Source organism: Eleutherodactylus coqui, chromosome 13, assembly GCF_035609145.1.
Source record: "Eleutherodactylus coqui strain aEleCoq1 chromosome 13, aEleCoq1.hap1, whole genome shotgun sequence".
NCBI lineage: Eukaryota > Metazoa > Chordata > Amphibia > Anura > Eleutherodactylidae > Eleutherodactylus > Eleutherodactylus coqui.
Window position 1 is genome coordinate 120718929 of NC_089849.1, and position 141565 is coordinate 120860493.

At 48.7% G+C, this 141565-nt stretch overlaps 5 protein-coding genes across 6 annotated transcripts in view; 2 read left to right on the plus strand and 3 right to left on the minus strand.

Annotated features, from left to right (window-relative positions):
* LOC136587614 (uncharacterized) overlaps positions 1-13268 on the plus strand; it is a 22611-nt gene extending 9343 nt beyond the window's left edge. For both annotated transcript variants that reach the window (XM_066586309.1, XM_066586310.1), the window contains exons 5-8: positions 1619-1804; positions 1878-2015; positions 2099-2291; positions 12774-13268. In XM_066586309.1, the coding sequence (XP_066442406.1) occupies positions 1619-1804; positions 1878-2015; positions 2099-2291; positions 12774-13072 (816 nt within the window). In that variant the 3' untranslated portion in view covers positions 13073-13268. The remainder of the gene's footprint in view (positions 1-1618; positions 1805-1877; positions 2016-2098; positions 2292-12773) is intronic.
* Positions 13269-22254: 8986 nt separating this feature from the next.
* On the minus strand, positions 22255-29866 carry BIRC5 (baculoviral IAP repeat containing 5). Its single transcript, XM_066586768.1, has 4 exons — positions 29658-29866; positions 23898-24007; positions 23680-23797; positions 22255-22525 (listed from the first exon to the last, which is right to left on the minus strand). The coding sequence occupies exons 1-4, from the start codon at positions 29799-29801 to the stop codon at positions 22436-22438; spliced, it is 462 nt and encodes a 153-aa protein (XP_066442865.1). The 5' UTR covers positions 29802-29866; the 3' UTR covers positions 22255-22435.
* A 9203-nt stretch (positions 29867-39069) lies between these two features.
* On the minus strand, positions 39070-71691 carry AFMID (arylformamidase). The gene is made up of 10 exons (XM_066586299.1): positions 71605-71691; positions 65831-65935; positions 63082-63130; positions 58474-58559; positions 57083-57155; positions 54247-54344; positions 53904-53982; positions 41284-41413; positions 40505-40609; positions 39070-39344 (listed from the first exon to the last, which is right to left on the minus strand). The coding sequence occupies exons 1-10, from the start codon at positions 71651-71653 to the stop codon at positions 39315-39317; spliced, it is 804 nt and encodes a 267-aa protein (XP_066442396.1). The 5' UTR covers positions 71654-71691; the 3' UTR covers positions 39070-39314.
* A 9806-nt stretch (positions 71692-81497) lies between these two features.
* SYNGR2 (synaptogyrin 2) lies at positions 81498-99553 on the plus strand. The gene is made up of 4 exons (XM_066588052.1): positions 81498-81656; positions 90330-90570; positions 91903-92039; positions 99094-99553. The coding sequence occupies exons 1-4, from the start codon at positions 81558-81560 to the stop codon at positions 99286-99288; spliced, it is 672 nt and encodes a 223-aa protein (XP_066444149.1). The 5' UTR covers positions 81498-81557; the 3' UTR covers positions 99289-99553.
* A 7805-nt stretch (positions 99554-107358) lies between these two features.
* On the minus strand, positions 107359-121243 carry TK1 (thymidine kinase 1). Its single transcript, XM_066586285.1, has 7 exons — positions 121093-121243; positions 118196-118227; positions 117975-118088; positions 115535-115628; positions 115365-115454; positions 113751-113870; positions 107359-108236 (listed from the first exon to the last, which is right to left on the minus strand). Exons 1-7 carry the CDS (start codon positions 121156-121158, stop codon positions 108057-108059), a joined length of 696 nt encoding a protein of 231 aa, XP_066442382.1. The 5' UTR covers positions 121159-121243; the 3' UTR covers positions 107359-108056.
* Between the last annotated feature and the right edge of the window lie 20322 nt (positions 121244-141565).

Genomic DNA, 141565 nt, shown 5'->3' on the forward strand with positions numbered 1-141565 from the left:
TGGTGGATATATCCATCATGAGTTGTAAGAGCTGGCTCTGGAAAAGAGCTTGCTTCATACCCAGCAGCTATCAGATGTTTATGACAGCTGACATTTTAGCCCTACATTATGAGCTGAAACTATTTGGCTTACTGAGTCCGGGGATGTAAGTGTTCTACTTACCTCCCTCGATGTCCCCCCGATGTTAGCGCTGGAAGCCACCGCTCAGTGCCTTGAGCAAAGCTGCTCAGAAGCCCACCCATTCTAATTTTATTATGAGCAGACTACTTAGTGTGCCACTGAATGTACTGAGCAGCGGCTTCCAGCATTGATAGCAGATGTATAACACATCCCCAGATTCAGCCGCTCACATACATTTATCCCATAGGGCTAAAAGTAGGTGACAGGGTCTCTTTAAATGACGCAGTCCATGCTGGTGTCCAAGCAGCTGGCTGGAGGAGGTTGAAGGCTGCCATGGATTTCAGTCTATTAGTAGGGCTTAATAGGCTGTCCATATAGGCACAATATACTGCAATACTTAAGCACTGCAGTATACTGTTCCAGTGATTAAACAGGTTTAAAGGGGTTGTCCCGCGAAAGCAAGTGGGTCTATACACTTCTGTATGGCCATATTAATGCACTTTGTAATGTACATTGTGCATTAATTATGAGCCATACAGAAGTTATTCACTTACCTGTTCCGTTGCTGGCGTCCTCGTCTCCATGGTGCCGTCTAATTTTCAGCGTCTAATCGCCCGATTAGACGCGCTTGTGCAGTCCGGTCTTCTTCTTTTCTGAATGGGGCCGCTCGTGCCGGAGAGCGGCTCTTCGTAGCTCCGCCCCGTCACGTGCCGATTCCAGCCAATCAGGAGGCTGGAATCGGCAATGGACCGCACAGAAGACCTGCGGTCCACCGAGGGTGAAGATCCCGGCGGCCATCTTCACAAGGTAAGTAAGAAGTCACCGGAGCGCGGGGATTCAGGTAAGCACTACCCGGGTTTTTTTTTAACCCCTGCATCGGGTTTGTCTCGCGCCGAACGGGGGGGCTATTGAAAAAAAAAACAACCCGTTTCGGCGCGGGACAACCCCTTTAAGCTCAAGACCCCCCCATGGGGATTTAAAAAAAATAAATAAAAAAAGTAAGTAGAATTTTAGTAAAAATAAATATTAGAAAAATATTTAGAAGTTAAATCTTTTCCCTGCTTTTATGTAAAAGATGAAAACAATTTTTAAAAAATAACGTATTTTGTATCGCTGCATCTGCAAGAGTCCAAAAATATCACATTATTTATCACACACAGTGATAAAAAATCCACAATGCCAGAAATGCAGGTTTTTTTGCCTCTCCTATTACATTTGGTGCATCACTTATATAAAAATGGTGTGTAGAACAGTCCTAGATGACCGTGGATCTCTGTGTGAAGCCAACTGATGGTACGTCCACGCCGGAAAGATCTGCTGCCCTACCAAAACGACTTGGCCCCTGTCCTGTGGATACGGGATGAGTGTCTAATCGATGGGGGTGTCCGCGGATGGATGGAGCTGTAGTGATGAACGTGCGCTGCTGCTCAATGTATCTCTATGGGCTGTCGGCAGGTCGCCATGTAGTTAGCCACGTATTACATTTGCCTTGTCGCAGGTTGCCGGAGTGTTTCCTCGCGCTGTACAGACCCTGAAAGACGGTCGTCTGGATCTGAAAGACTTGGAGAGCAAAATCCAGCATAGCTACCCAGATGTGCACTTTGCTCAGACGTGTCTCATTTGCTTGGAGAACAGTCACAACCGCATGGGGGGCCGAGTGTTACCCCTGTCCTATATGAAGGAGGTGCGTGGCGTTTACCTGGCTGTACTATGTGTAATACTATTCCAGTGAAGCTAACTGTCTTCATCCTATCCAGGTGCGGAACGTCGCCGATCGCTACGGCCTGAAGATCCACCTAGATGGGGCACGACTATTCAATGCTGCGGAGGCACTGGGGGCGGAGCCAGCAGAGATTGTCCGATTCTGTGACTCCGTGTCACTGTGTCTTTCAAAAGTAGGCATTGCTTAGGAAAAGTATAATCCTGAGAGTAATTCCATGGACTCTGTCTATATGGAACGCCTGTGTTTTGGTTACAGGGACTTGGGGCACCAGTGGGTGCGTTAATTGGGGGCAAAGCAGAGTTTATCGCTGAGGCGCGCCGGGCAAGGAAGCTGCTTGGAGGAGGGATGCGTCAGGCTGGTGTACTCGCTGCCGCTGGACTAGTAGCACTGAAACACGCCAAAGACAATGTGAAGTTAGATCATCAGAATGCCAAGATATTTGCCAAAGGTAAGAGGGGGCAAGCATCGTCTCAAGGGGAGGAGTACGCAGAGCCTCTACAAGTCTATGAAGCCTTGGTGACTCTCTGACCGATAGCTTCTTAGATCAGGTCAGGACCATAACTGGCTGACACAAGAGGAAAATAGCAGCTAGTTATCTACTCTAACAAGCAGTTAGTTTAAAATATATAGAAACTCCACTGGAAATGCATTGATGTAATCCAACATTTGCTACAAAGTGCAGAAAGTCATCACCTCTCAATAACAAGCAAGCGATTCATCTAAGGAAGCCTTTTTCACGTAGGTGGTATCAGTGAACTTACAGAGGGTCCCACTAGAAGTACTAAAATGAGATCTGATCGTTTGTTAATTGAAGCTTGGAGAGGGGATATTAGGAGTCAGACTTGGCCAAGCCCTGAACATCCACGATCTCCAATTCCTTACTTAGTACCTGAAGTTCATAGACTTTTGTCAAACCCGGCCAGGAGACCGATTCAGACTCGAGACCAGATGCTCCATACCCCTACATGCCCCTCTTCATAAGTCTATGGTTGCACATTAACCACTTAAGGACCAAGCGCTGTAAGTTTATGGCGTTTGGTCCTGGGCTTTAATCCCGCCCGATAGCAGAAATACGATTCGGGATTACAGCCTCTGCTGCTGCAATCAAGCAGGAGCAGGTCGGGTTGTCAGGTGTTAGTCACAGCCCAGAGCCTGAAGGAGAAGGGAGAAGTGGTTTTTAACCATTTGTGTGTTCTCCTGGGTACACAGTGCTCAATGAGCGCTCTGCACTAAGAAGTGAAAGTGGAAGTGTTTCTGCCACTATGTGGCCGGTGGTCGCGTGATCGCCGGGAGCCCTGTTACAGCAGAGTTCAGTGACTATAGTCAATACAGGGGAATGTTTTTCCCTGTAATTGGGGCTCCTATGGATGCCCCAGCTATGGTGAAAAAATATGTAATAAAAATTTTAAAAAAAAAGACTATGTGAATGACCCCCAGAGGTCTTGCGGGACATAGATGGTTAAAAAAAAATGGTTACAGGAAGAAGTAAAAAAAAATAATTACAGAATAAAGTAAAAATATATACATAAAGAAAGTGTGGGGGAATTGTGTGCGGAAAATGCGAGGGAAGCAGATAACTTTCTGTCAGTATGGCAGCCATGGATAGAATTTGAGTCCTCCACAGAGTTCCAAGACTTGTTCTCTTAGGCCTCATGTCCACGGGGAAAATCAGGCCCGCTACGGATTCTCCATGTAGAATCCGTAGCGGGTCCCTCCTGCCCCGCGGACATGAGCGCTGAAAATAAGAATTAACTCACCTCTCGCACGCTCCGGATCTTCCCTTCGTCGCGGCTTCATCTTCTCTCCGTCGCTGCCGGATCTTCTTTCTTCGGCCCGGCGGATGTGCACGGCACGTCGGTTGCGTGCCGCGCGCATGCGCCGGCCCGAAGAAATAAGATCCGGCCGCGACGGAGAGAAGATGAAGCCGCGAAGAAGGGAAGATCCGGAGCAGGTGAGTATAGGCTGATTTTGGTCTCCCGCGGATCCGGACGGCTTCCATAGGCTCCAATAGAAGCCTGCGGGAGCCGTCCCCGCGGGAGACCCGCACGAAAATGGAGCATGTCCAGATTTTTTCATGCTCCATTTTTTTTTTACAATCACTTTTATTGACCATCCGCGGGTGGTCAATGCATCCCTATGGGATGCGGATCCGCATGCGGGTGATCCGCTGCGGATCTTAAATCATATTTAGCCCGTGGACATGAGGCCTTAGGCATGAAGAATGCAGGACCCATCTGTGGGTCAACGGAATGGCAGAGTTAACAATACTAAACCTACCTGCTTTCCCCTCTTTCTCTTGTTTTATTTCTTCAATCAAAGCCAACGCCAACTCAGACCGCCGCCGTATGCGCCCTGTGATCTAAAACCATACATATTGTATATCAAGACGTCCTAAATAAAACGAGGAACCCGTTCCTGTTCTTTATTTTAGCATAAATATGCTAATAAAAAAAACCCTATGAATGTTTAGAAAAATCCTTTTTTTACCTCCAATAAAAGTAAAAAAAAAAAAGCGAGAAAGAAGTAATTAAAAATATAAAAAAAAAAAAAAAAAATCAAAAAAAAAAAAATCGCCCTATGTGTGACAGAAAAAAACCGCAGCGAAAATCATTTTGGTAGCTGAAGGCAAAAAAATAGGGAAGTAAAGCCACCACATGGGTAAAATACCTAAGAAGTGTCTGGTCCTTAAGGTCCAAAACAGCCTGGTCCTTAAGGGGTTAAATATGCCATTTGGATGAAGGGGGCACAGATTGTCAGGGTAATAGATAGTTTTAACAATAGATACAGCTCTGCATTAACTTCTCATTGTCTTCCACTGATCATCCACAGGTCTGCTACCTAGGCTTCGTAAAACAAACTTAGCATGCTAGGACAGGGGCGGTAACGGTGGAGACATAGGTTAGCCGGGTTGAGATAGAGGGGCCAGGCAGGTGACGCATACAGGTGGTGATTGGCTGATGCAGGCTGTCACTTTACCCGCTGGTCTCCTATCCCTACTCTTGACAGTGTCCCATCTCCACTTGCATTTCCCCTTTTTTACTGTGAGTGTCTCAGGTCCCATCTCCCCTGGCTAGGATCCCGCTCGTGTGAGTGTCTCACCTCCCATCTCCTCTGCCGACCCCGCTGGTGTGAGTGGGCCATCTGCGCTCCCGAACCACTCCCGACACCACATCAGTGTCTCTGCTAGCCCTGGCATCTGCGTGGCTGTGCTGATAGTCCTGCTGTGACTCGCCCCCGCACCGGCGTCCCAGCTCGGGTTTATCTCTCAATCTCCCTGACTGCCTCCCATCTGCGCTCCCTGGCCCTCTGTCACAGTCCCCGGCACCCTCCCATCTCCGCTCCCCCCAAGCCCTTTTTTGTCTCTGCTCACGGGCACGCTGTGAGTCTCCCCACCAGCCTCCACAGTGTGCTTCCGGCTCCGCTGTCACTGTGCTACCCGGCGGCCTGCTATCGATCCGCACGACGGCCTCCCATGTCCACTCCCGCCACACTGTACTCCTTGCTCTGCTGTCACTGTTTTCCCTGCCGGACTCCAATTCAGCCAATTGGCAGCTAGGGGCGTGAACGGGGCGTTACCTCCAGCTAAGCCCTGACCCTACCCCTAGCTTTCGGTGTAGACATAATGCACCACTACCGATAGGGGCATAGTACTTTCTGGGCTCGGTGGGAGTTGTGGCTTCACAACAGCCAGGAGGGTACAAGCCAATGTTGCAGTACCCACAATGCCTACCTGCGGCAGCCAATAGCCTTATTCAAAGTCAACTCATACCTTCAGACTGGAGTTCCTCGGCGCGCCCTTTACCTAAACAAAACCAATACATGTCTGAACAATGCTGGTACGAAACTACGTCAAGCCGTTCTGATTCATCCTTTTAGGGCTATTTCCTACTACGCTGCTCAGATGTTTCATAACTTAGTAAATGTTACAGAATGGCTCATTGAGAGCAGAATGTACACATATGTAAATCTTAAGATTTGCTAATCACTACTGCAGGTACTATTGAGTCACAAATTAAAGGAATGAGGTCCTTACATCACAGAAATGATGGGGTGGGTCCCACCTCTGCGCCCCTTGTCTATGGAGAGAATAGGTACATTCTCCATAGAGTGTAATGGTGAAGTGGCTGCCCATGGCCCTCTCCATTCAGGTATAAAGGGAAAGTGGCCGCATAGTTTCTGCAATGGACTTACATCAGGTACCCTGGGGTGGACATGGCACTAATGAAAATTTGACTTTAAAGTATTTGTCCCAAAGTAATAAAAAATATAGAGAGATTCTAAAAAATGAACAAATTCAATTTGCATAGTAATAATCTGGGCATGAGGTGGCACTTCCATATTATGGTGCCACCTGGTAATCACAAATAGTCAATGTATCACAGCACACGCTTCACCTTATTCTGTAAGGAAGGATAACAATACATAGATGGTGCACGCTCAACACGATCCTGGATCCCGGACCAAGAGTATGTCAATCCCACGAAGAAGAGAAGAGCAGCACTCCAGGGAATAAAATCACTTAAAGGGGTTGTCCCGCGAAAGCAAGTGGGCGTATACACTTCTGTATGGCCATATTAATGCACTTTGTAATGTACATTGTGCATTAATTATGAGCCATACAGAAGTTATTCACTTACCTGTTCCGTTGCTAGTGTCCTCGTCTCCATGGTGCCGTCTAATTTTCAGCGTCTAATCGCCCGATTAGACGCGCTTGCGCAGTCCGGTCTTCTTTTCTGAATGGGGCCGCTCGTGCCGGAGAGCGGCTCCTCGTAGCTCCGCCCCGTCACGTGCCGATTCCAGCCAATCAGGAGGCTGGAATCGGCAATGGACCGCACAGAAGACCTGCGGTCCACCGAGGGAGAAGATCCCGGCATCCATCTTCACAAGGTAAGTAAGAAGTCACCGGAGTGCGGGGATTCAGGTAAGCACTGTCCGTTTTTTTTTTTTAACCCCTGCATCGGGTTTGTCTCACGCCGAACAGGGGGGCTGTTGAAAAAAAAACAAACCCGTTTCGGCGCGGGACAACCCCTTTAAGTATCTTTATTCTGCCCATGAAACACAAACAACGTTTCGATTTAAAGCAGGATAGATTATCCACCAAAACTAGAGATGAGCGAACGTGCTCGGCCACGCCCCTTTTCCGCCTGAATACTGCGATTTTCGAGTACTTCCGTAATCAGGCGAAAAAATTCGGGGGTCACCGTGGCGGCGCGGGGGGTTGCAGTGGGGGGGGGGGGGGGGGAGAGAGGGCTCCCCCCTGTTCCCCGCTGCTAACCCCCCACGCCGCCACGCCTCTCCCCGCCCCCCGGCGCACACGAGTACTTTTCACCCGAGTAGTGAAGTACTCGAAAATCGCGGTGCTCGATTGCGAAATCGCCCTTACCGAGTACGTTCGCTCATCTCTAACCAAAACCCATAAAACTAGCTCCTGAGTGTTTTGCCCAAAAAAAGGCTAATCGCGACTCCAGTATCACTAATATAGAGGACGAATAGCACCGCCAGTAAGTAAATCATGGCGAGATCCATTGGTGCCTTATGCATGAAGCTATGGGCTGAGTTAAACATGGCCCCCCATTTTCTGAGGGTCCATTCACTGGTATGCTGGTGTATAATATACTGATAGGTAAGGGCTGCAGGGCTGATTATTAGGTCTCTATGTTGGGTTTGTATTGATATACTTAACATATAGTTGTGGCAATGCAGAGTGCCCTATTTAACTGTTGGGATGCGAACATTTGGATCCGCTAGCCGTATATTAGTGACGCTGTTGACGTAGATGTGCGCGTTCTACGTTATGGCAGGGTAACGAGTCATGCGAGATCTATGAATTCTTGCACATGCGCAGTAGCTGCGATAGGATATAGCGTTGAAGGTACATCATATGGGCATATCAGCTTTGCATCTGTTATGCTGCTGATGTGCACGTATGATGTTTTCGCTATGGAGGCGTAATGTATCGCACGGGAACAGCGAATTTTCGCGCATGCGCAGTCGAGACGCAGCGGGACTTCGCCCTGTATGTTATGTTTCGCATTACATTCGTGGTATCGCGAGATCTTTAATGGGATCTCGTTGTATGGGGATCTCGCTGTATGGGGATACCGACGTCATAGCAGGCGACATCATCGGTGAGATACTAACAGGGTTGCAGTGAAATGTCGCGCATGCGCAGTCGGTACGCAACGGGACTTCGCCGTGTATGCTACGTTTTACACTACATTCGTGATATCGCGAGATCTTTAATGAGATCTCGTTGTATGGAGATGCTGACGTCATTAACATGCGACATCATCGGCAGGGATACTAGCAGGTTTGCAGCACAGTGTATGACATGAAAGCACTGATGTAATTAATTATGCATCGCTCACCTACGTTGCAGACACTGCATCACCCCATGTGATCTATTTTAATGGGTTTATGATGTATTGTCCTGCGATTGGTGGAGGTGTGGTTATTGGTACTATTTAAGGTTGTATGTCTGTATACGCTATTTAGAACTTGACAAAGACCTTGGAAGTAGGGGCGAAACGTTGTTTGTGTTTCATGGGCAGAATACAGATACTTAAGTGATTTTATTCCCTGGAGGGCTGCTCTTCTCTTCTTTATGGTGCCGCCTGGTGATGAACATATAGCCATGTGTACCTCCATCTAATAAGTGCTGGCAGACACACGGCCAGGTCTCTACATAATGAGCCTCTGTTCACTGGAGAGCAGCCAGGACAAATGGCTTTTTATCTCCTTGTGAGGGAAGAAGCAGAACCTCTAGGGCAGGGGTGTCAAACTCATTTTCACAGAGGGCCACATCAGCCTTATGGCTGCCTTCAAAGGGCCGATTCTAATTGTAAGACAGTAAAGTAAAACTGAACCCCATAGTGGCCTGATTGGTAATAAGGTCCCCCATAGTGGACAGTGGCGCACACTATTATACATATATATATAAACACAGACGCACGCTATCACGCAGACATATAACACAGACGCACGCTATCACGCACACATATAACACAGACGCACGCTATCACGCACACATATAGCACAGACGCACGCTATCGCGCACACATATAGCACAGACGCACGCTATCGCGCACACATATAGCACAGACGCACGCTATCGCGCACACATATAGCACAGACGCACGCTATCGCGCACACATATAACACAGACGCACGCTATCGCGCACACATATAACACAGACGCACGCTATCGCGCACACATATAACACAGACGCACGCTATCGCGCACACATGACACAGACGCACGCTATCGCGCACACATGACACAGACGCACGCTATCGCGCACACATGACACAGACGCACGCTATCGCGCACACATGACACAGACGCACGCTATCGCGCACACATGACACAGACGCACGCTATCGCGCACACATGACACAGACGCACGCTATCGCGCACACATGACAGACACACGCTATCGCGCACACATGAGACGCACGCTATCGCGCACACATATGACACAGACGCACGCTATCGCGCACACATATGACAGACGCACGCTAGCGCGCACACATATGACAGACGCACGCTATCACGCACACATATAACACAGACGCACGCTATCACGCACACATATAACACAGACGCACGCTATCACGCACACATATAACACAGACGCACGCTATCACGCACACATATAACACAGACGCACGCTATCACGCACACATATAACACAGACGCACGCTATCACGCACACATATAGCACAGACGCACGCTATCGCGCACACATATAGCACAGACGCACGCTATCGCGCACACATATAACACAGACGCACGCTATCGCGCACACATATAACAGACGCACGCTATCGCGCACACATATAACACAGACGCACGCTATCGCGCACACATGACACAGACGCACGCTATCGCGCACACATGACACAGACGCACGCTATCGCGCACACATGACACAGACGCACGCTATCGCGCACACATGACGCAGACGCACGCTATCGCGCACACATGACGCAGACGCACGCTATCGCGCACACATGACACAGACGCACGCTATCGCGCACACATGACACAGACGCACGCTATCGCGCACACATGACAGACACACGCTATCGCGCACACATGAGACGCACGCTATCGCGCACACATATGACACAGACGCACGCTATCGCGCACACATATGACAGACGCACGCTATCACGCACACATATAACACAGACGCACGCTATCACGCACACATATAACACAGACGCACGCTATCACGCACACATATAACACAGACGCACGCTATCACGCACACATAACACAGACGCACGCTATCGCGCACACATGACAGACACACGCTATCGCGCACACATGAGACGCACGCTATCGCGCACACATATGACACAGACGCACGCTATCGCGCACATATGACAGACGCAGGCTAGCGCGCACACATGACAGACGCACGCTATCACGCACACATATAACACAGACGCACGCTATCACGCACACATATAACACAGACGCACGCTATCACGCACACATATAACACAGACGCACGCTATCACGCACACATATAACACAGACGCACGCTATCACGCACACATATAACACAGACGCACGCTATCGCGCACACATATAACACAGACGCACGCTATCGCGCACACATATAACACAGACGCACGCTATCGCGCACACATGACACAGACGCACGCTATCGCGCACACATGACACAGACGCACGCTATCGCGCACACATGACACAGACGCACGCTATCGCGCACGCATGACACAGACGCACGCTATCGCGCACGCATGACACAGACGCACGCTATCGCGCACGCATGACACAGACGCACGCTATCGCGCACGCATGACACAGACGCACGCTATCGCGCACACATGACACAGACGCACGCTATCGCGCACACATGACACAGACGCACGCTATCGCGCACACATGACACAGACGCACGCTATCGCGCACACATGACACAGACGCACGCTATCGCGCACACGACAGACACACGCTATCGCGCACACATGAGACGCACGCTATCGCGCACACATATGACACAGAGGCACGCTATCGCGCACACATATGACAGACGCACGCTAGCGCGCACACATATGACAGACGCACGCTAGCGCGCACACATATGGCACAGACGCACGCTAGCGCGCACACATATGGCACAGACGCACGCTATCGCGCACACATGACACAGACGCACGCTATCGCGCACACATGACACAGACGCACGCTATCGCACACACATATGACAGACGCATGCTATCGCGCACACATATGACACAGACACACGCTATCGCGCACACATATAGCATAGACGCACGCTATCACGCACACATATAGCATAGACGCACGCTATCGCGCACACATATAGCAGACGCACGCTATCGCGCACACACATGACAGATGCATGCTATCACACACATGACACAGACGCACGCTATCGCGCACACATATGACAGACGCACGCTATCGCGCACACATATGACAGACGCACGCTATCGCGCACACATATGACAGACGCACGCTATCGCGCACACATATGACAGACGCACGCTATCACGCACACATGACAGACGCACGCTATCACACACACATGACAGACGCACGCTATCACACACACATATAACACAGACGCACGCTATCACGCACACATTAGCACAGACGCACGCTATCACGCACACATATAACAGACGCACACTATTACGCACACACACACACATTATTTATATACACACACAAGGACACTTCTGCATTTTTATACACACCTGCATCCACTGGCAGGTATACTGGCTGCTCTCAGTCCTTCTTGGGCCCCTGATGTCTCCCAGGCCTGCAGCCATGAACAGAGGAAGGGCCAGTGAGGGGAGATCAGCGCTTAGCAGGCTCTCACCCTGCAGCTGCTCCTCCTCAGCGTCGCTCTCATGTTCCCTGCAGTCTTCTTCCCTCCTCCGCGGCCGTTGTCAGTCTGCTATCGGCACTCCTCCATTACTGTCTGCACTAGACAGTACAAGCCGATAGAAGATCGCTTACTGATAGCAGCACGGAGGTGAGGGAACTTACTGCACAGCCGGCGGGCCACAGAAGGCAGCGGGCCTTGTGTTTGACACCTGTGCTCTACAGTAACACAGCAGGGTAGCCAAGACAATTATGACAGGTGCAAGAGGGAGAAGGAGACTGATCTAGCCCAGCAGCACCAATGACATGCATATTTGCTGCCAATCCCCATGCACTATCTCAGCGTGTATGTGTGCGTAATAAGCACCAAAAGAGAACATATTGTGATTTTTTTTTTCAGCCGTTACGAAAAACCGCCGGTGTGAGGGCCCAATACAAGTCAATGGGCTATTGACAGTGCGGGTCGTGCATGGAAAATCTGCACTAATGGTGAATGCACATGCTGCGCAACAATGATCCTTCAAGCATACAAGCGAAAAACAATTGCTGTTCACCGTTATGGATAAAAACTCACAGCATGCTCCATTTTCCTGATTTTCCAGTAGATTCCGAACGGACGACCCGCAGCCCATCTGCAATTGACATTGTGGACAGGCCGCGGGTTCCGCAGGAGAAAAAAAAAAATCTGTATGCGCGGATGCCGCCTGGGCACAGGGTCGGATTCCACTGCGTGCTGCCCATGTGCATGCGGCCTAAGGAACATTGATTGGGGTGGATTGAAAACCAAACTGGACTGAATTACCCAGTTAAAGAAATGGTGAAACATGGCTGCTTTCTCCTGGAAGCGGTTCCACAACTGGCCATAGGTTGTCGGGCGTTGTAGCGGGCAGAGTAGAGCTACGGTACCCCAGTGCAACCTGGAGACAACTGCGCTACTGTTTCTGGAAGAAAGCAGCCAAGTTAAGTCTGCAGATTTTATATTATCGTAGTTGACCTGACACCAATAGCCTTTTACTCACCCACTTCCCCATTTCCTTGCAGCGGTGCAAGAGCTGGCCTGCCCCCTCTGCACCACAGACCCCTCTGTAGTGGACAGTAATATGGTGCTGCTTACAATCACAGAGCCGCTGTCGGGTCAGGAACTGTGCGATCAGCTGTGTGCGGATGGCCAGCGGTCCGGCGTAGCAGTGAAAGCACTGGCCTTCTCCCCTCGGACCGTGCGACTCGTCTGGCATCGTGACATCTCTACAGAGGACACATTGAAGGCACTAGAGAAACTCAAATGGGTGCTGCAAAAATACAAAACTGGGGCAACCCAGCCGGAGGCACCCAGGGGGTGAGCAGTATTTGATTTCTACTCCTGGCACATCATGGCTTTTAGGCACATGAACGTATAATAAAGGAATGTGTATACCCATACCCAGTTCTGTGTTAACAGCATCATGGGCCCCCGGGCAAAGCAGTGTACTGGGGCCCCTACGACAACTACTCAGGAATAAGAGTGTAAATCGTCAATAAAATTAAACTACTAACTCACTGACGATGTATTACATGTCACAAGATGAGCCACACATCCGTCCAGTGGGAAATCGCTCTTTTTATTATAGAAACTATGGGTAATTTCCTAAAGGAATTATGGGTAATTTCCTAAAGGAATTATGGGTAATTTGAAAGTGAAACAGAAAGTGACAAAATTCAAGTCTTCACACATGGCAGACAGATTGGAGCCAAGTTCATATCTCACCACACAACATCACATATGAAATGTTAACATACATAATTAGTATGGTGCCCCCGGGCAAGTGGCCATCAGGCCCATGCGTTAAGGTGGCACTGGCATACCCAAAGACAAATATGTAACAGACTGCTGTCAGCAGGGTGGAGTACCAGTCTCAAAGAATTAAGCTAGCTAAGCTGTACAGCTGTGTCTGCAAATAATAGATGCCGTGAAACTACAAATCCCAGCAGACTATAGCTGTCATGGCATCCGTGTACGCCACATTATGTGAGTGGATCTACGGGTCTGCCACCCACAGTGGCCCATGAGCCTCTGAAGTATAGCAGCGTATTATACAATGATCAAACCCAGTCATGTTCAAGCCTCACGATGGGACAAGTATGGGTAAAAAGCCAAAACCCCAACTTTCCCTACTTTAGGGCTATTTCAGACGGCCGTATATTGGCTCGGTTTTCACGCCGAGCCGATATACAGTGTCCTTGTCTGCGGGGGGGGGGGGGGAGATGGAAGAGCCAGGAGCAGGAACTGAGCTCCCGCCCCCTCTCCGCCCCTTTCCACTATTTGTAATAGGAGGGGGCCAGACGGGTGCGGAGCTAAGTGTCGGCGCTTAGCTCCGCCCCTCCCATTGCAAATAGTGGCAAGGGGCGGGAGCTCAGTTCCTGCTCCTGGCTCTTCCATCCTCCGGCCCCCTGCAGACAACGACACTGTATATCGGCTCGGCGTGAAAACCGAGCCGATATACGGTCGTCTGAAATAGCCCTAACGATGTAAAAAAAAACAACACTATTTTTTTAACTTTGTTTTATTGAACAAATTAAAGAATAATGACGGTACAAAATGCAGCTATCACCAAGGCTGAGGATACAGCTGTATACTGTTTGTATACTGCATCAAAAGTATTAAAGATTTGAAAAACATTAATAAATTTTTTTTTTCATACAACAATAAAAAGCCCGTCGGCTCGTGTGTCGGCTGTCTCCAAGGGAGGAAGATGTATAGAGGAGAAGGAATAAGGTTAATCAATTTGTATGGAACGGTGAATCCAGCCATGGACCCCAAATTTAGTAGAATTTATCTGGGCAACCCTATCTATATCTATATCTCTATATACAGAGATACATATAAGGCGAAAGCCCTCACTCACTGACTGACACACCACCAATTCTCTAACTTCCCGATGTTGTACAAACGTGAAATTTGCAGGAGCATTCGTTAGGTCCTACATAGAAAAAAATAAAGAAGTCACAACTTGATTATTATACATGAGATACCCTGTTTCCCCGAAAATAAGTATTCTGACTCAATAACATGGCTGCAAGCGTATCGGTTGAGGTAACTTCTCTTGTAGTTATGGACCAGTACTCACAGCAGGTATATGTTGTCAGACAGCATCCAACTCGACTGCAGAGGCATGTGAGAAGATTCCAGGGTTTATTCAGGTAGAAATCTTGTAGAATGCACATTCAGCAGTAGGTAAAAAGAATGATGATTAGCCAAGGCACAGAGTAGAGACTAACACGTGGCTATAGACAGGAAACTCCCTAGCAGGAGGAAAGGGAGGGGTTATGCAACACAGGGGGGTACAGAGAACCAGGAGGGACAAACTAAAAGGGCAAACACTTGCAGATACAGTACAGCTTATTGATGTCAATGAATAGAGTCAGGTAGATGAGACATGACAATAAGACAGTGTCTTATATTAACTTTTGATCCCAAAGATACGCTAGGTCTTATTTTCAGGGAATGTCTTATTTTTCCATGAAGAAGAATTCATATTTATTGTTGAACAAACAAATAGTACCATTTCTTATATACTGTAGAGTAGTTGTCATCACAAACCAGCATTATTTCCATGTACAACAATCTATGGTACGTTTACCGATCCCAATATTTATGAACACAAAGCAAGGTTTATTCAATGACAGTCATGTCATCATCTTCTGGAACATCATCAGAACAATCCAAACCCGGAATTTCCTGGTGAATTTCTTGTGACTCCATTTCTTTCAGGATCATTGGCCCAAATCTCTCATGTCTAGCGATAGCGCTGTCCTTAAAGGGGTTTTGTCATTAAAAGAAAAATTATCTAAACTTACCTATTCTTTCCCTGTCAGTCTCCTTATCACATCTTGGTTGAGCTTCTCCAGTGCCTCAGGTCAACTCACTGCAGGCTGGGCCCCGCTTGTTATGAAGGCTGCTTATCACAAACTCCTTCCTGCTGGGTCAGTGAAGGCCACATGCCTGTGCTGTAGCTTCACTGCCTAGGAAGGAATTGTAATCTATTTCAGAGATAGCTCGCATGAGCAATCTCTGAAGAAGATAGGCAGTCCTCCTGCTGGCCTGTGAGCTGTGACATAACATACATTGGCAGACTGCCAACCTAATGTACATAACCTCACAGGAAGGAGCACAATCAGGCAAGTGGAGGTAAAGTGACCCCCCCCCCCCCCCCCACACACACACACACACACACTGCAGGAGACAGGAGAAGATAAGGGAGGTGAAGATCTGGTAAGTAGACTGATGGGGGGGGGGGGGGGGGGGATTGATAAGTATAGCATTTTTCTTTTTTAGTGACAGAACCCCTTTAAATGAGGACTTCTTGTCTTGTCTGACTCACAGGGCCACAAGAAATAAGGGCTGTAAAGTACCTGGCTCCCACACACTGTCTGCAAACTGTAATGATCACCCACGGCAGTTCCTGGACCACCTGTACAGCAGAGTCAGTATTGCAGCTTCCGGCCACCAGGGGGAGCTCATCACAGCAGACTCGCATAGCAGGGACAGAGCTAGGTCTTACTTTCGGGGGAGGCCTTATATTTAGCACTTCAGCAAAACCTGTACTGTGTCTTATTTTCAGGGGATGTCTTATTTTGGGGAAAACACGGTAGTTCTTTTCTCAGAAACCATAAAGCCAAGGAACTGCGGGAACATCCTCATACATAGTAACATAGTATGTAAGGCCGAATGAAGACAATGTCCATCTAGTCCAGCCTGTCTATCCTGCTGTGTTGATCCAGAGAAAGGCAAAAAACCCAAGGGCCAGAAGCCAATTAGCCCTTTTGGGGAAAAATTCCTTCCCGACTCCCTAATGGCAATCAGATTGTTCCCTGGATCAACCCCTAATAGTTCCTACCTTCCTGTATACCCGGATTGACACCTAACCTAAGATTTATATCCTGTAATATCCTTCTTCTCCAGAAAGACATCAAGTCCCCTTTTAAACTCCTCTATGGATTTTGCCATCACCACTTCCTCCGGTAGAGAGTTCCACAGTCTAACTGCTCTTACAGTAAAGAATCCCCTTCTATGTTGGTGATGAAACCTCAGTTCTGTAGTAAAATCCGTGGACTATTTGAGTCTCTCTTCTATTTTGTTTACACCCAAAACTTGTCTTTTCTTTTCGCCCTTAAACACCAGTATGTAATCCTGTTTCTCTTACGGCCATGACAGTTTAAAGGGATCCTGTCAAGCGCTCTCACACATTAATCCGCCTACACAGTTTAAACACACATGATGTGTTTTTCAAAAGTTATCCGCCCGTGCCAACCATATCTAAAGATTTTATTTTTCTCAAGCCACATGCAAGCATCAGGTGGGAGGGCCAAACCCTCGTTAGAACCCTGCGTCACCCCCCAACATCTCCCTTCTCTCTGCAAGCAATGTGGAGACATTCTTCCTCACAGCTGCGGTCCGCGCCTCATGTGCGTGCCGTGATTGGCGCATGTTCCGTTGGAAGGGATGAATCTGTGCACATCGGGGATAGATGTGCTGCGCATGCAGCGGTCTGTGCTGTTACAGCTCACACACAAGTCACACTTCTATGGCTGCCTAGTCACCAGATTTATCACCAATAGAACATGTATGGCACCATCTGGGACGCCAACTTCGGCAGCTTATGAGTTTTCATGATCCAGCGGCTGTTACAGCAAATGTAGAGCGATATGCTGCAGGATAACATGTAAAACCTGTATGCGCTAATGCCGGCCCGTATCACATCTTGTACCCAAGCAAGAGGGGGTACAACAGGGTACTAGAACCTCCATACCCGCCCGTATCACATCTTGTATCCGATCTAGAGGCAGTACAACAGGGTACTAGAGCCTCTATGCCCGCCTGTATCACATCTTGTATCCAGGCTAGAGGTGGCACAGCAGGGTACTAGAACCTCCATGCCCGTATCATATCTTGTATCCGAGCTAGAGGCGGTACAACGGTACTAGAGCCTCCATGCCTGCCTGTATCACAGCTTGTATCCAGCCTAGAGGAGGTACAACAGAGTTCTAGGGCCTCCATGGCCACCTGTATCGCATCTTGTATCCGAGCTAGAGGTGGTACAACAGGGTACTAGAGCCTTCATGCCTGCCTGTACCACATCTTGTGTCCAAGCTAGAGGTGGTACAACAGGGTACTAGAGCCTCCATGCCCATCCATATCACATCTTGTATCCAAGCTAGAGGTGGTACAACAGGGTACTAGAGCCTTTATGCCCACCCATATCACATCTTGTATCCAAGCTAGAGGCGGTACAACAGGGTACCAGAGCCTCCATGCCCACTCATATTACATCTTGTATCCAAGCTAGATGTGGTACAACAGGGTACTAGAGCCTCCCTACAAGTCTTCAGGTCTCCACAATAAATGATCCCTTTGCTGTGATATTGTAATCAGTTATTTCAATGTTACAATTGAATTTCAGTCAATTCTGACAACTTCTAGGGGAGGGATTCGTTTTGGACAATGAGTGTATATCAGCCAACTGGCCCTTGTGGTAGTGGTTTTTCTATTACAGGTATCTAGACTATTATTCTTAGGGGGTTAATAAAAGAGGAAAGATGATTAGTAGAAAGAAACATAATTAGACATTAGATCTGGACACTGTGTGGGCCGATACATCCTTAAACCAGTCTAAACAGAAGTTCTAGCTTCAGATCTGTCAGACAAGAACTCCAGGCTAAGCTCAAAGTAGAAGGTCACAATAATATAGTTTGACTAGACAGGTAACAGTGTTAGCGCACCGAATGTCTACCTTACATAAGGATGTGAAGTCAGAAAGTTGCCTGTACAAACCTTCCATAGGAGGTAACTATTCACCTGGCCTTACCTAAAGTAACCTCCCAGTTGTAAGACTGCAACTCATGTTCTCCTCATCTTATACTATCATCTGAGCAGTCTTATCTCAGCCCTCCAAACGTATACTTTGCCCAAACCTTACTGAAAGCATACGGTGAGGAAAGAGGCTTCATCTACCGCGTTTCCCTGAAAGTAAGACCCTGTCTCATATTAATTTTTGCCACAAAGGAGGCACTAGGTCTTATTTTCAGGAAATGTCTTATTATACTTAGCTAGCAGACTCAGTCCAGGTCCCTCGCGCTGCTCTCCGGAGCTCCGATGAGCTTCTTGCAATCCTTGGCTGCCCACAGTAGATCACTTTCTGGTTACGGGATTCATAAATTAATCCTGCCTACAGGAAGCGATGGCTGTGATTGGTTCTCGAGCGCTGTACAGCCAATCAATGCAGCGCTTGATAAACCAATCACAGCCATTGCATTGGTTCATCAAGCGCTGCATTGTTTGGCTGCGTAGTACTCAAGAACCAATCAGAGCCATCGCTTCCTGTAGGTGGGATTTTTGAATCCCGTAACCAGGAAGTGGTTTTTGTGGGCACTCCAGGGAGCAGCGGGAGGGACATTACTGAGCTTGCTAGGTAATGGATTCCTTTTCTTTTTGTAATGCAGCTAGGGCTTATTTTCAGGGTACGGCTTATATTTCAAGCCTCCCTGAAAAATCTGAGAATGTCTTATTTTCAGGGATAAGATTACAAGAACAGGTGTATAAAGCCTTTTAGAACTTCAGTGGTCCCGCTTGGTGGTGTTATGAAGAGGAGTTTCAGAGGTGGTAAGCTGCGCATCCAGAGATGGAGCAAGAGATGTATGGCTCTGCCTCATAAGCAACAGCTCTTCCACAGCACAGCCATTGGCTAAGGGTTGGGAGGCTCCATCTGATATCCTGGCTCTTGCTGCCAAGTAAAAAAAAAAAAAAGCTATTTCTCACTCCTGTCATTGGGGGGCACAGCAAAGACCGTGGGCTATAGCTACTGCCACTAGGAGGCGACACTAAGCAAAAAAAAAAAAAGGGTTAGCTCCACCCACTGGCTATATCCCCTTCTGCTGACACCAGGCTAATCAGTTTTTAGCTTAGTGTTTAATGGATGGGCCAGGGCTAATAGTTCAGGAGTTTTTCCAGCTGTTGTCTGGCCGGCCCTCTCAAAAGAAAAGGAGGCACATCCAGAGTCTCTGCGTGTGGCCCGCCAGCTAGAGCCCCCCCATATTTTTTCTGGTGGTCTGCATCCCCTCCCTGTGTGGGGTAGGCAATGTTAGGGGGAAGGCTCTGCTGGAGCCAGGGAGCCGCCCTCTTCAGGAGTCTGATTGGGGACAGAGAGGTGAGTATGTTTACCTCTCCCCCCCCCCCCCCCCCTTATTGTTTTCTGGAAAAGTGGGTCTTTAGGGTGGGTGAGTTTTTTTTTCTTGCCCCTTGGAGATGGTAGCATGGCTCAGTTTTTCCAGCTTTTGGGGGCAGGGGGGGGGGGGGGGGGGTGCTCGCCCCTTTTCCGTTCCGGTGGTACGGCTGGGTATTTTGGGTAGTGGACAGGACTACTGTTCTGCTGAGGCTGCATTCCTTCCACATGGTGGAGAGAGAGAGGTAGAGAGGTAGGTAGGTAGGTAGGTGGGTGGGTGGGTGTGTAACAGGTTCCTGAGCATTCTCTAAACTGCACGAAGAGCAGGAAAAATGATGGTATTCAGCAGAACCTTGTGAAAGGCAGAACCCTTACTCACTGGGGTAACCTCGTGCTATATTTGCACATTGCGACACACTCAAATATGGCATGAGCATGAACCCTATTCTTTTGAATGGAGTCATATACATGAGCAATATCTGCACTGCATGTCCAATCTTTTTGAGTTCCTCGGAACACATCGCCCATTGCTTTCAGTGGCACCGTAAACCACATCGAAAATAATGGAAACACTTTCCGATCCTCCTGGAAGCCGCATCGGAGAATCGCTAGATTACTGAAGTGATGGGAGGCTTTTTTGCCACGCTCTTCCCTGTGTAGGTAACCTTAGCAGCAGAACACCACAACATCCTCTCTGATCTGTGCAGTAGGATGACAGGGTATGAACAGGCAGGCTGGAACAGACTGTTCCCTGTAGTATAGTAGCGAGGACCAACCGGGATGTACAAGCCGCCTCATGTTCATAGCCAGGTCAAGCAACACTGTACTACAGGATAACCTCAGTGGGAGCGCACACCAAAAGCTCCAGGGGCTGCAGTCACAGCTACACTGCTCAGTCTGCATTCACCCAACGTTGCAGTAACGCCATCCTGGTACCCACCGGCAGGCTGTAAAGAAGTCCACAGTGCGCCAGAGAGTCTGCCCACCACAGTTCAGGACCCTCCAATCTAGAAGAGCCTCTTCTGAGTCCGCATCCTGCCACCCACATCAAATTGTGTGTTCTGGGTAGGGTAAATGGGGACCCACAGACCCTTCTGAAAAAGGGGATTTCCAGGACTAACATATAGGATGACTGGTCATCGATAGCTCATTGCGGGGGGTCCATTGCTCAGGATACTCGCTGACTGGTGAGTGAAGTGACCCTGTTGTAGTATTACCACTGATTGTACAAACCTGAATTCCTTAAGTTGATAGAAGCCCCATATCACAAACTTCTGGTCCAGGTGGAACACAGGGAGTATACCATCACCGAAGGATTCTCCTATCACTATATCCCAAGATGTAGAGAAAGGAACTTCCCTTTATAACATCCAGAGAGTGAGGCGCTCAGCATCTGCTGCGGGACACGGAATGAGGAGGATTCCAGGCTTTCCCGATGTTGCAGCATGAACACTTACACGGGACAGGTAACCCTTCATGCCACTGAGTCTAGCACTGAGACCCTGCAGTCCACCACCTTCAGAAATCTGGAGAAATTCATGAAAGAGCAGCAGCTACCTCAGCATTAGAGGAAACTAGGGGGTGAAGGGTGTTCAGAGTCAAGAGATCGGGGAGGTTCTCGGTTCCAGTGCGGATGGGAGGCGGTCGCTCCTGGATGGAAGGGACAGCGAGAGTAAAAAAGTTATGGAATCTCCACAGATGTCTCACCTCCTGTGCATTGTGAGTGTTTGGGATGGATGTGGTTATGTTTGTCAGAGGGTGATGTCTGGGCTGTTGGGGTGGATGGCGCTGTCTGTGACTATGGCAGAGTACAATTTGTGTGTTTGCCAGGACTGTCTGTGGAGGGTAGGTGCAGTATGGGATATGGGTGTCTGAAAGTTGGGGCTTGTCTACAAGCTCTTGGTGGATTAGATTTGCTATTTGATTAGGTCTGTGTAAATACTCCATCTGTGCCAAGAGCTTGCAACTGGAGCCGCGGTGTTGGACTGTTACTGCCATGATGTGGCATTGTCTGCATGTGTCATACGTGTGCTGGCTTTTAGGAGGTGTTTTCTATAGTTTGTGGTCATTAGGGCATAAATATGCTACACAAGACACCCACGCAGTTTAAGGAAAAAAACGTAGCAAACGTAGATCCGCACGTAAAAAAAAAAAAAGCATGTGGTAAAAAATCCACCTAACCACGTCTATCGCCACCCCCATGTTCTATCTTTGGCAGGGGCAGCTTTTTGCCCGCACAGCAGTCTTTTTCTGATCTCTGCTAGTCTGAGCGAGCCCTAAGTGAGCGGTGCCAGCATTGGCTCCTCCCGTACAACAGAGAAACTACATCCCAACACGACAAGTTACATTTATTAGAGAGGAAACATGTAAATTACTACAAATATACAATGTTACTGAGCAAGTGAATATATACAAGATCTCCAGGCGGCGGCAGGTCAGATGAAATATATAGGATGTGACACGATGGAACAAAACCAAGAAAATATATACATAGGACAGCCGAGGAGGTCAGTCGTCTTTATCCAGCTTCTCCAGCGATCCTCTCACAGTCTGCGCTTTAGTCTGGAACAGGTCAATGTGCTGGTTCATCAGTTTGTGCTGAAGTAAAGAAATGGCCGAGAACATTAGATACATTATCCCGAAACAAAGTCCTCCCCCGGACAAACCGAGAAGAGCCCTAGCTTTAGACTGCCAGAAGGCCGCACTGGTAAGACTCGCTCTGTTGTGAATGGAACAGCTCCTTCCCACTATAGGATGTGCAGCTACGGCCTGCAGTGGCAGGATGTATATGAAGAGAGATCGCGGGGCAATATCACTTTATACCCAGCGGCAACAGCTCTGATAAGACACGTGGCTCATTGGCGTGGTTAACCCTAAAGTGACAGCTGCGTCTAAAAGGCTGTCAATTCAGATTGCAGGGACCCGCACAAATCCCTGCATTCTGAATTGACAGCTGCATTTAAAAGGCCGTCACTTTAGGGTTAACCGTGCCAATGAGCCACGTGGCTTATTGAAGGTGTTGCTGCTGGGTATGAAGGGAGATTGCCCCGCGATCTCTCTTCATACATATCCCGCCGCTGCAGGACTTTTACAACGTGGTGTTGGCTTGTGCAAAGAACTAATGTGCATCGCGAGGGCCAGTGCATGCCAACCTCAAACTGAACTACGCACAAATCCTTCCTTCTGTCTAATCCTTCACCCATCTTCCTTCCTCCTACCTTCATGTGGTTATCCAGGATTCGGCTAAGTGCAATCTTCCTGTGTGAGCCACACCCAAGAGGCTTGGGCACAACAAGCGTTGGGCGGCCCACAGTCCGTATGCTGTCCGATTTACACGGAGGCAGCACATTTACACGCATTGGCATGTTCTATTTCTCATCCGTCTAATGGGATATACCATAAGTCCTCACACTGTCCTTCGGTCCGTGTGAAAAACGTCAACGTGCATGTTCTCATAGGCCTAGGATGCCGCCATGTGCTGTCCGTGGATTAACATGGACAGCACTCGGCCCACAATGCGCTAGTCTGCGGGGAGCTTAGAAAGGGGTCTCTATTGTTTCACCTGAAACAGCGCCATGTCTGTCCATGGACCAACTCTGGTGTTGCAGCATCCAACTGAACTGCAATACCAGAGACTGACAGAGGTGGTGCTGTTTCTCTGGAGGCAAAATAAATGAAATCTCAGCTCTTATTGGCTACTTCAAAGCAACTCTTTCAGTTTGGAAGAGACATTTATGGATTGTCACACTTACCATTTTTATCTTCTCCCGCTCCTTATCCAGCTTTAGGAATTCACCGAGCGTCAGCTCTTCAGCCTTCTTCTTCAGAGTAATGAACAGACAACTGGACGAGTGCTTCTTGTGTTCCTCCCTGGAAAGAGCACAGAAGCGGTTATAGAGAGTTCTGCACCACCAAAAGGCTCCGCCCCCTTCAACCAATATGGCTGCCATGATTATGTAGGACCACTCACATGGGGTCGTCGTCCGGCTCCCATCCTTCCAGCTCCTTTAGGCAGAAGAAACACTGTGCGACATCAGGGCTGTTCCCAGTAGGGCAGTGGATGAACCCGGCAGCCGCCATCTGTAAGGAGGAAGACGGGTGAGTAACCAGAGGCGATCTACAGCTCTGCATCCAGGAGCCGCCGGTATATACAGGCTCCGGCGCAGTCCGCATTATCAGGTCTATAAGGCCATAGACAGACACACACAGAGGGAAACTAAAGGGGTGGGGTTTTTTGGAAAGATCAGTTAAGCTGCATTCACACAAGAAAAAAAAATGTGCAATTGTGTTGGACAAAAATAAAAAAAATTTAAAATTATGCAGCATGTTATATAGAATATAGGAAACTCATTAGTATAATTAGTAAAGATGAGCGAGCGTACTCGGATAAGCACTACTCGCTCGAGTAATGTGCTTTATCCGAGTATCGCTGTGCTCGGGTCTGAAGATTCGGGTGCCGCTGCGGCTGACAGGTGAGTCGCAGCGGGGAGCAGGGGAGAGCGGGCGGGAGAGAGGGAGAGAAAGATCTCCCCTCCGTTCCTCCCCGCTCTCCCCGGCACCCGAATCTTCAGGGACGAGCACAACGATACTCGGATAAAGCCAATTACTCGAGCGAGTAGTGCTTTTCCGAGTACGCTCGCTCATCCCTAATAATTAGTCATTTTAATGTATGGGATTTTTTTTTTTTTTTTAACATACACAAGAAGTACAGTAAGAACGCAGTTGCGCACGCCAATCCGCAGCACTCCATGCACTAAATGCATATGCTGGTGTGAATCTGGCCTTATATGGATCCATGTAAACCAGAACCATTATCCGCGGTCACATCTGTTGTAGCGAACAATTTTATTTAAGTTTTCTTCTGAGCGCGAAAAAAAACCCCAAACAAAACGGATCCAATAAAAGACACGGATCCAAAACAGGCGGCTTCCCATCGTTAGAGGGGTTGTCCAGCCGTGACAAGTGCAGGTCAGCACTTCTGTATGGCCATTACAAGGCACTTTGTCCGTCCGGCGTCCGCATTATATTACAAACGGAGGGTTCTAGAAGCCCCACTGAAGTCAACGGGAAACTAAATCGAAACGCATTTCTGGCCCTATGATGGAACAAAAGACCGGACGGAGAAACATGGATGTGACAGGGCCTACCTGTGTCTGGGCACGATGTCCTAACAGGGATGTGACAGGGCCTACCTGTGTCTGGGCACGATATCCTAACAGGGATGTGACAGGGCCTACCTGTGCCTGGGCACGATGTCCTAACAGGGATGTGACAGGGCCTACCTGTGCCTGGGCACGATGTCCTAACAGGGATGTGACAGGGCCTACCTGTGCCTGGGCACGATGTCCTAACAGGGATGTGACAGGGCCTACCTGTGCCTGGGCACGATGTCCTAACAGGGATGTGACAGGGCCTACCTGTGCCTGGGCACGATGTCCTAACAGGGATGTGACAGGGCCTACCTGTGCCTGGGCACGATGTCCTAACATGGATGTGACAGGGCCTACCTGTGCCTGGGCACGATGTCCTAACATGGATGTGACAGGGCCTACCTGTGCCTGGGCACGATGTCCTAACATGGATGTGACAGGGCCTACCTGTGCCTGGGCACGATGTCCTAACATGGATGTGACAGGGCCTACCTGTGCCTGGGCACGATGTCCTAACATGGATGTGACAGGGCCTACCTGTGCCTGGGCACGATGTCCTAACATGGATGTGACAGGGCCTACCTGTGCCTGGGCACGATGTCCTAACATGGATGTGACAGGGCCTACCTGTGCCTGGGCACGATGTCCTAACATGGATGTGACAGGGCCTACCTGTGCCTGGGCACGATGTCCTAACATGGATGTGACAGGGCCTACCTGTGCCTGGGCACGATGTCCTAACATGGATGTGACAGGGCCTACCTGTGCCTGGGCACGATGTCCTAACATGGATGTGACAGGGCCTACCTGTGCCTGGGCACGATGTCCTAACATGGATGTGACAGGGCCTACCTGTGCCTGGGCACGATGTCCTAACATGGATGTGACAGGGCCTACCTGTGCCTGGGCACGATGTCCTAACATGGATGTGACAGGGCCTACCTGTGCCTGGGCACGATGTCCTAACATGGATGTGACAGGGCCTACCTGTGCCTGGGCACGATGTCCTAACAGGGATGTGACAGGGCCTACCTGTGCCTGGGCACGATGTCCTAACAGGGATGTGACAGGGCCTACCTGTGCCTGGGCACGATGTCCTAACAGGGATGTGACAGGGCCTACCTGTGCCTGGGCACGATGTCCTAACATGGATGTGACAGGGCCTACCTGTGTCTGGGCACGATGTCCTAACATGGATGTGACAGAGCCTACCTGTGTCTAGGCACGATGTCCTAACATGGATGTGACAGGGCCTACCTGTGCCTGGGCACAATGTCCTAACATGGATGTGACAGAGCCTACCTGTGCCTGGGCACGATGTCCTAACATGGATGTGACAGAGCCTACCTGTGCCTGGGCACGATGTCCTAACATGGATGTGACAGAGCCTACCTGTGTCTGGGCACGATGTCCTAACATGGATGTGACAGAGCCTACCTGTGTCTGGGCACGATGTCCTAACATGGATGTGACAGAGCCTACCTGTGTCTGGGCATGATGTCCTGCCGCTCCCAACATCCCAGGAACACTGATCCTGCCTGCCCGACGGTGCTGCCCAGTAAACTAGGTCTCCCTCACACATGGCTGAAAACGCTGCCCATTCATTTCAATGGGAGACTCAGCTGAAAATGCCCAAAGATAGAACATGCAGCGTTTTCAGCCTTGTGTGAGCGGCCCCATTGAAATAAATGGGAGCGTTATACAGCGTTTAGCACAGGGCTGAAAACGCTGCTGAAAGCGCCCTGTGTGAGGGAGCCCTAAGGGGGCACAACTATAGGTACCCGAGGACACTCAACGTGCTATAGAGAAACCACATAGCCAAGTACGGGCCCATGCAATATATCTATATAGCACATTACTATAAGCCAGCGCATCACTCACAAATGTGCATTTCAGCCCCTAATATAACAGAGCAAGAGAATAGGACTAAAGACTGGCAGTGGAGAAGGCACAGCACCCCCGGGCATAGCGGGTAGGAAGTGACCGGAGGGGCGGAACACTTTTATTTAATAAAGTATGTGATCAGCTTATGAAGACGCGTTTCGGGGATAATCCCTTCATCAGTTCGGCTGGTGTTTAAAACATACAAGCAATTGGTGGGTGTTACAAAGGGTTAATGGTGAGATCCTGCTTGCCTGTGCGGCGAGGGTCAGACAGGGCAGGAGAAGGTCAGCGAGAGCCGTGTCTGCAGTTACAAGCATCGGCCACTACACAGTGGTTGGCGTGGAGGCTTCCCCTCTGACCCCTCTGTATTTGTGGCGCTGACGGCATGTGCCCACTCAGCTGATCGGTCGGGGTCCCGAGCGATGGACCCCAACCAATTAACTATTGATGACTTATCCTGATAACAGGTCATTAATATTATTTTACTGGAAAACACCCTTTAAGGCCTCTCTCACATCTGCGCTTGGGATTCCGCTTTCTTGCTCTGTTCAGAGAAGGGGGAAATCCCCGCGGCTGAGCGCTTCCGTCTCCGTACAGAACCCAACAGCACCAGGTGGACCCTATTGACCATGATGGGAGGAGGTTCATACGCAGATGTGAAGCCGGCCTTGGCGTGTACCATTCACCGGGCAATGGAGTCACATTCATGGACAACCAGCTAGCTCTTCCTCTATGGGATGGTGAACAGAGAGAAGTCCTAGATATGGCGGCCTGGTGCGCCGCTGGTTGTGCTCTATGGGAGACCTCAGGCATTATCACACAGGGGCACCTTTACTGGGTGAAGAATAAAGCTGTCCGTGAGGCTGCGCTGCGTAAGGGATCCTCTGTCGTTGCTGAGCACACATGTGAAGGAGGCCAATGACAGACCCTGACGATCACCTATTAATGAGCGATCCCGAGGAAAGGTCAGCAGCAGCAGATCACTAGAAACCTCTAACAGTTTCCGAACTTTCCGAAGTCCAAAATGGAGATGGCGACATAAGAACAACCACCTATCCTCTCCGGAGCGCAGCACCCCCATTCTCCAGAGGTATTAGGGTATCTTGACGCCACCAGGAATTCAAGATTGACAGGGGAGGGGGGGGGGGGGGGGGGGGGGGGGGGGGGGTCACGCCCCCTGAACACGATTGGCTGCACAGCAGCCTACCACATAGGTCCTGAAAGGGCACTGCAAATTAGCAGAAGATATATGCTGCGGGGCCTCGTACAAACGCAGAGCTCCCACGGTGTTCCTCGCCAGCAAGGCACAAGGTGCAACCAGCATTGAGGAAAAAGCATCCTGCACCCCATATTGCTGCACCGGCAGCGCTTCACAACAGCCGCCACTGACCGCCACTTCTACATACCGGCACATGCAGTGAGCTGACAGACCCAAGGGGAGTTACAGTGCTATACGGCGGCCGGCCACAGCAGGAACACACAGCGCGGGACTCCCCACCCCACCCCACCAAGCTGATGCGGCTTTACCGCTGACGGACCTTAACTGCACAGAGCACCAAGTGTCAGTGTGGGGGAGCGGGACGCAACAGTCCGAGCGACGCGGAGAACAACCTTCAGGGTGCCATGTGTCACTAGGAGAGCGGCGTCCACGGTGAAGACAGTCCTGGTGGAAGAGCACACCTGCAGCTGTGAGCGAGGCGGGGGAACGGCCGACGCGAAGCGGGAGGCCGGCATCTGTGAGCGGGGGGCCTTAGGATGAGGGTGATTCTTCTCTTTAGGCTTATATTATTACATAGCTAATAACGTAAGCCTTAAAACACTGTTGCACATCACGCACACCTCTATCCACAATGCCCTAGTAGGACCTGTGAGCCTTGACCCCATCGGGAGCTGCGCTGTGAGAGGGGCGTTCCCCCTGTTTAACCCCTAGCTTCCGGTGGTGTCAAGATACACTAATACCTTCTCCAGAAAAGAGGTTTCTACTTCGGGAACTTCCATGTATCAGCAGTGGATGCCATAAACATCTGATGCCTCTCGGGGGCAGTCTACACCAAAGATCACCATCTGAACGGGGGAGTGCTGTCAGTCGGCCGGCAGCTGGTTTACGCAGCAGATACATTATTGGCGCGGTCATACGGGAATCCTGCAGAACAGATCACATTGGCTGCAGAAGTGATGTACGGACAGCGGAGATCTGCCGCTAAACACCAGCAGATTGGCGCAGCGCTCTGTGCACACAATATGTAGGGCATAGAACCCGCGGGGGGGGGGGGGGGGGGGGGCGGGCACAGGAGGGTTATTTTATTAAAAAAAAAAAAAAAAAAAAAAAAAAAAATTAAATCCCCCGCATATCCTATTTTGGCGCACAATGCACACCGACAGGCCGGCGCACGCTTACAGGAAATCTGCCTACATGCACAAAAACCTGCAGCCGCAGTCATCTCCAGCGGCGTATTTACGCTTCCACCCGCTATGACGGCCGGTTCACACGGGGGCAGATTCCGCAGCCGACACCATGTAACCCGTGGCTGAACTGCCCCTCTACTATGAGGAAGCCCCGCTGTATGGGGTGCAGAGCCGCAGCCAACCGCCATGTGAACAGAGCCGAGACTACAGCTATATATACAGGAGCTCAGGACGCGGCGCGCATGGATCCATACACACACAGACGAGTGCGACGGGATCCTTCCGCTCACCCGCTCCGGTGTACAGGCGCAGCCCTCGGTGAACGGCCAGTTACTGAAGGTCCGGACGCGGGTGTCGTGCAGGTAGAGGCGCCACTCCTCCGGTAACGGGGTCTCCCCGGCCGCCGGCAGCACGAGCGGACTGCAGCTCACCATGGCGACTGATTTGAAACTAGCGCTGTGCTGACGTCACACCACAAAGCATCACGGGAAAATGAAGTGCCGCGCGTAATGACGTCTCCGAAGAACCACCTCCGTAGCCCCCAGAATGCACTGCGACGTCGTCTTCAACAATGTTTATTTACGACGTGCGCCGGAAACCGCTCGCCTGCGGATCTCAGCTTTAAACCGGGCTGTCCTGTAATGTCCTTCCTATGACCCGAGCAGCAGAACCGATGCCCTGTACAACCGAGGGGGCCAGCCTCCACCCCTCAGCAGTGCTGGTGCCAGCAGGGGGCCAGCCTCCACCCCTCAGCAGTGCTGGTGCCAGCAGGGGGCCAGCCTCCACCCCTCAGCAGTGCTGGTGCCAGCAGGGGGCCAGCCTCCACCCCTCCGCAGTGCTGGTGCCAGCAGGGGGCCAGCCTCCACCCCTCCGCAGTGCTGGTGCCAGCAGGGGGCCAGCCTCCACCCCTCCGCAGTGCTGGTGCCAGCAGGGGGCCAGCCTCCACCCCTCCGCAGTGCTGGTGCCAGCAGGGGGCCAGCCTCCACCCCTCGGCAGTGCTGGTGCCAGCAGGGGGCCAGCCTCCACCCCTCGGCAGTGCTGGTGCCAGCAGGGGGCCAGCCTCCACCCCTCGGCAGTGCTGGTGCCAGCAGGGGGCCAGCCTCCACCCCTCGGCAGTGCTGGTGCCAGCAGGGGGCCAGCCTCCACCCCTCGGCAGTGCTGGTGCCAGCAGGGGGCCAGCCTCCACCCCTCGGCAGTGCTGGTGCCAGCAGGGGGCCAGCCTCCACCCCTCGGCAGTGCTGGTGCCAGCAGGGGGCCAGCCTCCACCCCTCGGCAGTGCTGGTGCCAGCAGGGGGCCAGCCTCCACCCCTCGGCAGTGCTGGTGCCAGCAGGGGGCCAGCCTCCACCCCTCGGCAGTGCTGGTGCCAGCAGGGGGCCAGCCTCCACCCCTCGGCAGTGCTGGTGCCAGCAGGGGGCCAGCCTCCACCCCTCGGCAGTGCTGGTGCCAGCAGGGGGCCAGCCTCCACCCCTCGGCAGTGCTGGTGCCAGCAGGGGGCCAGCCTCCACCCCTCGGCAGTGCTGGTGCCAGCAGGGGGCCAGCCTCCACCCCGCGGCATTGCTGGTGCCAGCAGGGGGCAGCCTCCACCCCAGAGCAGTACTGGTGCCAGCAGGGGGCAGCCTCCACCCCACGCATATTAACCCCTTAACGACCGGGCCATAGTGTTTTTACGTCCTCCCGAAGTGGGCTTTATTCTCTGAGGACGTAAAAACATGCGTCCTACAGAGAATAAAGCCCCTCGGGCTCTGGATGTGACAGCTTCATGCTGTCGGTGCCCGCAGGTAGCCGACAGCATGGAGCTGTCATCCCGGGCTGCAGGGACCCACCCCCCCCCACCCCCCGGCAATGCGATCGGCGCTATCCAATTGATAGCGCCGATCGCATAAAAGTTTAAAAACGTGCAAAAAAAGTTCAAGATTCAGCTGCCCTGATGGATCAGATCCATCAGGGCAGCTGAAATTACTCACCCGGGTCCGCCGCACTGCTCCCCGCTCTCCCGCTGCTCCGGGCCCTGAAGCCGGTCTTCTGCGTATGCGCGCCAGGCGGCATTACGTCAGCCGCATGCACAGAAGGCCCGGAGCCGCGGGAGATTTAAAATCTCCTGGCTCCTGTAGGTAGCCGGGAGGCAGGAGATGTCAGCGGGGACCGCGATCGCCGTTATACAATGCATAACGGCGATCGCGGAAAAGTGCAAAAAAGTTTTTAAAAAAGTAAAGTTTCACCTCCCCTCATGGATCGGATCCATGAGGGGAGGTGAAAATACTCACCTCAGGTCCGCCAATGTCCCCGGTGTTCCGGGACCCAAAGTCTCCCTCTGCGATTATTGCCATCGGGCGCGTGCACAGAGGGGCTCGAGCCCCGGGAAATTCAAAATCCCTCTGCTCCTGGCTGCCATGTGTAGCCAGGAGCAGAGGGATGTCACCCAGCATGTGATCACTGTTATCCAATGGATGACAGTGATCATGTAAAGTAAAAAAAAGTGTAAAAAAATAAAAAAAAAAAAGTTTTAAAAAGTTAAAAAAGCGTACGTTTCATCTCCCCTCACGGATTATATCCGTGAGGGAGCATGAAAGTACGTACATAAGGCTCCCGGATTTATCCGCGGACCTTACTCCAGCTTCTGCGCATACGCGCGTTGCCAAAATGGCGGACGCATGCGCAAAAGCTGTGGATTGCCAGGAGCGCCTGGAGCAGTGACAGGTGGCCTTGTTGAGCGGTTGCCGGTCACGTAATAAAAAAGTAGCGCTCTTACATAGGTCGGTCTCACATGACCGGATAGGAATTACGGATTCCGCATGCATCTGATCCGCGCTAATATGCAGATCAATCGCATTGGATTACACGATTTCATCCACATTAGCGGGTCGGAATTGTGTAATCCACTCGCTGAAAAGAGAACGCAGCAGGTTCTATTTTACCGCGGATATCCGCAGCATAGAGCCCATTGTGCTCCGTGGTCGCGGATATACCCGCTGCCCATACGCAACTACGTTGTGTACCAGCTGCGGGTACCCGCGTCATCGCTAAGCGACGGTGCGGGAAATACAAACAACAAAAAAGGTGTACTGCGCATGACCGCCCGTGTAAGTAGGCAGTTATGCGCAGTACATTACACGGCCGTACGCAGGGTCACAGCCGGGCTCACAGATGGGATCCACTGTGGGCCTCCGCAAGCGGATTCCACATCCGGCCGTGTGAGCCCGGCGTTATTCAGAGCGCTACCTGTATTACGTATTTTACAAGAAGCCCCGGGAACGCTCGCCTTCATGCAGTTCCAGGAGCAGCTTGTTGAGCGCCTTCTGTGTGAGACCGCCGCACCTCCGCAAGCTTACGGAGACTCACGGAGAGCCACTTTTTACACCCCATACGCCACTGAGGTCAAGAAATGACCCCCAAAAAGCATGAGAGGAGGGGGGATACCCGGTTTTATTGCCCCATGTACCTATTCCAACCAGCCTCCGTAATTACCCCTGTCTTCGGAAATACCACACAGTTCACATTATTACTTTTATCTAAGATTTGCGAACACCGAAAAGGGCGCGGAGTGTGTGTGTGGGGGAGGGGCGGGGGGATTTTTAGGGAGTCAATTTTTATTCCGTACAAATAACAATGGGGCTTGGAATGTATTCAGTTGTGCCCTGAAATCCAACGGGTGTCACTCCTTTATAGGCCTAGCCATGTGTCCTGTAAGTAAATTAGGGCCATAATGGGTATGTTTCTGAACTCGGGACAAACTGGGGTATCCATTTGGGGGTGAATGTCTTCATTCCTATGTACGCTGTACAAAAAAACAGTTTTTAAATTGACAAAATTGCCAAAAAAATTGTAAATCGTAACTTTTTCCTTCTGCTTTGCTTAGATTCATTCAAATACTGTGGGGTCAAAATACGCAGTACACCCCTAGATGAATTCGTTAAGGGGTCTAGTTTTCAAAATGGGGTCATTTGAGGGGGTTCTTTATAGTTTTGGCTGCTCAATGGCTCTATAAGTGGGCAATGGGGCCTGAAATTTATTCAGTTGTACCCTGAAATCCAACTGGTGTTCCTTTCATTGTAGGCCTAGCCATGTGTCCTGTAAGTCTATTAGGGCCACAATGGGTATGTTTCTGAACACGGGACAAACAGGGGGATCCATTTTGGGGTGAAAGTCGTCATTTATATGTGTGCTGTACAAAAAAAGCTGTTTTTAAATTGACGCAATAGCCCAAAAAATGAAAATCGTAATTTTTTCTTACTGCTTTGCTTAGATCTATTCAAAAATTGTAGGGTTAAAATACACAGTACACCGCTAGATAAATTCGTTAAGGGGTCTAGTTTTCAAAATGTGGTTATTTGTGGGGGTTCTCTATGGTTTTGGGCGCTCAAGAACTCTACAAGTGGGCAATGGGGCCTAAAAGGACTTCAAGCAAAATCTATTTTCTGAAAGCCACTGATTACTCTTTTCATTTTGGGCCCCGTTGTGCATGTGGACATAAGATTAGGGCCACAATGGGTATATTTCTGAAAACAGCACAAACAGGGGTATCCATTTTGGGGTGCAAGCCTTCCTTCAAATGTGTGCTGTACAAAAAAAGCTGTTTTTAAAATGACAGAATTGCCAAAAAAACAAAAATTCTAATTTTTTCCTTTTACTTTGCTTGAATTTATTCAAAAACTGTGGGGTCAAAATACGCAGTACACCCCTAGATAAATTCGTTAAGGAGTCTAGTTTTCAAAATGGGGTAATATGTGGGGGTTTTATATGGTTTTGGGCGCTCAAGAACTCTACAAGTGGGCAATGGGGCCTAAAAGAACTTCAAGCAAAATCTATGTTCTGAAAGCCACTGACTACTCCTTTCATTTTGGGCCCCGTTGTGCATCCAGACATAAGATTAGGGCCACAATGGGTATGTCTCTGAACACGGGACAAACAGGGGTATCCATTTTTGGGTGCAAGTCTTCATTCATGTGTGTGCTGTACAAAAAAAGCTGTTTTTTTAAGTGACAGAATTGCCAAAAAAACGAAAATCACAATTTTTTCCTTTTGCTTGGCTGGAATTCATTCAAAAACTGTGGGGTCAAAATATGCAGTACACCCCTCGATAAATTCCTTAAGGGGTCTAGTTTTCAAAATAAGGTCATTTGTGGGGGTTTTCTATGGTTTTGGGCGCTCAAGAACTCTACATGTGTGCTATGGGGCCTAAAAGGACTTCAAGCAAAATTTCTGTTTTGAAAGACACTGACTACTCCTTTCATTTTGGGCCCCGTTGTGGACTCAGATATAACATTAGGGCCACAATGGGTATATTTCTGAACACGGAAGAAACAGGGGTATCCATTTTGGGGTGTAAATCCTCATTTTCATGTAAACTATAGGAAAAAAAAATATGTCTTTAAAATGACAGATTTGCAAAAATATGAAATTTTACTTTTTCTCCTCTAAATTGAATTAATTCCTGAAAAAAACTGTGGGGTCAAAATACTCATGACCCCCCTCAGTGAATACACTAAGGGGTGTAGTTTTTAAAATGGGGTCATTTGTCGGGGTATCTATTATTCTGACACTCATGAGCCTTTCCAATCTTGGCTTGGTGTAGGAAAACAAAGTGTTCCTCAAAATGCTGAAAAGTAATGTTAAAGTTGTACGTCTCCTAAATGGTTAAAAAAAATGAAAGTTTTTCCAATGTGCGCCCAAAATAAAGTAAACGGGTGGAAATATATATCTTAGCAAAAATTTCTATATTATGTTTGCACATATTTAAGATATTGCAGTTGGAAATGTGAAAAAATGATGATTTTTTTCAAAATTTTCCCAATTTTGGCGCTTTTAATAAATAAATAAATTGGTCTATTTTTTCCGCCTAAATGAAGTACAACATGTGGCGAAAAAGGAGTGTCAGAATCGCTTGGATATGCAAAACCTTTCTGGTGTTTTTCCATGTTAAAGTGGCACATGTCAGATTTGCTAAATTTGGCCTGGTCATTAAGGCGCAAACAGGCTTGGTCACTAAGGGGTTAAAGGGGTTGTCTCATGCCGAAACGGGTTTTTTTTTTTTTTTCAATAGGCTGGGGCCAGCAGGGGCCAGCCCGCAGCAGTGCTGGGGCCAGCCTCCACACCGCAGCAGTGCTGGGGCCAGCAGTGGGCTAGCCACCACCCCGCAGCAGTGCTGGTGCAGCAGGGGGTCAGCCTTCACCCTGCAGCAGTGCTGGTGCCAACAGGGGGCCAGCCTCCACCCCGCAGCAGTGCTGGCGCCAGCAGGGGGTCGGCCTCCACCCCGCAGCAGTACTGGTGCCAACAGGGGGTCAGCCTCCACCCTGCAGCAGTGCTGGTGCCAGCAGGAGGCCAGCCTCCAGCCCGCAGCAGTGCTGGTGCCAGCAGGGGGCCAGCCTCCAGCCCGCAGCAGTGCTGGTGCCAACAGGGGGTCAGCCTCCACCCTGCAGCAGTGCTGGTGCCAGCAGGAGGCCAGCCTCCAGCCCGCAGCAGTGCTGGTGCCAGCAGGGGGCCAGCCTCCACCCCACAGCAGTGCTGGTGCCAGCAGGGGGCCAGCCTCCACCCCACAGCAGTGCTGGTGCCAGCAGGGTGCAGTCTCCACCCCACAGCAGTGCTGGTGCCAGAAGGGGGCAGCCTCCACCCCACAGCAGTTCTGGCTGCAAGGCTCCATCATGTTGGGCAGCTTTCACATCTGTGCTGGAGGAAATAGTGCTACAGCTGAGCGGAAAACAAATAGACCCCATTATAGCCTACAGGTTCTGTTCGGCACTGTTCAGTTCTGTGTTAAGACGGATTCGTTTGGCCGGGGAATTCCTTTTTGCTGTTGCCCAAACGGAACCCCAACACAGATGTGGAAACCGTCGTCCAGAGTTTCTCCCAAATAGAGCAATGACCCACGTGGGGGTGAACTACTATTGGGGCGCACAGAACCCCCCATATGGCTTTTGGAAAGCAAATTTTGCTGGAATGCTTTTTGGGCCCCTGAGGCACCGACACAACAGAAGGCCCCCAAGTAGTGACCACATTGTGTAAGGCTGAAAAATAACATCTGTCCATCCAGTTCAGACTATTACCCCCCCCCCCCCTCCCCCAGTGTTGATCCAGAGGAAGGCAAGAAAAAAACCCAATAAGGTAGAAGCCAATTTTCTGTATTTAGAGAAAAACATTCTTTCCAGTCTCCAATCTGGCAATCGGAATAATCCCCGGATCACCGACTCTTCTGAGTAGTCAGTGATATAACATGTACCGTGTCCAGGCCCCTCTTGTACTCTTATGGAGTTCACCATCACCACATCCTCAGGCAGAGAGTTCAGTAGTCTTACTGCTCTTACAGTAAAGAACCCTCTTCTATGTTGGTGATGAAACCTTCCCTCTAGTTGCATGCACAGATCCCGTTTCCATTTGTCGACAGAGTCGCCATTCCTACCTCCACATGTGCTGGTCCGCGAATTTCCGGCATGCGTGATAAATAATAGTGCTCCAGTGGATGACGTAGAACTCGGCTACCGCGATGGGCGGTTTTATAGTATAACCACCAGCGCAGCCGCACCGAGTACATTGCCACGCAGTGCAGGAGATTTTAAAGTCGTTTTCTGTAAATATGCTTTCACAAAGAAAAAATAAACCTATTTCCGGCCGTTCCTGCAGCGCGCTGCTCCGCTCCTGTACTCCGCTCAGTGGGGTGGGGACTGCTGATAGGTTCCCTTTAATGACGGAGCAAATCTGACACTATCCAGCGCAAATGTATGTGTTGAGCTCGTGCCACTGCAGACAGACATGCCACTATTTGTGGTGCCGGGCACAGCGATACAACATATGTGGTCGTAGACTCCTGCTTGGGTACGAGGCGGGGCGCAGAATGGAAGGCAACAATCCATTCATGTATCCACACCAAGCTAAACGTACGCCGCAGGCACAGGAGTGTCAGCGGGTCCCCAACCACAGAACAGCAGTCAGTCTGTGAACCAGACCTGGTGTGCCCTGCCAATCCACGCATCAAAGAGTTAAAAGGGTAATTTGGGGTATTTACTATTGATGACCGATCTTTAAGTATAGCTTATCAATAGTTGATTGGCAGGGGTCTGCTGCCTTGGATCCCTACCAATCCGCTGATCTTCCGGCCTGCTGTCACTGCAGTGAGGACGTACATGGTGGTCAGAGCTGGAAGTGTAATAGAACGCATTGCTCCCATTGATTTCTGCTCTGACCAGTGATGCGGATGTCTGACCCTGCTGCACTGACAGCAGGCTGCAGGAATCCCGAGCGGTGGACCCCACAGATCAACTATTAGGCCTCATGTCCATGGCACGCACGATTCAGAGTGTGGTATCCCGCACGGAATCCGCCCGTATCGGCAGCCATGGGACATTTTCTTACATCTCCGGATCCTGCACGGGTCACCTCTGTCCCAGCTGGATCTTCTTTCTTCTGCATAGCGGATGCGTGCGGGCGCACCAGCCCACATACGCAGAACTTTTTTTTAAATTAACCTCCTGCTTTCCCGTGGGATCAGCGTCCATCTGCAGTGTCAGCTGCAGCTGTGCCGCGGATCAGATGACTTACATTGACTTTAATGGAAGCCGTCCGCATGGGAATCCGTAGAAAATGGAGCATTCTGCTATTTTTTGGGGGGACCGGATGGTCCGCAAATAAAATACACATGTTTTGAATCCATTTGCAGACACCCATGCATTCCTATAGGCGCCCTGATTTGCGGGTGCCCTGAACGGATTCCGGAAATCAAATCCGCCCGTGGCCTTAATGACCCATCCTGAGGGGAGCTAATCCATAGCAAATACCAGAAATACCCCTTTAAGCTCTTTCTAGACTAGCCCAGTCTAACGAGCGACGATCGGTGCTTGTTTAATTTTAGAATCGTCTTATGGGGACAATGGCGTGCTCTTCTGTCCCCAAGACCGGCCGCACGTTTCCCTGTTCACACAGGAAGATCTACCGCCGATCAACGAGCGTCTTCATGCTTACTGCACAAGCACTGACTGGCCCGACTGTCGGTGAATATGACTCGTGGCACGAAGTTGGGGACTCCTCACACTGGAAGGATCTGCCTAGTACCTCACTGGAGATAATACTGCCACCCGCCCCGGTGACCCCTACCGAATACCTGGCTGCCCACAAAAACAACAAAGCTGGTTTTTTCTTATATGAGTTTTTGGGAAAGTAGGGTGATAACCACAGGGTGGTCAGTCAGCTGTCCCAGACTCCTGAATGGCAAAATCTTGTCTAGTTTATATGGTGATATCTACCAAGAGAGAATCAGGGATAGCTTACTAAAGACATTTTTCCATTCAGGAACCAGGAAAAGCTGGGTTACAATCAAGGTGGCTGCCATTACAGCTCCCACAGGAATGGTCAAAGGGGTCATCCAGCTTTTCCACTGGACATACCGTGAATGATTGTTCACAGACGCTACATGGCTGTTTTGTTTTTGGGAAAGCTGGGTAACTACTACAGTATTATGACTTCCAATACTTATCCTACAGGAGTGGTCACCCAACTTTTTAAGACTTCGGAATGGCAAATCTTCCTAGTTATATATTCCCTACTACGTAGCCAAGCAGTTTAGCCATGTAGGGATCTACAGAAGTTGCCTGTGAATCAGCTGCAATGGCGACCATATCGGTTGTCACCCAACTTTCCAAAAGACTGTCATAGTAATGACTAAATAGAATTTTGAGAGAAATGGAGGAGGAAGACTTACAGTTGGTGAGGACCATTTTATTTTAGGGGTAGTATTGTAGCTATAGGACGGGGAGGCGGCGCCAGGCCCCTGTGGTGGCCCTGAGAACCCTTTGCCATACAAGAGGACAGTAGTACTATATGTGGCCAGTGCTGTGATCACAATTGGATAAAAGGTATCATACATAGGAATCCTATACAATGTGAAGTCATCACACATGATGGTTTGGGGCTGTGGGACTGTTCCTGCGTCGGAGGCTCCAGGGACAGTTCTCTTTAATCATCACTTATCTAAGATCATCTTCAAGATGAGCTGTGAACAAAAGGAGTATAGTTATGGAAATAGGTAATAGCTAAAATGCATTATCCTGAAAATAAGACCCTGTCCTATAAAAAAATTTGCTCCAAAAGAGGCATTAGGTCTTATTTTCAGGTGTCTTATCATACTTACCTAGCAGGTGCCATCTGGTCCCCCCCCCCCCCCCCCACTGGTCTGCAATGCTCTGGCACGCTTACTTGCAGTCCTCAGCCGCCAACAAAAGATTGCTTCCTGGTAACAGGGTTCATAAACCCCGCCTCCAGGAAGCAATGACTCTGATTGGTTCCCCAGCGCCATGTCTCAGCCAATCAATGCAGCGCCCGGAAACCAATCACAGCCATCACATTGGTTACTCTGTTACCAGCAAGCGATCTTCTGTCAGAGGACTGCAAGCAAGCGTGCCAGAACTCCGAAGACCAGAGGGAGGGACTCGGATGGCGCCTGCTAGGTAATGTATTGCGCTTTTTTAAATGTAATTAAGTTAGGGCTTATTGTCAGGGTATGGCTTATATTTCAAGCCCCCCCCCCCCCCATCACCATCCCCCTGAAAATCAGGGTAGGTCTTATTTGCAGGATAACATGGTACTAGAGTTGTATGTTCATCAGCTAGTGCTACATTAGAAAAACTCAGCTCAGCTACATTTATATGTTTATTTGGGCACTACCAACATCTGTGGAGTCTAAGGCCGGTATCACATGACCAGATTTGAATTGCGGAGTCTGTGATCGTCGTCTGTGCGCACTTTCCGCAGTAAAACACGGGCATTGAAAGGCGTGTATTTTCAATTTTTCCATCACACTCGCGAATGCGAATTGCATATTCCGCGCGTGGAGGAAAAAAATTGCAACGTACTCTATTTTACAGTGGAATCCATGCGAACGGCCTCCATTAATGTCAATGGAGACATCCGACCCACACCCTGTACACAACTAACATTGTGTATGGGCTGCGGGTACCTGCGGCATCGCTAAGCGACGGCGCGGGGAATCCAATCAAAAACCTGTACTGCTCATGACCACCTGCGAGCCTACGCGGTCATCCGCAATACAGGTTAGTGCAGTACGCAGGTTCACAGCCAGAATCCACTGCGGGCCTCTCATGCAAAATCCGACCCAGTCGTGTAAGCCCGGCCTGGAGTGTGCAGCTGATTTACCTGGGTGAGTACATAGTCTTCCTCGGCTAACTTTTCTATCACGTCAAAGTGATCGGTCCCATCTACATGTACATAGGAGACACTGAGTCCGGATTCCTTGAGGCTCTGCAAGGTAAAAGATGACAATTACTCTTTAGCAGGATTAGAAATTGTTAAATCAGCTTTCCCAGATTCCTGAATGGCAATGTTATGTAGTGATATACACCCATTGTTCCATATCTAGGCAGGCTTGCCATTCGGAGCCTGGAAAAGCTGAAAGACAACCCTCTTGCAAGCAGTGGGGGCAACCAGAAAGCTACGGGTCCTATACAGGTGTGCAGTAGACTTAACGGGTTGTCCCACCAAATGAAGTAATTAGCTGATAACTAGCTGACTGGTTATCCCACTTGACCACCACGCCATTCAGTCTCTTTGGGGCTCCGATTCTTAGGATCTGTGGGAGTTCCAGCAGTCGGACCCCCACGATCAGCTGGTTGCACCCTACCCTGTGGATAGGGAATAACTTTTTCTGGTGGAATAACTCCTTTTTCATACAGAAGCAGCAACACTTTTGTCTTTGGGTTGTCCCGGCTCCGGAGCTCAGCTCCATCCACGTGAATGCTGCCACACCAAGGACAGCTGATTTCTATAAGATCAGGCACCATTTTTCACCCTTCACCCTTGATATGCCACATTCCCATATCGACACAAGTATGTACACCCATAGGTGATCTCAGCACCCGTGTCCTTGGTACGTTTTTACATCAGCGGGAATATCTTATCCTTATGGTCATCCCTACCTGGAAATAGCATTGTGATTGTCTGTGGAACTCCGGAGAGTCATGCTCAGCCACTACAATGACCATTGGACAGGTCCCAGCATTCATCTGTCTCACATATTGTATAGGGCTGTTCTTTAGCGCCACCTCCCTGTGAAAACAAGCATAGCAGCCAGATAATCACTTTCCGTCATTGTGCCACAGGGTCAATATGGGCTGTACAGCATTAGGAAAACATAGCCGCTTTCTTCCAAAAATAGCGCCACACCAGGTTGTATCTAGTATTGCAGCTTTTCTCCATTGCAGTGAATGTGGTTGAACTTCAATAACACACCAACCTGTGGGAGGTGGGAAGCGGTTTCTTTGAAAAAGTTACCTATGTTTTTCTAACCCTGTAAAGGCACTTTAATGATTTTGGAAGTGTCAGATGTAGCTTAAAGCACCTGGAACCCAATGTGACAGCTATACCTGGGCACTCCCAATGACCGCCTAGGACTTCACATGCACCGTTCGTATAAGTATATATGATTGTCAACATATAACATCCATATAAACTGTAAAGATTAAGCAAAGCATTAATTAGTGAGCTCCAGTGATCAATGAGCCACTATAGTATCCCATTTACTATGGAGATATAGTTTGGCTATTAACCCGTAACAACCGCCCATATTTCTTTTAACAACGCTGCATTAGAAACCTTGCGTGGTTCTCCCGTTTCGGGGGGAGCGGGTGCTCGGCTGTCGGATGACAGCTGGGCATTTGCTCCAACATCAGGGACAAAACAAACTTCAGATCCCCAGTGTTTAACCCTTTACATGCTGCAGTCAGTGCATTCGTGGTATGTCAAAGGCTGACAAAGGGAGGGGGCTTCCTCTGTCACCCATCAGACCGCTGTGATGTGATCGCGGGGTTCCGATAGGTTGCTATGGCACCCGGAGGTTTAAATACAGCCTCCGGGTCTGCCAGCTATGATGGCCTAAGAGGCTCATTCTCTGGCGGAGCTTCATAGGCTTACTAATACTTACTGAAGTATAGTAGTGTATTAGAAGTATACACTAGGGCGGAGAGGGGGCAGGAGGTCAGTGCACTGCTCCTGGCCCAGCCCACCTCCTCCGCCTGCAGATAGGGACACCGTATATCGTCCGGGCGTGAAAACCCAGCTGATATACGGTCGCCTGAAAAAGCCCTTAAAAAGTTGCAAGTGAAAAAAAAAACAATATAAACTTAGTATTGACATAATCGTACTAGCCTGCAGAATTAATGTAACATATTATTTATAGTATTGATAACATTATCTATGGCATTAGATTTATAAGCCAACACATTGTTTATTTGGTGAATGCCGTGAAAAATATGCAGGGATTGTAGATTTTGTTAATCTTGCCTCTAGAAAAAAAATGGAATCAAAATGTTATATGTTCCCAAATCGCACACAAGGCCCCCTGCAGGTCCTGGCAGGCCACTACTCTTCAGCTGTCCCAGTTGCTGCTGTAAGTATCCATGCCCCTTATGTACTTTCAGTCGCCCCTTCTTCTGTGGCCCTGATGTTGCAATATGCCCCATCCGCCCATCCGCTGTCACTACCCCTCTTTCTCTGCTGCCTGCAACGGGCGAATCTTCCCCCCGGTTAGCAGCGGCACAGTGTCGGCGGTGATGTTCAGCCCCTCCCTCCGCCTGAGTTGGCACAATGTCCGTGACTCTCCCCCCGTCCGCTGTCACTACCCCTCTTCCACTGCTGCCTGCAATGGAGACAGTCTTCCCCCCGCTTTGCAGCAGCAGATGTGCCGCCACCTCCTCCGCCTGAGCTCTCACTTAGTCCGGGACTCAGGAAGGTGAGGAGCGTTGTTGCAGCTGTGGATGCTTTCGTCGGCCGCCGCCGCAGGCAAATTTGCCGTGGCAGTGCACAGTAGTTTGGGGCAGCTCGGAGGATGAATCCGTGGTGGCTAGCTGGCTGCATGTCCTGTGCTGCGTCGCTGCCGGCACCGCCACTGCTGTCTGCACACCTGGCGCAAACAGGCTTCGTCACTAAGGGGTTAAGCTGGCCGTACTGGATATAAAGCAGTGATCATGGCAGCAAGGGTTTTCTGTACTTCCTCACAGTAGTCCCATTAACACTACATTGAAGTTTTCTGAAATAGCTGACAGCAGTAAACAATAGACTGTCTCCATCTGTATTTCACTGTAGAGTGAGCGACACTTTAACCCTTTAACGTCCGCCGATACGCCTTTTGACGGCCTGTATTGGCAGCCTATATATGTGTTTTTTACAGCTGACACACACGGGCAAAAGCTGGAATCGATCGCGGTTATTAACCCTTTAAATGCCCCGAACATCCCACACAGCCCCCCCCCCCCCGCGTGAGATCACAGGGAGCTGCCTTAGCAAACAGCCCATCAAGCCGTCCCCATGGGGTGGCTTGATAGATTGCCTGTTAGATTGCAGTATGATGTAATGCAGGAGCGATCAAAGCACCACATGTTGTGGTCCTCCAGGGATGCTAAAGAAAAGTAAAAACAAAATCAATAAAGTTTTATTAATTGTAAAAAAAAAGTAATAAAAGTTTAAAATAACCCCCCTTTTGCCATACCTATAATAAAAAAAATCTAAACCATAATACAAAAATACATATTTAGTATCGCCACATCCATAAAAGTCCGATCTATCAAAGTAGCGCGTTATTCACCCCGCATAGTGAACGTCGTCCGAAAAAAAAATTAAGAACGCCGCAAATGCACTTTTTCAGTCACCCTGTCTCCCAGAAAAAATGCAATAAAAAGTGGTATGTATTCTGAAATGGAACCAACGTAAACTACAGGACATCCTGCAAAAAATGAGCCCTCGTACAACTACGTGGACGGAAAAATAAAAAACGTTATTGCGTGCAGAAGATGGCGGCAGAAAATAATTTTTAAAAATTAAATGTCTTTGTATGCCGCAAAGTGTTTAACGAGGCGGCGTGGGACTGGGGGCGGGGCGTGAAGGTGAGGGAGATTTGAGAATAGTGAGCGGTTAGAGGGAAGGGGAGGAGCTACAGACAGGAAGAGACGAGAGCTGGGAGCGGGAAAAGCAGTAGAGTGGTAGACAGCGAGAGAGAAGGAGCGCTAGAGGACAACGGGAGTAAATTTAAAAAGATTGCGAGAAGAACGGAGGGAGCGGAGAGAAGAGGCGGCCGGAAGTAATAGGAGAAAGCCAGGAGTATCGGGTGGAAGAGGAAGCCAGAGGAAAAGAAAAGGAGGACCGGGACTAGCGGGTGGAAGAAGTCGGCCGGCGAAAGAAAAAGAGCGGGATTATCGGGTGGAAGTAGAGGCCGGGGAGGCGAAGAGAGTGCGGATTTATCGGGAGAAGGAGCGTGCAGCGGAAGAACAGGATCGTGTCAGCGCCAGCCCAGAGGAAAAGATACCCGTGGATTTACAAAAGTATGGAGGACTTACAAGGCATGATCAAGGAGGCGGTGAAGAAAGACGGCACCCGGTGGCTCGAGGAGCTGCTGGCAACATGCCGGACACCCACGGTCCAGGCAACGACCACCGGGCAAGAGGAACTTCGCCAGGAATCGGGAGAAGATGGCGGCATCCAGGGAGAGGCTCCACGAGGTCGGCCGAGGAGAAGGAAGCAGCCGCCGGTAAGGCTCAGCCCGAGCCCAGCAAGGAAGAGGGGAGGACGGAGGGACAGCCGAGTCGGCGATTGCCCGAGAGGGTCCGGTAGCCCTGGCGGAGGAGGGGCGCCGGTACCTCGGCGCGCGACAGAGAGACCGGCAGCACAGGCCCTACGGTCGGCAGTCCTCGGGGACACTGAAGGCGGAGGACTGGTTACTGCAACTGGGACTGGCTCCAGACATCGCCACGAGCGCGCATCCGGGCGCAGGACCACAGCGGCGGCAGCAGGTGAGCTCAGGCTGAGCGAAGAGCGGCAGGGAAGCGCGCGGTTAGGCCGCTCGTCCTCCCAAGATGGCGGCCCAGCACGTGGGGGGGGGGGGGGGGTAGCGCGGGAGGTGTGCAGCAGCTTTGGCCCAGGCAGGAACATAGGAGGTAGGGGCAAGGGGAAGGGAAAGGAAAAGGCAGCCGGCAGGCATGCATATAACCCCCCTACACATAGTCCGGAGAGTTTTAGCAGTGAGTATAGCAGCAGTAGGGAGGGGGGGAGCAGCTTAGGGGAGCCCATAGGGGAACCAGCTAGTTCAGAAGAGGAAGGCCACATAGTCAGGGGAAAAGGGGCAAGGAGGCGACAGCACATTCCTGCCAGCAGGCCTAGTAGTCGCATCCAGCAACAGCCACCCCGACACGTATTAACCCCTTCACAGAATATGGCCGTAGTGAGGCAGCAGCAGCCGGGCCAGATGCCATTCCATGACTCTTACGAGCCAACGGTTTCCTACCGTCGGTGCTATGTTAACCCCCGATACACTGCCCCACCAGCCGAATACTCTGATTACACCTATCCACAACCCCAGGCTCCGCGTAGGAGCTCCAAGAGGCAGGGCCAGGGGGCAAGGCAGAGGCAGAAGGCGCGAGCCAGGCAGGAGAGGCAGGAACGGTTAGAGCGGGAGCGAGCGCAGCAGTCAGGCTTGGCATGCGTCGGCAGGGAGAGGGGCCGCGAGTCAAGTACCAGCAGTGGGCTAGAGGAACCGCAGCGATTGGTGGAACAGCCTCGGCAGTCGGACCCGCAGTTATCCCTCTATCGCGAGGACCGGGAACGTCAACGGTGGCGCGACCACGATCACAGTCGCTCAAGGCGGGAACAGCCTGGCACGTCGCAACCCCACAGCGGAGGAGGGGCACTGTATACGGCAGTGCATCAGCCCGGATACGAATCGGTCAGAAGCCGCGGGAGCGGTACAGCGGGGACAGCACCCTTGGCAACGCCGGAGGTCGGTCCAGCTGGTGAGTCCGAAATTTACAATGTGTTAAAATGTGTTATGGATCCCGCAGCGGGTGCGGAGAGGAGTGATGTGGTTGGTTTGTTGCGATCGCTGCTGAGCCGGATGGAACAAAAAGGAGGGCTTTTAGTGTCCTGCGCTCCAGGGGGTTCAGGCCCGCCTGTGGGTAGTACCGGTGGTAGCTCAGCAGCGGGTTCGGAAATAGACCCGTCAGCGGGTTTGCAGTTTGGTGATTCAATGTATTGTGGTGTCGCCCCACTGGGGGTAGGTTTGACGGATGAATTGTTGGAAAAGATTAGGAGCGGTTTGTATATAGATATATGGTCCTTGCTTTCGGCGGACCACGTAATGGTCGATAAGGAGCGTAGTTCAGAGCGCGGATCTGACAAGAAGCCTAAAATTGCGAAGACTTTCGGTAACTGGTTGCAGGCGTATATGGTGATGGTACACGTTACGTGCCAGCACCAGCCTGCAAAAGGTCCGGAGATGATGGTTTACTTAAACACCATCTATAGCGCTTATCGGCTGCACGGGGGTGCGGCCTGGTGGCGCTATGACGAGGACTTTAGGCGTCGTATTTCGGGAAAAAGTCACATCAGTTGGGCCTCTAAGGCCACTGATATGTGGATACAACTAATTTTAGCGCAGCGTCCGGTTAAGGCGTCCTTTCCAGGGGCAGCCGCGGGGAGCACATCCCAGCAGCCCGCGGCCTCCTCTAGACCAAACGGCTCTTGTTGGTTATACAACGAGGGCCACTGCAGGTTTTACGCTACCTGCAAGTTTAGACACGAGTGCTCGGTTTGCGGGGGCCAGCACGCGGCAGTGCGCTGTTTCCGCAAGCAAAGAGCAACGCCCGCGGTGGGTGGCGCCGGCGGCCATGCGAACGCCGGTGAGAAGCCGCTTCCTGGATCCGTGGTTAGACAGATACCACAGGAAACAGGAAGCAAAAATCCTTAGAGCTGGATTTTTGGAGGGCTTTAGAATACCTTTTTATGATCAGCAAATGACGACGCTATGCCCTAACTTAAAGTCAGCAAGAGACGACATTGAGTTAGTAACTGAGAAGGTGATGAAGGAAGTGCAGCTGGGCCGTATGGCCGGGCCCTTTGATGTTCCTCCATTCGAAAACTTACGGGTATCCCCGTTGGGTCTGGTGCCAAAAAAGGAATCCGGCAAGTTTCGGCTCATCCATCATTTATCGTTCCCAAGCGGGGGATCGGTAAATGACGGTATTTCAAAGGCAGAGGCAGCCGTGGCTTACACGTCATTCGACTGCGCGGTACGCTTAGTGAGGTCAGCGGGCAGATTTGCCCAGTTGGCAAAAACCGACATAGAATCGGCGTTCCGGCTGCTGCCGGTTCACCCGGACTGTTTTCATTTGCTAGGTTGTAGGATCGAGGACAGGTTTTTCGTGGACATGTGTTTGCCGATGGGATGCTCCATTTCATGTTATTTTTTTGAATTGTTTAGTTCATTTTTGGAATGGATGGTACGTTATGAAACGGGCATCGCATCGGTGATACATTACCTGGACGATTTTTTGTTCGTCGGTTCACAGACATCAGGCGACTGCGGTTTCCTATTGTCTAATTTTCAAAGGCTGATGCGTTTAGCGGGGGTCCCGCTGTCGGCAGAAAAGACGGCGGGTCCGGTCACGTGCCTGACCTTCTTAGGCATCGAGATCGATTCGGAAAACATGGTTTTTCGGCTACCGGCAGAAAAAGTGGCAAAGCTGCGCCAAGCGGTGGGGGACGTGGCCCACTGCAAAAAAGCGACACTGCACCAGATGCAGAGTCTCTTGGGCTTATTGAACTTCGCGTGCAAGGTTATTCCTATGGGGCGGGTTTTTTCCAGGAGATTATCTTTGGCGACGGTGGGTGTTCGCGAGCCGCATCATTTCATACGGGTGACAGCAGGAATGAAGGCAGACCTGCACATATGGAGGGTCTTCCTCCAGTCCTTCAACGGGCAGGTGGTATGCCCCAAGGAGGATGTGGAAGGCCCGGCGATCAGTTTGTTCGCCGATGCGGCGGGATCGGGCAGTTTCGGCGTAATTTTTAACACTCATTGGTGCAGGGAACCCTGGCCTAGGCTATGGAAAGAGAGAGGTTGGACAAAAAATATTACGTTGCTGGAATTCTTTCCGGTGGTGGTGGCTATCGAGGTATGGGAACCAGAATTACGGGACCGGAAGATCTGTTTTTGGTCCGACAATGCGGCGGTGGTGCAAACCATAAATAAGCAAACTTCGGCGTCCCCGCCGGTGTTGTCGTTGTTGAGACACGTGGTATTGCGGTGTTTGCAAAGTAACATTTATTTGCGTGCGAAGCACGTCCCGGGTTGTGACAACGGAACGGCTGACGCACTCTCTCGTTCACAGATGGACCGGTTCAGGGAGCGGCACCCAGGGGCGGATGCCGAAGGGGTACGGTGCCCGCCTTCCTTGTGGAACCTGGCCGAGGAGAGCTGCTGAGGCTGGTGGAGTCATCGGTGTCTGTGTCGACGTGGAAAAGCTATAATGCGGTTTGGGCAACGTGGTTGAGATTGGTGGGAGGAACGGTGGTAGGAGGTGATAGAGCAAGGGCGGCAACGTTGGACTTGTTGGCGAGAGTGCGGGATAATGGGTCGTCCGTGTGTGTGGCCAAAAAACAGCTGGCAGGTGTGGCCTTCCTATTGAAGTTACACGGGGTGGCAGACGTGACAAAGGATTTTGTGTTCCAGCAGATTATCCGGGGTTGGAAAAAGGAGAAGTCAGGCGCGGACACACGGCGACCCATTACGCAAAAATTGCTAGTTAAGTTGCTGCAGGCGTTGGATAGAGTGTGCTCGGATGCATTCGAAGTACTGCTGTTTAGATCAGCCTTTTCGCTCGCTTTTTTCGCGGCGCTGCGCATCGGCGAGCTGGTCCCAGCGAGCAAAGCAAAGCCAGGTGGTTTGGGACAAAAGGACGTGATTGCCACGGAGTCAACGGTCAAAGTTTGCGTCAGAAAGTCAAAAACGGACTTGTATGGTAGAGGCGACTGGCTGACCATTAACAGTTCGCAGGACACATGGTGTCCGGTGGGCATATTGAGGCTTTTTATCACGAAGCGCCCGGCGGTCGGCACCTTTTTAGCCCATGCATCGGGGGCACCGCTTACCCGTTTTCAGTTCGCGGCGGTGTTGCGTTCGGCGCTGAGGGAGTTGGGACTAAATCCGATGGAATTTGGAACCCACTCTTTCAGGATCGGGGCTGCTACGACTGCGGAAGCGCACGGCATGTCAGAAGACGGTTTAAAAAAGTTAGGAAGATGGAAATCACAGGCCTATAAGTCGTATGTTAGACCAGATCGGGTGATTGAAGGAGGCGTAGATTGAGATGCAGTTCAGCTGCGGTTTTTCTGCGGTCAATGGCATTTTGGTTATATAGTTTTGGGATACTTTTGGGTTTTGTTTTTTCTATATCATTTCTTTATTGCAGCGCACGAGCCATGGCATGTGTGGATCATTGGACACTCGTTCATATATTGGGCGGAGAAGAGAGCGGCAACACGACCCATGGGCAGGAACTTGGGTCTGAGCGGAGCACTGGTAAATTGGGTTGGAGTGCGGGGGCTGCTTTGGCCCCGTTTGCTACAATTGGTGCTAAGGATTAGCAAGTGGACCCCCCGGAAGGTTATACTGGTCGTTCATGCCGGGGGGAACGACTTAGGCTGCACTAAGATGAATGACTTGTTGGTACTCATGAAGCAGGATTTGCTTCGTTTCCGGGACTGTTTTAATGATTGCACCTTGGTCTGGTCGGACATAGTGGCTCGGAGAGTTTGGAGAGGGGCCAGGAACACGGACGCCATCGAACGTGTAAGGAAGGCAATAAACCTGCGTATGTCTCGGTTCGTGCAATCGCTGGGTGGAGTGGCAGTCCGCCACTGGGAGCTGGAGGACAAGGAAAAAGGGGCCCTGAGGATGGACGGCGTACATCTCAATGAGGTGGGGTTGGACACCTTTTTGTCCGGACTGCAGGACGGGGTGGAGATGGCACTGGAGAGGGTTGGCGGGGGGGAGGGGGCGGTATGTGCCATAGGCGTACAGCGCATGCCGCGTGGCCGGGAGCTTCCCATGCGGGCTACGGCGCAATAGGAAGGTTTACAGGCCCATGTATAGGGGCTTACGAACGTCCTCTGGGCCGTTACAGTTTTGACAAGAGTTCAGTTAGGCATGGGAGGTTAGAGTTATAAAAGTTAGTAAAGTTAAAATTAAACAGTAAAGTTAATATATATGTTGGTATTATTTAATAAAGCTGTGGCCAACCCACGTTTTCAGCAAGAAGTTGTGTTTGTATGTTTTTTGGTTACAGGTAAGCGAGCTATAGGTAAGGTAAAAGTGCCCCCAGTCTTGTATGCCGCAAAGTGTTTAACGAGGCGGCGTGGGACTGGGGGCGGGGCGTGAAGGTGAGGGAGATTTGAGAATAGTGAGCGGTTAGAGGGAAGGGGAGGAGCTACAGACAGGAAGAGACGAGAGCTGGGAGCGGGAAAAGCAGTAGAGTGGTAGACAGCGAGAGAGAAGGAGCGCTAGAGGACAACACCCACCCGCCCGCCCAGTGGAGGGTAGGAAGGGGGTGTTGTTTTTGGGAAGTAGGGGTAGGTAGGAAGTCGTCACAGCAGAAAGTGAGGCCGGGAGCTTCCCATGCGGGCTACGGCGCAATAGGAAGGTTTACAGGCCCATGTATAGGGGCTTACGAACGTCCTCTGGGCCGTTACAGTTTTGACAAGAGTTCAGTTAGGCATGGGAGGTTAGAGTTATAAAAGTTAGTAAAGTTAAAATTAAACAGTAAAGTTAATATATATGTTGGTATTATTTAATAAAGCTGTGGCCAACCCACGTTTTCAGCAAGAAGTTGTGTTTGTATGTTTTTTGGTTACAGGTAAGCGAGCTATAGGTAAGGTAAAAGTGCCCCCAGTCTTGAAGAAGAATAAAAGTAGCACAACAAAAAAAAAAAACCCTCTACAAGTTTGGTATCGTAGTAATCGTACTGACTCATAGAATAAAGTTATCATGTTGTTTTTGTTGCAGTTTGTGCGCCGTAGAAACAAGACGCACTGAAAGATGGCGGAATGTCGTTTTTTTTTTTTCATTTTACTCCACTTAGAATTTTTTAAAAGTTTTTCAGTACATTATATGGTACAGTAAATAGCCCCATTGAAAAATACAACTCATCCTGCAAAAAACAAGCCCTCATACAGCGACGTCGATGGATAAATAAAGGAGTTACGATAAGAGGGGGGAGGAAAAAACAAAAATGGGGAAAAAAGGGGTTAAGGGTCTCTACCCACTAGTGTTTTTTTTAATGCAGATGTCACTGGAACTTTCTAATGTTAAAATCGCAGAAGCACAAACGAGCGATTTTTCTGCGACGCGATTAAAAAAACACAGCAATATTGCAGCGTTGAAAGAACACTAGTGGGTAAAAGCCCTAAAGCCTAGGTTAGTGCAGGTGTTATAGAGAGATCGCTGGGGAATTGATGCTGCTGTGTTTGATGTCACCACTATAAATAACGAGTAACAGGAAGAAGGAAATAATTATTAAAGGGGTTGTCCCGCGCCGAAACGGGTTTTTTTTTTTTTCAACCCCCCCCCCCGTTCGGCGCGAGACAACCCCGATGCAGGGAGGTAAAGAAAGCTCACCGGAGCGCTTACCTGAATCCCCGCGCTCCGGTGACTTCTCTACTCACCGCTGAAGATGGCCTCTTCCTCCGTGGATCGCAGCTCTTCTGTGCGGTCCACTGCCGATTCCAGCCTCCTGATTGGCTGGAATCGGCACGTGACGGGGCGGAGCTACACGGAGCTACACGGAGCCCCATAGAAGACTGCAGAAGACCCGGACTGCGCAAGCGCGGCTAATTTGGCCATCGGAGGGCGAAAATTAGTCGGCACCATGGAGACGAGGACGCCAGCAACGGAACAGGTAAGTATAAAACTTTTTATAACTTCTGCATGGCTCATAATTAATGCACAATGTACATTACAAAGTGCATTAATATGGCCATGCAGAAGTGTACAGACCCACTTGCTGCCTCGGGACAACCCCTTTAAGGCTGGGTTCACAAGGGACGGATTTGCTGTGGAAAGTCTGTGCAGCAAATCCGCGGGCTTTGAAGCTGTGGCTCTCCCGCGGAAATCTCGCAACTTTTCGGGGGGCCAAGCCGCGAGATTTCTGTCCCGCGGGAACCCAGCCTTACCCTGCACGGACATATGAATGGCCACAGCCAGTGACATATCATCCTCTATGAGCCGAGTAGGCAGAAGAAACTATTTCTTTGTTGAGCTGATAGCTTTTTCACAGATGTGAAGCGTTTTTACCTGATAATCGCTTTGCATCTACAGGTAAATCGCCCGTTCATGAGCTCAATATCGTGCTCACCTGTGTGTAGGTAGCCTAATGGAGAGGCCAGCTGGGGTGTTTTACACAGGCTGAATATCGCTCAAGTAACCGTTCAAAGTGCGATTGCAGGCAGGGGCGTAACTATAGAGGGTGCAGTGGATGCGCATGCACCCGGGCCCAGGAGCCTTAGGGGGCCCAAAAGGCCTCTCTTCTCCATATAGGGAGCCCAGTACTATGAATAAAGCATTATAGTTGGGGCCCTGTTACAGGTTTTGCATTGGGGCCCAGAAGCTTCAAGTTATATCTCTGTGCAGCATGGTTTAGGTATGGGTACGGGTACAGATAGAGGGGGGGCCCCAGCTCACCTTTTGCATCAGGGCCCCTGAGCCTTTAGTTACACGCCTGATTACAGGCAACTGTCCTTCCATGTGAACATGAGAATTGCGCAGTTGTCGGAGAAGCTTGGTTGTTAACTTGCCTAAACACCAAGTGACTGTCGACTCATCTAAACAGGCAGTCAATTATCTATGAATCACTGCCTGTTCACAGTGAATGGAGGCGGCCGGGCGGAGGAGGTCTCCGGAGGACTCCGCCCCCATTCACTGAGCGGTCAGCGCTCCTGTGTGAGAGCAGAAATCACTAAAAAAGGGAATATACAGAAAGTGTCCGTATACTTACCAAAGTCCTGATACAAGAGGGCAGGTAGAAGCACCACAACCCTCAGCATGCAGACCGGTAAGAGCATTGGCCGAAAATAGCGACCATGTGAAGCACTGGATTCCAATACATTCATTCACAGGGGCGATTTTCGAGCGCGTGAAAAAAAATCCCACTGTTAAAGCATCAAATTGCCGACCGTTTTCAACCGCCGATTTTTCATGCTGCGTCAGAATATAGGTTTGAGCTATCGTTTGACGAAAATCACTGGAGGCTCCCATGAGAGCTGAAAAAAATGGGTATGGGGAGGGAGTTTAGCTGCGTCTGGCGCTCGGTAAAGAAGACAGCTGCCTCTATTTAAGCATTAGAAGTCATTCCGAGGATTTCTGCCGACTGATGGAATTCCGCGCTGCAGCGTTTTTTCCCCATGATACACACATGTGAAGGGAAGAGAAAACATTAATTAATCGGGGGACTCAATCGTGGCGTTTCTTCAGTGATGCAATTTTTGTCTGCGGTGCGGCCGGCATAAAGTCGCAGCGCTCATGTGAATGAGGCCTTATACAGAGGGGCTTAGTGCCATGCAGGCTTACACCCTATTAATAACGCCGCAGTTCAAGCCAGCGAGCTGCCCTGCCCCCGCAGGTGACCCCCACTGGCACTGTGCGAGAGCAGACGAGAAATAATTGAGACGGCTGTCGGGCGCATCAACAACCCACGGTGATCCCAAGCAGAAGAAGACTTACTGTGACATCTGTAGGGCGTCGTTCACATAGGTGTGTATGATGGGCAGCAGGTCATACACCCCACTCACCAGGAAGGCTCCTGTTCATGAAATACGTCACAGCGCAGGTTAACCAACAGCTAACAAGATATATAATCTACATAAACAGGCGGGTCACTATGGAAACACATGACTTATTTTGTTCTGATTCAATGTAATATATTTATGACAGTACAATAGTGAGCGCAGCTCTGGAGTATAATACAAGTGGAACCCAGAATCAGTATAGGATAAATAATACTGTTTAATGTATTTATATGTAAACTGAAACACAGTGGACATATGTATCTTAAATTAAGACTGACCTTTAATATCTGGCGTCACCCCATACTCTATCCAGTCAGTGCAGAGGGCAATGGCTACAAGGTGGGCTCCAGCAGAATGACCACATAAGTAGACCCCACTGCAGAGCAAAATGTAGGACACAACATAGTGCATCAGAAAAGATGAGGACAGAAGTAGACCTTCTAGTAGATGCAGGACAGTGCAGTGACTATATATATGTATGAGGGTGGCAGGGTCTTCTGGCTTCTGAATGCTGTGCGGATTCTCTATATAATACATCCTTATAGGGGGCTTCTCTTGGTTACAGATCTATAAATCCCTTCAAACATCTATAGTCAGAGTTTATTAGAGCCATCGCATTGAATGGCTGTTATTGGTTCATCGAGCGCTACAGTGATTGGTTCTCGAGTGCCGCAGCTCAGCCAATCAGAGCCAACGCTTGATGAACTAATCACAGCCATTCAATGGCTGTGATTAGTACATCAAGCGCTGGTTCTGATTGGCTGAGTGCCATGCCTGAAGACAACTGGCTAGGACTGGGAAGAAGACACAGCAGAGCTAACAGCACTTCTTGGGAGATGTATGTGTTTTATTTTCAAGGTAGGGCTTATATTTCAAAATATAATACGATGCGATATTGCTGCAATTTTCTTGCAGTGATACCATGTTGCCTGTGTGAAACAGGCCTTAGTCCAAAACACTACATGCTACATTGCCTGCCCAGTGCTGCCCATGTGAGCAGCATTGTCCAGTTAGTGCAGCATGTAGTGTCTTAGACTACTGATGTATACTGGGGCTGCATTCAGACGAACGTATATCGGCTCGGTTTTCACGCCGAGCCAATATACGTTTCTCCTCATGTGCAGGGGGGGGGGAGGATGGAAGAGCCAGGAGCAGGAACTGAGCTCCCGCCCCCTCTCTGCCTGCTCTCCGCCCCTCTGCACTATTTGCAATGAAAGGAGGTGGGACAGGGCGGGGCTAAGTTTTGAGAATTAGCCCCGCCCCCATTCCACCTCTCCTCATTGCAAATAGTGCAGAGGGGCGGAGAGGAGGCAGAGAGGGGGCGGGAGCTCAGAGCACTGCTCCTGGCTCTTCCAGCCCCCCCCCCTCCTGCAGAGAGAGACGACGTATATCGGCTGGGCGTGAAAACCGAGCCGATATACGGTCGTCTGAATCCGGCCTAATGCACATAGTGCACCAGGTAGTCAGAAAAGCGCTGCATTCATCTTTGTTTGTCCAGTCCTGGAGGGTCACTTTAACTTATAAAACCCCTTTAATCTGTATGCAGGAGCTCCCTCTAGTGGTGCCAGAATTTTATCATCTAACTCTCGGGCATGCTGAAGATATGGAGCTCTGTGTCAGAAAAATGGAGCTCTGACGGCTATTAAAATATTTTATTAAATAATGGGCCAGGAGTACTGTTTCCGTAACAATAATGGAAGTCAATAGGAGTGAAGCAAACAGAGTAGAACAGGGAGCCACAGAAATAACATAGTTCACTGTACAACGCTGTTTCTATAACTCCCATTAACTTATATTGTTACGGAAACAGTGTCCTGCAAGGTGCTAGGCTTCTTATATTCTTATAAGACTATTATGGAGATGGAAATACCCATTTAAGCTTCCATAGGATTGTCTAAATTTGATGCAATACTAGCAAACCATCTCTGAGGCTTCATTCACACGAGTGCGACCACTTTCGGCCAGCCGTGCCACGGCCACAGCGCGGCCGAAAATTGCGTGAACGAGAGGCAGCTGTGACCAAGGGACGGCTGGAAGTCCCATTTTAACACCTGTTCAGAAGGCTGAGGTTGTGGCGCATATACGCCGCAGCCCCGGGATACCGTCAGCTGGGGGGTTGGGAGTTTAGCTCTAAACTCACACCCGCTTCCCACCCCCTCTCTGCCCTTGCTGGCCTACGACCAGGAGAGGGGGCAGGAGCTTAGTAGAGCCAGTCCCTCCCCCTCTCTGCTCCAGCCTACGGGAGCTTCTGGCAAGAGGAGGGCACGGGACTTTAGCACACTAGCTGCCACCCCGTCCCGCCCCCTCCCATTGCAGACAGCCGGCAAGGGGCAGAGAGGGGAAGGGAGTTTAGCAGTCACGCTGCTAATGTCCCTCCCACCTCCACTCTCCGGCTGCTGTCATAGGCTCCCATAGGAGTCTATGGCAGTGGCCGCCGTACTCTGGCTAAAGATAGTTCCAGAACTATCTTTTGTGGCCAGCATAAAAACGTTCGGCCGGAATGCGTTATCTTTGCCGGACGGACGTTTTTACGCATCGGGAATACGCCCATCTGAACTGATGCATTGGAAACCAATGCATCAGATGGGTAGTGTATATCGGCTGGCCGTGAAAACGGGGCTGATACACGCTCGTGTGAAAGAGCCCTTAGACTTATTAATTCTGTATAGGTTTTCACTTGCTTACTGTAAAAAGGAACCATTCACTGACAGCAAGCAGAGACCATGAAATGGGGATAATTTAAAGCACACATTTTCAAAAAATGTGCAATCTCTTATGCTACTGCACCCTTATATGCATCAACTGAAGCATGCATTCCCAGCAGTAAGTGTAGATATGTAGTGCTGTAGGCCTGGTGAGGCATATTCAATTCTGCCATACTAGTAGCTGCAGTGCCACCTTGTGTCAAAGGCAAGTAGTGCAAGATCAAGAACTGAACCCAGAAAAATACTATGAACATGTTTTACTTGATAAATACAAACTGATTCTGCCAGGTAAATAGTTCAACTACATTGTGACAAAAAGTGTCTTCATTACCCTATGTCACTGCAACATTTCTAGCTATACAGTATAACCGCTCCTATATCAGCTATAGCTACTAGCGTGTAGACTTACGAATTCTGTGGGTAAAGCCCAAGCACTGCGGCAATGCTGCATCTGACCTGTGATACGATGAGATCCATGTCACCTGAAATAATGAATGTGAAGCATTACCACCCATGCTTTACACTACAGCTGTTCTTGATCAATCTAACTCTGTGTATAAGCACATGCTCAGCAGCACTTTGGTGCAGAATGATAAACAAGTGCCATGAAACTCTTCCACAAAGACCAAAGCGGGCTATACATTTTAGAGTAATGTTGGCTAAAGCCCCTAATTTTAGCTGGATTGGCCAACCATCTAGTATATAGGGCGCCTCCTGGCATACGTTGGGGAAGAGAAGGATTGGGCTGTTGGATTTCAACATGCCCAATCCTTTTGTTCTTACGGACATTTGCTAGAGGTGACAGTTATGTAAGGGCCTTTTTACACCGGTTAATATTGGCGTTTGATGAGCGCTGATCATCAAGATTGCCAGTCGTTCACTTGTCCTTTTACACAGGCCTCTTCAAACGATCGTTCATCCCCCCTGCACTCTCATCCCTGTCAGCAGCACATCCTGCGCTCACATGAGGAGATGTGCTGCTGACAACAATGATATTTCTGCCTGCACAAAAGTAGCGATCAGCCTATGAACTAGTGTTTGCTCATTTGTTGGCTGATCGCAGCCTTGATCACACAGGGTAGCGATTAGAAGAGCAAGCATTCAAAGGAAGGCTTGTTCACGATCATTAGTCCATGTAAACGGGTCTTAAATGTATGGCCAGCTGAAAGGGGTTGTCCAATTGTAAATGACTGATGTCTTATCCTCAGGATAGGTCATCAATAGTAGATGAACCAGAGTCTGTCGCCTGGGACCTCCACCGATTAACTGTTCTCTGGGTCGATGTGCTCGTTTACTGAGCTCATTGCAGCAGGAAGCTGACAGCTCAGTTCTTCCTCTAGCGGCCTGGATTGAAATTACAGGCCACAAACCCATTGAAGTCAGTGGCCTGTAATACAAAATCTGGCCACTGCAGTGAGAATGGAGCTGCTTACTTCCTGCTGAAATCAACTAGGTGCAGAATCACAGCAACCCAGAGAACTGGTGATTGGCAGGGCTCCCAGATGACAGACCACTGCCAGTCTACAATTGATGACCTATCCTGAGGATAAGCCATCAATAGTTTATAACTGGACAAACCCTTTAAAACATGTGGCTTGCATAGTTGTAAAATGACTATGTTAGCCACAGACATTGTACATTAACCATGAAAGATGCCACCCCCTCAGTGCATCCAGATGACAAGCTACCAAGACAGATTTGTTAGTTTAGATTAGTATGAGACTCCGTGGGCACTTTATGCCATTACCTGGACAATGGAAGTAAAGTTTCTATTATTCTGTTCTGACTAGTTATTCTCACCTTTTGGAGCAATGTCATAATCCATCACCATCATAGCGATCCCATGAGACACAAGTGGAAGAACCATGAAGCCAGACTCCTCTTTGCTGAAAGAAAATGACCATAGTTATAGGACGTAGTACTTTAAGGGGTTAAGAGAAGTTGGGGGAGCCCAAGATAAACTTTTGCACCAGGGCCCATTTGCCTTTAGCTACGCCCCTGCTTAACAGCAGTACTACTCCAATCAAATGAAGAGGAGAACCCCTCCTGGTAAGAAGTGCTCATTAGAATCCCCTTCCTGTCCAGATTATTATGGATCAAGCAGGAATCTATGAGAACAGACGATGAATGTGTACATAGGTATCTCTCTATACATTTGGAGATATTAGTGGATGCACCCCGGGGAAACAAGACTGTGGTCTCCAGATAACAATATGGATACTGAACTGCGAGTGCTGATCTTGTGGGAGGTCCGGGCTGAGCATTGCATATTGGAAGGAGCAGGTTCCTCTAGTAGCACAGAGTATTTCAGGAGAGGAGCGTGCTGATCTAGGGGGAAACGATAACGGGAGCAATGTCAGGATGTTAGGAGGAGGACAGAGACAGAGGGAAATCAGACTGACAGTTGGGCTAGGTGCACACTAGCCACAACAGTGGGTTGCACTTGAGACACTTGGCGCAAGTCACATCAGACCGCACACAGACACAGTCCGCGTGCTGTCCCATATACACGGACACAGCGCAATGAAGTGCATGGGCATGCTCTATTTCTCAGCCAAGAAAATAAGGGAGATGGAACAATACCTCTGCAGCGCCACCTATTGGATGGCAGCATTCCTTCAAATCAATGTCTGACCCTTCATACAGGTCAAGGATTGATTCGAAGGAATGCTGACATCCAATAGGTGGCGCTGCAGAGGTATTGTTCCATCTTCCTTATTTGCATATTACCCAGAGGAGCATGGATGGTCTTATAAGTCTCCTCACTCACCTTCTTGATACTCTCCCTAAGGCGACATGATAACTCTCCCAACCCTCACCCAAGAAAAAGACAGGAATAGGACATGCCATCGGGTTTTTTCCACATTGACCATCAATTTGTGTAAAACAAAAATGTCCGTATCTATAGCCCCATAAGGGTTTAATGGGCCACCTGCTGTCTGTGGAATTACACTGGGAGCACACAGCCCCAAAAGAGGCCATACACAGTGGAAGAAACAGAGTATTTCAGGAGCGGGGTGTGTTAGTCTGCTGTAGTCCATTCATGTGATGTTAGAGAGAACAGCAGTTCATGTAACCAGCGGAGGAGTCATGATGTGAGGAGGGGAATGGAGATAAATGGTGGGGGCCAAAGACAGGAAGTCACATAGCGGAAGGACAGGATCTTCCCAGAAGCACACGGAACAGGGAGGAGGGGGGATGTTTCAGTTTTTTGCATTGAAAAGTAACTATTTATATAAGTATACAAATATAAAAAACATACATAAAAGAAAGAGACAGTGTCCATTCTATCGGCTGCACATGGTTAACGGTATCTGTAACCATAATGATAGATACATATAAAGATATGACTGTCTTATATAATGAAATACCTATACGACACCACACACATGGCTTACCCTGTAAACCGCACCCTAACGCATGTTTCATCCAAATATTTTATCTTTTCTTATGTATTTTTTTTTCTATTTGTAAGTTTGTAATTGTATGTAATAAAATATGTTATTTCTATTGTAGTAAGGATGGGGGGCCTGGGGAAACCGAAAGAGCGCCTGATGAGGCCTAAGTAGACTGACAGAGGGCCTGATGAGGCTGGGGCCTGGGTAGACCAACAGAAGGCCTGATGAGGTCGGGTGCCTACACTACATTAAAAAAAAAGGAATACATCACCTAGAAGTCTCGTCCAGGTCCCTCCCGCTGCTCCCCTGAGTTCCGGGTGGTTCCTGCAGTCCTAGAAGCCCATACAACATCACTTTCTGGTGACGGGATTCATAAATCCCGCCTCCAGGAAGCAATGGTTGTGATTGGTTCTTTGACCGATGGCTGCGATTGGCTGAGTGCCCACTCAGCCAGTCACATCCAACGCTGTGTGGAGGCAGGGTTTATGAATTGGCTGAGCCGCGGCCATTGTTCACCACCTCTCAGCCAATTCATACAGTCAATGGAGGAAGCGATGGCTGTAATTGGCTGAGTGAGTGCTCAGCCAATCACAGCCATCGCTGTTTGGAGGCGGGATTTTTGAATCGGCTGAGGGACCTGACAGAATGTAAAGCACCTGTGACAGTAGTAACACTAGTGGAACTACCCGTACCAGATCAGTGTTAGAGTTTATTGTGGGATCTTTTGAATGTGCTGCAGGGTCTATCCACTATTAAACAGTACTGTATGTAAACTGATGAAACCCAGACACCAGGAGTACAAAAAGAAGGAGCTATTCCACTGCGTACAAGAAAGGAATCGTGGAGGACTCCTAGGGCAAAAATCTTGCTGCTTACTGCAAAGAAAAGATGCTGGATATCTGAATGGTCCGAAAATGGCGAGCAGAGTACGATGGCCTCAGCCAAGCGGCATGCAAGAGAAACGCTAAGAAGAGCAAGTGTGCATCAGGTCGGCAGCCATTATTTCCTAAGCTGGAAGGCCCCCGCCTTCTCTCATTGCAAATAGTGCAGAGTGGCGGAGAGGGGGTGGGAGCTCAGAGCACTGCTCCTGGCTCTTCCAGCATCCCTCCCCCTGCAGAGAGGGACGCCGTATATCGGCCAGCGTGAATACCCGGCCGATATACGGTCGTCTGAATAAGCCCTCCTATAATTTTCCCCCCAAAAGAGGCACTAGGTTTTATTTTCAGGGAGTGTCTTATAATCACCTAGCAGATGCCATCCGGGTCCAAATGATATACCAAGAAGCTTGCATTATTTAATGTGGTTAGAGTATTGATTATACTATGTATACCTCTGATAGTAAATATATTATGACTGCTGTTGCCATTTTTTGGTTCTGCTTCTATTGTAGGTTGCAGCCGTGGTTTAACATGCACCTGTATAGTTCTATTGGGAAGTGCTGACCGATTTTATCCTTTTTTTTTACCTGCATTGTGTAGATGACCTGACCCCTGCAAGAGTCAGATCCAAACACCCGGGTTGTGCCATCCTGATCCTGGCATGCCCTGCATCACCACCACCACCCCGTCCCCTCAAGCGCACACAGCACCATACACTTGCTAGTTATTGCTAGATCTCATGTTCTAATTTAAGAACATTATTTACTACATTAATAAAGCAGTTATCGATTAATAAGTGTTGAAGGGATATTCCAGGGCATTTTCATTTTTTCTATTGTTGACTGACAGGCTATGGTCAGCGCAGGAAGCGCATCACGCTGACCATAGCACAGTGGTCGGGTTTAGTATTGCAGGCACAGGTCTCACTGAATTTAGCAGGAGCTGCACCTGCAATACTAACCCGGGCTGCTGCGCTGACTGCAGTGACAGCATGACAGCAGCCCCAGTAATCAGCTGATCGGTGGAGATCACAACCTACAGATCCCCGCTAACCATCAATAAAAAAAAGTCACAGAATACCTCTTTAATACACTAGCGATCAACTGATAACTGCTTTATTAATGCATTAATAGCACGCTCTTAGTCAGAACATAAGATTTCATGATAACTAGTGAGACTTGGTGCCACGAGGGATTGTGGGATGGAGCATGGCATGGTGTAATGGCACAAGCAGATGTTTAGAGCCAGTCATATAATAATAATCTATAATAATAATAAATCTTTATTTGTATGGCGCCAACTTATTCCGCAGCTTTCAGGCATGGATAAATGCAAAACAATACAACAATTACAATGTGAGATACATTGGGTTAGACACAAATGGGTTGAGGTTGGTACAGGAGGTGCAGGGGGTGGGGAACACAGGCAATAGGAAATTTCATGTACAGATCATTTATTAGAAGACAAACAGGGTGGGGCACCATAGGGAGGGGCAGGGGGACTAGGTCAGGAGATTTGGTATGCTTCCCTGAAGAGGAGCTTTTTTAAGGCACGTCTGAAATTTCGTGCATCGGGAATTGTCCGGATTCCTTGGGGTAGAGCATTCCAGAGGATGGGTGCTGCTCTGGTGAAGTCCTGGAGGCGAGCATGTGAGGTTCGTATTACAGGGGTGTTTAGTCTGAGTGTGTTAGCCGATCAGAGTAAGCGGGCTGGGTGGTGTACTGACTGGAGGTAGGCGATGTATGGTGGCGCAGCGCCATGCAGAGCTTTGTGAGTGAGGTAGAGGAGTTTAAATTTAGTTCTGCAGTGAATGGGCAGCCAATGCAGTAACTGGCATAATGCAGAGGCGTCTGAGTAACGACTGGATAGAAAAATGAGCCTAGCTGCTGCATCACAAGCGTCTTTAGCGTGTCCGTGGTTAGGAACGGACGTAATCTTATATAATCTTAGTAAAGTTTCTCCATATTATTTCAGGAGAAGAGAGTGCTGATCTTGATGGGTTGGGAGTCACAAATTGAAAGGTTCTGTTAGCGAGCCACTATGCTGGCGTATCGGAGGACATTGCCACGTGTGGTATGAGCATGGCAGCACAGTCACATAATCACCACCGCTGCCATCTGTTAGGCCTTTACCTTAGGTACTGCCAGTATCCTCCATGGATGTAAACCAGTAATGGGAATTCTGAAATGGAAACATGGAGTGAATTACTATCTAGACCCAGCTATTCAGTATATCGGCTGCAGAAAGAATTCTCCTGATGATTTAAAGGGAATCTGTCATAAAGAATAAGGTCCAGCCAGCAGGTAGCATGTAACGGAGCAGGAGGAGTTGAGGAGTCCAATGGGCAGAGTAAGGCCGGCTTCACCGGTGGATTCCAATTGTGGAATCTGTGGCAAAATGCAGGCACTAAAAAGCATGCGAATTTGCTTTTTTGCTCGTATTTGCGGATACGCATTGTGTATTATGTGAGCAGAGGAAAAATCGCAGCATGCTGTATTTTGCCATGGATTCCACGCAGATGACCTCTATTAAATTCAATGGAGGCCGCTCGAGCCGCGGCGAGCCACAGCGGTCATAGATAATACAGAAAATTCAGGTACACAGGGGCCGATCGCTGGCCTCATAGCCGGAATCCACTACGGGCCTCCCGCATGCAGAGTCTGGTCCGCCCGTGTGGCCTAACTTCATCACTAACAGTCTTCTGTATATACAGATCAGTGAGCTGAAATGTTAATGAATGTAAATTAATCATATACGGGTTGTACTGATTTTTTCCCACAAGCCTGTATATCTTCTGCCCAACTACTCCTGCTACCTGGAGATGGCATCATGTTATATGTGACAGGTTCCCTTTACATGTACATTGTAAACGGGAGCATTTATAAAATACATATAAAGGGTTAACAAAGTGCCTGTTATAAGCTTTCAACTCAAAGTGTGATCAGTGTGAATATCATCAGTGCCAAGCCAAACTTGTAGCTGAGGCTGTAGGATACAGTCACATATATCTCCCAAATGATTCAGATGGTACTAGTGTATCTTGTCTTCAGCACAAGTATGGGTGGAGACGTAGTGATGGGCAGTACCCGCCTCCTGTACGCCCCCAAGCTGTTGATTGGTTGCCTGCAGCAAGTTCCTAGCAACGTGAGGACTCATTTTGCCTAGGATGGAGGGTTAGGGTTAGTTTCAGTGTTAGGCTTACATTATTAGCTGTAATGCTTCCATGTGAGAGGGCCGCAGTAACATGGAAGTATTTTCCGCAAATACTGCTACTGCTACTCTTTATAGGACAAGCAGAATATTTCTGCAATACACACCTAAGGATGACTCCCCAATCGCAACGCACCAAAAACGCAAGTTGCCGTTTTTGGTGCGTTGCAATTTTAACGTTAGAAAGTCCCATAGACACCTGGAAAAAAAACGCAGCAAATTTGTAGCGAAAAAAAGCGGTAGTTGGTAGGCACCCTACAGGTACAGAAAATTCTACCCCAAAGCCTGCATGTTTATATACAGGTTGCAAAGAGGAAATCCACAGCTGCAGATTACGAGCTGCGTCCTTAGGTGGGCTATTCCGGAAATAGTTTGCTTGTGTGAAAGATCCTTATCTCCTGCAGGAGGATATCTGAGGGTGCTGTGGCTGTGATGAAGTGGGGGGGGGGGGGGGGAGGTAGAGGAAGGGATCATTTCGTATCTATTGGGAGTCTCCATCTATATATATAAAGACGAAAGCCCTCACTGACTGACTCGCCAACAGTTCTCCAACTTCCCGATGTCTTAGAAACATGAAATTTGGCACAAGCATAGATTATCTCCAAAATAGAAAAAGTAATTGGTTCCCAACTCAATTATTCAATTCTAGCGCAAAAAAATTGGCATCAAAATTTTACGTACATAATCTAAATCTCTCACTTCCCAATGTCATAGAAACTTAAAATTTGGCACGAGCATTGAAAATGTCATAAATAGGAAAAGTTAATAGGTCCCAACTTGATTATTCAATTCTATGCGCAAAAGACATAGTGTCCAAATTTTACGTACGGAATCTAATTCTCTCACTTCCCGGGTGTCATAGAAACTCGAAATTTGGCAGGAGCATTGATTATGTCAAAAATAGGAAAAGCTAATGGGTCCCAACTCGATTATTCAATTCTATGCGCAAAAGAATTAGCGTCCACAATTTAACGTACGGAATGTAATTTTCTCACTTTCCGGTGTCATAGAAACGTAAAATTTGGCACGAGCATTGATTATGTCATAAATAGGAAAAGCTAATGGGTCCCAACTTGATTATTCAATTCTATGCGCAAAATAATTAGCGTCCAAATTTTATGTGCGGAATGTATTTTTCTCACTTTCCGGTGTCATAGAAACGTGAAATTTGGCACGAGCATTGATTATGTCATAAATAGGAAAAGCTAATCGGTCCCAACTCGATTATTCAATTCAATGCGCAAAAGAATTAGCGTCCACATTTTACGTACGAAATCTAATTCTCTCACTTCCCGATGTCATAGAAACTTGAAATTTGGCAGGAGCATTGATTATGTCATAAATAGGAAAAGTTAATGGGTCCCAAGTTGATTAGTCAATTCTAAGTGCAAAAGAATTAGCGTCCAAATTTTACATACAGAATCTAATTCTCTCACTTCCTGATGTCATTTTATACAAAGGAAACGTCGCATGGTTACCTCCCCGTGGTGTTTCCTGGGTAACGCAGAGAACTATGCAAAATGGTGAACATATGTTTTTCCTCAGTATCTCTAAAGTAACCACGACTTCATAAGATTTTCCGTGTGAACACCAGATAAACACCAGTACCAAATTAACTCGGGCGAAGCCGGGTATATCAGCTAGTCTTGTATAGATGCATAAGCCTCTTACCAGTTGGTTCTCCTTCTGGTAGATAAAGGTCCATCTTCTCACTGTCACTTTCGCCATATTGGATGTTCAGTAAAGTCTGTGCCATAGCCCGGGATGTTTTTGTACCTACAATGAGTCAACACAGTATGATGAATGAGTAACACTAAGCACACATATACTGGGTTAGTACAAATAACCCAGTATCTTCCTGATTTGAAACATTCATAACTGATGTTTAATGACACTCAGATATATGTACTTGCTGTAAATGGAAACAGAAACTCAAAAGGCTTTGCTGCACATCAAAAATGTTTTCCACATCAGAGGTGATCAATGTGAGCTCCTTTGTCACTTGACACACATGGAGCTTGTAGTTAGGTTCCTGCCATTGACATTGTAGCGTATCACGACTGACTGATGCAATGGCTTTGGTGATGCGCACTTGCAGATCATGCATGGTGGGTGCTAAGGGTGGCATGTAGACTCAAACACTCCCAGGAAAAAATATCACAAAGCATAAGGTCCAAGGAACATAGAGGTCAAGGAAGAAGTTCACTATTGTCATTACCCGCAAGGCCAATCCATAGGTTTGGTAGTAGCCTATTGAGCTCACTTCTAACGTCATTGTGAAAATGAGGGTGGGGAACTCCATCCTGTTGGAAGATGAAACCTGGGATTTCCTGTTCCAGTTGCAGCAGAAGCCATATCTGTAGCGTCCGGGTACAAAAACCCTGTGATTGTTTCCTCACGGAAAAACAAGAGCCATACACTTTCGTACAGGTTATAGCACAGAACACATTCACCTTGGGGAAGTCGCGCATCTGCTGCACGTAGGTAGGTGGGTTTTCCTGCCCCCAGATTCTGACATTATATTTGTTAACTGTGTCATCACTAAACATTAAAGACTCCATGAAACCATCACTTTCCACTACAGTTTGCATACTCTCACAGAAAGAACATCACCTTGTTTTGTTGTCTGGTTTCAGGGCCTACTGTAGTGGCCCAGAGTAAATGGGGCCCTTCCATAATGTTTTATGTCTGTCTTGTGACATTGTCCTGTCAGTGTCTTAATTGTGGAATGCATCAGAATTATGTGTATTGCAATTCTGCAGCACTGAATGGGTTAATGTCTGGAAAATGTTTCATGTCACCATGTTAGATATATGTGTTTGCAAGGATGCTAGTTGAGGAGTACATGCCAGTTTAAGGCGATGCAAGGAATATTATTGACAAGTCTGCAAGTGAGTAAGCCACACAGCCTCGGGATGGAGAGGATGGAGGAAGCTGAGTGATTTCCTTCTACTTGGCCTGGGATCAGTCTACCCAGGATATGCCAGTGCTACCGCTGAGTGAGAAAAGGACTCTTGCTTGGCTGGAAGAAAAGGAACCAGAAGCGTGAGTGTTGACCAGTAGGATTTGAAGAGAGAGAGAGAGAGTCGCCGGGAGCGGGATCACACAGATAACTAGGACTGTGGATTGTCCAGATTACCCTGAGAGTTCTCCCTGTCACACCATCTTCTCTTGTTGTATTTGTGCCAACCTGCTGTTATAAAGTGAATTTTACTAAAAGTTACAGTAAACAGACATTAGCAATCATTCCTAGTTTGTCCAGAAAGTTTCCCTGTATGTAGACTAAGTTATTTCATCATCAAGATTCACCGCAGAGGATGGAATGGTGGCGTCACAAGTGACAAGAAGATTACAGGTAACCTCCGGTTAATTTTCCCTGTGACCTCTCCCAGCAGTAACTTGGTCGGGTCCCAAGCTACTCTCAGGGGAGGAGATGGTAGAGACACCTGTGACATAGTCTTTATCTACCATGCCATCTCCTCGGCTGTGGGCCTGACCTCGGATGCTGCACTGTAACACTTGCATTTCGTAGGGATAACATCGTAAACATTTGTGCAAAATTTTCCACACAGTTGGCTGCAGGATGTGCAATACTCTGCTTTGTCCGACATTGCATTTCTAAGGGCTTTGTGTAAAACTTGCCCGTACGCGCTCCACTGTTTCCACGCTTACTGGTGGACGGCTGGATGATTTCCGCTTTAGTGGATCTTGACCAAACTTTCTTCGAAAATAATACTGCACACTAATAACAGACTGGTAGACATGAAAATCAAGGTCAGAAAACCCTCTCCTGTCTTTGTTGGCAGCCATTCTGTTTCATATCCAGAGACTGGAGCGCCAGGAAGATAATTTGCATATCCCCAATACATTCTGGGAAGAGCAAAGAGTCACAATGAGCGGGACGATTGCTGGGTTAAGCCGGGTCTAACTGCTTGTAGTCTATTGCCAGATTGCACACAGTCAGCCGCGCAAATATTTACACTTAGCTACATCTTATAGGTAACATATTATTAGGAGAAGTCTTGACTATTAGAAGTGTGGAAGTGGACCTCAACTGACCATGTGCGACATGGAAGGGCAGAGCAGACATATGTTGAGCTGCAACATATGCTGTATGTTTACTGACCTTCCAGAGGAAAACCTCTCACCTGCCAGAAATGCAAACCTCTGTCTCTCTATTTAAGGAAAAGGTGCAAAGTCCACAGGAGAGAACAGCTACATTAAAACTCATTAAGGAAGATGAGGATTTCTTTGTCAGAGCAGAAGTGGAGGAGGAGGAGTAGGAGACACTAGCCATTCCTACTAATACATGTAGGGACAAATGACTTAGCAAAAAAGGACCTTACTACTATCTGCGGAGACTTTGAAGACCTTGGCAGGAATGTGAAGGAACTAGGCGCACTGGTGGTCTTCTCATCCATCCTCCCAGTGGATGGCCATGGAATAAGGAGATGGAACGGGATTCCACAGGTGAACAACTGGCTATGTCGATGGTGCAATCAGCAAGGATTTGGATTGAATTACCTTTATGATGGACTCCAAGATAAAAATGAATTGATGCTTGCAAGAGAGGCCAAAAGCAATATAAAGGATTTTGGGGGGTATGTCAAAAGCAAAAGAAAAGTCAAAGATGCTATAGGATGTTTACAGGATGAAAATTGTGAATTGGTTAAAAATTATGTTAAGAAGGCAGAACTTTTAAATTCCTATTTTGTATCTGTTTTCTCTCAGAAAGTAGATGAAACATCAATTGATCTTCCCTGTGCTATTGGGGAAATAAAATAATGTAGGCTATCTGTAGGCAGAAATATGGTGAGGGAACACATAGCTAATTTAAATGGATTCAAGTCTCCAGGTCCAGATGAATTACATCCTGGGGTACTGAAGGAAGCAGCAGAGGTAATTGCTGAACCACTCGCTATAATCTTTACAAAATTATGGAAAACAGAAGTCTCAGAATATTAGAGAAGGGGAAATGTTGTCCCTATCTTCAAAAAGGAGGATAAGATGGACCCAGAAAACTACAGGCCTGTGAGACTGACTTCTATACCGGGTCTTCAAACAAATTAAACAGCATGTATACCAGTACTTGGATAAGAATGCAGCAATTAACCAGAGGCAGCATGGGTTTGTAACAAACAATTCATGACAGGCTAATCAAATTTCCTTCTTTGACAGAATCATGGACTGGATTGATCAGGAAAATATGATAGATATAGTATATCTTGCTTCAGTAAAGCATTTGACAAAGTATCTAAAAAAATATGGGATCGACAAGTTATGTAGATTCACAACTGATATATTAACCCCTTAATGGCGCGGCCCTTTTTTTCCCCCCATTTTCGTTTTTCCCTCCCCCCTTTAAAAAAAAATCACAACTCCTTTATTTATCCATCGACATTACTGTATGAAGGCTTGTTTTTTGCGGGACGAGTTGTATTTTTCAATGGCGCTGTTTAAAGTACCATATAATGTACTGAAAAACTGTAAAAAAATTCTAAGTGGAGTAAAATGAAAAAAAACAAAAAACAACATTCCGCCATCTTTCAGTGCGTCTTGTTTCTATGGCGAACAAACTGCAACAAAAATGACATAACTTTATTCTATGGGTCAGTACGATTACTACGATAACAAACTTTGTATAGTTTTTTTTTTTTACTATACTGCTCTTTTTTTTTTTCAAAGACATTTATTTTTTTTTTTCAATTATTTTCTGCGGACATCTTGTGCGCGCAATAACTTTTTTATTTTTCTGTCGACGTAGTTCAGCAAGGGCCCATTTTTTACGGGATGTCCTGTATTTTTTGTTAGTACTAATTCGGAATACATACGAAGTTTATTGCGTTTTTTCTGGGAGACAGGGTGACTGAAAAAGTGCATGTCTGTCGTTCTTTACTCTTTTTTTTCGGACGACGTTCAAATAATGCACTACTTTAATAGATCGGACTTTTACAGACGCTGCGATGCCAAATATGTATTTTTATTTTATGATTTTGATTTTTTAATTACAGATATGGCAAAAGGGGGGTGATTTAAACTTTTTTTTTTTTTACAATTAAAAAAACTTTATTAATAGAGATGAGCGAGCATATTCGCTAAGGCAAACTACTCGAGCGAGTAGGGCCGTATTCGAGTACCTGCCCGCTTGTCTCTAAAGATTCGGCTGCCGGCGCGGGGGAGAGCAGTGAGTTGCGGGAGTGAGCAGGGGGGGAGAGAGTGAGAGAGAGATCTCCCCTCCGTTCCTCCCCGCTGCTCCCCGCCGGCAGCTGAATCTTTAGAGACGAGCAGGCAGGTACTCGAATAAGGCACTACTCGCTCGAGAAGTTTGCCTTAGCAAGTATGCTCACTCATCTCTATTTATTAATCTTTTTTTTTCACTTTACATTTAAGTCCCCCCTGGGGGACTACAATATGCAATGCTTTGAATGCTCCTGCAGTATGACAGGCAGCCTATCAAGCCACCCCACGGGGATGGCTTGATAGGCAGTCTCTCAAGGCAGCCCTGGGGCCTTTCAGAAGGCCCACAGCAGCCACGACACCTGCACGGCTCCCGCGATCTCAACGCAGGGGGTCCGTACAGGAACATCGTTTGGGGGATTTAAATGCCGCTGTCAGAATTGACAGTGCTGAGGTTCAGCCCTATTCTCATTTGCACAAGGAAAGACTACAAGCAATGGGATGAACCTGAAAGGGAGGAGACACAAATTATTGTTCAATAATATTTTATTAGAGTTATTTGCTGCATACAACTTACAACATTGTCAATTTATGTCATACTTATAATGTTTTAACTAGGAGACACAAATTAGATATTAGACAGTGAGGGGGATCAATGAGTGGAACAGGTTGCCACGGGAGGTGGTGAGTTCTCCTTCAATGGAAGTCTTCAAACAAAGGCTGGACAGACATCTGTCTGGGATGATTTAGTGATCCTGCACTGAGCAGGGGGTCGGACCCGATGACTCTGGAGGTCCCTTCCAACTTTACCATTCTATGTCCCCCTAAAGTCGACTACGGTAGAATAAAACTTTTTCAGCCTCATTTAGCAAAACCATCTAACAGTATGACTAGCTTTGTTGCCCGTAGCAACCAATCACAATGCTGATTTCATTTTACCTTAGAAGCTTCAGAAATGAAACCTGAGCCGTTTCACTGATAGACAATTCTGCTAAATGAAAATTTTTGAGTTTCTGTTCCCATTGATATCAACTGTTGGATGCAGCTTGCCAACCCCCCCCCCCTCCCTTCCCCGACAGTAAGAAATTAAAAAAAAGAGGATATATCTTTGGAAATGGATGGATATATATAAATAAAAGAGGCTGTTGTACTAATGCCGGCTTCACACAAGCGCTTAAACGTGAGTTATAAGTGTTTCAAATTAGGAAGATCATTTTTAATAACCCTGTATATATATTGGTGTGCGATGAGAAGACCATTAGTTGTACCTTCTGTAGTTTCCTTCACGTGTGCCTCTATGACGGCATCTTTGTCCATCCGATGAGACCAGTGACTTGGTGAATACTGATGCTCTAGTTCCTGAAAATACAAAGTGTATAGTCTGCTACATTACTCTATGCTGCTGGGGGTCCCTGTTGCTTCTAAGGAAGGGCACTTTCACATGGTACTTTCCGTTAGTTTGGGCCCTGTGAATGCATCAAGTGGATGGTATCCTCCACTCACTGTCATTGGGTGATGTCAGTGAGCACAAAAAATCTAATATTATCCACTGGCAGCAAGCAGAGTGAACCCCCGAATCAACAGAGTTAGGGCAACAGGACCAAAACTAACAGAGATCCATGCAAGGTAATGGTTGGTGTAGACACAAAAGACAAGCTGAAATAGAATCAGCAGGATCAAAGTTATAAAGCTATACAGCCAGCCCCACTAAGTTATAAAGTTATGCTGCCAGCCCTGTTTAGTTATAAAGCTATGCAGCCAGCCCTGTTTAGTTATAAAGTTATGTAGCCAGTCCCACTTAGTTATAAAGCTATGCAGCCAGCCCCACTTAGTTATAAAGTTATGCTGCCAGCCCTGTTTAGTTATAAAGTTATGTAGCCAGTCCCACTTAGTTATAAAGTTATGTAGCCAGTCCCACTTAGTTATAAAGCTATGCAGCTAGCCACGCTAAGTTATAAAGTTATGCTGCCAGCCCTGTTTAGTTATAAAGTTATGTAGCCAGTCCCACTTAGTTATAAAGCTATGCAGCCAGCCCCACTTAGTTATAAAGTTATGCTGCCAGCCCTGCTAAGTTATAAAGCTATGCAGCCAGCTCCACTAAGTAATAAAGTTTTGTAGAAAGTCCCACTTAGTTAACAATCACAGAATGTAGATCCGCGCCACCACACAGAAATCCGAAATAACAAAATGGGGAGTTTTTTACTCACTTGGTGCAAAGTGGGTTCCCAACGTTTGGGAAAATAACCCGCTTGCACCAATGATCCCCATTCGCCTGTAGAACTATAGCTGTTCCTTTATGCAGGATCCCCAGAAATCCTCTAACGAGGAGATGCAGCAGTAGGAACAAACCCCCAATGGGTATTGCACCAACAATGGGGGAGAGAACAATAAAGAACAAACAAAAACTCCTTCTGCGCTCTTACTTCGGGGTCTTGCGGTCCGGAAAGGGAAACTACCAGGTCTCCGCAATGTGCAGCAAAGTATATTTAATTGTACGAATTGTACATAAAAAACATAAAAGGTTTTGCAACGCGTTTCGGCACTATTATCAGCGCCTTTTTCAAGCATCTTGATGAGTTGTAAAGCTATGCAGCCAGCCCCACTGTTATAAAGCTATGCAGCCAGCCCTGCTAAGTTATAAAGTTATTTAGCCAGTCCCACTAAGGTATAAAGCTATGCAGCCAGCCCCGCTAAGGTATATTGCTATTTAGCCAGCCCTGCTAAGTTATAAAGCTATGTAGCCAGCCCCGCTAAGTTTTATAAAGCTATGTAGCCAGCCCTGCTAAGTTTTATAAAGCTATGTAGCCAGCCCTGCTATGTTATAAAGCTATGTAGCCAGCCCTGCTATGTTATAAAGCTATGCAGCCAGCCCTGCTATGTTATAAAGCTATGCAGCCAGCCCTGCTATGTTATAAAGCTATGCAGCCAGCCCTGCTAAGTTATAAAGCTATGCAGCCCACCGTGCTACGTTATAAAGCTATGTAGCCAGTCCCACTTAGTTATAAAGCTATGCAGCCAGCCCTGCTAAGTTATAAAGCTATGTAGCCAGCCCCACTGTTATAAAGCTATGCAGCCAGCCCCACTGTTATAAAGCTATGTAGCCAGTCCCACTGAGTTGTAAAGCTATGCAGCCAGCCCTGCTAAGTTATAAAGTTATTTAGCCAGTCCCACTTAGTTATAAGGCTATGCAGACAGCCCCGCTAAGTTATAAAGTTATGTAGCCAGTCCCACTTAGTTGTAAAGCTATGCAGCCAGCCAAGCTAAGTTGATAGACAATAGGAGTTTCTAAAAACACATTGCGTACAAATCACAAGTTTCTGCTTTACGATGCGATAAAAAAGAGGCTCTATAGTGATAAAATCGTACTATTTCCATGTGATGCGAGAGTGAGTGCAAATGCAGAATTATGAAGCCAATTATTTTCAATGGTTTCAATCCCATTGGCGATCTTTTCACAAAATTCGCAACATGTCCTATCTTTCTGCGTTTTGCTTTTTTTTTTTTATCTTCCATGTTTCTCTATAAAGCCTCCTTTTTATTGCATCACAAAGCACGAACTTGCGATTTTCGTGCAATTCGTTTTTAATAGAGATGAGCGAGCATTGCCCTTAGCAAGTACCTGCCTGCTTGGCAGAGAAGGTTCGGGTGCCGGCGTGGGGGAGCGGTGAGTTGCGGCAGTGAGCAGGCGGTAGCGGGGGGGGGAGAGAGGTAAAGAGAGATTTCCCCTCCGTTCCTCCCCGCTCTCCCCCGCCGCTCCCTGCCCGCTGCCGGAACCCGAACCTTTTCTCTCGAGCGGGCAGGTACTCGCTAAGGGCAATGCTCGCTCGAGCAATTGCCCTTAGCGAGTATGCTCGCTCATCACTAGTTTTTAACATTAGAAACTCCTATTGTGTATTGCGAAAAAAAACGCAAGTGGCAGCGATGTTTTTGCAATAAAAAGCATCGCTGATGCTTAGACATCTCATGAGCGAAATTGTGATTTTTGCTGCAATTTTCTTGCGGCAAAATCGCGATTGCTAGTGTGAAGAAGCCCCGAAGCCAAATAAAATGCAAAAACCCAAATCGGAAAAATTCTGCGGAAATTATCATGAAAGTTGTTAAGTAATCCCAATGACTGGCAATCAGCCTTGTTGTCACTTGGTGACTGCGGCTCTGAGTACTTTGCCCTCTGGTTGACTGTCAGCGGCTCTAAAGATCTGGATCACCGGAGAGGGTAAGTGCAATGTATTATTTTATGTCATTACCGCTGCACAGCCGTCACCCCTAATCTCACCTCCTTCCCCAGCTCTCTCCAGCTCTTCTCCATGGTGCTCTACAGCTGGTCCCTAGAACTTTGATCAGCCACAGAGGAGGGCACTACGTTCTGTTGCACAACCCGCTGGTCAGACCCTGCCCTGTCCCTGATAATGTTAATGTTTAGGGATCTCTCACACGTGTGCAATATTTCTGTAAAATGCAGCTAAAGATACAGAAAATTCTGCACCAAAATCCACATGTATACAGAAATTTGCAGCAGCAAATTAAGCTGCATCTTTAGGTCTTGCAAAAATTTTCCATACATGTGAAAGATCCGTAAGAGTGGCATCACACGCAGCAGTTTAGGATGCAGTTTTTTGAGCCAAAGCCAGAAATGTTTCCAGTAGGAGGGAGAAGTAGACGTCCTTCCTTTATAGTTGTCATTCTGTTTAACCCACTTCTGGCTCAAAATGCTGCATCAAAATCTGCAAGTGCGTTTTCCAAAAAATGCTGTGTGTGAAGCTACCCTTAGGGTCCGCTCGCACATATACGAGGCAAAGCGCCGCCATTTTACTTTTGCTTTCGTCCGCAGCTCCCTGCAGCCAACAGTGTGTTTTAGTGCACCCCATGATTGTGATGGGTGATTAGGTGCGCTAAACGGCGAAAGATAGAACAGACGGCGCTCGAAAATCGAAAGCATGTCTGCGAGGCCCCATTAAAATCAATGGGAGTATTATACCGCGATTCAAATGCATTAAACGCTGAAAAAAGCGCCTGCATGCGGGAGGCCTCAGTAAGTGGGGTCACAGATAGGCACTTTTACCTAGTCGGGCACAGAAGGCAACACATGAGGCACTGGAACTTTGAGGGGCTACAGTGAGAGCACTGTCCCATTACTTCATGGGACCATATAGGGAGCACTGTTACGCTATGGGGGCACCAAGAAGGGCATTGTGGGTAACGGCAGGATGGCAAGAATGTGCAGATATTAGTCATGGCTGTAAAATTAATGACAGTCAGGACCTGGATAGAAAAAAAAAAGATGTGAATGTCACCTGTAATCACCAGAGGTAAGGCCCAATGTCCACGGGTGGATTTGATTTGCGGAATCCGCAGGGGTCTCCCACGTGGAAGTTCCGCAATTCAAAGTTTTTATAGGGAAACATTGGCATCTGCAACTGAATTTAAGCACGCGGATTTGATTTGGGGACCGTTTGGTGCGGAAAACAAATCTTAGCATGCTCCATTTCAGTGCGGACAGGCTCAATAGAAGTCAATGGGTGCGGACGATCCGCAGTGCATCCGCAAATACAATTGCAGATGCACTGCAGATTTGAAGGTAAAAATCAATTAGGGAGGTGGAAAAAAAAAGGCTGCGAGGTGGGTGTGTGGATTTTTTCCGCACGGATGTTCCGGATCCGCAAGCATTTAAAAATAATTTCCGCACTGGCACACAGGTCTTCCGCTGCGGAAATCCACGTGCGCCGTGGACATGAGGCCTAACTGCACTGCAGTCACTATCTGATTATTATATAGTGATTGCAATATTTAGATTTACACTAGAGCTAAGCCAATCTATCCAAGCCTACTATTATTATAAAAGTTGTCTAATGGGGAAGGACGGGACTTGTTGTGTGTATAGCGCCAATTTATTCCGCAGAATTTATTTATTACCCCCACCACCACCAAGCTGGGTGCTCAATTTACCGACTTTGGAAGTCTGAGCCAACCTTGAGCCGGCTACCCGAACCATGCAGGGATTGAACCCACAATCTTCAGGTCGTGAGCGAGAGCTAAGGACTGCATTTCTGCTGCCTTAACACTCTGCACACTCAAGGAAAATTAGCATCCCTGTTGGTTTTAGCTTTCCTTCCATTATGCTTCCTCTCTGCAGGGACACTTACAATAGAGCTAAAGCCAGTCTTCTGAAATGAAACTGGTAGACTCACAATATGTGTAGCAGCAAAGAGTTCTGATGAAGGTCCTTGCGACTGCAGCATCACGTGAGCGTCCATAGAGCAAGAAATTTCTGAACACTGGTTATTTATGCAAAGGGAAAAGTTCTGGGAGACGGGTTGAAGCAGAGGACCAAGTGAATTGTGTTCCCGAAAGGCTCACATGTAGAACATTCTGTAACTTAGCAAACTTAAAGAGTAACTGCACATTTTAAAAACTTTTGATATGTCAGAGTGGGGGTCTTGGTGCTGAGACCTCCAGTAATCACTTAAATGAAGGGGCTGCAGTGCTCATGCGAATACCATGTCCCTTCAACTGGCTTTGTTGCCTATTGGCTTATCTCGGCAGCTGAAGATGAACACATAGACTTCTACAGACATCTATATACATTAGGCCGCCTGCAGCGTTAGCAAACGCAATCCTAGGCAGACGGCTGCGGTTTAGCTGCGCGAAATCTCGCGCGGCAAACAAACTGCAGCATGTTCGATTTCTCTGCAGCTGCCAGCTCCGGTCTGTGCATGCGCCGGCTGCCCGGCAGCCGGCACATGAAAGATCCGGAGCTGCGGGGTGCGGGTGAGTACGCGCTGCTCTCTGCAGGTGCTCGGGTCGGGTCGCTGTCTTTCTCTCCACTCCTGGTTTTGGCTTCCAAAATGCTGATGTAAAATCTCTCCGTATATGTAATAATAAGTGTTAATACGCGGTGATGCGGTTAATGACAGTACATGGATTTTCATTGGTCCATTCACACTTGCCAATATTCCTTGCATGTAATACATGCGCAAAAAAGAACGCAGCATGTTCTATTTTACCGTGTATTACGCGCGTACAGCCCTATTGTTCTCTATGGGTTTGCGTATTCAATGCTGTCCATCGCAACACATTGCATGGTACATCGTCTGTGCGGCATTGAATACGCATCGCCACTATGAGGCACACTAAAAGACGTACAGAGAAAGCCACGACTATTCACTCGGCCAGGCGTGGCGTACATACGCCGCAGCCCAGAATTCCGTCAGACGGGAAGAACCTCTGCAGCCGGCTCAACAGAGCCAGGTGACAGTTTAGCAGTGTGAGCCACTCGCACCACTAGAGGACCCCCCTCCCTTCCTCCTTTTGCCGGCAGCTCCCATAGGCTCCTACCGGAGCTGCTGGCTGATCGCAGCCAAAAGATGGCACTATCTTTTCTGGCCATGTGACCTTACGCGGATGAACATCGCCCATCTGAACGAATGCATTGAAATCCGATCCTTCAGATGGTTGCGGTTTTTCGGCCAGCGTTTTATTGCAACAAAATTGCCGCAATAAAATGCTGGTGTGAATAAGACCTTAAATTGTAAGGAACGGAGAGACCGCTCACACTGACTGCTGGCACCCTGCTTGGGGACAACTCTTCTTCCAGTTCATTAATACGGGTCTCTACTTTAGACAAGGCTACATTTACATGAGTGTTTTTTTCTCCCTAACAGCAATGCTGCAAGGATAAACATCGCAGCACGTTCCATCTTTGGCCATCCGGCGGAACGCCTCGCCCATTGCTTTCAATGGGACCTTAAAAGAAATCGCACGGCGCTCGCATGCCGTACGGTGTGATGCTTCTCATTGAAATCAATGGGAAACGCCTGCGATCCTCTGACGAGCGTGAAATACGCGCCTGAGGATGGCAATTGCAGAGAAGTGATGCGAGGCGGTTTTGAATGAAAAATACCTCGCAACGGCATGAAAAATACACATTCTTAAAAACTTAAAGGGGTTGTCCCGCGAAACAAAGTGGGTCTATACACTTCTGTATGGCCATATTAATGCACTTTGTAATGTACATTGTGCATTAATTATGAGCCATACAGAAGTTATTCACTTACCTGTTCCGTTGCTGGCGTCCTCGTCTCCATGGTGCCGTCTAATTTTCAGCGTCTAATCGCCCGATTAGACGCGCTTGCGCAGTCTGGTCTTCTTTCTTCTGAATGGGGCCGCTCGTGCCGGAGAGCGGCTCCTCGTACCTCCGCCCCGTCACGTGTGCCGATTCCAGCCAATCAGGAGGCTGGAATCGGCAATGGACCGCACAGAAGACCTGCGGTCCACCGAGGGTGAAGATCCCGGCGGCCATCTTCGCAAGGTAAGTAAGAAGTCACCGGAGCGCGGGGATTCAGGTAAGCACTATCCGTTTTTTTTTAAACCCCTGCATCGGGTTTGTCTCGCGCCGAACGGGGGGGCTATTGAAAAAAAAAAAAACCCGTTTCGGCGCGGGACAACCCCTTTAAAGGGATTGTCCGGGCAGCGCCCGCTGTCCACTCGGGGGTACACCGGGGTTGGAGCGGAATCGCAGGTGTAGCTCCTATTGATTTCAATGCACATACGAGCGCCGTCCACTACACAGAGGTCGGAGCAGTGGCTTCCACTCCGCCCTTACTGTATCCCAGCGCTGACAGCCGCTGCCTGGAAAACCCCTTTACCAGGGGCGTAACTAAAGGCTCAGGGGCCCTGATGCAAAACGTGAGCTGGGGCCCCCCCTCTATCTGTATCTGTACCTGTACCCATACCTAAACCATGCTGCACAGAGACATAACTTGAAGCTTCTGGGCCCCAATGCAAAACCTGTAACAGGGCCCCCAACTATAATGCTTTATTCATAGTACTGGGCTCCCTATATGGAGAGGAGAGGCCTTATGGACCCCCTAAGGCTCCAGGGCCCGGGTGCAAGCACATCCCCTGCACCCTCTATAGTTACGCCCCTGCCCTTTACCTTTTTACTGTCCAGGTATTTACATGTCGTCCCTGCATAGAAGGGCGCCAAACCCGAACATTACCGCAACACGAAGGACAGAGTCTATGTGGGCGCCGTCGCAGATTGCACCATGTTTTTTTACTATCTTTACTATTGCAACAACTTCATGTTCCGCGATGCGTTTTTCTCCGCTAACGCATCCCAGGTTTACAAGCGCCATATTGGTCGCACTGATGTTGCCCTCGCTGGTGTAGGCACAACCTGAGGGCTTATTCAGACTGGCCCATTTGTGCTGCATATGAAGAGTGCTAATACTCCGTAAATAGAAGCCATTGGATTTGGTCACGTGCGCGTTTTTGCACGAACATTTCGGTTGCGCAATCATGTCCTATTTTGGTGCGGATTACACAACAATTAGCCCAAATTAAACTTAATTGGCCATTGAAATCAAAGGGAGCTTGTGCATGCAAAACATACAGTAAAACCCGTGTAGACGCGTGCAAATGCACATGTGAATACGCTGACAGACGTGTGACGCTGGCTATGGCTGACTTCACACGAGCAGACGTGTAACCGCGGACCTTCGATGCGAGCTTTGCAGTCGCCGTCCCATCTTTGGTGCGAGTATTTTGCTACAATTCCTTCGTGCGAACGCTTCTATAGGAAACCATCGGTTCTAATAGACGCAATCTGTTCACGCGCCTCTAATGCGTTAAAATAGCGCTCGTGTGAATGAGGCCTACGGCTCGCCAACGTGAGATTTCCTCGCTGATGTGAGATGTTTTTGTTTTAAAACCACCTTGTGGAAGAAGCGATCGTCTGCCGCGGCCAACAGGTAAAACCTCGCATCGCGCGCCCCTCGCACGCGGTATGATGCCACCGGCTCCATTGAAAACAATGGGAGATGCGAAGGAGCGCACACATCTCACACGATTTTGAAGCCGGCCTAAATTTACTTCTTTTGCGCACCTATTGTTGTAGTTTATCGTACATTTTCTGCCCGCCGGGCACATTCTCCAGCGCGCGGCAAACACATGGGTCCACTTCACTGCATGTTGTAAATACGTCCGTGTGAAGATGACGCGAGGGACGATTACACGCAGCAATATGTTGGTTTTCTGTAGCGGAAAATTCCACGACAAAAACCACAAAAGACGAAATCCGTATCGTTGATGTGGATTTCAGAAGACGTCGCGCTCCCATCACCTCCGAAGTCTTCTTGCTCCCGGCGCTTCCTTCGCCGTCTAGTTGGCGCAGCGCCGCAGGCCACTTGTGCGAATGTCCGCTGATGGAAGCGACGGGAGCGAGAAGACCTCGGAGGTGATGGGAGCGCGGCTGATTTGGAGTCAAAATCTGCCACGACAATCTTTTGCGGAAATGCGCAGATTTTTCCCCACGCGATCCGCAGCATTTCCGTTACGAGTAAACATACATGTACACAGTAACAACTCTCTTCTTATGGCCGCAGGACGCCTTCACACGAGGCTGCAACGTTTTTTCACTGAATGAGGCTTTTTTGCGTGCGTATCAGCATTTCCGCCGCACTTTTTCTGCCCGCGCCATTTGAAATGGCTAGTTCATCTAATTAGTTATTCTTCCAGTGGGATTGCGCAGTGTTTCTCGCGTTTTCTGCACCCCCCATTGACTGCTAACGGGACTTTTGGTGCCCAAAAGCGTAGATAGAAACTGCGCAAAATACAGAAATGTCTACGACGACACTGAGATTAATGGCGTCCAATCGCTGCGTATTGTGCGGGCTAATAGTTATGTGTGAAGCAGCTTTTAGGACAACTCCGCTCCTCAGCGCCCCCAACAGGTCAGATTTGCAGGATATCCTACAGTAATGTCTGAGGACCGACAATCATTACATCACTTGCAGGACACTGAGAACATGACCTGCTGGGGGCGCTGTGGACCGGGGCTGGGCATACTGTGCAAGGACGCATAGATCTATATTCCACAACACTTCTGCTCCATTCACATCCTGATTGGTTGTTTAGGTTGGCTCATTCACGACCTGGAGGCAGGTAATAATAGACGGCCGTCCGTCAGCAGACGCCCGTGCAGTAACTACCACCAGCCTGTAGAGGGCGCTCGGCGACGGCTAAGGAGGGGTGGAGGCGTGGCCTCCTGTCCGGGAAAAGCGGCTCGGCAGGAGAGGGTGGGGCGGAGCCAGTAACATATGGGCGTGGCCTCCTGTCCAGGCAAGGCGGTTGGGCAGGAGTTGGTAGGGGCGGAGCCTGTAACCTCTAGGCGTGGCCTCCCGTCCAGGAAGAGCGGCTCCGGCAAGAGACAAGCAGCAACAGCATGGAGAGTGGGGCGTACGGTGCGGCTAAGGCCGGGGGCAGCTTCAGCCTGGAAGAGTTCCTCCGACGTCCGGAGACCATCCTGCGGCTCCTTAGCGCTGTGAGTACCGGCGGCGGGTTAGTTCACTGCTCGGTATACGCTGCCGTCTGGTAGGACTTGCTGGGAGTTGTAGTCCCGTGACAGCTGTGGCTCCGCAGAGCATGCTGGGCGCTGTGGTGCCATGACCGTTGCGGTGTGCTGGGCCTGGAACGTACGGGAGCTGTAGTCTGTCCTCTGCCGGCCACTGCTGCACCTGTTCCTGCACTGCGTGTGACCGGCCAGGACTCGCACGTCTGCGTGAGCCCTGAAGCCGCTCCGCGGACCGGAATACAACCTGCTACAATGTATTTATGTATCCCCTTATTTATCTTGGGACGGATACTTGATGATGATTGGCAGCTGTTATTCCTGGCGATCACATGACCGGTCGCTGACCGCTCTCTCGCTGCCTCTTGGGCTCCATTCACACAGCCGGCCTGATCTCGCGCTCGCCATTGCGCGTCCCTTTGTTTTTCTTTCCTAGTGATGAGATTAATGATCGTCTTCTGTGATGTTGCGATCTTTATGGCATCAGAGGGTCACAAGTGTTTCCCCAACGGGACACGGCAGGTGAGCGCCATGCGATGGACGAGGCTGTCCGAGGGAACGCCCAACATTGGCGCGCTGCGGGGGTTTATTTATCTTTCACGCAATTATTTGGAGTAAATTCACTCTTGTGAATAAATTGTGATTAATCTCCAGTCGTGTGAATGAGCCCCCCGGGTCTACCATGACATCCCTTGCAGCAACGTCTATGAATGGCGCCACATCGCCTGTCTACCATGACATCCCTTGCAGTAACGTTGACCATCAAGCAAGTCTTGACTACTTGCAGTCGCCCTCCTTCACCCCCTGGCAGCGCCCTCCTGGCATCGCCCGTGGTCTGCGGTTCAGAGATGTCTCACTTTTGGCCACAACTTTGAAAAGTGCAGTTCTTCACTTTTCTCTGATGGATCAGATACTTTTTTCTTATACCTGCGATTCCACTCCATCTGCGCAGTGGGAGGAGCTAATAACGAAAGGCCCCTCTAGCCTGTGCCTAGGCCCCCCACTTATGCTTGGTGACGCAGGATATAGCCATCTTCATAGGGGTGTTAGAACTTTTGCAATGCATGTAGGAGCTTCAGGCGTGAGCTCTGCAAAGCGGCAGCGCCCGTGTGGCAGCGCCCGGCATCAGACAATAGACGGTTCTGCCCGCCCTCCACATCCGTCTCTAGGTTAATTATCAGATGATTTGTTAACTCGAGAGTCCTGGGTAAATACTACTTTCCGGCAGGCTGGAGCTGATGGGGTTAAACTTTCTCCTCCTGCAGGCAGGGTGGAGGCGGCAGAAGGATGTACTGTTAACCCTTTCAGTTCTCCAGCGCACAGCCTGGGGGTTGCTATGAACCCTACAGTGAGGGGTTAAATCACCTGCCCCCCCACCCTGAGTCATGCGCTGGGATTACACTGGCAGTCACATGCGGGGTCTGCGTCATGTGATAGAGGGGCACGTGGGGTCTGTTTACAGGGCAGGGGGAGGGGGCGGCAGTAGATCCGGTTCCACCGCCTGGCGCAGCACACGGTGACGCTGTATTATTACTGCCGCTCACGTTTGGAAAATGAATTTTTTTTTTAATATAGTTATTAAAAAATAGTAAGTGTGTACGAAGGGCGATCCCACGGGCGCGAGGGGGGGGGGGGGGCGCTGCCATCACGGGGGAAGGAGAGCAGAATACCGCTTTCTTTATATGACGGACATAGACAGGCGGCCCCCCACGACTGTAATGGCGCCCCTTTGGCTCCTGTCCTACCCTGCAGTATTTACCCGGACAGAATATGGCAGCTGGCCGCACCGCTGTGATTGTGGGACAGCGCCTACGGCTGGACTCACGCCTGGGTCAGATGACACGTGCGGACCGTCTACAGCGGATTCCGGCTGTGAGCCCGCCTAGTGACCCTGCATACGTCGCGTAATTGTATTGACCGCGGAGGCTTAATCTTGCGCAGTACGGGTGGTTGTTTTTAATGTCTCTATCTCCCGCATTGGCGCTTGGCGATGCCGCCGGTACCCACAGCCCTTGCGCAATGTTAATTGCGTTAATATCAATGGATGCCGTCTGCAGTGAAGTAGAGCATGCTGCAATGTTTCTTCTGCGAGCAGAATACGCAATTCGTACCAGCAGGTGCGAAGGAAAGTTTGAAACTACATGCCCATCAATGCCCGCGTTATACCACGGCAGTTGCGGAATCCGCAATTCAAATCCGGTTGTCTGAGACCGCCCTAAGGCCACAGGCACACGGGTGGGTCGGAGCCCGCAGCGGGGTCTGTGTACCTGCTAGGCTTGAATCTTCACCTCTACTGCGGATGAGCCGCACGGCTCGCCGTTGGACGTTTGCAGTACCCGTCATTGCGGAGGGCTGCAGGTCGGACGGCTTCCATTGACCTCAGCGGAAGCCGTCCATGTAGGAACCGCAGTCATGTGGGGCATGCTGCCATTTTTCATCCACAAGCAGAAACCGGCATTGGTTCCGCTCGCACGCACGTAGGATCATTTTTTTTCCTTGGCGTGCTGTGAAGGGTCACTGCTGGGCGGCGCCCGCCGTGTGCATGAGGCTGAGGGGTAAGTTAATTAGTCCCTGCTTACTGGCTACTGTAGTAAATCACCAGAAGTGGTGTGGAGGTTCAGGGCGCCTGCTGATGCCCATGGCACACCGCTACAGCGGGCTCTGTGTCTGGAGATGCCATGCTTCCTTCGGTGAAGCTGACCGGACGGGCGCGCACACACGGGCTCGGGACCCACAATATCGGTGGCAGACAGTAACCACAAAACGGAAGCCTCATTTAGTACCATTATAGAGATTGAGGGTGATGATCCAGTTCTCATGATCTCTAGCGGTAAGTCATTGCCAAGGGGGTGGGCATTACTTGGCGATTATATGACGCAACAGGTGTGACCGTTCTGGACCGCTTGATGGCAACTGTCATAAATAGAAGTGTTCGCATGAGACCGCCCCCTACTGTGTCGGCGCAGTGCTGTCTTCAGGGGCCAGGCACACACAGCCGTAAGCATAAAGCGCTGCAGGAGCCCCAGCGTTTTTACAGCTGTGAACCCTGCGTATGGCGGCGAAACTAATGCGCTACGGCATATCACATGGCCTTACATAGCTCGCGTAATAAGCAATTCCCATCCGGTTGTGTGAGCCCGGCCAAAGTTCCAGTCGCCTGATGCTGCGTGTTCTCCGTCGTCCTACTGTAATGTAATAGCGGGCACCGTCTGCACTACTTCTAGGATTTGGGTTACAAGAAGTTAAATGCGTCAGTTCACCCATTTATGTTTTATGTGGGCAGATTAATAAATAGTGTCACCAAAAGTGCTCAGCATCCCCCTCTGCTGGCCACAGCTGCTAAGTGCAGTGCCTGTACATCAGGGGTGTCAAATTCATTTTCACCAATGGCCACGTCAGCCTTATGGCTGCCTTAAAGGGCCTGATGTTCTTGTAGGACTGTATAGTAAGGGCTTGTTCACACCAGCGTATCTGAGCAGAGCATCCCGGGGGCAACGTTTGCGTACATAATACAGTGACTGGAACCCATTCATTTCAGGGGGTTACTTCACATGAGCGTCTGTTTTCACGCGATGTATGACCTATTTGCGTGTATTATGCACTGCAGTAGGCCATTGCAGTGAACTGTCCAGTGCAAATAATGTCTACTTGTATAGGGGTGGGTGGGAAGGGGGCCCTGGTGGTGAGTGTCTCCTCCGTATGAATAGGGGAAGGGGGCCCTGGTGGTGAGTGTCTCCTCCGTATGAATAGGGGGAGGGGGGCCCTGGTGGTGAGTGTCTCCTCCGTATGAATGGGGGGGGAAGGGGGCCCTGGCGGTGAGTGTCTCCTCCGTATGAATAGGGGGAGGGGGGCCCTGGTGGTGAGTGTCTCCTCCGTATGAATAGGGGGAGGGGGGCCCTGGTGGTGAGTGTCTCCTCCGTATGAATGGGGGGGGAAGGGGGCCCTGGCGGTGAGTGTCTCCTCCGTATGAATAGGGGGAGGGGGGCCCTGGTGGTGAGTGTCTCCTCCGTATGAATAGGGGGAGGGGGGCCCTGGTGGTGAGTGTCTCCTCCGTATGAATAGGGGGAGGGGGGCCCTGGCGGTGAGTGTCTCCTCCGTATGAATAGGGGGAGGGGGGCCCTGGCGGTGAGTGTCTCCTCCGTATGAATAGGGGGAGGGGGGCCCTGGCGGTGAGTGTCTCCTCCGTATGAATGGGGGGGGGGGGGGGGGGAAGGGGGCCCTGGCGGTGAGTGTCTCCTCCGTATGAATGGGGGGGGGGGGGGGGGGAGGGGGCCCTGGCGGTGAGTGTCTCCTCCGTATGAATGGGGGGGGGGGGGGGGGGGGGGGGGGGGGGGGGAAGGGGGCCCTGGCGGTGAGTGTCTCCTCCGTATGAATGGGGGGGGGGGGGGGGAGAAGGGGGCCCTGGCGGTGAGTGTCTCCTCCGTATGAATGGGGGGGGGGGGAAGGGGGCCCTGGCGGTGAGTGTCTCCTCCGTATGAATGGGGGCGAAGGGAGCCCTGGCGGTGAGTGTCTCCTCCGTATGAATGGGGGGGGGGCCCTGGCGGTGAGTGTCTCCTCCGTATGAATGGGGGCGAAGGGGGCCCTGGCGGTGAGTGTCTCCTCCGTATGAATGGGGGGGGGGGGGGGGAAGGGGGCCCTGGCGGTGAGTGTGTCCCCCCCCCCCCTGTATGAATTGGGGGGGGGGGGGGGGAGGGAAGGGGGCCCTGGTGGTGATGGACATCCCTGTTGGGCTAGGGCTGAGCAGCATCCCTACAGGCATTCCACTTACCTAGCCTGTAGGTCCGGTCCGCCGGCGGCAGAGCGGTCTCCCAAGACAACAGATGTCAGCGGCAGCAGTAGTATAATGCAAAAAATATAAAAAGCCCTTTATTCTTCCATGATGCGACGTTTAGCCCGCCATGCCGTCTTTTTCAAGCATAACATACAGAGTCAAATACATCTCCTTAATACTAAAGCCCTTAGGCTGGGTTCACACGGGAGGGGTTTGCTGCGGAATCTCTGTGCGGCAAATCCACCCGCAACTCCTAATCTCGGGATTAGCCAGCCATGTGGAGGAGATTTTGCAAAAACCTCGTCCACACGAGGCGGCTAATCCGTCGTGGCAAAGCAGGGTGGAACCAGTGATGCAGCACAGAATGGACAGCCGCAGCACGTCAATTCTTCAGGAGCGCCGCTGCTTCTTCCATACACGTGTGGCTGCACATTACGCCGCAGGCTCAGGCAATGGACTGGGATTTGTAAGGGGCCCCAAGGACTAGACCTGAGAATCGCTGGACCTGAGAATCGCTGGACTACATCTAGTCATTATTTGGGCATTATCTTGAATTGCTGGTTGAAAAATACTAGTTGGCACAAGAAAGAAATGTCATATTGGCACGCAGTAGTCTCATGTATGAGATATGTAACCAATACGGTTGCGGTCTCATTAGACACGGGGTCTTGCCACCGTAGGCTGTTAAAGTGGTTCCCCCTTGGCCTATAAGAGGCTCTCGGAGGCCCCTTGTGTGCAGTGACCTCTTCTCCTGCTTGTGTAGAGCTTGTTGACCACTAGACGCCTCTACGATGCAAAGAGATTCCCCTCCCCCCGTTACCAGAGTCTGAGAGGGGCGCATTATTGGGGTGTGAGAAGTTGGATGGTCCTTAGAAGGCGGTGGTTTTGTGAGGACCCGCACACATGGTGAACAGACTGTGGACGGCCCCGGTGGACCCCCAGTTGAGGATCGTTTCATCTGTCAACCAGCACATCCAACAGTTCCATCGTCCAGACACAGGTGGCACCTTCATTCTGGTTGCCCATTACATGTCTTGCCGTTTTCACCACAACACCAATGCTTTCTCTTGCACTGGTTTCATGAATGAGATATCTGGACTGCTACGGATGGGAACCATATGCTCGGTGACACCAGCATTGGCTGCCTGTTAGTGTGCAGCTCTAGAGGTATTAGAGCCTCCATGCTCAGATCACATCTTGTATGCAAGCTAGAGGCAGTAAAATGGGGTACTAGAGCCTCCATGCCCGTCGTAGCACACCTTGTATCCAAGCTAGAAGTGGCCCAACAGGGTACTAGAGCCTCCATGCTCGCCTGTATCACATCTTGTATCTAAGATAGAGGCGGGACAACAGGGTACTAGAGCATCCATGCCGGCCGTATCACATCTTGTATCTAAGATAGAGGCGGGACAACAGGGTACTAGAGCCTCCATGCCTGGCCGTATCACATCTTGTATCCAAGATAGAGGCAGGACAACAGGGTACTAGAACCTCCATGCCGGCCGTATCACATCTTGTATCTAAGCTAGAGGCGGGACAACAGGGTACTAGAGCATCCATGCTCGTCCGTATCACATCTTGTATCCAAGCTAGAGGCAGTACAACAGGGTACTAGAGCATCCATGCTGGCCGTATCACATCTTGTATCTAAGCTAGAGGCGGTACAACAGGGTACTAGAGCCTCCATGCCCGCCTCTATCACACCATGTATCCAAGCTAGAGGCGGTACAACAGGGTACTAGAGCCTCCCTAGAAGGGGTCAGTTCTACACAATAAACCACTCCTTCCTAGTATTGTAATCCCTTATATCACACAGTTTCGTCCTCATCCAGCACTCCTCTGTCTGCCAGTGTGTGGCGCTGTTATGTGAGCTCTGCACTATATGGGATATTATGTGGGCATTGTGAGGCGGTACAAGGGTATAAACAGTTGGAGAAAAGGGCCTCTGTCTGTCTTTGTTTTTTTTTGTTTTTTCCTCCCCCATATGCCAAAGAAGAGGGATTGCCAGGGCCCTTACTTTTCTGTAAGACCATCCTTGGTTACACCTCTGCTTACATTCCCTGTAGCTCGAGTTTCCCTGTGGCAACACTCCCTGTCATGCTGACAGTTCAGCCTTTTCACTGGGAGGGACATAGTGTGTATCCAGATCCCTGTCCACATCCTTACTACTTGTTTGTTATCCTCACTGTGTTCCATTAACCCCTTAGTGACCACCCCATAGTGTTTTTACATCCTGCTTTGCTGGCCTTTAATCCCGAGGGCCGTAAAAACACTCTTCCTCTGCGAATTAAAGCCCTGCAGGCTGTGAACGTGCAGTGCTGTGAAGTATCCGACAACCTGGAGCTGTCATGGGGCGGCCGCAGGAAGCCCCGAGGTCATGTGATCGCTGGTCTACACCATCGATTGCATTAAAGTAAATACAAAGTTTTAAAAAAATCGGATCTGTGAGGGAAACTGAGAATACTCACTCCCGTCCTCCGCGATGTCCCGTGACATTCTGGTCCTCCAAGACCTGACACAGGTGTCTGCGCATTTGTGCCACATGTCATTACGTCACGTGCAGAGGACCGGGAAATTTAAAAACTCCCTCCTAGTATGAGTAGCTGAGAGCAGGTCGCTGTCACCTGGGGCCGCTGTATGCGGTTCCCGGTCACATGATCGCTGTTATCCAATGAATAGCACCGATCATGTAAAAGTTTTGTTTCGTCTTCCCTGAAGGATCATGAGGGGAGATGAAATATCGTATCTAAGGCCCCCGGATTTATCTGAGGACAATTGCTAAAAAAATGGAAAATCGTAATTTTTTTTTTTCTGCTTTGCTTGGATTCATTCAAAAACCATGGAGCCAAAATACACAGTACACTCCTAGATGAATTTGCTAAGGGGTCTCGTTTTCAAAATGGGGTCATTTGTGGTGGTTCTCCATTGTTTTGGCTGCTCAAGGGCTCTACAAGCGGGCAATGGGGCCTGAAACACCTTCATGCAAAATGTCTGATCTGAAAGCCACCGGCTGCTCCTTTCGTTTTGGGCCCCGTTGTGCATACAGACAGAAGATTAGGGCCACAAGAAATATGGTTCTGAACACAGGACAAACAGGGGTATCTGTTTTGGGGTGCAAATCCTCATTTTCATGTGCCCTATAGAAAGAGAAAAAAAACTGCCCCTTTAAAATGACATATTTGCAAAAATATGAAATTTTACTTTTTCTTCTCTAAATTGCATTAACTCCTGAAAAGACACGGTGGGGGGTCAAAATACTCCTGACCCCCCTCAGTGAATACATTAAGGGGTGTAGTTTGTAAAATGGGGTCATTTGTGGGGGTGTCTATCATTCTGACACCTATGGGCCTTTGCAACCTTGGCTTGGTGCAGGAAAACAAAGTGTTCCTCAAAATGTTAATCAATTGTACGTCTCCTAAATGGCTTTTAAAAAAGCGGAAGTTTTTGTGCGTCCAGAATAGAATAAGTAGATGGAAATATTAATTTGTACAGTATGTTTACTCATATTTGAGAGTTAAAAATGTGAAAAAATAAAAATAAAAAAAAAAACAAATTCCCAATTTTGGCACTTTTAACAAATAATAGACATTTTATCAGCCTACTTGTACCACCTAAACGAAGTCCAACATGTGGCAAAAAAACAATATTAGAATCACTTGAATATGCAAAACCTTTACTGAGTTGTTCTATGTTAAAGTGACGTGTCAGATTTTTCAAAATGTGGCCTGGTCACAAAGGGGTTAGTATAACAGAGGGGGTTCTCCTGGAGCTGGGTGGCTGGTTCCAGACTTTGGGCTCGCCCTTAGTCATTTCTTTTATTAATCTGTCTGTTTGGGTCCTTTCTAATAATTCTTTGCTTTTTGTTCCTCCTTCAGATTTTTGCCCTCATTGTCTTTGCCTGCATTCTGACGGATGGCTACGACAGTGACCCAGGTGGCGCGGGCACACTATATTGCGTCTTTAACCAGAACATGGATGCTTGTCACTATGGCGTGGGGATCGGTGTTATAGCCTTCTTAGGCGCGCTGGCTTTTCTTGCATTAGACGTCTACTTCCCGATGGTCAGCAATACCAACACTCGAAAGTACATCGTGTTGTGTGACCTGGGCTTTGCAGGTAAGTCGTGCTCTACACTGGCAAGGAATTGGGCATACGGTACCTTCCATGCATGCGCTAACACACTAATGTAACTTGGCATGTATTCCTCTATAGCAGAAGTCACCAACCTTTTATACCCTGTGAGCCACAGGCAACTGTGACTGATAGTCAGGAACCAAACTAATAGTGCACATTAATGGGGGGCCGGGTTGGTAACTGGTGTGCATCGCCTCCACTGTGCTCAGCTTATGCCCTCTGCTGGAAGGCTGCAACACTGTAGTTTGCCATCTTTGTTTCGATCTAGTCTAAATGAGACCCATACAGAAAGTGAGTAGCAAACTTCTGTGAGTATTTTGCGATGACCTGTAGCTGCTTACTTTCAGTGAATGGAAATATGAGGTTGGAAACCCTTCCTGATTGAGCAAATGTTACAATTGTATTTAGTTTAGAGAGTCCTGTGTGAGCGAAACATTAGACTCCAGACTGATACATTGTAGCAAATTATCAGGACAGGAGGCAGAATCCCCATGAATCAGTTGATCGTCCGGCCTGCTGCCAGTACAGCGGGCAGGCTGTCGTCATCGGTGGTCAGAGCAGGAAGTGGGAGCGCTGACTTCACTCCATTTGAAATGAATGGCAGCGCCACACTTCGATTACGATCTGCTCCGCTTATGGTCCAGAGTAGACAGGAGTCGCTGGTGATGCTAACACTGCATCAGCCCTACTGCTCTATGCTAGTAATATCTACAAATCTCCACAGGAGCTTGGAAACCTGGTCATGTCACCCACTGCCACCTGAATGCCTGCTAATTACAATCGGCCACAAATGCTGCCATAAAGGGTTTTTCTGATCGCTTGGAGTCTGACTACTGGGACCCCCAGCCACGCAGAGACCAGCGCACACCCTAAGACCCCTTGTGAACGGAGCAGCACATGCTCAATTTTAGCTCCATTTGTCCCATGGAAGCGATGAGACATATATCCCCTATCCTGCGGACAGGGCAAAATAGTTTTAGTGGTAAAACCTTTTTAGCGTGCACAGAGGGGTGAAGCCCAGGCACTTCTAGAGGTGTCTGCATCATTTATACCACTCTCATGGACTTCCAATGGGAGCTGTATACATTTGTATGCAGTGAGCTCCCTCTTGTGGTGGTTGCAGATAGTAAGTTTTATCGTAGCACTTGGAGCTCTGTATCACAAGAACAGACCTCTGACCCCTATAAAGGCATTTGATGAAATTATTCTAGACCTACTGACAGTAACTAACATAGTGGCAGCACTCGCCTTTTATAATTGGATCAGCCTGGCATGGGAATGGCACTTATTACACATTCTGCATTTATCTTTCAGGTCTTTGGACTTTCCTGTGGTTTGTAGGGTTCTGCTTCTTGGCCAATCAGTGGGCATCAACAGCCGTTATCCCACACGTGGGGGCTGATAATGCTCGGGCCGCCATTGCCTTCAACTTCTTCTCCATCCTATCCTGGGTAAGTCTCCACATAAACACTTACCCTCTCACATGTCCTAGAGAAACCTTTATCTGTATCCACTGCTTTCATCTGGGAGTTTCCACTTTTATGTATATAAAGCTGAATCAATGTGTTTAATTCCTCCTAATTTTCAAGATCTCTGCTTGCTGACAATGAACAAAAATAGTGAAATATGTAGAGGGGTAAAAACTAGTTCTGCTTTCATCTTGCTCACATAACTGAGGGGTTTGTTACATTGTATCGATGTAGAGACAACCTGCGGAAGCTGATACACAAACTGTCTGAAACGCCAGGACATGACATTCTCCGAAACCCATCAGTTGTCTAAGCGGGACGGAACGGTTGTCGTTCAAGCGAGCAAAGTGAATGATAATTGTTTGGCCTCAACGACTAACAAGAATCATTCACTTTTCGTTCATTCATTCCATGCAGCATAAACCATCGTTGGCTCGCTGACCTCTCATTCGGTTTAAATACCGTTCATTCCGTCCATCTCAGTCACTTATACAGCGAATGTGAAAGACAGGACGGTCCACATTTGAACGCGCCAGCGATGCCTTTATGAACAGGCTGAACGAGAGTGAAGGCGCGATCGGTGATGTCACTCATTCAAACTAGAACATGAGCCAATTCTTGTGAGTGATGTCACCACTAACTCGAGTGCGAACAGTTAAGACATCCGAAAGGTTGTTGGGAATCGCTCACTCAGCGCTTCACATGCTGTGCGGGTCGCTGAGCGGAGAATGGTTAAACGTAATGAGAGGTGAGCAAGCCCCCCCCCCCCCCCCCCCTTTATTTTTTTTAAACCCTTTCCAATCCAATTTGTATCCTGGTTTTCCTAGGGGGCTTACTCTTTTTCTGCTGTTATACAACAGCGCTATATGCTGGCTAAAGCCAGTACTGCATGAGGGGACACCTTGGATAGGCTCTGACAGCAGAGAGGCTGGCAATATACTTTTTTTTACATGTATAGCTGCCTGGACACTATTTAAATTGACTTTTTTAATTAACTGTTAGCAGGGCTTAATTTTGGAGTGGGGCTTATATTTCAAGCATCCTCAAAAAGCCTGAAAAATCATTTTGCAGCCTCAAAAATTCTGGAAAATCATGCTATGTCTTATTTTCAGGGAAACAGGGTAGTTAATGTGCAGCCTCCCTCCTTACTTCAAGGAACCCTTCAAAGATGCAGTTATTACCCAATATGGAGGAAGACTCCCAGTGATCAACTGTAATCTTTGGGGAAACCTTGCAATAAGTGTAGTGCCACGCTGATCCCGTGCCATTCATATCAATGGGTTTTGTGTGTACTGCAGGGCAGGTCCTCCAGAGCACCAGATGCTCCTTATAATCACTCTTTTAGCGCAGCATACCCTGGGTAGTAGAGCTAGGCGAATAATCTAATCAAATCAATTCACAATTTGAGTGATCAGGATTCTAATTTTTCTAAACAATTGTGACCTGGTCAGCCTGCATGTTGTGGGTCAGGCAGAGAGGAAGCCTGGCGCTGGTTGGTGGAGCCGCAGGCAGTCGGTTCTAGGCTGCTATATTGCACTGCCCCCGGGCTTATCTGTGCAAACTGCAACAAGAGCCGCACCGCAGAGGAGAAGCTTAGTGTGCTGTGATATAGGGTCATGTGTGGGGGCTGTGATAACTAGGGGGTGTGTATAGTGTGTGAAGGGTCTCACAATATGCAGCCCACAATGCCGTTCTGTGTGGCCCCAATCATCAGGACATGGAAACTACATGTCAGCAGCCATACAGATATTTCTGTTGGGGTGAAGAGGAGTGCACATAGGGCAACAGGAAGGGGCAGGTACTAAGGGTGCCCTGTGTAGTCATGTCTGGTCCCCTATATATTAGGACAAGTACTAAGGGTGCCCTGTGTAGCCATGTCTGGTCTCCTATATATTAGGACAAGTACTAAGGGTGTCCTGTGTAGCCATGTCTGGTCCCCTATATATTAGGACAAGTACTAAGGGTGCCCTGTGTAGCCATGTCTGGTCTCCTATATATTAGGACAAGTACTAAGGGTGTCCTGTGTAGCCATGTCTGGGTGTCCTAATATATAGGACAAGTACTAAGGGTGCCCTGTGTAGTCATGTCTGGTCCCCTATATATTAGGACAAGTACTAAGGGTGCCCTGTGTAGCCATGTCTGGGTCCCTATATATTAGGACAAGCACTAAGGGTGCACTGTGTAGTCATGTCTGGTCTCTATATATTAGGACAAGTACTAAGGGTGCCCTGTGTAGTCATGTCTGGTCTCCTATATATTAGGACAAGTACTAAGGGTGCCCTGTGTAGTCGTGTCTGGGTGTCCTATATATTAGGACAAGTACTAAGGGTGCCCTGTGTAGCCATGTCTGGGTCCCTATATATTAGGACAAGTACTAAGGGTGCACTGTGTAGCCATGTCTGGGTCCCTATATATTAGGACAAGCACTAAGGGTGCCCTGTGTAGTCATGTCTGGGTCCCTATATATTAGGACAAGCACTAAGGGTGCACTGTGTAGTCATGTCTGGGTCCCTATATATTAGGACAAGTACTAAGGGTGCACTGTGTAGTCATGTCTGGGTCCCCTATATATTAGGACAAGTACTAAGGGTGCCCTGTGTAGTCATGTTTGGGTCCCCTATATATTAGGACAAGGACTAAGGGTGCCCTGTGTAGCCATGTCTGGGTCCCCTATATATTAGGACAAGTACTAAGGGTGCCCTGTGTAGCCATGTCTGGGTCCCCTATATATTAGGACAAGGACTAAGGGTGCCCTGTGTAGTCATGTCTGGGTGTCCTATATATTAGGACAAGTACTAAGGGTGTCCTGTGTAGCCATGTCTGGTCCCTATATATATTAGGACAAGTACTAAGGGGGCACTGTGTAGCCATGTGTAGGTCCCCTATGTATTAGGACAAGTACTAAGGGTGCATTGTGTAGCCATGTCTGGCCCCCCTATATATTAGGACAAGGACTAAGGGTGCCATGTGTAGTCATGTCTGGTGTGCACGCACGCGGCACCCTTAGTCCTTGTCCTAATATATAGAGGGGCCAGACATGGCTACACAATGCACCCTTAGTACTTGTCCTAATACATAGGGGACCTAGACATGGCTACACAGTGCCCCCTTAGTACTTGTCCTAATCTATAGGGACCAGACATGACTACACAGGGCACCCTTAGTCCTTGTCCTAATATATAGACCAGGCATGGCTACACAGGGCACCCTTAGTCCTTGTCCTAGCATATAGGAGAGCAGACATGACTACACAGGACACCCTTAGTGCTTGTCCTAATATATAGGGGACCCAGACATGGCTACACAGCACACCCTTAGTACTTGTCCATAGATGGATGGATGACTACACAGGACACCCTTAGTACTTGTCCTAATATATATATGTACTACGGGTGCCCTGTGTAGTCATGTCCTAATATATAGGAGAACCAGACATGACTACACAGGGCACCCGTAGTACTTGTCCTAATATATAGGGGACCAGACATGACTACACAGGACACCCTTAGTACTTGTCCTAATATATAGGGGACCAGACATGACTACACAGGACACCCTTAGTACTTGTCCTAATATATAGGGGACCCAGACATGACTACACAGGGCACCCTTAGTACTTGTCCTAATATATAGGAGAACCAGACAAGCACTAAGGGTGCACTGTGTAGTCACATCTGGGTCTCCTATGTATTAGAACAAGTATATTAGTTCTTCATTGGTATCCAGTGGTTACGTCCTGTAGGCTCCGCTGTGTTAAGGCCCATTTGCACGGAGCAACGATTGCTCAAAAATTGTTAAAGTGATCGTTTGGGCGATAATCGTTGCTTCGTTGCCAGCTGATCATTAACCCGTTAACGACCAGCCCATAGTGTTTTTACGTCCTCCCGAAGTGGGCTTTATTCTCTGAGGACGTAAAAACATGTGTCCTGCAGAGAATAAAGCCCCTCGGGCTCTGGATGTGACAGCTCCATGCTGTCGGTGCCCGCAGGTAGCCGACAGCAAGAAGTTGTCATCCCGGGCTGCGGGGACACCCCCCCCCGGCATTGCGATTGGCGCCGATCGCAAAAAAGTAAATAAAAGTGCATTACGTCAGCCGCATGCGCAGAAGGCCCGGAGCCGCGGGAAATTTAAAATCTCCTGGCTCCTGTAGGTAGCCGGGAGGCAGGAGATGTCAGCGGGGACCGCGGTGAGCGGTCCCCGGTACCGCGAACGCCGTTATCCAATGTATAACGGCGATCGCGGAAAAGTAAACAAATGTTAAAAAAAAAGTTTCACCTCCCCTCATGGATCGGATCCATGAGGGGAGTTGAAAATACTCACCCAGCTTCCTCCATGTCCTCCAGCCGGTCTCCGAACCCCCTGCTGGCTTCTGCGCATGCGCCGACGTGGCGCGCATGCGCAGAAGGCCGGCGAGCCCGGCAAATTCAAAATCTCCCTGCACCCGGCTGTCACAGTTAGCCGAGTGCAGGGAGATATGACTGGGGACCGCTGTATGCGGTTTCCAGTCATATGATACGACCTTACCCCAGCTTCGGCGCATGCGCCCGTCAGCATGATGGCGGACGCATGCGCAAAAGTGAAATATTGCCCAAGAAATGTAAAATCTCCCTGCTGCTGGCTACCAAAGGTAGCCAAGAGCCTGGAGATGTCACGGGGAGCCGCGGTATGCGGTTACTGGTCACGTGATCGCCGTTATCCAATGCATAATGGCGATCACGTAAAAGTTCTTTAAAAAGTGGCCGTTTCATCTCCCCTCACCGATGCGATCGGTGGGGGGAGATGAAACATCTTCTCGGAGGCTTCCGCATTTGAATCCAGATGCGATTATCCTCCATCGACCCTTCCGGCTGCTGCGCATGCGACCGCCGGCAAAATGCTGGACACATTCGCAGGAGCCGGGGAGCCCAGGAAATTTTAAATCTATATTATAGGAAATCAATTTTTTTCCCGTATAAGTGGGCAATGGGGCCTGGAATTTATTCAGTTCTGCCCTGAAATCCAGTGGGCATTCCCTCCATTATGGGCCTAGCCATGTGTCCTGTAAGTAGATTAGGGCCACACTGGGTATGTTTCTGAACACGGGACAAACGGGGGTATCCATTTTGGGGTGAACGTCTTCATTCCTATGTACACTGTCCAAAAAAAACATTTTTAAATCGACAAAATTGCCAAAAAAATGAAAATCATAATTTTTTCCTTCTGCTTGGCTTAGATTCATTCAAAAACTGTGAAGTCAAAAAAGTCATCGTACCCCTAGATAAATTCGTTAAGGGGTCTACTTTTCAAAATGGGGTCACTTGTGGGCGTTCTCCATCGTTTTGGTCACTCAATGGCTCTACAAGTGGGCAATGGGGACTAAATCTCCTTCAAGCAAAATTTCTGTTCCGAAAGCCACCGGTTGCTCCTTTCATTTTGGGCCCCATTGTGCATCCAGGCGTAAGATTAGGGCCACAATGGGTATGTTTCTGAGCACGGGACAAACAGGGGTATCCATTCTGGGTGCAAATCCTCATTTTTATGTGTACTATAGAAAAAAGTCCTGTCTTTAAAATGACATATTTGCAAAAATATAAAATTTTAGTTTTTCTCTTCTAAATTGCATTGACTCCTGAAAAAAAACTGTGGGGTTAAAATACTCATGACACCCCTCAGTGAATACGTTAAGGGGTGTAGTTTTTAAAATGGGGTCACTTGTGAGGGTATCTATCATTCTGACTCCTATGAGCCTTTCCAATCTTGACTTGGTGCAGGAAAACAAAGTGTTCCTCAAAATGCTGAAAAGTAATGTTAAATTTGTACGTCTCCTAAATGGTTAAAAAAACGAACGTTTTTCCAATGTGCGCCCAAAATAAAGTAAACGGGTGGAAATATAAATCTTAGCAAAAATTTCTATTATGTTTGCACATATTTGAGATATTGCAGTTGTAAATGTGAAAAAATGACGATGTTTTTCAAAATTTTCCCAATTTTGGCGCTTTTAATAAATACAAATTCTATTGGTCTTTTTTTCCGCCTAAATGAAGTACAACATGTGGCGAAAAAACAATGTCAGAATCGCTTGGATATGCAAAACCTTTCTGGTGTTTTTCCATGCTAAATTGACATGGAAATGCCACACGAGATGCAGGGGAATAAAATGAACCCCTCACAAAATATCTCATACCTAACGCAGGAGGAGGTGCGGAAGCGACTAAAGAAGACTAAAATTGATAAATCGCCAGGCCCAGATGGATTACACCCAAGGATACTAAGGGAACTAAGTGATGAGATAGCTAGGCCGCTATACCTAATATTTCTAGACACTGTCAAGACCGGTGTAGTACCATTGGATTGGCGCATTGCCAACGTGGTTCCAATTTACAAAAAAGGGAGCAAAAGTGAGCCTGGTAACTACAGGCCAGTAAGTCTCACTTCAGTAACGGGAAAAATTTTAATAGGCTAATATACAAAATGAGGCAGCTCGGACTGCCCCCCCCCCCCCCCCCCCCCCACCCCCAATGTGGAAATCTGAAATTGTATTATGTGAAAGTATTATTGTAGGCTGATTAGTGCAGAGATTGGGATGAGGAAAAGTTTGGTAAAAATTTACATTATATTTCGGGCTAAAGCACCCACTTGAGGTTATATGAAAATGGGAGATGCGCGCGCCCCCCCCCCCCCCCCCCCCAATCGTTCACCACCACACTCCTTTCCCTGCTATATCTATGCCTGCTGCAGGGTCTAGGAGCATAACATTGAGATTCTCTCATTGGTGCCCTCTGAAGCCGTGCCATGCTGTCTCCTAGGCAGAACGCCCTATTCTGTCTGCAGTGTTTCTCCAGTATGCCCCATTGCCACAGCATATAAATGCCAGTTCAAGAAGATAAGGTATGTATTTGATGTGCTGCTGGGGAAATCTGAGGGCCTATTTGAAGTTCGCCTGCTTGCCTAGCTGCAGCCTGTAGTCTAAAGTCCATTGATAGGCAGGACGCCTTGGGCAAACATGGGTCTTGGTGATTTCCTTGTTAGTAATATTGATGCCATGCTATCTTCACAGTTTCCTCTGGCAAGTCTCGCCTATAAGAGGTACAAGATGGGGGTGGACGACTTCAACACCAACTACATGGATCCCAACTTGGCTGCCGCGTCTCCCTATTCCAGCTACCCGGATGCCGTCAGCGATAACTACCAGCGGCCGCCCTTCACACAAAGCGCAGAGACAGACGATGGCTACCAGCCGCCACAGTACTGAGGATCTCTGTGCCCAGAGCTGTATAGATGCCAGAGACCATGGACAAAGACTGTCAGTCTGGCTGCTCTTCCGCTTCCTAAGTGCCTTATCTAGTGTTTCCAGCAGAAAAATGCGTAGCCACCGCCACAACCAAAGTCCCGTCCAGAGGCGGCTACGGCATCTCGCCACCACACGGTCACACCCTGTAGTCCATTAGCTGTTGACGTAGTGGCTCATTTTTTTTTTTTTTTACTATTTTCATATGGTGAGTGTAGGGGGGGAGGGGAGGGGGTCACCCGCTCTGCCCAGGACCAGACACTGGATATTCTAAAATACTGCCGGTCCCAAACACCTGAGCTTTAAGGATTTCTGGTTATGCGAGTGCTGAAGCAAAACTGCCTGTGTGCCATGTGGTGGACCTCCAGATTAAGTGCGAGACCACCAGAGCCTAGGAGAGTTGCTGGTTTAGATTGATGGTCCCCTGGTGTCTGGTGTAAGCGATTGCAGAATGGCTTGTTTCTGCCTAAATCTCGTGCAGCTAATAGCATTGGGTTTCTTCCCATCACCTTCCAAAAGCTTGTGTAAACCAATAGAAAAACCTAGTTACCCGAGCTGCGCCCCCTGCTGGATGTGGTATTAATGCTCAGCCACATTCACTTTGATGGAGCTGAGCTGTTTCTGAAAGAGCATGGCTTTTTTTTTTCCCCCCTCAGCACAGTGTTGCTTTAATGGGGTGTACAAGGTTAAGTAATACTTTAAGCAGGGGCATCAATTAGATGATCACAATGGGTTAAACTAGGATCCAGCTGAAAAGGATATTTTGAGGAGCCCTTTTAGTCGGCATTACTGAGAACACAACCTTTGATTTTTAGTTGGTTGGGAAGAGCTTTGTGATCTGCTGTCAAATACCCTTTTCAGTTGATGCCGCAATGTCCAATGTCTGGTTCTCATCAGAGTGGAAGCCGTGACGTCCCCGCAGCACCATAAGCTAAAGGTGCGTTTATATGGCAAGATGAGCGCTCAAAATTCACTCGAATGGCAGTTTGAATGACAGTTTTGAGTGATCACTTTGCATAAGCTCTTAAGTAGCCAATTAGCTACTTAAGAGCTTATTAGTGTGTAAATGAAGGCTCCCGCTGTATGCAGAAGACAGCTGCTTTGTTCTCTGGGCTTTCAGCTGCTATTGCACTGACCTGGTAGCTCCAAGAACAAAGCAGCTCCTGCTGTTCTCGGTACTATCTCTAAAAGCTCCGTGTGGGATACCAGCTGAAAAAAATGGGATCCCACCGAGAACTCTGTCTGTGGCGCTGATGAGGCTCATTGCTGATGTTTAGCTTGCTAGAAATCTGTGATGAACGAATGGTGCAGGATGGCCGCGCGTTTAGGCACGATTATCGCTCAAAAGATGGCTTTTGAGCGATAAGGCCAATTTAGACACGACGATTAAGTTATTGTGTTACCATTAGGGGATGTTGGAGCAGGGTGATGGTTCTTTGTGTTTTTTTTTTTTTAAATATAGACTTGTCTACTGCCCCCTTCTGGAATTGGCACAAAAATCTGACTCTTGCAGTCCCATGCATCACCTGTCACACTGCACTCCCTCCCTTCCCACAACTTAGTTTATGATGCTGTGGGGATGTGACAGGTGCCCTTTAAGGTCTCTGAATGAAGAGGGATTGGTGGTGGGGTGTATTATGAATCGGTCTAGTTTATGGTATTGATGAGTAACTATGTGGTGGTTTAACATATAGCACATTTGTATATATATATATTTCTTTTACCCTCCAAAACTTGATTGCCTCTGACATTGCTCACTAGTTTTGAGCAAAGTATAAGCTGTGGCCATTGAATGCATAAAATCTACTGCCCCCAGGTGATCATTTTATTGTATACTGTTTAACCGCTGCCTTACACACTGTGCCAAACTGTTACTAACATCTCCATGCATTGCCCTGGTGGATGCTTACACGGGTGGCTGCACACGCTGGGAGAGGGATGCCGAGGTGCAATACTTCTGGTGCTGGGATAGGTGAGACACGCTGTATCACATTGCACAGGTTGGAGTTTCAATAAAAAAAACAAAAAAAACCCACCCTCCCTGAAGTTCCTTTGTCCGCACTCTTCTGTGTATAATGGTCTGTTTCCTCCCGTTAAAAAGTAACAAAGGCCCCTCGCCCCGGGACAGGTCCCTTTATAAGTGAGCGGTTACTGGTCTCTCTTCTACTCCACTGACCATTTGCATTCAATTTCTAGGCACATTTTCTGCTATTGCTGTCTATTTCCTGGATTAGCCTGCCAAGATCTACCGCCTTATGGCTCGGAGCGGTTCTCCACCCATGCAGCGAGGTGTAGTTCTGCTCCAATAGATAATCGGCGTCCGGCAGCACAATAACAATTGCATGATCTCCTCCGTCATGTTCTTTTCAGAGCTGTAGGCTCAAATGCATCTAATAGTCCATGATTACTATATATGTTCTGGTATTAAGAAGTCTACTGGTTTTTAAAGTAGAGACCATGTGAGGAGATGCTACTTTCTTAACACTTGTCAATCCTGTGCAGCAAACAAACCACAGTATGTTCTTTTTCTGTGTGAGGCTCGCAGAGCCCCGCACAGAAACCTCACCCGCCAGCAGCTCCGGTCTGCGCATGCGGCTGCCGGGCAAATACGCGCTGGTCCCTGCAGGTGCTTGGGCCCCGCGGTGAGAATCCTCGCGCGTCTGCAGGCGTCTTAAGGGTGCCTTCATACTGGTGAGAGTGAGTAAAAACACAGAATTATGAAACCAATTAATTTCAATAGGCTTCACATTTGCAATGTATTTCCCATTAGGGTCAATGAGAGACAAATTGTGGCCCGTTCTTTCTCCTCTCCCCCGCTGTATCGCACCACAAACTTGCAATTTTTCAAGCAATGCATTTGTAACATTTAAAAAAAATTCTTATTGACTTTTGCACTAGAAATCATGAAGAAAAATCAAGCAGGCAGAGAGGTTTTAGCAAGAAAAAGCAGCACAGCTCAAACGGGATGTGGCACAATTGCAATCACCCGTGTGAAGCCACCGTTACTATTAGAATTGTCTCTGCAGGCAACCATAAGTCTGATAATGGCACTCGCTCAAAAGCAAGCTTTTGAGCGATAATTGTGTAAATGTGCCCATCTTTCACTTTTCTGCCGATTGACGATTTTCGGTTTAGCTGATAAAAAAAACCCGCACACTGTGTTCTGCCTGGGAAGCGCTAATTACATTGCCTCAGCTGTCAGCCCCTTGGCAGAACAAGGGGAATGTATTCAGAGAACAGAGCACCTGCCAGAATGTATTCAGAGAACAGAGCACCTGCCAGAATGTATTCAGAGAACAGAGCACCTGCCATTCTCTGCAGACAGATCCCAGCAGCTCACGCTACTCATTGGTACCAATAGGCATTAGTAGATTATGCAAAATGATCACTCAAAAGCAATCTTGTGAGTGATCTTTGGGCATAAAAGGACCTTTACACCAAGAGCACAAGGGCCCAAATCCACCAGTGGGCAGGGGAGCCTAATGATACTATGGTAGGTGAGGGCACTTACTGCAGCTCATTTTGTAACCCACTCCCTCCAAAGCTGCCGTTTATAACCAAATAAAAGTTAAAAGAAATCTCCATAACTAAGCCGCCTCCATCCAGGCAGCAGCGTGGGCACTAGAAGTAGAAGGCGGGTCAATGGACATGGTTGATCACATTTCAAAAAGTTATTTTCCTGAAGTTGGAGGGACAGGTGTAGGAATAAAACCGAAGGCTTTGGATCATTCTGCATTACCTTGAAGAGTCCTATTACACTTTATAATGTTGTGTAAGTACAAAAAAGTTTAATTATTGGGCTGGATGTAACTATGTACAATATTTACCTCGCTAATGGAAGCAGACAGCCGAGCCAGGGCCGCAGAGACTTTCCACGGCCGCAGGAGCTGCAGATTTTATACAGATTTCCATACATATGCACTAATAACTACATTACTGTGGATTCCATACAGCAAGTCCGAAACCTGTCTCCATGTTTTATATTAAAAAAAAAGCATCCCTCCCCTCCTGCTTCAGGATCGAGCTACCCCCCCCCCCCCCCCCCCCCCCCCCCCCCCCCCGCTGTGCAATACACCATGCATGAGTGGCCAAGAGATTTAAAAATGCCCCCCTGGTCTCAGACAAGGGACCAGTGTGGAGAGTTCTATAGCCTGCTGGCCAGCTACATGGTCGCTTGGATATACAGGTTTCCAAGACTGCAGAGTCTACCTAACGCACACCGCTCTGATGGCCAGCGCCGACTACATGAGACACACTGGCAAATGTAGTGCATGGAAAGTCTAACACACTACCAATGCACCAAAGACGACTTAAACCAGGCCCAAGAAGCGGCAGATCTGAGCGTGCCACAGTTGGGAAGGCAGGTAATAACTCTGCCCCCTAGTCCTTGGACACAATTGTTCCCCAGAACCCGAGGGCTGTTTTAACAACTCGTTGGGGCACATTTAGGCCTCCGGCACACGGGCGGATTTGCATTGTGAAATCCAGAGCAGCAAATCCAGCCCATAGCATGCCATGAGAAAATGCCCCCGAGCAGAAATAGATTGCGAAGGTTTCTGCCCTGTAACCCGGGGCTCCTAGGGCTGTGTGGGTTACAGTGGAGAAAGAAAAAGTGATTGTCTCCCAGGGGACTTCTGGAAAATTAATGGGGCAGAGATGTTTAAAGAAAAAAAAAAAGTTGCAAAAGTTAGGAATTATCAAATACAAATATAAAAACACACCGCCAACCGTCACCCAAGAGCATAAATTATAGATCAATGTCCAACACAAAGAGAACAGACCCATTCCTGTACTTACATTTCATAGTTTTATTTTTAAAATGATTTGTAAAATAAAGACTTTACTTTTTGTACAAAATTACCCAAGAAAAGGATTAAGAAAAATAAATAGGAAGGAAGAAGAAAAAAAAAGCGCCATAAAACCACCGCATGGGTAAAGTCGCTACAAAGGTGCCTGGTCCTTTTGGACCAAAACACTTGTCTTTAAGGGGTTAATCAGCTAACAAGAAAGCCTTATTGCCCTGCCCCACGGTCGCCATCTTACATACCATTTCTCGCTCTATAAGACGCACCCCCGTTTCAGAGGAGGAAAGCAGGGAAACATATTTTGAACTCCCCCAGGGACCGTACGGGGGATAGTACTGGCAAAGGAGCAGCAGAGCTCTGAAACACCAGAGCGCTGTAGCAACGTGCCGAGGAAGGGAAGAAGAGGATTGGTGGAGGCGGGGGAGCAGCAGCAGTTCCCACTAGCGCCCACCACCAATTAGCGGTACGTAAGGGGCAGCAATGCAAAGGTGAGAGAACCAGGGGATGAGCGCGAGTTTGTTTGCGTAACCACGATTTATTTCACACGTTAATCACGATCGCGCCAATAAGCTTGAATTTCGGCATGTTCGTTTTAGAAGACACACTGCCTACCACTTTGGAGGAAGAAAACTGCGTCTTATAGAGCCCAAAATATGGTAATTCTGGGTTGATTTAGGCCAAGAACCCTTAGACGCCCCTCACACAGGCATTTGCAGAAACAACGATTCTCATGTTATGCCAGCGGTTTCAGCACAGCTGAACACACAGCCGAGGCTGCTGCTGCAAAAAATAAATAAAAATGATCCTCACCTACCCGGTGAAGCAGCTGTCCCCGGCGCTGCTATCGGGACCTTGTGAAGCTGGCAGATTGGCTGGGTGACCGCCGGCTGAGCCAATCGGAGCCAGCGCTGGATGTGTCCAATCACAGCCAATGAATGAATGGCTGTAATTGGACGCATCCAGCACTAGCTCTGATTGCTCTAATTGGCTGAGTCAATCTCTTGCTGAAGGTAGGGATTTTGAATCCTGTTATTACAAAAAGTTCCCCTGCCGGCTGACAAGGCCCGAGACCGCCGTCGGGGACAGCGGCATCACCTGTAAGGTATCGATTTATTGATTTTTCTGACTCAGGCAGTGTAGCTGCCAAAAGCGCAGTACCGAGTTGTGCGGCGTTTTCGGCAGTGCCGAAACAGGTGCCCATTCATTTTAATGGGCAACGTAGGGCTGAAAACGGTCAAAGATAGAACATGCATCGCAGTTGAAGACGCTGCATTTTCAGGCTTGTGTGAGTGTTGTACAGCGTTTAGCGCAGCGCTAAATGCTGTACAAAACCGCATGTGAGGGAGGCCAGCTTCAAATGGGTGAGAAACACAAATATGAACCCCATGCTTTTGAATGGGGCAATGCCCATGAGTGAGGTTTGCCTGCATGGCATGCGGGAAACAAATCGCAGCATGTCCTATCTGTGTCTGCTCTCGCATCGCAGCCACACTGAAAGCATTGGGAGACCTCCACCGCAGCGGAGGTTCACCGAATCTTTGAAGTGATGGGAAGCTGTTTTCACATGAAAATACCTCGCCTCCACGGGGCTTTCACATGGTGGGGAGTGGAATACAGGGGTGGGATTCACTGCCTCATACTGCACTCGCCTGTTAGCCTTAGAGGAATAAATCAATAAGCAGAGTATTGTATATATACTGTATGCATGATAGGACTAGCTGTATACTAAGTATATTCTATACACAGCAGGTGATAGAAAATGAGCACCTGGGCCTTTAAGTGATACTCCATCAGTGATTGATTATTATACAGGGTGGAGCGCGGTAATTTGCTAATTTGGGAGTGAAATAAAAAAATAATGAACTTGTAAAAACTTTATTTTATATTTTATTTACATTGAACAGTAGTGGAATTTACAAATTATTTGGTTTTAAATATTGTATCTGGCAAATGTTGACCTTCGCTCTCCACACACTGCTGCATACGTTTTCTGAAGTTCTCATGCACTCTTTCAAGCATGTCGACTGGTATTCTGGCAATCTCAGCGTCAATATTGTTCCTTAGGTCTTCCAGGGTGTTGCTTTTTTGAGTTGCAGGTTGTGGCAGCGCTGTTGGTCGAAGAGAGGGGAGAGTGGGCGTTGCTTATAGTGGCTGACGGGAAGTTTGTCTGCAGCTGCTTTTCAGTTGGCATCATGCAGTGGACACGTGAGGAGCGTTCATTTTGTGTTGAAGCGTATTTTTCAAATAACCACTCGATCATTGCAATGCAACGTATGCAGCAGTGTGTGGATAGCAAAGGTCAACATTTGCCAGATACACTATTTAACCCCTTGAGTGGCACGCCCAGAAATTTTCCGGGACGAGCTCCACTGCTCATAGCGACATAGTCCATGTATCACTATGGGAGCTGCAGAGCACAATGCCACAAGCTGTGACAGTGTGCTCTGCCTGCACAGACCCACAGAGAACAAAGCAAGGGCTTTGAAAAACCAGCAGAAGATATTGCCGACATGTCGGCAATCTCCTGCTTTGTTTACAGGTTGCCATAGAGACCATCGGCTTGTCAGAAGCAAGCCGATGGTCTCTGTGGCAGGGAGAGCTGGTTGTTAGCTGTCAGAGGACAGCTAGGTACTAGCTCTTACAGCAGAGATCAGAGGTTTTCGCTATGTGACTGCAGCATGTAAAGGGCTGTCACTGCAGCATGTAAAGGGCTGTCACTATCGGACCCCTGGAATGTGATCAGGGGTCCTGATGGGTCCCTGTGGAAGTCCCCTAAAGGGACAAAAAAAAAAATGAAAAAAAATAAATAAATAAAACACTTGTCTCCCTTTACTTTGTAAAAAATCAAAAATACAATCACACATGTGGTATCCGTGTGCGTCGTAATGACCCAGAGAAGGAAGTTAATACATTATTTAACCCCTTAATGACATGGTCCCTTTTTTTCTTTTTTCCCCATTTCTTTTTTTCCTCCCCCCTGTTTAAAAAAAATCACAACTTGTCCCGCAAAAAACAAGCCCTTATATGGCCATGTCAATGGAAAAATGAAAAAGTTATGGCTCTTGAGACGCAACTGCAAAATTAGTTGAAATTCAATGATTAGACCATTTTAAAAAACCTGCCCTGGTGGGCACGACAGGGTGGTAGGAAACCCGCCACTCAAGGGGTTAAAACCAAATAATTTGTAAATTCCACTACTGTTCAATGTAAATAAAATATAAAATAAAGTTTTTACAAGTTCATTATTTTTTATTTCACTCCCAAATTAGCAAATTACCGCGCTCCACCCTGTAGTAGTTGCTGCTCAGAGGTTCTGCCCCTTTTACACTGGGCGAGAATCTCCGGATTCTTGCTTGCCCGAGTGAATGAGCAGGTGACATTCTTGTTGAGAATGGCGCAGTTCTCATTCACTAAACGTTCAGGGTTTCCCACTCCGGTGTGTCGATGAGATTTCAGCGTTCTGTACATCAGCACACAGGATATTTTACATGAAAGTCTACAATAAAAAAATACATAGTGTATACGTAAAAAGCAAACGAGCGAATCAAGCAATGCACCCTGCCTGCACCGATCCCAGCGGTTAGGAAGAAACTAATGAATTCATCTAAATAGGGGTATTCCTGTTTGTCAATCACAGCTGAGGGGGATACCCAACTGTGTGGCCCAGCCACTGGGGGGCAAGATTACGGAAACAGCTGGCTGGCTTACATGGTTTCCTTAACCACCATAAAAGTGAATGGGCGTTACAGAAACCGCATAGAACAGCGAGCTTAGCTTCTTTCGTAATCCGAGGCACCAGTGACTATAGCATACAGACAAGTATTTTCAGCCATGATCGCCTGAGAGGAGGCCAGTATAACCCTTTAATCCTCTGGCGCCACCTTGTGACCAGATCCTCCATTGTGCACAACAAAGTGCGTATATATATTAAGAGCGCTGCAGCTGCGAAAGAGGTTTACGGAGTGCCAAGGGTTTACTGCCGATTAGTAAAGATGCTTTATCCTTAAGTGGAAGATGCAGATTCTCCTTCCCTTCCGCTTGCTGGTTTCTGAAGTAGCAGAGTCGGCACACAGATTGGTATTTGTCAGCTCCTCCGATTACCTCCACCTGCAGGAATGAAAGGGTAGTACAACATGAGAAGTTAGGGAGCAGCCGGCTCATTGCTGTCATTTGTATGGATCTGGACTGCAGACCCCGTTCACACGTGGCAGATACAATGCCGCACAATCTAGGCCTCGAGACAAGCTGCATATTTTGAAGAACCTTAGCTTCAAACCAAATTGTGAGAGGTTCTAAGACAAGTGACCGCCAATACGCTTACTTACAGCGGTCGCCGATGGGCATTTAAACCTGCATACACTCCTGTGAGGAGTTAAACCTGCAGCTTCCTAAAAAGTTGTCCCACGCCGGGCTTTTACTGTAATCGCCAGGAGTGAAGAAACCTGCAGTCAGCCATTTAACCCCTTACGGGAGTGAAGAAACCTGCAGTCAGCCATTTAACCCCTTACGGGTTGCCTTCACATTTTTTCATATTTCTCCCCAACTTAATGTATTGGAAAACATTTTTAAAACTTTAAGAGGTACCACAAAGCCCTTAAAGCCACAGGAGGCATGTTTACATCTTGTCTGCAGGGAACTTAGCGTAACAGGATGTAAACTTATGTCCTGTAGATGGCACGGGCTCAGAAGCTGAACCTGCGCCATCCCACAGCGGGGGTTGGCTGTGAATGATAGCTGGCCTCCCGCCGCAACAGTGGGGATTGATAAGAACACTGATCCCCATTGTTAACCCCCCTACATGCCACGATCTACGTAGCTCACGGCATGTAAAAAAGTGCACAGAGTGCGTTAGATTCCTGGTGACATCACTTGAGCAAATATCCAAGATGGCGCCATTGGATGTATATGCTGTCTCCCCGCCTAGCGCAACAGCATGGGATCCAGACATGAACCACCAGCATGAGACCCTAGGACACAGCGGCAGGGAGTAAAAAAAAACAAGTCCTCTCACAATCACCATGTTACACACTCCAGAGCCCAGTCCCCCTGCTGGGCATCCACCCCACAGTCCCCCTGCTGGGCATCCACCCCACAGTCCCCCTGCTGGGCATCCACCCCACAGTCCCCCTGCTGGGCATCCACCCCACAGTCCCCCTGCTGGGCATCCACCCCACAGTCCCCCTGCTGGGGCCTCATAGTCCCCCTGCTGGGGCATCCACCCCACTAAATGATAGTAGGTCTGGAAGGCACATATTAACCCCTTAAGGACATGGCCTATTTTGGCGTTGAGGACCAAGCGATTTTTTGGTATTTTTCCATCTCCATTTTTCAAAAGCCATAACTTTTTTATTTTTCCGTGGACGCGGCCGTATAAGGGCTTGTTTTTTGCGTGGCGAGCTGTAGTTTTTATCGGTGCCACTTTTGGGTACATAGACAATATCGTAAAATTTTTTTATTTTTTTTTTTAATGATAACAGGGAGAGAAAACGCATCAATTCTGCCATAGATTTCTTTTTCTTTTTTTACAGCGTTAATCATGCAGCATAAATGACACTAAATTTTTTCTGCGGGTCGGTACGGTAACAACGATACCAAAATTGTTATATTTTTTTTTAGGTTTTTACACTTTTTTGCAATAAAACCCCCTTTTTTTGGAAATCTTTTTTTTTTCTCTATAGCTGCATTCAAAGTCATGTAACTTTTTTATTTTTCTTTGTACGGAGCTCTTTAAGGGCTTATTTTTTGCGAGACGAGCGGTAGTTTTTATTGGTACCATTTTGGGAAATGTACGGCTTTTTTGATCACTTTTATTGCATTTTTTGTGAGGCAAAATGCTAAAAATTAGCATTTTGCCTCTGTTTTTTAAACGCTTTTTGTCGTACAAAATAAAAAGCGTGTTCAACTTTTTGTACACGTCGTTACGGACGCGTCAATATCCAATATGTGGGGTTTTAGTTTTTTCCCCCCTTTTTTTATGCTAATATTAAAAAAAAGCATAAAAAAGGGGTTTTTTACATTTTTCTTTTTTTTACACTTTTCTTTTCTTTATACTATTTGAGTCCCTCTGAGGGACTTACATCACTGTGCCTATGATCGCTGTCATAAGGCATGGCAAAGCTACTGCTCTGCCATGCCTTATCGCTTGTACAGCGATTATAGGCACAGGCAATACAGGACGCCAGTGTCTGGCGTCCTGTTGCCATGGTGACAGGCCGGGCTCTCGCGATAACATCGCGAGTTCCGGCCGGAGACACACAGGGATCGCGATCCCTCTGTGAACTCTTTCCCTGCCGCGATCTACTTAGATTGCGGCAGGGAAGGGGTTAACAGCGGCGGGCGCATCTCCGATGTCCCCCCCCCCGCTGTTGGAGCGGGACGCCGGCTGTGACTGACAGCCGGCTCCCGCTGCGGGATAGCGCTGGATCTTATGTGATCCCGTGCTATCTCCAGGACGTACCAGGTACGTCATGTTGCGGGAAGTATCCCGCTACCATGACGTACCAGGTACGTCCAGGAGCGGGAAGGGGTTAAGGCTCGGCCCACCAAAGGAGAGCTGGATTCATTTTTTCAGCGTTTTGAAGCTTCACAAAAACATACCCAAGAACATCCAGAAGGAAGTTCAGCAATTGGGGCACAGATTGCATATGGTCGGGGGGTCCCAGGAAGAGACTTACTATACTGGAGGCCAAACCATACAGGCAAAATCCAACTAAACTGCCAACATTATGTCCCACATTACGACCTGGGGATGGACATCAGAGAAACAATCTCCGCATACGAGACCCCTCCAGTTCGAAATGTGGGCTCAAACATTTTTTGGCTCTCTAATTCAGTGCGCAAACCCATCAAGATTGACTACATACACAGGGCTCTGGGTCCCATATCACCCGACCCGAAACACCGGATACCATATGCATTCACTTCTATAAAAGGCAAGGAAACAATGTTCAAATTGTCTCACGAAACCAACAACCTGCTTTACTGCGGTTCTCCAATCATTGTGCTAGAATGGCCAGGGGCACCCCCCAATTACACAGGACCCCAAGGCCACTAATGATGCTTTGAAAGAAACATTTCCCATCAATGGGGATTCCCCTTTTAACTTACAGCTGAAAAAAGATGGCAAGTCAGCTATATTTCGCTCCCTGGGTTACCTGCCTAAATTTTGGGGTACCTTTGAACTGCCAATGATTGCACTGACTGGCCAGCCTTCCCATCACACCCCTTACAGAGCAACAGTTAGTCGTACGCCCAACACATCAGAAGTCTTCGAGACCAGCCAGCCTGAATGTGGCACCATGTCAGCACCCATCGTTCCATCAATACTGATGGCCTTTTACCAGTTTCGCTTATCCAGAAATTTAGGGGGGGTTTCTATACAACCGTGTGTTCCATCCCTCGCAGGTCATCATTGGTGCATTCCTGTCCTTCCACAGCGGTCATGCACTGCTGGTAATCCTGAGTAGCCTCCCTCCTGAGTGAGGATTGCCCCTTTATAAAGAGACTTGCTTTCAAACATCCAACGTCCCCAAATTTGAGCGTTTGAAATAAAAGAGTGAGTGGGTCTGCCAAAATGTTCCCTATACCACAAAGCATCTATATGGAAGTGCAGATTGGATATTTTTCAGTCATTCTACCAAGTTTTGGGTTGAATTAGAACAAGGCTCTGCTCCCCATCAGGCCCACGTTGTCTTTTGCGTTTAGCCAACAAGGTCTTGAAATCTCGCCTTTCTAAGAACAACTTCGCAACACACTTGGGACTGATTTTGAGGCCTGGCCCCCTCAGCCCCCTTGTAAGGAACCCTAGTTTCTAGACCTTGGTTGAAGGATCTTCTCTGCTGGATAGGTGAAGGTCCATTTACACACGATCACTCAAAATGCGTTCAAACTGTCTTTTGAGCGATAATTGTTGCCCGCAAATGCTACCATCGTTAGCTTCTCGGCCGAATGATGATTTTTAGTGCAGCAAAACACACAACATAATTCGGCCGGCCAGCTGATAGCAGGGACTGCATGCTGTGATGCTCCATTGGAGCGCCAACATTGTTTTCAGCTGCTCTCCCATGGTAGAACAATGGAGCTGTATGCAGATAACCGACCACCTGCTGTTCTCCGCATACAGCGAAGGGGACCTCTTAAATGCAAATAAAACTAAACGATCATCTTTGCATGTAAATGGGCTGTAGAAAATTCCTTGCCACGTTCAGGAGATACGATATCTAGCTCCGAGCTGTTGGATTCCATTTCTGCCCTCCGAGACTAAACACTTAATGGTCCTGTTGTATCTCCATAACCATTTTACCTTGCCAAGCCATACGATTTAAGTTGAATCACCACTGGGACTCCCCCGCTATCGCGCATGCCAGAAGCATTTCCACCTTTCTCCCTATCCTACTCCCCCCCCCCCCCCACCTTCTCTTTGTTTGTGTCCTGTGCCACCCATTTGTGGTAGGGGACCCTTTCTCTGGTTTTGTACAATGAAAACGTGAAGGCTACTCACAATGTGATCTACTGATGCAAAGTATTGGACTGTGATGTAAAGCCGACTTTCACATTTATTTGTTCCTTACTGAATAAATAGCTTTTCAATAAAATACTTTAATGGTTCATGAAGAAAAACTTTCCCGTATTTGTATAACCATAAATCCCACATATTTGGTATCACAATATCCGCAACGACCCGTACAGTACATGGAGCACACAACTTATCCTGCACGACAAAAAAAATAAATAAAAAAGGCTTAAAAAAAAAGCCCCATCTACTCCAAAGTGGTACCAATAAAAACTACAGCTCGTCACGCAAAAAGCAGGCTGTCAGAATTCCCATCCATGAAAAAATAAAAAGGTTATGGAACTTTGAATGCAATGATGCAAAAGAATTTTTTTTTTTTTTTTTGCATCATTGTAATTGTATCAACAGAAGAAAAAAAAAAAAAAAACTGTCATTTATGCTGCATGATTAATGCTGGAAAAAAAAAATGTTTGCATGGGAATGCTACCATCATTTGCTTTTCTGCCAAACGATTTTTAGTTCAGCATAAAAACCATTGTTTAGCAGGCCAGCTGAAAGCAGAGACCGCACTCTGATTCTCCATGGAAGCGCTGATAACATTGTATTCAGCTGCAGTTCTGTGGCAGAACAAATGTATGCAGATAACAGACCACCTGCTGTTATCTGCATACAGCAAAGGGAGCCTCATTTACATGTAAATGAAGCTAATAAGCTATTAATGGGCATTAGTACTTTATGCAAAAGGATTGCTCAAATTGTCATTCAAGCTATCTTTTGATCGAATTTTGAGCAATCATCTGTGTGTGTAAATGGGGCTTAAGAGGTTAAAGGGCAGGTTTAATTTTCCTCCCTTCACTACTTCAATGTAACTAATGAAAAAAAAAAAAAAAAAACACACATAAAACAAACTTTATATGGTCTGATGTTAGTTCTGTCACTTCCCTCTACTTGATAACCTACAGACCATAGAAGGGGTGCTTTATACAGTCAGTCACAATAGTAACACACAAGTCTGTGGATGTAAGCATTATAAACTAATCGTCACATCTGATAGCTACTGTACATGTAGATCTGGCACGTGACCAGTAGTAGTCAAGCAGCATCATTACCTCTTGTTCAGTCCCCAACCGTTTGGTGTACGATGCCTCCCGGAAGCACTCCATGCACACAGCGTTCAGCTTCACTACACTCTCCGCTAAAGGCACCAAGTTCAGAATGTCACCAAACGCCTGAAAAGACAGCAAGCCATTTACTGAACATCTAGGAGTTCTCCAACTACACTCTGTGCAACATAACCCAGCAGATCCGCTACTGGTGAAGCCTCAGGCCTCATGTCCACGGGCAAATTAAGATTTTAAATCCGCAGCGTTTTTCCTGCACGCGGATCCGCGCCCCATAGGGATGCATTAGACACCCGCAGGTAGTTAAATACCTGCGGATGTCATTTCCCCCTGCAGGCGTGGGTCCCGCATGCAGGAAAAAATCCGGACATGCTCCATTTAGGTGCGGATCTCCCGCGGGGACGGTTCCCGCAGGCTTCTATTGAAGCCGTCCGGATCCGCAGGAGACCCGCGCCTAAATTAAACTCACCTGCTCCGTGCGATGCAGGTCTTCCTTCGTGGCAGGAAACTTCCTTCTACGGCCCGGCGGATGTGCCTGGCACGCAGCTGGCATGCCGAGCACATCCGCCGGGCCGAAGAAGGAAGATCCGGCCGCGAAGACCTGCACAGCCCGCAGCAGGTGAGTATTCTTATTTTCAGCCCTCATGTCCGCGGGGCAGGAGGGACCCGCTGCAGATTCTCCATGAAGAATCCGTAGCGGGCCTGATTTTCCCCGTGGAAATGAGGCCTTACCTGCAGATCTGGGAGAACATCTAATCCTTAGAAGACTATAATATGCATCTGCTGCCACACTCCCTCTGTCCAGATCCCACCTACCAGGAGATCAGGGGTCTCTAGACCTTTGTCCTACAACATACTGGAAGTCGACACAACCCTTATAGAATGCAATGGAGCAAACCCCTCACCATTTCCTCTGCTCACGTGCAGCTGGTGCCGGCCACCTCTACTTATCAGAGGACCCTCTTCCAGTAGGTGGCATCACACCTGCACCTCTATCGCCCAAGATGAATGAAAGCCTTTTTTGGTTTCCAAATTTTGCATCACTGCGTTCAGTTTTACAGTACACAGGATTTATTAACTTTTCTAGTTTTTTGGAGAGTTTGGGGAAGCAGAAAAAGGAAGAGGAGTGGGTCCATCAATGAGGCTTTCAGGTGCTGTGAGAACCTAGTGGCATTGGGGAGCCCCCACCTTCTGTCACACCACTTAGATGCTACACTTTCTATTGACAGTGGCATCCCAGGGGTTGTACAAACAGGTTCAGAGTCCTCAGATTCCAGGCATGCAGCAAACACTGATCTTACCAGCCCAATGTTGGACACTTGTAACGCTTAAGGCCCATTTAGACAACGATTATCGCTCAGAAGATGTCGAGTGACTTTTGAGCGACCGTTGTGTCATTTACAGCGCAAAATGTTTGCTCCATGCAGGGTATGGAGAACGAGCGGGACCGCTGTGCTCTTCATGCCCCACCCGTCATCAGGGAGTGGGATACAGCTGAAACAATAGTATCAGCTGTACCTAACTGTGAATCCCTGATCAGGCTCATCGTCAGCACGCTGAAAGACAACGAAAGACAGAGGTCGCAGCTCACACTTTACGCACCTTCCTCTGGAACGTACCATCCAGCGCAGCCACAATTATGGTTTTCCCTCTGTTGGCCATGTCTTCACAGAACTCGACAACATCTGGGAACTGCAAGTGTAAGAATAGTAAAGCTCTTCCTCTCCTTCATACCGACACATCTCAAGTTACCAGAAGTCACAGTTACTTACAAACTGTCCCTCGTCGATTCCTATCACCGAGTAGCTGAGCGCCTCCATAGACACATCCGAGAGGTTACACGCAGAAACTGCAGACATGGTGTGCCTGGGGGGAAAAAAACAAACATCTTTTTACATCATTCATACTCCAGAGCTGCTGAAGATAGATTGAGATCAATGGGAACTGTATACATCCATATGCAGTGAGCTCCCCCTTGTGGTGGCTGCAGGCAGATAGAGTTAAAGGATACAATTTTATGAAGGTGATGATTTAGAGCTGGGCCAGAAAACAGCAGTGGACTGGACTACTGATGGATATATATATAAAAATGTCAATGACTAGGTAGTGGAGTCCAGCAGAGGCACCTGCTAATAGGTATATTGTTGAGGGGTCCTCTTTAATAAAAATAGGCACTGTGACCGAGCATTCCCTTTAACACCTTACCAACAAGTGTTAGTACAAGTCGGGTGCCATTGGAGCAGGCTGTCCGGTGACAACCAACACTAAGCTGAAACATCATGGATCGGAGATGGAAACGTACCTGACCATATGACGTTTGGATATATGGGTCTAGTCTCTCCTAATGGCTTTTCTTTTTGGCAACTGAGTTGAAATATCAGAACTCTGTATGCCAATGAGGAACAGAGATGAAGAAAAGTAAAAACACTGGGCTGTATGTGAGGAGATAGTTGCGTATTCAATTCTGGACTATTAGTCACAAGCCACCGTATCCATCTGTAGATGTGTGAGGTATGAATGGTTCAGGATTGAACTGATCAGACAGAAAGCACAGCAGTAGATGGGGAAATGACAAGCCCACCATTACTAAACCATCTTCTTTAGGGAGTGGATGGACTGAATGGCCTTTGGTCTTAGCCCGATAATCTAATATATAACAGGATATGATACGAGAAATAAAGTCATTCATCATATGACGATACTATTAGATTGATTGCACGGGCCTATTCCGAATGGAGATGCGAGAGGCGGTCGTCATAAACCCCAGTATGAAGTAAAATAGTGTTGGTCTGCTGGAGATTCAGGAACTCATGAGATATCAAAGAACCCCGATAATAACTGGGCAACCATTTATCTTGTAGTGGCTGAGTGACGAACGCTCAAGTTGTCTTGTAGAGACTTTGTAAATAGATACAAATCGTCTGATAAGACAAACCAGTGTCAGATAATTATGTGGAACGCCCTATTTTAATTAGTGTGTGACTGCGGTCCCATTGTTGTGACTACGCCTTTATTTTACCAAATATAATAAAAGTTACATTTTATCATTTTTTGGTCCTGTCGGTGATTATTTCTAGATTTTTTTAAGTTTAAAAACCCTCTTTTACCCAGTCTCTCACACAAAAACAAAAAAAAACACTGACCAAAACCTCCTTTGCCCGTGTGCCTACAGCTCTATCCTGCTGTGTACAAGAGTGACGCTGCAGACCTTTGTCTCACTGGTTACAGGCTACTAGACACCGAAGTCACGTCCACTACTTAAAAATCCCTATCGATTGGCAAGGAGATGAGCCAGAAAGACCAGCAAGGGAGCCAATCGTGGCAACATATAGGCCTGCAGAGGTGCTTCCCTGTTTCCGATGATCTTCACAATAAGTTGTGTACAGGGGGTTATTCCTGATTTCTAGCCATTTCTTGAATGTTTTTTTTTATATTTTCGCACTTCTTCCTTCTGCAGTCTAGCCCGAATCCTCAGTTTTCCCTGAGCCGGGGGTGGAGGCTACCTGCTGTCTCCTGTAAAGTACACACAGAAAAGGAGATTTTGCAACCATCGCTCTCCTATACTGTGAAGCAGCAGCGTCCTAGAGAAGTATGAAGCAGTGTAGATGTGATTGACAGCTACTGGAACCACACTTAGGAGGAGCAGGGAGAATGAGTGTGTACCTCGCTTCCTCAGACTTCATGACCAGCATGCAAACCAAGCTGTCAGTGAGCCATCTTTCTCAAAATGGATTTTTAGTAGAGATGAGCGAGCCTACTCGGCCACGCCCCTTTTTTGCCCGAGCGCCGCGATTTTCGAGTACTTCCGTACTCGGGCGAAAAGATTCGTGGGGCGCCGTGGGTGGTTGCAGCGGGGAGTGGGAGGAGAGGGCTCCCCCCTGTTACCCCCTGCTCCGCCACGCCTCCCCCCCGAATCTTTTCACCCGAGTACTGAAGTACTCGAAAATCGCGGTGCTCGATCAAGTAATTACTCGAAACGAGTACGTTCGCTCATCTCTAATTTTTAGCATTTCATGAAGTGAGTGAATCGTTTGGGGTGGGGGGGGGGAGGGGAGACACTGACCCTGATAAGTGGAGAATAAACCTTTTTCTAAGATATGTGTTTAAATTTTAGGTAAATCATAGCAATGAAAAAAAATAAAAAAGTTAGATGCCAACGTTACATGGTTGGTGGCAGCCAAGGTAAACCCCACGCCGTGTATGCGCTCTTACCGGTCGTGCGTGGCTAACTGCTCCTTGCTGTAGCGCGTGTCCTTGGCGTATTTAATAACCATACACTTGTACTGCGCGATCTCAAACCGCCGCACTCTACGCATCAGCTCTGTGCTGCAAGGAGATGGGACAAATACAAGGGTCAGTGAGAGCAGTTCACACCCCACCCCCCTCTCCATCCCCCCCAACTCAATTACCGCAGGAGGGTGAATGAATCTCACCTTTTGCCTGAAAACATTGGTCCAAATATCACCTGCAAGACAATTAGAAGGCTTAATATCATAAACAGGCCTCGTCCCTATAATACACTGCAATACTTTAGTACTGCAGCATATTATACCCGTCAGTCCAACACTGTGGGTATATAATTATGGACATGGTGACCGTCAGTAGGGCCACCTGATGCGGTAAGTACCTGTCACACCCAAAGAAATAGAAGACCCGGACAGGTAAGCAAGGTCCTCAGCCACAGGCAGGGTTGGATTCCGCTGTGGGCTCCTGCATGCAGAATCCAGTCCGCCCGTGGACGAGGCCTCAGTCTAAATACAGATCCATTATGCCCCAAATTCGTCAAAAATACAGCTGTACACAACATATAATTATACAGTGGTGCCTTGGGGTCAAGCTTATTGACTGGTGAGCAGGCTCGCTCCTGAATTTTTGCTTTGATTTAAGAGCAAACACTCGGGTTACGAGCCTGCTTCCACATTGCTTTCAATAGGGCAGCCACTGCTGCTGGCATCTGCATTGAATGCAATGGGCTGCCGGTAACCCCTGCAGTGATTTTCAGGGAAGGGCTTTAAATATATGCCCTTCCCTGAAAATCATCCCTAGCTGTAGTAAATAAAAAAGATATATACTCACCTGTCTGCCGGGGCTCAGGCGCGTCTAGCAGTTTGTTCTCTCAGCACTGCTCTAAAGGTTTTCAGCAGGTGGGGATTTAAAATCCCCGCCTACTGAAAAGGATGCGCCTGATTGGCTGAGCGCTCAGCCAACCACAGGCAGCGCTTAGCTATTCATTGAATAACAGCCGAGTGCTGCCTTGATTAGTCACAGCCCTCAGCCAATAACAAGCGGCCGGGCGCTGCCTCTGATTGGTTGAGCGCTGTAACCAGAGGCAGTGCTTTCCCAGCCTCCAGAAGACAGGAATTGACAGCCAGGGAGGGAGAGAAGAGACGGATGGCTCTTCTAGGGGAGTTAATTTCCCCCCCCCCCTTTTTTTACAGCTAGGGGTGATTTTCAGGGAAGGGCCCTTCCCTGAAAATCACTGCAGGGGTTGCTAGCCCCATTGAAAGCAGTGGCATAGCATCCCCGACCTCTGCCATGGCTGTGGCAGGGGAGCGCGATGAACTCCCTATGCTGTTAATGCCGCCAGTCCCCATCGAAAACAACGGGCGATAGATTCTCCTTAGCTGCAGCGGGCGGTGAAGGCAGCGCAAAGGAGAAGGAAGCCATTTAAATTCATTGGTTCCGTTTTTTATGCGCTTTGACTCTTCCAACGCCAGATGGGCCGCCGCCAGCCGGTGTGAAGCGGCCGCACGAGGTTTGGGGTGAGAGCTTCTTCACGGAACTAATTAAACATAACCCAAGGCGGCGCTGCGTGAGGAGCCGGGGGCTGATGGCCGGCCAATTACCACATATCATCCGCGCGGATACCGTATGTATAACACGTGGTAATCTGGTGCTCATGTGAGCCTGGACGGACAGAGGAAGCGGATGGTGGTGACCGGCGGAAAGCATGGAGAATCGCTGCATGAGGCCGCCTGCACACAAGCGTTCCGGATTCCGCTAGCGGATTTTCACGCGCGTATGGTATCTAAATGTGCTTGCGGATAGGTGCGGATGCGTGAAAAATCACGCACGGATATACGCGGATGTGTTGCGGAAAAAAACGCGCATAAAAACCAGCAGCCGCCCCTTATTGTAAACCCAACCCCTAGAGAACTGCCCATTCCTTGGAAAACAGCTTAAAAACCAACACCCAGACTCCGTTCTGTCCCTCTTGCTTGTGCGAGCACCGTTAAATTAGAACAGGTCGCAGATTTTTTCAAGTGCATGAAAAAACGCGATACAAATCCGTCCATCTGGGGACAACTGCGGATCCTCATAGGAGTATATTGGCTGCGGTCTGGGGCGGATAGGCCGCCTGCACACGGGCGGAAATCCCGCCGCTGAAAGTTTGCATAGGAGTGCATTACAATACGCACTCCTATGCAGACGGCCGCGGTTTGGCCGCGCGAAATCTCGCGTGCCAAACAAACCGCGGCATGTCCTATTTTTGTGCGGGGCACGCACTCACCCGGTTGCCGGCTACGGTCTGCGCCGCAGCCGGTACATGAAAGAGCCGGGGCCGCCAGGCGCGGGTGAGTACGCGCTCGTCCCTGCAGGCTCTCGGGTCGGGTCCCGTGGCGAGAATTCTCGCTGCCGTCCCGATCCGCTCGTCTGCAGGCGGCCATAATGTGCCTAAAATAACGCGCTACAACTTCCGTTGGTGTGCAGGCACCCTGAGGCCGCCTGCAGACGGGCCGGATCCGACGGCAAGAATTCTCGCCGCGGGACCCAACCCGAGAGCCTGCAGGGATGAGCGCGTACTCACCCGCGCCTGGCGGCCCCGGCTCTTTCATGTACCGGCTGCCGGCGCATGCGCACACCGGAGCCGGCGGCTGGGTGAGTGACGTTTCTGTGCGAGGCTCTGCGAGCCCCCCACAGAAATAGGACATGCCACGGTTTGTTTGCCGCGCGACATTTCGCCAAACCGCGGCCGTCTGCATAGGAGTGCTTATTGTAATGCACTCCTATGCAGGCTTTCAGTGGCGGAAATCCCACGGGAAATCCCGCCGCAGGATTTCCGCCCGTGTGCAGGCGGCCGAAGGGGTATAGAATCTGCGCGCGTCATTTAGACGAACTAGTTTTTTTTGTTTTAAGCACAACACACAGGGCAGCGCACGTGGGAAGGTTCTCATAGTCTCCCCCATCGTGGCTCGGGCGGCTTATGGCCCCGTATATCAGCAGCCATATCCGCAGGTGCATCCCGCCCGCCGAGGGGCGCTCACCTCCTATCACCCTGCAGAAGTACTCAACCCCTGGAAAAGCCCAAGGCGCTACCGGCTGCCCTCACCTGGATCTGCCCGCGCATCTTGCTCGGGGAGCCGGGGGAGATCTCGGCCACATTCAGGCAGTTCATCGCTGAGGGACGGAGAGAGAGACGCGGCGAGCGGGAAACCAGAGCCGGACTGACCGCGCGCCAAAACCACCACAGCCGCCCTTTCCCGCCCTACGCTACAAAAGGATGTGAACTCCCACCATCAGCTCCGCAGCCAATCTGAGACGAGTGCCAGCTAAGCCCCTCCCATATACGCTATGGAGTGAACCAGGCCCCGCCCAGAGGAGGGCGGGCTACGGATGATTGACAGCTACCTGACAGCTCGCATAGCCGACCAGTATGTTCTCTAGCATGGAGGGATCGGATGAGATGAAGCTGCTGTCAGACCTGCATCAGGGTGTCTTCACACGGGCGATCACACCTGCGTCAGGGTGCCTTCACGTGGGCGATCACACCTGCGTCAGGGTGCCTTCACGTGGGCGATCACACCTGCGTCAGGGTGCCTTCACACGGGCGATCACACCTGCGTCAGGGTGCCTTCACACGGGCGATCACACCTGCGTCAGGGTGCCTTCACACGGGCGATCACACCTGCGTCAGGGTGCCTTTACACGGGCGATCACACCTGCGTCAGGGTGCCTTCACAGGGGCGATCACACCTGCGTCAGGGTGTCTTCAGACGCCGATCACACCTGCGTCAGGGTGCCTTCACACGGGCGATCACACCTGCGTCAGGGTGCCTTCACACGGGCGATCACACCTGCGTCAGGGTGCCTTCACACGGGCGATCACACCTGCGTCAGGGTGCCTTCACACGGGCGATGACACCTGCGTCAGGGTGCCTTCACACAAGCGATCACACCTGCGTCAGGGTGCCTTCACACGGACGATCACACCTGCGTCAGGGTGTCTTCAGACGCCGATCACACCTGCGTCAGGGTGCCTTTACACGGGCGATCACACCTGCGTCAGAGTGCCTTCACATGGGCGATCACACCTGCATCAGGGTGCCTTCACACGGGCGATCACACCTGCGTCAGGGTGCCTTCACACGGGCGATCACACCTGCGTCAGGGTGCCTTCACATGGGCGATCACACCTGCGTCAGGGTGCCTTCACACGGGCGATCACACCTGCGTCAGGGTGCCTTCACACGGGCGATCACACCTGCGTCAGGGTGCCTTCACACGGGCGATCACACCTGCGTCAGGGTGCCTTCACAGGGGCGATCACACCTGCGTCAGGGTGTCTTCAGACGCCGATCACACCCGCGTCAGGGTGCCTTCACACGGGCGATCACACCTGCATCAGGGTGCCTTCACATGGGCGATCACACCTGCCTCAGGGTGCCTTCACACGGGCGATCACACCTGCGTCAGGGTGCCTTCACACGGGCGATCACACCTGCGTCCAGGTGTCTTCACACGGGCGATCACACCTGCGTCAGGGTGTCTTCACACAGGCGATCACACCTGCGTCAGGGTGCCTTCACACGGGCGATCACACCTGCGTCAGAGTGCCTTCACATTGTCAGGGTAATTCTAAGTACAGCACCAATCGGGCCCACCCCACTTGCCCCGCTGCCGGCGGTAAAGAAAAAAACACCACACAGAGAGGTCTGGTATCATTCCTCACACGGGACATGGCTCTCGGCTGTGCCAACGTCGTGCTTTATTACAGATTACATGAGATCTTATACCCTTTGTCCCATCCCCAGCGAAGGGGTGATGGGCTGATAACCATATATGGGCAGTCCGGATTTTCGGCCTGAGACAGTGAAAATTATGTACATTTGAACATCTTGATATCTTGTTCCAGCGCTTCTGGGAAAACGGCCAAGTACATGCGTCCTTCATGTCTGGTTCTTCTTTGCTGTGTTTAAGATACATTTTGTTCAAGATACGTTTTTGTCTTCGCCAGGCAAGGCCTCTTGGAATATCTGATGTAAGGCGACATATAAGTTTTTTCTCATTTGGAATTCAATAAAACTTGCATATAGGTATAAAAGTATAAAGAACATATGGCAATATATACATATACCCTCACAAACCCCCCTAAAAAACTTAATATGGAGATCAAGCATCAGACTTTGCACTCTTCCTCGGTCGTCTCTCCCTTGCGTCAGGGTTTCTCCACTGCCCGTAAGTCCCTACTCCTAAAAGGGAGGGATCCCTACCTCACCTCAGAAGGTGGCCATGGATTCCCTGGGCTTATTTCCGGGCATCCATACCCTCTATCTGTACAAGTTAACACCCCACAGGATGTGCCCTCGCCGGAACCTAAGGTCTTCTGCACTTTCCCTAGGCAAATGGGAAGTCCACTGACAGTCCATCTTATGAGACCGGGGCAGACACAGTACTAGTCTATCTCTCCATTCTTCTGGTAACATACGTGGTTGCCATTATCGGAACTGACTCTTCATCTTTTTCAAACAAGGGAAATTTTGGTCACATTAAAGGGATAATACACAAACAGGAAATTACATACCCCACCTCTTTCTGCTAAAACCATATCCAGGGCCACTCTGTTTTGGAACGCCATGGTTGCAGTGGGCCCTAACTGGTCAGCTAACCCTTGTAAAGCATCTCTGGTGTAGTTTACAAACCTCTGCTGATTGTAATAGATATAATTCATCCAATCTACATTATTATTAACAGTGACAATAGCAAATAAGGACTCAAAACCTGCTTTAACCTGATCTCTAGAATTAAATTCATCTGGCACCCCCCTTGGCACTCCTATTGTATCTACGTATACATGTGGATTAAAGTTACCACCTAGAGCGTCAACTTCTCTCTTAGCACGATGCGGTGTTGGATTCTCACCCTCAGTGTAGTCTTCATATTGCACATTTGATTGTATTAATTTGTTCTGTAACAGGGGGCTAGTGTACAGTAGTCAAAGGTGTGTGTTAGAGGAATTGTACCACATTATAGCATGTAAAGGATATGCAGGATCATTAGTTTTTTCAGTGCGAAGTGTGGATCCAAGTGGGCTTTCCTTCAAGCTTGACTGCAGTTGGGATGGTGAACAACATCTGGTAAGGACATTCAAACCGGGTTTCTCTCTTAAACTTTTCCACATAGACCCTGTCACCTGGTTTCAGATTGTGACACTCATCTGTAGGACCTGGGATAAAAGTAGAGACTGCAGAATGCATTATTGACAATTCCTTGGAGAGGCCCATGACAAAATTAACAAGAAAATCATTCCCCAAGCTCTGCTACTGTGACATGTATCCTCCTAAGAAAAAGAAAAACTAATGGAAGACACTCAATTCAAAATGTACCCATTTCCTCTATTGTCTTTTGTATCTACTTTCCCACTACTCCGCGGATGGTAGGGTGTGTGAAAAGCCTGGAATATACCCAAAACAGACATGATGTATTGCATTATTTCACCTGTGAAGTGTGTACCTTTGTTTGACTCAATCACTTCCAGTGCCCCATATCTGCAGATTACCTCATTCATGAATTTCTGTGCGGTTACCTGCTTATTTACTTTGGTAACAGAGTAGGTCTCCAACCTGAAAAACATTAACAACAACAAGCACATATTCATGCTTCCCAACAAGTAGGAGCTGAGTGTAGCCAATTTGCAATCCCTGAAATGGGTAGAGTGGCCTAGGCAAGTGTGATGTGGCAAATTTTACTTCTGCCCTGTTGCTTACGGCAAAGATCATGCAAAATTGGACAAATGATGCAGCAGCTACAGAAAACCAAGGAGCCACCCGTCCTTGTTCAAGCGTCGTCATCATTACTGCTTTGAGAGGTGCGTCTTTCCGTGCGTCAGCTGGGCCATCATGGGGCACAGGGACTATGGTAAGCAAGTTCTGTTGACTGTTCACCATACGCCGTCCCTTTTTAGTCCATTTGTAGTTTTAGTCAAAGTCCAAGATTTTTATCAAAGTCCAAGATTTTTATCAAAGTCCAAAGTTATTGTCGAATTCTTCTTTTCTTCTTTTCTTCCACGGCTTGAGGGCCGCTGCTTTTGCTGTGTGGTCTGTGATGGCATTGCCTCTCGCTTCTTTGGTGTAGGAATTGGTGTGAGCTTTCCACCTTGTCAGGTAGAAATAGGGCCTCCGTGAGACTCTGCCCCGCTGCATCATTCTTAATTGGCTGTCCTGCTGTGGTAAAAAACTGTCTGGCCTTCCATTTTGGGCCTTAATCATGAGCTATGCCAAATGCATACCGGGAGTCAGTGTAAATGTTTGCCGTCTTACCTTCCTCCACTCTACACGCCTCCGTGAGTGCTTTTAATTCCGCTTCTTGTACTGCGACATGCGGAGACATTCTGCTTTTTAGGACATCTTGTTGTGTAACCACCGTATATCCAGTGTGGAGTCGTCAATCACCCTGGTACCATCTATAAAAAACAACTCAAAATATGCATTATTAACAAGGGCTTTCAGTAACTTTTTAAAACTTAAATTTTCTTGTGGCATCACTGCTAGACAATCAGGCTGGTATTCTATTTCAAAAAGATCAGAACCTTGTTGCAAAAAATGAAAAAATGAAAAAAAATGGCTTGCAAAAAATTTAAAAATGGCTGAATTTAAAAATGGCTGACTTGCAATACCTAAAATGGCTGACTTGCAATACCTAGATCACCTATGCCTTCTCCTCCCCCCCTTTAAACCAGGGTACTCAATTGGAACAATAGTAGCCGGGTTTAAGTTAGTATAACATTGTAAAAAGATTTGATGGATGCAGATAAGGCCTGTAAGAAGTTAGCACCTATAACAGAAACATGAGTTACACCGGGACAGAATAATCTACAAACATCTATTCATATTTGAAATGTGAGATCCCTTTAAGTGAATTCATTATTAGTCTGATCCTGCCTGCAATGTCTTATCAGGAGGAAAAAAAACAAAACAAAACAAAAACTTTTACTAGCTGCTCAAACTCCTCACCCCTCCCTTGTGGACAAGAGGGATGAAACATTACGTACTATTACATCATCTAGCTCCACCCCTTCGATATTGGCTCCTTGCGACTTTCTTCAGAGCTCACTTTCAGCGTAACAGTCCAAGCATCCACATCACAACCAAGCAAAGTCCCATGCATGGGGAGGACTTTTATCCCCAGTCAATTATCTGCATCACACATTCCACCACAGCTTGAACACGGGTCACTAACTCTCATCCATCCATGCTCTCAAGTTTGCTCCGTCACCCCCCTTGAAGGTGTACCAGTACATACAGATGCACGGACAAAAAAAGTTTGACAAACATACATACATCAGTTGAAAAACATTGAGGTGAGTACTTTTAATTTTATAAAGTACATAATTCTATTGAGATGAGATTGTGAATGAGCGCTATCTTTGACAAATTATGTGAAAAAGTTTGCTGAGTGACTGAAATATTCTATATTTCTTATCTACTGAAGCTATTATATGCTGTATTAAACGCTGAAGTATTTTAGAATCTCTGGGTATTTTTCTGCCCCCCTTGTGACCCTCAGCTCAGAGTCAAGTCTGAAAGCCCCCACCTTTTCAAAATAAATCTCTGAATATGCATTCACTGACTGAACAGCCCTGCATTTGAACTCATAAATACAGCACAACATGTTCTTCATTTTCAACCCCTGTATAAGTAAGAATATAACTTAGAAATTGCTATATTTCCTGTCTACTAAGACGGTATAATTAATTAAATTCATTTCAAGCCTCCATCCCTTTACAGCAAGCAGAGATATTATCCAGGGTTATTATTGCATTCTCTCGCTTCGTTATCTCTTGACCTTGAAGACGAAACACAAGCTCGCAGCTACATGTCAACAAGCCTTCTCCCCTAAAAGCAAGCTCAGTTAACTATTTGCACTTACAGTATATACATATATACACATATATATCCATATCTATTATCTATCTTGTATTATACACATTTTCATCTCTCTTTGCCAACAAATCACATGCATTGTAACTTCCTTATCGACTTGCCTGCTTCTCATACTTCTCTCCCCTACCTAACTGCCAATATAACCTTCAATAGACACTCTCCTGACGCCCTCTTGATCACTTACTGTACTTTTCAACATTTCACTTACGGATACTTTCTTAAACAAATAATGTGTACATACGTAACTTTCTCTGACTGTCTCTCTCTCTCTAGCAAACCTTGGTCTTTCAAGGCACCTCTCGGTCCTAAAGACCTCCCTCCCAGACACCATTTTGTAATCTGCCGTGCGGGTCGGTGTCACACATTTTCATTAGAGTTTTCTTACATTTTACAGATTCATCCACACGGCGGCAGCCCTTGAGGGGCTCTATCTTCTTTAATAAGATCTTACGCATATTACAACAACAACAATAATAATAATAACACGCTCCATAGAGTGCATCCTTCTGACCCAAATTGTCAGCCCCTTATATACCGGCAAGACAACCGAAGGCATCTTCTTCTTATGGAACCAGTCCCAAAGAGTACATCCCTCTCCTCAGCTAAACCATTAACTACTAAACTAAACTAAAACGGAGTGTTCCTTCGTCAATGGGACCTATCTCACAGAGTGCTTCCCTCTCCTCTAAACCATTAACAACTAAACTAACTGAGGGTTCCTCCTTCTGTGAGACCAAATGAAAAGTAAGAGAAAAAAAAAAAAATTCTGCAGATACAACAAACAATCAAACAATCTCCACTATCGCTAAAACGCTACGGACTTCAAAGTACAAATAAACTACAGACTAGTTTCTAGGTGACCGATTGGTGCGCATATCACGGTCAGTGGTCCATGACGGCAAACCCGGAGCCCACACGAGTTACCGTGTAGAACTCTTAACCCAACCCGTCCGGTCACAAACCACAGATAGTCAGTCCTGCTGCAAGACTTCGCAGTGTAAAACACAACATAAATATATGTTTGTCTTACCTGGAGTTCTAAGTGAGTTGATCAGGCTCGGTTTGCAGCAGGACGGTTTCTCTGCGGCGTGGATCCGGGTGAATTGTGCCGTAAGCTCCGGCTTTGTCGCCCCAGTTGGTTGCGCCATTTATCATGGTAAAATTTCTAAGTACAGCACCAATCGGGCCCACCCCACTTGCCCCGCTGCCGGCGGTAAAGAAAAAAACACCACACAGAGAGGTCTGGTATCATTCCTCACACGGGACATGGCTCTCGGCTGTGCCAACGTCGTGCTTTATTACAGATTACATGAGATCTTATACCCTTTGTCCCATCCCCAGCGAAGGGGTGATGGGCTGATAACCATATATGGGCAGTCCGGATTTTCGGCCTGAGACAGTGAAAATTATGTACATTTGAACATCTTGATATCTTGTTCCAGCGCTTCTGGGAAAACGGCCAAGTACATGCGTCCTTCATGTCTGGTTCTTCTTTGCTGTGTTTAAGATACATTTTGTTCAAGATACGTTTTTGTCTTCGCCAGGCAAGGCCTCTTGGAATATCTGATGTAAGGCGACATATAAGTTTTTTCTCATTTGGAATTCAATAAAACTTGCATATAGGTATAAAAGTATAAAGAACATATGGCAATATATATATATACCCTCACAACATGGGCGATCACACCTGCGTCAGGGTGCCTTCACACGGGCGATCACACCTGCGTCAGGGTGTCTTCAGACGCCGATCACACCTGCGTCAGGGTGCCTTCACACGGGCGATCACACCTGCGTCAGGGTGCCTTCACATGGACGATCACACCTGCCTCAGGGTGCCTTCACACGGGCGATCACACCTGCGTCAGGGTGTCTTCAGACGCCGATCACACCTGCGTCAGGGTGCCTTCACACGGGCGATCACACCTGCGTCAGGGTGCCTTCACATGTGCGATCACACCTGCGTCCAGGTGTCTTCAGACGCCGATCACACCTGCGTCAGGGTGCCTTCACACGGGCGATCAGACCTGCGTCAGGGTGCCTTCACACCGGCGATCAGACCTGCGTCAGGGTGCCTTCACACGGGCGATCACACCTGCGTCAGGGTGCCTTCACACGGGCGATCACACCTGCGTCAGGGTGCCTTCACATGGGCGATCACACCTGCGTCAGGGTGTCCTTAGACGCCGATCACACCTGCGTCAGGGTGCCTTCACACGGGCGATCACACCTGCGTCAGAGTGCCTTCACATGGGCGATCACACCTGCGTCAGGGTGCCTTCACACGGGCGATCAAACCTGCGTCAGGGTGCCTTCAGATGGGCGATCACACCTGCGTCAGGGTGCCTTCACACGGGCGATCACACCTGCGTCAGGGTGCCTTCACACGGCTGATCACACCTGCGTCAGGGTGCCTTCACACGGCCGATCACACCTGCGTCAGGGTGCCTTCACACGGGCGATCCCACCGGCGTCAGGGTGCCTTCATAGGGGCGATCACACCTGCGTCAGGGTGTCTTCAGACGCCGATCACACCTGCGTCAGGGTGCCTTCACATGGGCGATCACACCTAGGTCCAGGTGTCTTCAGACGTCGATCACACCTGCGTCAGGGTGCCTTCACATGGGCGATCACACCTGCGTCAGGGTGCCTTCACACGGGCAATCACACCTGCGTCAGGGTGCCTTCACACGGGCGATCACACCTGCGTCAGGGTGCCTTCACACGGGCGATCACACCTGCGTCAGGGTGCCTTCACACGGGCGATCACACCTGCGTCAGGGTGCCTTCACACGGGCGATCACACCTGCGTCAGGGTGCCTTCACATGGGCGATCACACCTAGGTCCAGGTGTCTTCAGACGCCGATCACACCTGCGTCAGGGTGCCTTCACATGGGCGATCACACCTGCGTCAGGGTGCCTTCACACGGGCAATCACACCTGCGTCAGGGTGCCTTCACACGGGCAATCACACCTGCATCAGGGTGCCTTCAGACGGGCGATCACACCTGCGTCAGGGTGCCTTCACACGGGCGATCACACCTGCGTCAGGGTGCCTTCACATGGGCGATCACACCTGCGTCAGGGTGCCTTCACATGGGCGATCACACCTGCGTCAGGGTGCCTTCACACAGCGATCACACCTGCGTCAGGGTGCCTTCACACGGGCGATCACACCTGCGTCAGGGTGCCTTCACACGGGTGATCAGACCTGCGTCAGGGTGCCTTCACACGGGCGATCACACCTGCGTCAGGGTGCCTTCATACGGGCGATCACACCTGCGTCAAGGTGCCTTCACATGGACGATCACACCTGCGTCCAGGTGTCTTCACACGGGCGATCACACCTGCGTCAGGGTGTCTTCACACAGGCGATCACACCTGCGTCAGGGTGTCTTCACACAGGCGATCACACCTGCGTCAGGGTGCCTTCACACGGGCGATCACACCTGCGTCAGGGTGCCTTCACACGGGCGATCACACCTGCGTCAGGGTGCCTTCACACGGGCGATCACACCTGCGTCAGGGTGCCTTCACATGGGCAATCACACCTGCGTCCAGGTGTCTTCAGACGCCGATCACACCTGCGTCAGGGTGCCTTCACATGGGCGATCACACCTGCGTCAGGGTGCCTTCACACGGGCAATCACACCTGCGTCAGGGTGCCTTCACACGGGCAATCACACCTGCATCATGGTGCCTTCACACGGGCGATCACATCTGCGTCAGGGTGCCTTCACACGGGCGATCACACCTGCATCCAGGGTGTCTTCACACGGGCAATCACACCTGCGTCAGGGTGCCTTCACATGGGCGATCACACCTGCGTCAGGGTGCCTTCACATGGGCGATCACACCTGCGTCAGGGTGCCTTCACACAGCGATCACACCTGCGTCAGGGTGCCTTCACACGGGCGATCACACCTGCGTCAGGGTGCCTTCACACGGGCGATCAGACCTGTGTCAGGGTGCCTTCACACGGGCGATCACACCTGCGTCAGGGTGCCTTCATACGGGCGATCACACCTCCGTCAGGGTGCCTTCACACGGGCGATCACACCTGCGTCAGGGTGTCTTCACACGGGCGATCACACCTGCGTCAGGGTATCTTCACACAGGCGATCACACCTGCGTCAGGGTGCCTTTGTGAGGGTATATATATATATTGCCATATGTCCTTTATACTTTTATACCTGTATGCAAGTTTTATTCATTTCCAAATAAGAAAAAAAACTTAATCTGTCGCCTTAACATCAGATATTCCAAGGCTTTAGAAGGCTGAGAGAGATGTTCTAGAAATTCAGAGATGATACCGAACCAGACATGAAGGACGCGTGTACTTGGCCGTTTTCCCAGAAGCCCATATCAAGATGTTCCACTATGTACATAATTTTCACTGTCCCAGGCCGGAAATCCGGACTTCTTAGAATTGAGTGGGTGATTCTTTGCACTGGAGTTAATTAAATACGTGATTTTCTGTACAAGCCAGAGGCGCCTCACTGTCTAAGGCCGGAAATCCGGACTTCCCATATATGGTTATGAGCCCATCACCCCCTGATGGGGATGGGACAAAGGGTATAAGATCTCATGTAATCTGTAATAAAGCACGTTGGCACAGCCGAGAGCCATGTCCCGTGTGAGGAATGATACCAGATCCCTGTGTGGTGTCTCTTCTTACCGCCGGCAACGGGGCAAGTGGGGTGGGCCCGATTGGTGCTGTACTTAGAATATTTTATTACCCTGCTAAATGGCGCTCAACTGTGGGGCGGTAAAACCAGGAGCTTACAGCGCAATTCACCCGGATCCACGCTACTGAGAAGCCGTCCTGCTGCAAACCGAGCCTGATCAACTCACTTAGAACTCCAGGTAAGACAAACATATATTTATGTTGTGTTTTACACTGCGAAGTCTTGCAGCAGGACTGACTATCTGTGGTTTGTGACCGGACGGGTTGGGTTAAGAGTTCTACACGGTAACTCGTGTGGGCTCCGGGTTTGCCGTCATGGACCACTGACCGTGATATGCGCACCAATCGGTCACCCAGAAATTAGTCTGTAGTTTATTTGTACTTTGAAGTCCGTAGCGTTTTAGCGATAGTGGAGATTGTTTGTTGTATCTGCAGAGTTTTTTTCTCTTACTTTTTATTTTGTCTCATAGAAGAAGAGACCCTCGGGTTTAGTTTAGTTAGTTAATGGTTTAGCTGAGGAGGAGACGCACTCTATGAGATAAGTCTCAGAAAAAGGGACTCTCGGTCGGTTTGTCTTATATATGGGGCTAACGATTTGATTTCAGAGGGATGCATTTTTATGGGACTGGTTCCATGGAAGAAGATGCCCTCGGTTGTTTTGCCGGTATATAAGGGGCTGACAATTTGGAATTAAGAGGGATGCACTCTATGGAGCGTGTTATTATTATTATTGTTGTTGTTGTAATATGCGTAAGACCTTATTAAAGAAGATAGAGCCCCTCAAGGGCTGCCGCCGTGCGGATGAATTGGTGGAAGAGAGTTCCAATCTGTAAACTGTAACAAAACTTATGAAAATGTGTGACACCGACCCGCACGGCAGATTACAAAACGGTGTCTGGGAGGGAGGTCTTTAGGACCGAGAGGTGCCTTGGAAGACCAAGGTTTGCTAGAAAATGCTGGAGGAGGAGGAGAGAGATAGATAGTCAGAGTAAGTTAGGTATGTACACATTATTTGTTTAAGAAAGTATCCGTAAGTGAAATGTTGAAAAGTACAGTAAGTGATCAAGAGGGCGTCAGGAGAGTGTCTATTAAAGGTTACATTGGCAGTTAGGTAGGGGAGAAAAGTGCTGAAGGAGCAGGCAAAGTCGATAAGAAAGTTACAATGCATGTGATTTGTTGGCAAAGAAAGGAAGAAAATGTGTATAATACAAGATAGATAATAGATATGGATATATATGTGTGTATATATATATATATGTATATACTGTATGTGCAAATAGTTAACTGAGCTTGCTTTTAGGGGAGAAGAGTTTGTTGACATGTAGCTGCGAGTCTGTGTAAGCTTTCCAAGGTCGGAAGATAACAGCGAGAGAGAAAATGCAATAACAACCTTGGTTAATATCTTTGCTTGCTTACAATGAATTGAAATGAATTTAATTAATTATACTGTCTTAGTAGACAGGAAATATAGCAATTTCTAAAACATATATTCTTACTTATACAGGGGTTGAAAATGAATGTTGCAAGGTCCCAGCATATGTGTTAATTATGAGTTCAAATGCAGGGCTGTTCAGTCAGTGAATGCATATTCAGAGATTTATTTTGAAAAGGTGGGGGCTTTCAGACTTCACTTTTTGTTCAGGGTCAAATACAGAGAAAGAGAGATAAGGGGGCTTGAAAAATACCCAGAGATTCTAAAATACTTTAGCGTTTAATACAGCATATAATAGCTTCAGTAGATAAGAAATATAGAATGTCTCAGTCACTCAGCAAACTTTTTCACATAATTTGTTAAAGATAGCGCTCATTCACAATCTCATCTCAATAGAATTATGTACTTTATAAAATTATAGCACTCACCTCAATGTTTTTCAACTGATGTATGTATGTTTGTCAAACTTTTTTTGTCTGTGCATCTGCATGGACTGGTACGCCTTCAATAGGGGGTGACGGAGCAGACTTGAGAGCATGGATGGATGTGAGTTAGTGACCCGTGTTCAAGCTGCGGTGAGTGTGGAGTGTGTGATGCAGGTAATGACTGGGGATAAAAGTCCTCCCCATGCATGGGACTTTGCTTGGTTGAGATGTGGACGTGTGGACTGTTACACTGAAATTAAGTTGGGAAGACGAACGCACGGAGCCAATATCGAAGGGGTGGAGCTAGATGATGTAATAGTACGTAGTAATGTTTCATCCTTCTTGTCCAAGGGAGGGGGTGAGGAGCGTGAGCAGCTAGTAAAAGTTTTTGTTTTGTTTTTTTTCCCTCCTGATAAGACATTGCAGGCAGGAACAGACCAATAATGAATTCACTTAAAGGGATCTCACATTTCAAATATTAGTAGATGTTTTGCAGATTATTCTTCCCTGATGTAACTCATATCTCTGTTAGTGATGCTAACATTTTACAGGCCTTATCTGCATCCATCAAATCTTTTTACAATGTGGTACTAACTTGAAACCGGGTACTATTGTTCCAATTGAGCACCCTGGTTTAAAGGGGGGGGGGGGGAGGAGAAGGCATAGGTGATCTAGGTATTGCAAGTCAGCCATTTTTAAATTCAGCCATTTTTAAATTTTTTTGCAAGCCATTTTTAAATTTTTAAATTTTTTGCAACAAGATTCTGATCTTTTTGAAATATAATACCAGCCTGATTGTCTAGCATTGATGCAACAAGAAAATTTAAGTTTTAAAAAGTTACTGAAAGCCCTTGTTAATAATGCATATTTTGAGTTGTTTTTTATAGATGGTACCCAGGGTGATTGACGACTCCACACTGGATATGCAGTGGTTACACAACAAGATGTCCTAAAAGCAGAATGCCTCCGCATGTCGCAGTACAAGAAGCGGAATTAAAAGCCCTCGCTGAGGCGTGTAGAGTGGAGGAAGGTAAGACGGCAAACATTTACACTGACTCCCGGTATGCATTTGGCATAGCTCATGATTACGGCCCAAAATGGAAGGCCAGACAGTTTTTTACCTCAGCAGGACAGCCAATTAAGAATGATGCAGCGGTGCAGAACCTCACGGAGGCCCTACTTCTACCTGACAAGGTGGAAAGCTCACACCAATTCCTACACCAAAGAAGCGAGAGGCAACGCCATCACAGACCACACAGCAAAAGCAGCGGCCCTCAAGCCGTGGAAGAAAAGAAGAATTTGACAATAACTTTGGACTTTGACTAAACCTTGGACTTTGATAAGAACTTGGACTTTGATAAAAACTTGGACTTTGATAAAAACTTGGACTTTGATAAAAATTTGAACTTTGATATGCTAAAGACTTTACAGTTCAGAAAAAGACAAATGGACTAAAAAGGGACGGCGTATGGTGAACAGTCAACAGAACTTGCCTACCACGGTCCCTGTGCCCCATGATGGCCCAGCTGACGCACGAAAAGACGCACCTCTTAAAGCAACAATGATGACGACGCTTGAACAAGGACGGGTGGCTCCTTGGTTTTCTGTAGCTGCTGCATCATTTGTCCAGTTTTGCATGATCTTTGCCGTAAGCAACAGGGCAGAAGTAAATTTGCCACACCACACTTGCCTAGACCACTCTATCCATTTCAGGGATTGCAAATTGGCTACACTCAGCTCCCACTTGTTGGGAAGCATGAATACGTGCTTGTTGTTGATTTCTTTTCAGGTTGGAGACCTACCCTGTTACCAAAGTAAATAAGCAGGTAACCGCACAGAAGCTCATGAATGAGGTAATCCGCAGATACGGGGTACCGGAAGTGATTGAGTCAAACAAAGGTACACACTTCACAGGTGAAATAATGCAACACATCATGTCTGCTTTGGGTATATTCCAGGCTTTTCACACACCCTACCATCCACGGAGTAGTGGGAAAGTAGATACAAAAGGCAATGAAGAAAATGGGTAAATCTTGAATTGAGTGTCTTCTATTAGTTTTTTTTTTTCTCCGGAGGATACATGCCTCAGTAGCAGAGTTTGGTGAATGATTTTCTTGTTAATTTTGTCATAGGCCTCTCCAAGGAATTGTTAGTAATGTATTCTGTAGTCTCTGCTTTTCTCCCAGGTCCTACAGATGAGTGTCACAATCTGAAACCAGGTGACATGGTCTATGTGAAAAAGTTTGAGCGAGGAACCCGGTTTGAATGTCCTTACCAGATGTTGCTCACCACCCCAACTGCAGTCAAGCTCGAAGGAAAGCCCACTTGGATCCACACTTCGCACTGAAAAAACTGATGATCTTGCATATCCTTTAAATGCTATAATGTGGTACAATTCCTCTAACACACACCTTTGACTACTGTACACTAGCCCCCTGTTTCAGAACAAATTAATACAATCAAATGTGCAATATGAAGACTACACTGAGGGTGAGAATCCAACACTGCATCGTGCTAAGAGAGAAGTAGACGCTCCAGGTGGTAACTTTGATCCACATGTATACATAGATACAATAGGAGTGCCAAGGGGGGTGCCAGATGAATTTAATTCTAGAGATCAGGTTAAAGCAGGTTTTGAGTCCTTATTTGCTTTTGTCACTGTTAATAATAATGTAGATTGGATGAATTATATCTATTACAATCAGCAGAGGTTTGTAAACTACACCAGAGATGCTTTACAAGGGTTAGCTGACCAGTTAGGGCCCACTGCATCCATGGCGTTCCAAAATAGAGTGGCCCTGGATATGATTTTAGCAGAAAGAGGTGGGGTATGTAATTTCCTGTTTGTGTATTATCCCTTTAATGTGACCAAAATTTCCCTTGTTTGAGAAAAAGATGAAGAGCCAGTTCCGATAATGACAACCACGTACGTTACCAGAAGAATGGAGAGATGTATAAGTACTGCGCCGCGCCGGTCTCATAAGATGGACTGTCAGTGGAATTCCCATTTGCCTAGGGAAAGTGCAGAAGACCTTAGGTTCCGGCGAGGGCACACCCTGTGGGGTGTTAACTCGTACAGATAGAGGGTATGGATGCCCGGAAATAAGCCCAGGGAATCCATGGCCTCCTTCTGAGGTGAGGTAGGGATCCCTCCCTTTTAGGAGTAGGGACTTACGGGCAGTGGAGAAACCCTGACGCAAGGGAGAGACGACCGAGGAAGAGTGCAAGGTCTGATGCTTGATCTCCATATTAAGTTTTTTAGGGGGGTTTGTGAGGGTATATATATATATTGCCATATGTCCTGTCAGAACCGGCAACTCTCGGGACCGCCGTGCCCGCACCACCGGTCCGGCCACCCGGGGTACAGGAGCGCGGCGCAGAGGTACCCCGGTTCTTGTGATCTCCCCGGGCCGCTGTAAGACTGGTCGCCGCCGGGTTGCTAGGGAGGCAGCTGGTGCTTCTAGTCACTTGACTACCAGGCTGGCTTCCCTAGTAACTGTCTGTGCAGCTAGACTGGGGGCGTGCCCCCAGCACCGCCCTGATTAGCCCTGCTGCTGTCAGGCTCCCCGCCCCAATCAGCTTCTGGGGCGGGAGCGCTGACAGCATTTAAATAGGTGTGTTTTCCTCTCAGGCCTTGCCAGTGTTAGTTTGGTCTTCCAGCTGCACCCGCGTATTCTTTGACTCCTGTTTGTGACCCCGGCTTTCCTGACCTCTGCTTTTGGACCTTGACTACGTTTTTGCCTGACCCCCCTGTACTGCGCACCCTCCTGTTGCCGACCCGGATTGTCTGACCATTCTACCGTTGTTTGTCTTCAGTGTCTGTTTGTCTTCCCGTGTCCCGCTTCCCTAGTGAGGGTAGGGACCGCCGCCCAGTTGTCGCCCTGGGGGTTAGCCCAGGGGGGCAAGTAGGCAGGGACAGGGGTTGCGGGATATCTCAGGGACCCCCATATCCCGGACACTGTCCTGACAGTAACACTGGCCGAACGAAGGTCAGACCCTTGCATCCGCCCGGCAACTCTGAACCCCTCGATGGAGGCCATGGCAGCTGTAGCGAACCAGGTCCAGTTCCTTACGAACCTTGCCCAGGACCTAACAGCCCGCTTGCAGCGACAGGAACAAGCGGCAGCTGCAGGTCCCATGCAACCCCCTTCCGCTCCAGGAACAATGACAGAACCTCGAGCCACGCTTCCGGATTGTTTCTCCGGAGAGAGAGGTCAGTTTTTCGCATTTAGAGAGAGCTGCAAGCTCTACTTTGATCTCCGCCCCCACTCCTCTGGTACTGAATACCAGAAAGTGGGAATTGTAATTACCCGCCTGAGGGGAGAGCCCCAAAATTGGGCTTTCTCATTACCTGCTGGCTCTCCCGCCCGACTATCCCTTGACGCCTTTTTTTCCGCCTTGGGTCAAATTTATGACGAACCCGACCGTGCCGGCTACGCAGTCTCCAAGCTTCTGGCCCTGCGCCAGGGTTGCAAGATGGCGGAGGACTACTGTTCCCAATTCCGCCAGCACTGTACAGAATCCGGGTGGAATGATGCCGCCCTAAAAGACCTATTTTTGACCAGTCTGTCTGAGGGTCTGAAGGACCTACTCGTGGCCCACCCGGAGCCAAGAACCCTGGAGCAAGCCATGTCGCTGGCTATTCGGGCTGACCGACGTTTGAGGGCCAGACACGCCGCTCGGACCACTCCACTCCCCACGCCCACTTCTTCTACTGACCCGACTTTTCCACCTCCCACCACCGAGGCCATGGAGCTGGGAGCCCTGAACCCTAAGCAACGACGGGAAAATCGCCTGAAGAAGAACCTCTGCTTCTACTGTGGGGAGCCGGGTCACCGCATTGCAACCTGCGCCAAGAAGCCATGGCAGGGAAAACGTCCGCTCCTAGGCAGTTGTCCGGAGGACTGTCTAGGAGCCAAGGTACTCCCTGTGTTATCCAAAATGTTATTGCCTTGCACCCTAGAATTTCATGCTTTCCACCGTACTGGGCAAGCCTTTGTTGATTCTGGGGCTGCGGCGAATTTCGTTAACTTTAATTTCGTTGCTCAACTGTCCGGGGTTTTTTTACGTTTAGAGACCCCGATTCTGGTTTCAGGAGTGGACTCCACCCCATTGCAAGCAGGGGTGGTTAATCTGGTTACCCCTGAAGTAAGGTTTACTATAGGAGCCTTACACGTGGAAACCTGCACCTTTCTAGTGATGAGAGATTTGTCTGTGGACGTCGTCCTAGGCCTCCCCTGGCTCCGGGAGCACAACCCGGTAGTAAATTGGGACACGTTGGAACTGGTAAAGTGGGGTCCCCGCTGTGCCAACCACCTTTGTGCGGTGAAGATGGGAATCTCCACCTGCGAGGGGACCCCCCTACCAGAATACCTCTCCGAGTTTTCTGACGTGTTCTCCAAACAATTATCTGAAGCTCTGCCCCCTCATAGGGAATGGGACTGTAAAATAGACTTGATTCCTGGGGCCAAACTTCCTAAGGGCCGCATTTATAACGTTACGGTTCCTGAGAGAGAATCCATGAGGGACTATATCCAGGACAGCCTGGCCAAGGGGCACATCCGGCCCTCAGAATCCCCGGTGGGTGCCGGGTTTTTCTTCGTTGAGAAGAAGGATGGGGGTCTCCGGCCCTGTATTGACTATAGAGAGCTAAACAAAATCACAGTCCGAAACCAGTATGCTCTTCCACTCATTCCTGACCTCCTCAACCAGGTCGCTGGTGCCCGATGGTTTTCCAAACTTGATCTCAGGGGAGCATACAACCTCATCCGCATTCGGGAGGGGGATGAGTGGAAAACCGCCTTCAATACGCCCCTCGGGCATTTTGAATACCTAGTTATGCCTTTTGGATTGTGTAACGCCCCCGCCATTTTTCAGGGGTACATGAACTCAGTGTTTCAGGATATCATGGGGGTGTTCGTGGTTGTATATCTAGACGACATTTTGATTTTTTCCTCCGACTTGCCGAGTCACCATACTCACGTTCAGACTGTACTAGCTCGACTCAGACATAACAAGCTGTTTGCTAAACTCGAGAAATGTGTTTTCGGGGTACAAAAGATATCATTTTTGGGGTATATCATCACGCCATGCGACTTCCAGATGGATCCTGAAAAGGTGAAAGCCATCACGGAGTGGGCCCAGCCAGGGTCGTTGAAAGCCCTTCAACGCTTCCTCGGCTTCGCCAACTACTATCGCAAATTCATCAAAGACTTCTCCGTGGTGGCCAAACCTCTAACGGACCTCACCAGAAAGGGGGCAGATGTGAGGACCTGGTCTTCTGAGGCTCTGAGGGCCTTCGATACCCTAAAGGCGGCGTTCTCTTCTGCACCTGTCCTAGTACAACCGGATCTGTCCAGCCCTTTTTTGGTGGAGGTAGATGCCTCTGAGTTTGGTGTGGGAGCGGTACTGTCCCAAGGTCCCTCCACTCTCACCAACCTTAGACCGTGTGCCTATTTTTCTAGGAAGTTTTCTTCCACCGAACGGAACTATGATATAGGCAACCGGGAATTGCTGGCGATTAAGTGGGCTTTCGAAGAGTGGAGGCATTTTTTGGAAGGAGCCCATCACCAGATCACGGTACTCACAGACCATAAAAACCTCACCTATCTAGATTCCGCTAAGAGGTTAAATGCTCGGCAAGCCCGCTGGGCCTTGTTCTTCTCTCGGTTCATTGGCCCATTTACTGTTTCTCAGGTTATCAACCCGGTGTCATATAAGTTGGCACTTCCTGACCCCTGGAAGGTCCACAAGGTTTTTCACAAAAGCTTACTTAAGAAGTATGTGACTCCAGTTCTACCCACCCAGAACCCGCCTCCTCCTTCTCTGGTACAGGGGGAACTGGAGTATGAAGTAGAAAGGCTGGTGGATGCCCGACGGGTTAGAGGTGTGCTGCAGTACCTGGTCCACTGGAGAGGATTTGGCCCTGAGGATAGGACGTGGGTCCCTGCCAGGGACGTTCATGCGCCACGCCTAGTCCAGGCATTCCACAGGGCTTTCCCGCTTAAGCCCGCACCTGGCCATGGGGGTCCGGTGTCCCCCCGTAGAAGGGGGGGTACTGTCAGAACCGGCAACTCTCGGGGCCGCCGTGCCCGCACCACCGGTCCGGCCACCCGGGGTACAGGAGCGCGGCGCAGAGGTACCCCGGTTCTTGTGATCTCCCCGGGCCGCTGTAAGACTGGTCGCCGCCGGGTTGCTAGGGAGGCAGCTGGTGCTTCTAGTCACTTGACTACCAGGCTGGCTTCCCTAGTAACTGTCTGTGCAGCTAGACTGGGGGCGTGCCCCCAGCACCGCCCTGATTAGCCCTGCTGCTGTCAGGCTCCCCGCCCCAATCAGCTTCTGGGGCGGGAGCGCTGACAGCATTTAAATAGGTGTGTTTTCCTCTCAGGCCTTGCCAGTGTTAGTTTGGTCTTCCAGCTGCACCCGCGTATTCTTTGACTCCTGTTTGTGACCCCGGCTTTCCTGACCTCTGCTTTTGGACCTTGACTACGTTTTTGCCTGACCCCCCTGTACTGCGCACCCTCCTGTTGCCGACCCGGATTGTCTGACCATTCTACCGTTGTTTGTCTTCAGTGTCTGTTTGTCTTCCCGTGTCCCGCTTCCCTAGTGAGGGTAGGGACCGCCGCCCAGTTGTCGCCCTGGGGGTTAGCCCAGGGGGGCAAGTAGGCAGGGACAGGGGTTGCGGGATATCTCAGGGACCCCCATATCCCGGACACTGTCCTGACATGTCCTTTATACTTTTATACCTGTATGCAAGTTTTATTCAATTCCAAATAAGAAAAAAAACTTAATCTGTCGCCTTAACATCAGATATTCCAAGGCTTTAGAAGGCTGAGAGAGATGTTCTAGAAATTCAGAGATGATACCGAACCAGACATGAAGGACGCATGTACTTGGCCGTTTTCCCAGAAACCCATATCAAGATGTTCCACTATGTACATAATTTTCACTGTCCCAGGCCGGAAATCCGGACTTCTTAGAATTGAGTGGGTGATTCTTTGCACTGGAGTTAATTAAATACGTGATTTTCAGTACAAGCCAGAGGCGCCTCACTGTCTAAGGCCGGAAATCCGGACTTCCCATATATGGTTATGAGCCCATC

What these genes read in the sequence shown, in the direction of transcription:
- AFMID (XM_066586299.1), bottom strand. Translation starts at nt 71,653, where the DNA reads ATGGACAAAGATGCCGTCATAGAGGCACACGTGAAGGAAACTACAGAA. An exon ending in CGTGAAGGAAACTACAGAAG is followed by an intron (nt 65,936 to 71,604) that starts GTACAACTAATG and finishes GACTCATTGTAG; the next exon opens with GTACAAAAACATCCCGGGCT. An exon ending in GACGCCCTACAGATGTCACA is followed by an intron (nt 41,414 to 53,903) that starts GTAAGTCTTCTT and finishes TTGTTTTCACAG; the next exon opens with GGAGGTGGCGCTAAAGAACA.
- BIRC5 (XM_066586768.1), bottom strand. Translation starts at nt 29,801, where the DNA reads ATGGTGAGCTGCAGTCCGCTCGTGCTGCCGGCGGCCGGGGAGACCCCG. An exon ending in GCGCCTGTACACCGGAGCGG is followed by an intron (nt 24,008 to 29,657) that starts GTGAGCGGAAGG and finishes TCCTCCTTACAG; the next exon opens with ATGGCGGCTGCCGGGTTCAT. An exon ending in AGCGGGAGAAGATAAAAATG is followed by an intron (nt 22,526 to 23,679) that starts GTAAGTGTGACA and finishes TCTTTACTTCAG; the next exon opens with CACAAACTGATGAACCAGCA.
- TK1 (XM_066586285.1), bottom strand. Translation starts at nt 121,158, where the DNA reads ATGAACTGCCTGAATGTGGCCGAGATCTCCCCCGGCTCCCCGAGCAAG. An exon ending in CAGTTAGCCACGCACGACCG is followed by an intron (nt 115,629 to 117,974) that starts GTAAGAGCGCAT and finishes TTTTCCCCCCAG; the next exon opens with GCACACCATGTCTGCAGTTT. An exon ending in ATGGTACGTTCCAGAGGAAG is followed by an intron (nt 113,871 to 115,364) that starts GTGCGTAAAGTG and finishes CTGTCTTTTCAG; the next exon opens with GCGTTTGGTGACATTCTGAA.
- SYNGR2 (XM_066588052.1), top strand. Translation starts at nt 81,558, where the DNA reads ATGGAGAGTGGGGCGTACGGTGCGGCTAAGGCCGGGGGCAGCTTCAGC. An exon ending in TCCTGCGGCTCCTTAGCGCT is followed by an intron (nt 81,657 to 90,329) that starts GTGAGTACCGGC and finishes TTCCTCCTTCAG; the next exon opens with ATTTTTGCCCTCATTGTCTT. An exon ending in GTGTGACCTGGGCTTTGCAG is followed by an intron (nt 90,571 to 91,902) that starts GTAAGTCGTGCT and finishes TTTATCTTTCAG; the next exon opens with GTCTTTGGACTTTCCTGTGG.